The 127310-nt window shown below is 48.5% G+C and overlaps 2 protein-coding genes across 2 annotated transcripts; one reads left to right on the top strand and one right to left on the bottom strand.

Annotated features, from left to right (window-relative positions):
• The first annotated feature begins 9131 nt into the window (after nucleotides 1–9131).
• On the top strand, nucleotides 9132–25424 carry LOC101880565 (cholesterol 7-desaturase-like). The gene is made up of 11 exons (XM_034067751.1): nucleotides 9132–9195; nucleotides 9662–9800; nucleotides 12378–12578; nucleotides 12736–12854; nucleotides 16619–16807; nucleotides 19787–19965; nucleotides 21779–21904; nucleotides 22173–22292; nucleotides 23603–23779; nucleotides 24875–25029; nucleotides 25385–25424. The coding sequence occupies exons 1-11, from the start codon at nucleotides 9132–9134 to the stop codon at nucleotides 25422–25424; spliced, it is 1509 nt and encodes a 502-aa protein (XP_033923642.1).
• Nucleotides 25425–33865: 8441 nt separating this feature from the next.
• On the bottom strand, nucleotides 33866–119352 carry ZNF618 (zinc finger protein 618). Its single transcript, XM_034067750.1, has 13 exons — nucleotides 119344–119352; nucleotides 119173–119216; nucleotides 103893–104149; nucleotides 99617–99712; nucleotides 96351–96428; nucleotides 71396–71485; nucleotides 69999–70034; nucleotides 69174–69251; nucleotides 68477–68566; nucleotides 61455–61643; nucleotides 58456–58539; nucleotides 38358–38459; nucleotides 33866–37885 (listed from the first exon to the last, which is right to left on the bottom strand). The coding sequence occupies exons 1-13, from the start codon at nucleotides 119350–119352 to the stop codon at nucleotides 36372–36374; spliced, it is 2667 nt and encodes an 888-aa protein (XP_033923641.1). The 3' UTR covers nucleotides 33866–36371.
• Nucleotides 119353–127310: the final 7958 nt, after the last annotated feature.

Below are 127310 nucleotides of genomic sequence, written 5' to 3'. Positions count from 1 at the left end.
TCCCACCACCTCCCCCCTCCCACCTTCCCACCACTACTACCCCCCTCACCACCCCCTAACCCCGGTGCTGAGGCAGAACCTCCTGGAACACACTGACTGATCCATGGGGTCCCGCTGACCAGTGTTGAGGGACACACAGGATTTGGCTCCCACCCAGAAAGGGGTTCAGGGTGAAGGGGGGCAGAGCTTGCCTGGCACTGAGCCTCCACTTGTAATGTCATGTGCTCTGTCCTTCCCACCCTCACTGCCCATTCCCAGGATGAGTGCCCCTCTTGCCTTGGGAGGCATAATCACGCTGGACACAGAGACACCAGAGATAATGACACTGGACTGGGATAGCACAGGGTCTTCAGGATTTGTCCTCCAGAGCAAATAGTCCCAGTTGTGCAGAATCTCTAAACAACCTGGCCTGACATGGGAGCCAGAGCTGCTTGCAGTATGAATGCTGCTGGGGTCTGTGTTCTCTCAAAGTGCTGGAGAAACCCCCCTTGGCCAACACAACCCTTGGGCAGAGATGTTAAGAAGATGCTCAGGCTGGTTCCTTGGCTTCACTTTGTCCCTCCACAAAGAGCCACTTCTCCTGCAGACATTAGCTCAGAGGGCAACCAGCCATTTTCCTCCACTACATTCACAAGGTAACTCCTCGATATGACCCTAAGATTTGTTTGCTGAGGACATTTCTTGGGTTTCTCTTTATCGACCTGCTCTTGGCTTACCATTATCCACCCCAAAGGGAATGGAGGCACGACAGCTAGTGGCCAACATCTGGAGGACAGTCCTGCTCCATGGCTGAATGGGGTTGAGTTCTACTCCTGTATCATGTCCCTCCCATTCCACGGCCAGAGGGGAGATGCAGCCAGAACCCACTGCCCCCCAGATCCAAACAAAGGGACCCGAGGGCTCTCAGTTAGCACAGGATGTGGCTTTGACACTGTGGGACCAGTGCCACCAGCAAGCACATGAGGACAGCGAGCTGAGCGCTGCAGGGGAAGCATCCCAGAGGTATTTTCACACCAGCCATTTCTGGGGTGCTGCCGCTGCCAACGTGAGCTGAAGCAGAATTATCCCCCCCTCGCAACACAAATTTTCTCCCTGGCACCGCTGAAGTGAGGTTGCCATGGAAACCACTTCGCCTGTGTCCCACGTTGCCCACATGCACTTGGAAGAAGCTGCAGAAGCAAAATGGCTGTTGTGCAGTGCTGCAGGGACTCACCATGTGAGGGCTTCTGCTCTGCACAGCACCCTTCCAGCTCCTGGATCCCTCAAGGATGGGAAGCAAAATGGCCCCACCTCACCTTAACTCTTGCAGTGCTCTTCCTGGAGCTCTGCACCCATTGCCCTGTGCTCTCAGCACAGATTTCCAGTATGCTTCACCCTTCACAGGGTCATTGTGTCACTCCTACTCCCCCATGCATGGAAGTGAGGGCCTTGCTGTGCTCATGTGGTGTAGTCCTGTCCATCCTGAGGGGCCCAGATGCTGCCTTGGAAGAAAAAAGGGTGCACATCAAAGAGAGCTGCATTCATACCCTTAGACTGCACATACTCAACTTCATCCCCTCCTCCGCCTCCCAGCTGCATTTGCAGTAGGTTGTTTGGGGAGAAATTGTTTTGGAGTTGGATAACAAATGCAAGACCTGCCCACAGCAGTGGACTTAGCAGAGAAGATGAAGGGAAGAGGCAGGCTTTGAGATACGTTTTTGCTTGCTCATGTCACAGCAGAAAAGGTCTTCCCTCCTGTTTAGCTGCAGTTCCCTGTAGGAAGAGTAAGGAATGCAGTTTGGCATTGGTTTGACACAAGAATTTAACACAGTTGCCTGTTAATTAGCATGTCCCTAGTGTGATGCTGTTCTTTAGGTCTGGTACTTCTTAGATGCAAGGGAGTTGGACAATAGAATGAGACTGATGTCTGTGTGCAGTCCTGCTGCCTGTAATTCCTCCCATGATCAGAGTAAGTCAGTGTAAACCCCAGAGAGTTGAGGGAAGCAGCACTGAACCCAGCTGGAATTTCACCTGTCTTGAGGTAAGGCAGGAGTCCCATAGTTGGAAAGGATAATATGGAATTTCACAAAAGAGGAAATCAAGCACTGGGGATTTGCAATTTGTGCCAGTCATCATGGAGCTGCCAAACAAACTAAATTCTTCTTCTGAGAAAGTTCATCAGATCCCAAGTCGCAAGGGACCTTAAACATTATCTCGTTCAGCCTTTCTAGGTCAAGCATGACCTAGTCTAGATGTCCCAGCACTGTGTTCAGTGTTAGGGAATTCACCACTTCCATGGGGGGATTATTACAATGGCTGGTTGCTCTCACTGGGAAAAATTCTCCTCTTGCATCTGATTGGAATCTCCCCAGAAGTACCTTGCACCCATCACGCCTTGTCTTTTCCATGTTGTGAAAAGGGAGTCTCCATCTTCTTTGTAGCCACCTTTTAAATACTGGAACATGGTGATAAGGTCTCCCCCAAGCCATAATTTTATGAATTAAAATTCATAAAATGAAATTTATTTAATTTAATTTATAAATAATGAGAACAAATCAGAGAATCTCAGACTGGTTTGTGTTGGAAGGGACCTTAAAGCTCATCCTGCTCCAACCCCTGTCACAGGCAGGGACCCCTTCCACTGGAGCAGCTTGCTCCAAGCCCCTGTGTCCAACCTGGCCTTGAATACTGCCAGGGATGGGGCAGCCACAGCTTCTCTGGGCACCCTGTGCCAGCGCCTCAGCACCCTCACAGGGAACAGCTTCTGCCTAAGAGCTCATCTCAGTCTCCCCTGTTCTGTCAGGTTCAAGCCATTCCCCTTGGCCTGTCCCTACAGGCCTTGGCCCAAGCCCCTCTCCAGGTTTCTTGTTGGCACCTTTATTTATTCTTCTTTCACATCTTCCTTCCATTTGTTTCATAGACAGAGTGCTGAAACATACTTTTAGACAGCCTGTACAGAGCCGTGTAAGGAAAAGTGAGTGTTGATTTTGGCCTTAGGACAGACCTGTGGATGCAGTGGAATCATTAACTGGAAAACTGGTCTTTAATATTGACCAAGGGTTCAGAGACCACAAATTTCAACACAACAAAGAGGCTGTGCTTCCTTTGAGGTGCCCCTGAGGGGTCAGAGCAACAGCTGGCAGTGGCTTGTGCCTCTGTGTGAAGCACTGGGGAATTCCAGATGGGAAAGCTGCCCACAGAGCTGGGATCACATCCTTTACAGAGAGGCTGAAAAAGCTGAGAAAAGGTCTCCTGGGAGCCTTTGTAAAAAACCTCCTCATAGGCTGCTGCAGAAAAGACGAGGGTGGATGAAGTTGGAGCCTACCAGGAGTGATGGTGGAGCCCTGAAAAAGCTGTTTCCACAGTCACTCCCTCAGTTCAAACAGGCTCCAGCACTGCTGGAGTAGGCAGGGTGGTGAATTTGGAAGGCAACCCTCCCCACCTCTCACCATCCCCATGCCACGGCTTGAGCCTCCAGCCCAGTTTCATCACATCTCCTGTTCCTCTTGTTCAAATAACTGGCTGCCTCCTGGGGACCCCTATGTCCTGGGTCCCTCTTCAGGAGGAGGAAACCTGCCCTTGGATGCAGGATGGCCTGGAACAGGTACAGAGAGCAGCACTAAACCCCAGCCTGAGGTTGAGGCAGGCAGTGGGTGACAGACAGCAGGCAGGGACAGGGACGATGGACAAGGATCCCTCACCACTGGTGACTGATGCAGTGTGGTCCCAACCATCAGCCCACTCTGGGATGTGATTTGTGTGAGCAGCTGGAACGCAGCAGGAGGATGTCCTTGTCATGGTGTCAGCCATCCAGACTGACAGGACATGGCTGGTGTCTGCAGAAAGGAAGGTACCCAAAGGCATTATTTTTGTGGTGGGGAAATGCAGGGAGCAATAGGAGGTCAAGGTGAAAGTGTCTGAGCAGCTGCAGTGCCTGATCTCTTGCTGTTGTATGTTCTGGCCCTGTCTCCACCTCTTTTCCAGATGACATCCAGCACTGACTGCACTCTTTAAGCTGGTTTTGTGCTCTCCCTCAATGCTTTCCAGCTGAAAGGAGCTCAGCCCAACCTACTTGGCAATTCAGATGTGGCTGGTGGAGCCACGAAGCAGCACATCTCACTGCTCCAGCACTGCTGCACACAGAGCTGCCCTGTTAGGGACATCTGTGTTATCTTTACTCAGCTTTTCCCACAGTGCACAAGATTTGTGCCTCCAAAAGCATTTGCCACCCTCCCAAGCACAGTGTGTGTCACCTCTGGAGTCACAGAAAGAAGCTACAGCAGCATCCAAAGCTGAATGATGAGGACTGAAGTATCTCTCCCCCTCCACTGTCAGGTAACTGCATCACTGCATCCCCCATGTGCAGGAGCATTCCCACTATCCACCAGCACTTTGCCTATATCCAAGGCAGCTGGACATTCACAGGGCTGGGGGAAGTTAAAACAAGACACAAGCAGTTAGTCTGGCTTTTGGATACCGAGAGGTGCCTGAGCAGGCAAGGAGGCATTCAGGTGACTGGTAAGAGGATGGGATATGGGACATCAATGGCTAGGGGGAAAGATGGTAAGAAACATAAAACCATCTTCTATGAAACCAGAAGCAGCTGAATGCACAGAAACACACAGTCAGATGTGCAGTAGTCATGGGTAGGAATTTCCACTGGAACAATTTTCTAAGGAAAAACCAGCATTCATGTATTTGAAAAGCTCTGTAGGGAAAAATTAATTTTGACAAAATTCCAATTTTCTGCTGGAAAACCAGCCAAGAGGTGGCTGAGCTTCAGCTGCCTGCACATTGTATCCCAGGAGATGGGATAACTTGTCCTCAGAGACCTCCAGCCCCCTGGGACTCCTGCACAGCAGGGGCTGGAAAGAAGCTCAGAAAGACTGGCCCCTGCTTGGGAGTTTCCTGCACATCTTCACCTTGGAGGACACTGGAACCTGGGCCCAAGTAACCTGGTGGTGCAGTCACCAGTGCAGAGTGGCTGGAGATGGAGCACTTTGAAGAGAGTAGAGCTGACATCCAGGGCAGCCCCACTCGTTACCAGATGTGGTGGTTGGTGAAATTTGAACAGGCTGGAGGTGTGCTGGAGGGGACAAACTCCCTGGGAGAGAGGCATACAAGCTTCTCCCAGTGGCTGTCTCCCTAGTCCAGAGTCCATGACAGACTTCAGTGTTAGGCAGAGGTGCTCCCTTGTTGCACCCTACCAAGTGGAGAGTGAGACTTCTGGGCACATCCAATCTCCTTGAGTTGGTATGAAGGTGAAAAGCAGGAAGGAAAAAGGTGTCTTGAGCTTGTAACCCTTCCAGAGATGGGTGTCCTCAAATCCAGGACATTGTCTTCACAATGATGGGTGCAGAAATGTGCAGAAGTCCTCATCCCTGAAACCTGCCTTTGAGAGGAGGCAACAAACCCCTCCTTGGCTTTGTGTGCCTGCCCAAGCCTCCTGCCCCCTTCCAGGAGCCCACAACAGTGCTCAGAGCTCCCCTCACATCCTGGGGCCCAGCTCTGAGCTTCCCCAAGCCAGACATGATCTGCCTGTGAAGGCTGCCCCGGACACTTCAGTTCTCAGCACTTCATTCTGTTGATGGGAAGTATTCATGCCTTTGTGAGTGTTTAACTAGCTTCAGGGGCTTCCCAGCCCATGCAGCTCCCATGTGAATGCTTCCAGCTTTGGGAAAACAGAAAAATTAGAGGGCTGCTTTCCAGCTTGCCAGATGTGGCTTTCAAATCAAATGGCTTCAGGTGGAGCTTTGGAGGATGCTGAAGAAGCCAAAGCCAGAGCTGGCCCAGTTTTGTCAATGCAGCGTGTAGGGGCAGGAGCTGAGTGGCACCAGAGCTTCTGCTGCATTTGATGTACTTCACCCCAGGAGCCAGCTGGCAGGTTGGAGCATGGAGCTGGGTGTGCTCCAGCCTCACCAGAACAGATAATTGGTGGTTAGGGCTCAAACAGAAAATCCGGAGCACAGGAATGTGACAGCAAACCTGTGTCCTCCTGTCATGTGTGACTGATACTTGCCAGAAAAAAAACCCAAAACCTTGCTGCTGAGGACAGATAGAAAGATCAATTGCACAATATCTATTATGAAACCAGCCTAAAAAAGAATGGAAACATGATGAAACAAGGCTAAATGGCCCTGGTTCTGATGAGCACACTGTTTTTCTCTCCTTCCCTACAAGTATCTATAATGTTAGTTGCAAGTCAGCATATCTGAAAAGCAAGACACAGTTTCAAGGTGGGCTTCCTGGAAAGACAAGCACACAGGGAGGGTTATCTAGCAAAAAACATCATTGAGTTGTTGTGGCCAACAACCAAGTTCTACAAGGCTTCCTGCAGTCCTGTGGATTGCCTTTTACTTCTCATCCCAGTCACCATGTGAAGTCCCATCTGATCTAATGCAGGGATGTGCTAGAATGCTCCAGTCTTCTCCTTTACCTGTTTTCTACAAACTTTGTGTTTTCCCCTCTTGAAGCAGATGAACCCTCTCTACCATGACCACTGCTCCTGTATGTGTCAAACCTGTGGACAGAAGCATTTCAGCCTTAGAAGGTCAGCTCAGCAAACTCAGAGGCATTAGAAACTGGGGGTAACTATAGCCACTGCTTCAAACCCCAAACAAATGCTTTAGCGTAGCTCAGGTTGCTATGTACCAGCCAAGACTCTCAGTACATCCTGAAAATAAACACAGAGACAACAACCAGCAGAAGGCACAGTTACCTCATCAATGCTCAATTATCTTCAGTTTGCACAACTTATGAAAGCATATCCTGCTTCTTGCACTCTTGCTTCCTCCTTTTCTCTATCCCAGCTGCCTTGGAAGGGTTCCCTGTAGGTCACTGCCCAGCTTTGCCCAAAACAGGACAGCTCCTGCTTCAACACTAGCGCATCTGCCTACCCTGGGAAGAGTGGAGCTCAGCCCCAAGGACAGCACCAGCCCCGTTGCCTTCCAAGGAGGGACAAGAGCTGAGACCCGAGGCCAACACCAGCCCCACTGCCTTCATGGGAGGGGGACAGGATCTGAGCCCCAAGGACAACACCAGGCCCACTGACTGCATGACTTGGGACAGGAGTTGAGCCCCGAGGCCAGCTCTGGACTCACTACATGCCCAGGATGAGGACAAAAGCTGAGCCTCAAGGCCAGCACCAGCCCTGCTGCCTGCCCAGGGGGACAGGATCTCAGCCCTTAGGCCAGCACCAGCTCCTCTGCCTGCAGTGGGGAGATGGGAAGCTGAGCCCTGAGACCAGCACCAGCCCCGCTGCCTGAACAGGGGGAAATAGGATCTGAGCCCCGAGGCCAGCTCTAAACCCGCTACTTGCTCAGGGGGAAACAGGAGCTGAGCACCTAGGCTAGCACCAGCCTGGCTCCCTGCCCAGCTGGGACAGGAGCTGAATCCCGAGGCCAGCACCAGCTCCGCTGCCTGCTCATGGCGATTGGAGCTGAGCACCGAGGCCAGCACCAGCTCTGCTGCCTGCATGACTGGGGACAGGAGCTGAGCACCGAGGCCAGCTCCGGACTCACTGCCTGCCCAGGACAGGGACAAAAGCTGAGTCTTGAGATCAGCACCAGTCCCGCTGCCTGCACTGGGGGAAAAGGATCTGAGCCCTGAGGCCATCTCTAGACTCAGTGCTTGCCCATGGAGCGCAGGAGCTGAGACCTGACGCCAGCACCAGCCCTGTTGCCTTCAGGGGTGGAGACAGGAGCTGAGCCCTGAGTCGAGAACCAGCCCCACTGACTATCCAGGCGGAAACAGCAGCTGAGCCCTGAGACAAGCACCAGCGCCGCTGCTTGCCCAGTTGGGAAAGGAGCTGGGTCCTGAGGCCAGCACCAGCCCCTCTGCCTGCATAGCGGGGGACAGGAGCTTAGCACCGAGGCCAGGTCCGGACCTGCTGCCTGCATGGACGGGGGAACAGGAGCTGAGCCCTGTGCCCAGCACCAGCCCTGCTGCCTGTCCAAGGGGGGATTGTATCTGATCTGTGAGGCCAGCACCAGCCCCACTGCCAGCAGGGCACTGGGCAGGATCTGATCCCCAAGGCCAGCACCAGCCCTAATGCTGGCCCGCAGGCCCATGAACTGAGCCCTGACACTGGCACCAGCCCCACTGCCTGCACAGGGGGACAGGAGCTGAGCCCCGAGGCCATGTCCAGACCTGCTGTCTGCCAAGGGGAGCAGCAGCCGAGCCCTGAGGCCAGCACCAGCTCCGCTGCCTGCCCAGTTGCAACAGGAGCTGAGCTCTGAGGCCACCTCTGGAACCACTGCCTGCATGACTGGAGACAGGAGCTGAGCCTCGAGGCCAGCACCAGCCCTGCTCCTTGCCCAGGGGCATAGGAGCTGAGCCCTGATGCTAGCACCAGCCCTGCTGCCTCCATGGGGGGAAACAAGGGCCTCAGCTACTGTGCCACCCCATGCAGGCCACGGGTCTGATGCTGCTGTCTGGGTTCAGCTTTTGTTTCTCCCCATGGAGGCAGCAGTGCTGGTGCTGGCCTCAGGTCTCAGCTCCTGTCCCCAAGCTTGCAGGTATCAGGGCTGATGCTGGCCTTGTTCTTGAGCTCTTGGCCTCTCACGTAGCAGTGCTGAAGTCAGGGGTGAGCTCCTTGCTGCTAGTGCTGATCCAAGCATATATATATGTTCACACACACACATCCTCTAATCTATCATTTCTTTGTCCATGCACCTTCCATATAAATTTGTTGAATTCATTCAGTCCATCATGTGAGGCTCCATCTCTTACAGCAGTACCTCAGGGCAGGAGGGTGGTGTGTAGTGGTGGCCCTGCTGCTGGCCTTGGGGCTCAGCTCCCGTTTCCCTGCAAGCAAAGCACTTGATGCTTGTCTCAGCTCTGCCCTGGCCTCTCCCTTTGCAGGCAGAGGAGTTGGTTCTCCTCCTGACTTTGTCTCTCCCGGCAGTCTCTGTAGCTGGTGCTGGCCACAGCGCTGCCCTCCTGCTGAGCTCAGCTGAGCACTCAACTCCTCCATGGCTGCCCCACAACCTGCTGGCAGCACAGGAACCCTCACAGACCAGGAGGTGCTGGGCTTTGTACCTGCACTGTTTCCTGGTGCCCCCAGTGAGTCCATGTGGCTCTGCAGGTCAGGCTGCAGCACTGCGACCTGGACTCCTTCATTGAGCCCATAGACAGGCAGCGCATCCAGGGTCATGCTTGTCAGCATCAATGCCTTGAAACTCTCCATGTCAGAGAAGTGCTCCAGCTCCCGAGACAGTCAGGGCTGCAGCAACCGGGGGAGCTGTGGGTGCCTCTGCAGCAGGGACCCCCAGGCTGTGGTTGGGAAGCCCACACAAACCTGGAGCCACCACGTTGGTGCACCTGGGTGATGCTGGCACTGCCAGTGCCCAAGGTCCCTCCTTTGGGCACTGCCCAATGGTGCCGCAGGTACTGGTCTAGGAGTCCTCAGAAGTCCTCAGAAGCCTCAGGGCTGTCAGTGGGGCTGAGCTCCTGCCCCCTGTGCGGGCAGTGGGGTTCGTGCTGGTCTTGGGATATTCTAAATTAAAAAAACAGTGTGTTTAAATCTGCTTTAATTGCAGTGGCATCCAACAGATGCCTATGGAGCACAACAGCTCCCAGCATGCACAGTGGCAGCTCCCAGGCACATCTTAAGACATCGCCACACGCATCCCCCAGCCCTGCACTGGAACATCACCACTCTCACTGCTTATATTGCACCCAGGGACTGCCCTGCCGCAGTCACTCTGTGGTGACGACTCTGAGGACTTCCCAGAGCAGCATCTGGAGGGCAACATTGTGAGGAGAACCAAATCCTCTGTCTTCCAGGAGAGAGCCCAGTGCAGAGCTGAGACCAATGTCAAGTGCTGTGCTTGCCAGTGGGACAGGAGCTGAGCCTGGAGGCAAGAAACAGCCTCATTGCCTGCACGGGCGTCCAGGACCAGAGCAGTGTTGGAACTCAGATCCTATACCTCAGTAAGGAAATTAGGCTGGTGCTGGCCTAGACTCTCAGCTCCTGTCCAACCTTGTGCAGGCATCGGGGATGGATCTGTCCTTGAGGTTCAGCTCCTGTCTCCCTGGGCAAGCAGCGGGTCCGGAGCTCACCTCCAGCCTCATGTCCTCTGCCCTGCCATACAGGCAGCTTCACTGGTGCTGGCCTTGGGGCTCAGCTCTTGTCCCCCTGGGCAGGGAGTGGGGCTGGTGCTGGCCTCAGTGCCAGATCTTGTGTGTGTTGCCCCCCCCCCCCCCCCGCTCCGTGCAAGCAGAGGGGCTGTTGCTGCCCTTGAGGCTCAGCTCCTGTCCTTACTGGGCAGGCAGCGGGTCCTGAGCTGGCCTCGGGGCTCACCTCCTGTCACCTCCATGAAGGCACCGGGGCCAGCACCAGCCCCACTGAATGCCGAAGCTGGGACAGGATCTGAGCCTCGAGACCAGCACCAGCACTGCTGCCTGACAAGGGGGAAACAGAAGCTGAGCCCTGAGACCAGCACCTGCCCTGATGCCTGCATGGGGGGGACAGGAGCTGAGCCCTGAGACCAGCTCCTGGGGGGGACAGCAGCTGAGCCCAAAGAAGAACACCAGCTCCACTACCTGCACAGGCCAGGACAGGAGGTGATCCCCAAAGCCAGCACCACCCCTGCTGCCTGCACGGTTGGGGACTGGATCTTAGCCCCAAGGTCAGCTCTGGACCCAATGCCTGCACAAGGGGGATAGCAGCTGAACCCCGAGGTCAACACCAGCCCCGCTGCCTGCCCGGTAAGGAGAGGAACTGAGCCCCGAGGCCAGCAGCATCCCCAGTTTCTGCACAGCTGGGGACAGGAGCTGAACCCCGAAGCCAGCACCAGCCCCACAGCCTGCCCAGGGGGACAGGAGCTGAGCTCCGAGACCAGCACCAGCCCTGCTGCCTGCCTGCAGTTACTCCTCCATCCACAGCAGCCCCATCCGGCACTGCTGCCACAGCTGTTGCAGACTCATTCCCGGGCACCTCAAGCACTTCCCTGTCTGGTTGAGTCCAGACTGTCCCGGCTTTTTCCCGTCTGCCACCCCAGGTAGCAGGAAGATTTGCTGCAGGAGGAGGGAGAGGCTGTGGCTGAGCCTCTGTTCCCCACTGGGCAGAGGCTGCCCACGGTAGGGCCCGGTGCCCTCGGAAGCAGGCCAGCAGCTCCCAGGCCTTCTGCACACAAGCCAAGAAGCCGCCCTGTGGGTGATGCTTGAGACAGCCAAAGGAGCTGGGCCAGCAGCAGACCCTCAGGATCAGAAGGCTCTGCTCTGCACCCAGAAACCTTCCTCAGACTCCTGAGCATGACAGAAAGCATCTGGCATTGCTATGCTCTCCATGCTTCCTTTTCTTACCTGTCCTGCTGCTCACCTCACCTTTCCCTACCAGTTCTGCTGGGCCCTGATGCCTTTGGTGTCAGTCTGGAGGGAGGGGATGAAATCCACAGCCATGGGCCATGGTCTCCCTCCAGCCCCTCAGAGGCATAGGGCAGGATTGTACTAATCCCTTATATCAAGAGATAATGCTGGGCTCTGCTTCAGTACTTGAAATCACTTGCTTTTTGGGGTTCTCTTCACTTAGCGGAAGCAAACTGAGACAGGCTGTTCACCTTTCAGGCACTGAAAGCTGCTCTAAGGGTCTGCGGGTATACCCCCAGAGCATCTCCATGCCCTTCCCTTCACTTGCCAGAGTTGCAGCTTTCTTCCCGTTCAGACAGGACTCACAGCCTGCCCCTCTGCGAGGGATGTCTGTTTACTCCCAACTGTTGTATCCAGTCTCCTGCGTAACTACATTGGCATTCTTCCTCTACAACAGGTTTCCAATAGGTCATGTAAATATTTACCCAAACTTTACTCAAAGCCTTCAAGAAGTTCACCCTGTCTGAACTCGCTCTTTCAAGTCGCTCCCTTTGCTTCAGCCACAGTCCCACGTCTGTGTACTTCGCAGTTCTCAGTTTCTCAGCTCTACAGTGGGTATCTTGGGTTGCTGCTTCTCATAGAAATTTCTGACTACGTCTCCATGGCAGGAGATGAACCTGTGCAAATCAAGTGCTACTTTTCTGCATCACTTTTCCAGCCAGCTGGCATGCCCCAACAGCCCAGCCTTAGCTTTGCCATGGTTTATCCTCTCTGAAAGAAGTTCTTCCCTGTGAGGGTGCTGAGGTGCTGGCAGTGTTCAAGGCCAGGTTGGACACAGAGGTTTGGAGCAAGCTGCTCCAGTGGAAGGTGTCCCTGACTGTGGAAGGGGTTGGAGCTGGAGGAGCCAAACCACTCTGGGATTCTGTGATCATTTTTCCCTATGTGCAAGTGGAGTTCCCTCTGCTGCAGCTTGTGCTCGTTGCCTTTTCACTGTGTACAGAAGAGCCCTGTATGCTGCACCCCCGAGGTAACTGCCCTAGGAGGCTGCAGCTGGACTCCCCCATTCAACCCTCTTGCCCCCGATAAAGCAACCGCTTCCCTCCGCCCCTCCGATCCCCGGGGCAGAGCAGCGCGTCCCCTCCGGGTGTTCCCGGCTGCATTCCAGGGGAGATCCCCTGTGGGGTGTCGGCTGTGTCCCCGCCCCCCCTCTCCCATGGGGCACCTCCCCGGCCGCTCTATAAGGGGTGGCGGCGGCGGCACCGGCTGCGCTATGGGGAGCGGGTGGTGCGGTGCGGCGCTGCTGGCTGCGGGGCCGGGGCGAGGGGCGCTGCTCTTCCTCCTCCTTCTCCTCCTCCTCGTTGTGCTGCTCCTGCTGGGCTGCTCCCGGCCGCTGTCGCTGCGGCGCGGTCCCGGGCGGGTGGGGTACGTGCCATGCCCCGGGCTGAGCCGCGCCCGCCGCGCCCGCCGCCCCGGTGCCCCGCCGCCGCCCTTCCCCAACGGCTGGTACCGGCTGCTCGACTCGGAGCAGCTGCCCCGCGGCGCCGCCCGCAGCCTCGCCCTGCTCGGTGAGTGCCCGGCACCGCATCACCCCCAGGGCAGGGGGGCGGGAGCTGGGCGGAGTGCGGGGTACGGCACACATCCCCCGGGAACGGGGCTGGGGCACCGGGCATCCCTGCCTGCGCACGAGGCATCCGGCGCAGCGCTGGCACATCCCGCCCAGCCGGTGTCTGCACCAGGACATCCCCGCCAGGGCATCAGGGCATGTACCCGGGCATCCCTGCTCTGGTATTCCTGCTGGGGAGCTGGGTCATCCCTGCCCACACACCCCCACTGGCACATCCTCACATGGGTATCCTCACCTGCACTCTGTGTGCAGGACATCCCTCCCAGGACATCCCTGCCTGGCGGCTCTCCTGTGGCAATGCCACAACTCTGCCTGAGCATCGCTGCCAGGGCAGCCCCGCCAGCACCAACATAGGAGCACCAAGAGTGTCACAGTCTGGGCCTTTTCAGGGGCTCTGATTACCCCAGTGGGGCGCTGGGGACATCATGGCACAGGGTCTTCAAGAGTGTGCAGGGCTTCCCTGTCTTGGCTTCTTGCTCTGGGACACCAGAGCATCTCACTGCCTCCCCAGGCAACAAGGTGGCCTTGGGGTGTGTTATATCGTATTCTTTCTACAATTGCTGCTTATTTTCCATAAAATAAATAGCCTAATTTAGTAAGAAACCATCAGTATGAGGCTGTTAATGTTCTAACGTTCACCTGCAACAGAATTTTCATGTATCTTAGGCCAGGATGCCGTCCTTCCAAGTGGAGACACATGAGATTTGAGGCACAACCAGAGCAAAGATCAGCATCTCCTCTGGCTCTGCTGGCTCCAGAGTGCAAAGGCAGGAGGCAAAAGCAGTGCTCACTCAGGAGCCCTGGGTGAGGTTCTTGGACAGCCCAGGAGTGTGGCCAGACCCTTGCCCATGAGCACTGCTTCAGACCTTCAAGGCAGAAGAGCTCCAGCCTGCCTGCACAAAGGAAAGGTCCAGAGGTGGCACCTTCTTGGGATAAATTAGTCTTAAATCTGGTGGGTGAAGCACAAGGCTGAAATGCTGCTTCTTGGTGCCCTGCTGCGAGTGCTGTAGCTGCAATGCTCTGGTCTGCCCCGTCCAAGGCTGCTCCTCTATGTTTCCACACTGCTGCTATTCCTGGGGAACGTGTAACACAGGCAGAAACCTTTTCCCTGCCTTCCCCCTCAGGTCAGGTAGAGAGGCATGTTAGAGACTGAACAAAATGCTGATGCTTCAGAATGAATCCCTGTTACCTGGGGCAGGGGGAAGGACCAGCACCTCAGGTGCCTCCACTCCCTTGTGCCTGCTGCCAGCAGAGGTGTGGAGCCTTCCAGAAAGCCTGCAGGGGTAACAGAGCCAGGTGTTCTGGTAAGGAGGGATCTCCAGGCACTGGAGAACAGCTCATTTGTTCCAGGTATCAGAAATAGTCCTTCTAGAAAGGAAAGGCTGGAAAGATTGCAGGGTTTTCTTTTCTTTGCCCAGACCACAGAACTTCAGTCAAGGAAGTTGATTCCTTCACTGGAAATTGGAAAGGAAAGTGGTTGTGGGTGGGATAGCTCCCAGTGTCACTTGTCGGCAGTGTGGCTGCACAGGAAATCACAGAACTTGGCTCCCAGTTTAGTTTGCTCTTATTTCCCACTAGCTGAGCTTTAAGTTACAGCAACTGCTATATGGAGCAGATTTCAGAAGCTATGAAATCTGAATACTTACATGCATAACCTGAAGCACAGTATGGAAGAGAGGACCTGGCCTTCAACTGAGTGGCCACGTGTGTGAACAGCCCCCAAGTGCTTCTGAGCTCCCAGACCAGCCATGTCCCCTTCCAAGGAGGACAAGGCTTGTGGAGACACTGAAGCAGGTCTGGCTTTGCCTTCAGGACAGGTCACCAATAAGCAGCCTTTCTCCTTGCATCTGCTGGCAGGGCTTTGGGTGCTGGCAGGGCTGCAGCACCCCCAGAGCAGCAGTGTGCCAGGCCAGGAAGGAGTCTGGCATCTCTTCCGTCCCTGCAGGAAGAGCATTCCTTTAGGTGATCCTGCGGCAATGTCATCCAGCTGTGGTTGCCTTGCACAGCTGGTTGGAGCACTGCCGTGACCAGATCTATAGCTCCAGCCCTCTACTGGCAGTGCTGCCCTGGGGCAGAGGGGAAGAAGGTGATCTCAGAACTGAGCAGGGACAGATCCCAGCCTGGCAAACCTCACCAAGCACAGGGAATCAGTCCCAGTGATAGAGAAAAGCAAGTCTGAGTGCTGGGGCAATGCAGGCCCAGCTCCTCCAGCACCAGTTCTCCATTCCCTGCATGGAACAGGGTCAGGGGCTCCCTGTGCATCACCACAAAACTCCCTTTTCCCAGGGAGATGTCCGTGCTCTGGGTCACAGCGCCCTGCAGCCCCTGCCCGAGGAAGGAATTTGCTGTTGTGCTGAGGTGTGGATGGCTCAAGAGCAAGAACTCAAGCGGTTCAAGAGCAAACAGGTGAAGGGCTTCTCCTTCCAGCTACCATTCCCAGTGAACCCTGAAATACAGGAGCCCATGCACTCTCCTCAATGCTTTGCTGGCAAAGGGATGGGAATTGAGTTCTTAATTGCAGGCATTGCTCTTCTCTGTGTATCTCTCCCTTAGTTTAGGAAGCATCCTAAATCTTTAAGCATTTTTGTGAGGGTACTTTTTATCCTGCGGCTGAAACTGGCTCCAAGAACTCAAAACCCAAAGCCCCGAGGGTTAAAGCTATGAGAGTTTAGTGATGATCAGGAGAAATTATGCTTCCCCAGGCTGGAACAAGGTGATGCCCTTCGGCTGGGATGTTTCTGTGCTACAGCAGCCCCTGGGGACACGGGTGAAGGGCGCTTCACCCCTCGGGGATGGCTCTTAAACCCGGCAGCGAGCTGATGGCCACCACACCATGGGCATTTGCCGCAGCAGCTGCCACCCCAGTTTTGCACAGCCCTTTCCGTCCTGGTTGGCAGCTGCCTGGTGCCACCTCGTGGTTAAAGAACCTCTCCGGTTATTTCTGTCTGACAGAAACCCTCCAGCATTCATCTTCAGCAGGATGTTTCTGCATGCCTTTGCACAGGCAGATACCTGCAGTGTTGGGTCAGAGCACCGGTAGGTGCTGCCTGTGCAGGGGCCAGTGTGTCTTCAGAGCATCCTGACATCATTAAAGTTGAAGGGACCTCTGGGATCATTAGTGCAACCATCTGCCAGGGCAGGGCCACGCAGAGCAGGTCACACAGGAGCATGTCCATGGTGGGTTTGGGATGTCTCCAGAGAGTGAGACTCCATAACCCCCCTGGGCAGCCTGTGCCAGGGCTCTGCCACCCTCAAAGGAAAGTTCTTCCTCATGTTGAGGTGACACTTCTCATGTTTTAGTTTATGGTCATTGCTCCTCATCCTGTTGCTGGGCACCACTGAAAGAGGCTGCACCATCCTCCTGGCACCCGCCTTTGAGATACTGATCTATCTGCATTGACGGGGTCCCCTCTCAGGCTGCTCTTCTTCAGACTAACCAGGCCCAGCTCCTGCAATCTCTCTTCATAAGAGAGAAGCTTCAGGTCCCTGATCTCCTTGTTGGTCTCTGCTGGACCATCTCCAGCAGCTCCTTGTCTTTCTTGTTCTGAGAAGCCCAGAACTGGACATAGTACTTCAGATGTGGCCTCACCAGGGTTGAATAGAGGGGGAGGAATCACCTCCTCGACCTGCTGGCCACAGCTCTTCCCTGGTTCCCCTCATGCAGGAACAGCGTTTTTACACTCGCACCCTCCCCTGTTTCTGCAGGAGAACAGCTCGCTGCGTTTCGCACCCAGGATGGCCAGGCCTTTGTGGTGGATGCTTACTGTCCTCACCTTGGAGCCAACCTGGCTGCTGGTGGCCGCGTTGTGGGCAACTGCATCGAGTGCCCGTTCCATGGCTGGCGCTTTCGGGGAGAAGATGGAAAATGCACCAGCATCCCCTATGCTGGAAAAGGTGAGGGAGCATCACCAAGATCTGCGGAACCATGAGTGTCCAGTGTGCCCTCATCAAAAGGGAAAGTGATCTTTATAATAACTCCCCCTTCATCCTGCTCCCCTATTTCATACAGCACCTTGTTTCCTCCTGAGCTGTCTATGTTGGGGCATAATGTTTCATTATGGAATAGGCCTTTCCTATGGAAGAAGATAGCTGGCTCTTCAGTTAAATAACCACCTGTCTTGACTTTGACAGTCCCACAACTCTTGAGTTCAGCAGTCAGGGTGTAAAAGAAGCTTTTTAACTCTTGAGTGAGCCATTGCAGCAGCAGGGATGGATCCTGAGGAATTACTGGGGTTCAGGTATCATTCTGTGCTCTATAGTGACAACTTGTATCACATCAGTGCTTAAATGTGTCACGTTAGCATGACAGAATGGCCTCTCAATGACAGTTTTGTCTCCTTTTAAGGCTTGAAGGGAACTTTTGGTTGGAATCCAGGAAAGCTCATCACAAACCTTTCAGATATGTTTTGTGTTGACTGTGTAGGAAGAATGTCTTACTTAATGTCTGACTTAAAGTTCATGTGTAACAATTAGCTGATCTGGCTGCACCAAGTAGTTTAAATCACCAATTGTAGATGTTGCTGAAACCAGAAAACTAACCTTGAATTTGGCTTGTTATTTTGTCTTAGTTATTTTCTTGGGAAGTTCAGCTTTCTCTGACTGGGATTGATTGGGATGGCAATGAAAACATTGAGTGCAGCAAAAGTCAGTCTTTCTACTAAACAGACTGTTTTTCCCAAAGTGACAGAAACGTGGCATATATATGGATAAGGTAAACAATTTATAGTTGTGCCAAACAGCAATTCCTGGGGTTTTGTGTGTTATTTTCAGACAGAGTATTAATACTGTCTTTTTTCCCCGTGTGTACTTAAATCAAGAGCTTCATGGAAGTGAAAATTTGGTTCCAAGCAATAAGCAATGATGAGTTCCAGCACAAAATGAGAGTGAATGTTCTGGACATACTCAAGGGTTTGCCAAGATGCAGTTTCATCTGAAACATCTGTATTCAAAGTCATTGTTACGCACAGCTATTGAATGAACAAAACTGCACAGAGCTGCCCTGCTCCCACACAAACAAATGTGTCAGGGTGATTTAAACAAATATAAAAGCCACCTGTGCTTGTGCAGGTCACTGTGATGGAGAAAGATTTTGGAGACTCAGATGTGCAGCTCCCCCAGCACTAGGCTTGCAGGGGACCGACAGTGAAGGAGAGCCACAGATCTCAGTGTGCTGCCAGATGGAGCTGGGGAAGGGTCCAGAGCACAAGTCCTGTGAGGAGCAGCAGATGGAACTTGGGGTGCTCAGCCTGAAAAAAACGAGGCTCAGGAGACACCTGATGGCTCCCTACAAGTGCCTGACAGGAGGATGGAGCCAGGAGGGGCTGGGCTCTGCTCCCAAGGAACAAGGGATGGGACAAGAGGAAACGGCCTCAAGCTGCACCAGGGCAGGTTTAGATGGAGCTGAGGAACAATTCCTGCCCCAGAGGGTGCTCAGGCATTGGAACAGGCTGCCCAGGGCAGGGCTGCAGGCACCATCCCTGCAAGTGTTCACACAGCGTGGAGATGAGGCCTCAGTGCCATGGGTTAGGGGTGGCCTTGGCAGGGCTGGGCAATGGTTGGACTGGATGAGCTTAAAGATGATTTCTAATCTAAATGATGTTGGAGCGAGGCCAGAGGAGGCCATGGAGATGCTGCAAGGGCTGCAGCAGCTCTGCTCTGGAGCCAGGCTGAGAGAGCTGGGCTGGGGCAGCCTGGACAAGAGAAGGCTCCTGAAGGGGAGACCTGAGAGGAGCTCCAGTGCCTAAAGGGGCTGCAGGAAAGCTGGAGAGGGGCTTGGGACAAGGGCCTGTAGGGACAGGCCAAGGGGAATGGCTTGAACCTGCCCAAGGGGAGACTGAGCTGAGCTCTTAGGCAGAAGCTGTTCCCTGTGAGGGTGCTGAGGCGCTGGCACAGGGTGCCCAGAGAAGCTGTGGCTGCCCCATCCGTGGCAGTGTTCAAGGGCAGGTTGGACCCAGGGGCTTGAAGCAAGCTGCTCCAGTGGAAGGGGTCCCTGCCTGTGGCAGGGGTTGGAGCTGGAGGAGCTTTAAGGTCCCTTCCAACACAAACCAGTCTGGGATTCAAGGACTACATGAGGCAGGTGACGTCCTTTTCACAATTTAATGAGTTGCATCTCACCCAAAGTACAAGATTTTCTCAGTCAGAAATCACGGTGATGATCTCCTCCTGCTCCCTCTGATATTCATTGACTGAAAGAGAAATATAATTTCTCCTGTTATTTCACCACCAATGTGACTGTATAAGGCTGAATAATAAGGAAGCACTTTCCTCTGCACTTGTTTGTTTGCAAACCAGAAAGCCATGAAGACAAAAGCCCTTCAATCCAGTAGAAACTCAATTTTTTGACAACTGGGTAAATATAAACACCAAAATTCATGTCACTGGACAGAGCAGATCCGTTCTTAAAGCAACACATTATACTGCAGTATTGTAACAGAGAATGACTTAAGAGGTAGAGACACCTTTTACTCTCTGCACACCTCTAATTAAAAGCATCTCCTTTTAGCTCTTAGAAACTTGAGGAGGGTCCATCGATGCAGGAGGCATTTACTGATTTGAACAGTTTTAAGAGCAGTGCAGGAGGCTGCAGAGCTGCCTGCCCTGCTTCTTCCTTTATCAAACTTCGTGAGTTTTGAAAGCTCACGAAAAGAGCAACTGAAATAAAAGTGATGTAAGCAAACTCACCTGGGAATTGTAGAGGCTGCTGTCATTCTTCAGCAGCCTGGAAGCTGGAAAAGTCTCACAAGAGAGACTGTGCCACATGACTTTCTCCCATAAAGATAACCTCTGAGCCATGGCTGAGGACAAGGTGACCCTTAGTGCCAGCATCAGCTTTGGAAATGCTGCTTTTAACTGAGTCTTTTCTGTGCTCCCCAGTGCCAGACTTGGCGAGGGTCCGGACATGGCCGTGCTGCGAGGTGAATGGGATGCTGCTGGTCTGGTATCACTGCGAGGGGCTCAGGCCCACGTGGGCAGTGCCTGAGCAGCGTGAGATCATCACCAAGGAGTGGGTGTTCCGTGGGCAGACGGAGCACTTTGTTGATGCACACATCCAGGTAGGGAGCCTGGTTCTTCTGTGGAGAATGTCCATGGTCCATGCTTGGGTCCTCTCCCATAAACCAGTTCAGGAGCATCTCCTCCCAGGCTGAGAGAGCTGGGCTGGGGTAGCCTGGACAAGAGAAGGCTCTGGAAGGGGAGACCTGAGAGCAGCTCCAGTGCCTAAAGGGGCTGTAGGAAAGCTGGAGAGGGGCTTGGGACAAGGGCCTGTAGGGACAGGCCAAGGGGAATGGCTTGAACCTGCCTGAGGGGAGACTGAGCTGAGCTCTTAGGCAGAAGCTGTTCCCTGTGAGGGTGCTGAGGCGCTGGCACAGGGTGCCCAGAGAAGCTGTGGCTGCCCCATCCGTGGCAGTGTTCAAGGCCAGGTTGGACACAGGAGCTTGGAGCAGCTGCTCCAGTGGAAGATGTCCCTGCCCGTGGCAGGGGTTGGAGCTGGATGAGCTTTAAGGTCCCTTCCAACACAAACCATTTCATGATCCATGAATTAACCAGGCCCTGCCTGCACTCAGTGTCATCACTGCTACTGGCAGAGCTCAGTCCTAGAAATACACCCTGTGCCATACCGAGATTATGGCATATGTTCCCCAAACACGGTTTGTGAGCTTCTCAAGCAGGGAGCAGATGTTCTGGGTACTTAAAAGGAATCTGTTAATTTGCTTTGACTTATAACTGATGTAATTTTAAAAAAGATTCTCTCCCAACTGTGGCACTTACTGTCAGGAGGCTTTTGAGCTCATCACTCACTGAAATGGGAATGCAGTTACTTTGCTGTTAATCTTCATAAGTACCATCATATGCTGAGAAATGTGCCATGGAGAACAAAGTGATTCTTGTCTCCATTACCCTTCAGTGGAAATCAGGTGGAAAAAGGGAACTGGTGTGTGGTATTTAATGGAAGGGTCCACAGGCGGGTCCTGCAGGGGCAGCCGCAGATGGGGAGCAGTGGGAGGCAGTGGCAGGTTTGAAGCTGGGCAATCCCTGGAGGTCCCTGGGAGGTTTTCATGTGCTTTCCACTGAGCAGAACACTTCTGTGTATAAAACTCAGTGACAAAAAAGACCCTTCATCCAGAGTGCGTTCCTCTCTGAGGCAGCGCCTGCCTGCTGACTACATCATGACTGAGGTGAGTGGGTGAGAAAGGAATGGGGAGATTTGAAGAAGTGAAGGTGCAATAGGCACAGGAGATACAGCTCTGGGAGTGTGTAGAGATGTGAGAGGCAGGGAGAGTCTGGGAGATTGATGGGATAGTAGTATTTGTTTCATGCCTGCTTTCAGTGCAGGCCACTGAAGGCAGGTCTCAGCTGTGGCCAGTCTGTGCTACTTGCAAAGCTAGTGGGAAGCTGCTGTATTTGACTAATACAGCAGTTAAAACTTCTCAAGAAGTGCCATATTATGAGCAGGTTGATGGGGCTGGGAGCTTTAAGAGTATGTGAAAGCTACTTTGGAAGCACATACACAAAAATGTTTTATTCCTTCCAATTATTACAGGGGTAAAGGAGGGGTTTAACTGGAGTCCCAACTGCCTCAGAAGTTAACAAGCATAGACTTCTTTGGGACCAGTTCTTGACTGGTGTATAGGAATAATTTGAACATGAAGCTCTGAAAATTCAGGGTTCATTTTAAGCTCAATCTGTGCTGAGGCCTCTTCCTCCACACACTTGGTTGCTTCTCACCGCTCCATGTCCCTGAGAGCATCTCTGCTGTGCCTGGGGCAGTATGCCCTGCCCTGTGCTGTGGTCACCCTGCTGCTGTCAAGTACAGGCAGCTCCCACCCAGGTCAGCTCTTGCCAACGACAACTTATTCCCCTTGGCAGGAAATCCCAGAGAATGCAGCTGACTCGGCTCACCTGGCTTTCCTCCATGGACCAGCCATTCTGGGCGGATCTGACCTGAGATACACGAGGTCCAAGCTGTGGGATTTTATGAAGCACAACTGGAAGGTAAGACTCCAGCTCTCCTCTAAGCCATGAGGAGGTCAAGTCTTTCAAACCAGGCCCCATTTCTGTTTTAAAGCACCAGTCCCACCTCACCTCCTCTGCTGCAATGCTTAATCTTCAGGTCCAGTCTCTTTCTTGTGTCTGGGAGTTTTTGCTGCACTCCCTCATCTCTACTCATCTCTAGATGGTCTTCACAGCCAGCTCTTGTCACCATTTCTCTGCTAGTGTACCCTATCGCTTGCGCTGAGCTGATCTTTCTCCATCCCTCCAGGCAGAGTGGTGGCCGGAGCCAGAGCCCAACAAGCATTGCTCCCGGATGCTGCTGCAACACACTGCAACCTTTTTTGGGAAGCATTTCTCCCTGATGGATTTGACAGTTTCAGCCAGGCAGGTATGTCCCATGCTAAGGGGTTTTGTCACCTGAAAGGCTGAGTCCTTGCCTGTCCTGCCCAGAGTCGCCTTTCCTACCATATGCATAGATGCACAGTCCAAAAACTACACACAGGCACTGGGGCTGCTCCACTGCTGGGCAGGATGGAGAAAGGGGGGGTTCATAAGGACTGCTGTGCTCACAAAAGATGGGAATAAGAAAAAGCTGGTACCTGAGCAGACCCTGGTGACAATCCTGAGGGACCTTCCTACCATGATGTCACAGCTCAGAGTCACAGACCAGCTTGGGTTGGAAGGGGCCCAAAGGAAGGTGTATGTGCCCATAGCAGGGGATTGGAACCAGATGATCTTCAGGTCCTTTCCAACCCAAACCACTCTGTGATTCTGTATTACAAACTCAGAACAATACAAAACAAACCATGGTACAAAACTTTGATAAGAGATGAATCTCACTGTAATTAGGGAATTATCATGAAGTGGACGTTGACTGTATGGTCAATTCCTTGATCTGTGCTATTTAGCACTGATATCGATGAACAGGAGAAAACAAAAAACATTAAAATAACCTTACAAAGAGTGTGCACAACCAGACATTAAAGTAGTAAATGAAGTAGCCAAAAACCTCAACAATTTCTGCACTCCTTCAAAGAAACAAGTATGACCACGCAGCTGCATGTCTGCATGCACATCAGAGAGCACAGAACAAGTACTTCATGTCATGCCAGATAGAAAGCTGAACCTGGTTTCAGCTAAAACTGAAGTGACTGTTGTAGCTGCAAAGGAAAAAGCCAGAGTAGGAGCAGGGATGTTGTATTACCTGCACACTGTATTGCAACTGCTGTTATTGAGATCAGAGCCCAGGACTGGTGCCAACAATTCAATAAGGCTGCTCATGACCTGAAGGTAATTCAGTGATGAACAAGACCAAGTGAAAACTTGGAAGCATTTCCTGCAAGATTAGAGTTTAAATTTGGGGAAATCAGTCAAGCACTGGAAACCCTCCTGAATTCCCATGGACCCACAGTAAAGGCACCCAGCCTGGACACGTCCATAGGTGACCCAGGCCAATGCGGGCTGCCTGGCTCTGCTGGATCTGCCCTGACCTGGGGAGCACCAACAAATAGTAAGTGTTCTGTGCATCCTGAGGCATAGCATTGGCTTTGTGCCTATTATCTGGTGAAAAGGCAGAGTAAAGGGAGACTTGAGCACAGCCTGGGAGACATCTCAGGCAGGTCTGAAGCTATGGTAGTTGCTGTACCAGAGGGCTGGACACTGGGGGCTTTTCCTTGAGGATGCTCTGTTGCTCTGCAGGTAGGGCCAGGACTGGTTTTCCTGCTCTTTGAACACACTTTCTTGGGCCGTGGGATCATCCTGCAGACAGTGACACCCCTGGAGCCTCTCCTGCAGAATGTGGTCCACAAAATCTACTACCAGAAGAACATTCCAGCCATAATCCCCAAGTTCATCCTGAGAGCAGAGTGCATCCAGGTAAAGCCTCTGAAGAACAGCGGCCAAAGGTGGCTCCCTGGAGCTTGGTGGCCAAGAACTGTGAGAATGAAGAGCAGTTACTGAAGTGGGCTCAAATACACGTGGCAAAGCACTTGTGGGCAAGTTCCTTTCAGAGCTTGGTTTGAGCTTTAATTTTTGGTAGTCCCAAAAATGAAAGGGGAGGTTTAGTAAAGAGGGTCCCTGCAGTGGGTTACCTGTTGAGGGTGGCAGAGAGGTGCTGTCCCTCTCCTGTGGATGGGGAACTGGGGCACAAGGATTGGGCAGCCTGTCCCAGGCTGCAGGAAGCCTTCAAGGGAACTAGTAACTGCATCCAGCATACCAGGAAGGTGCTGTAAGATTATCCTATCTCCTTTGATGAGAACCGTGCCAAGAAATACTCCTATTGCTAAATTATCATGAGATTTGACAACTCCTACCCCTCCTCACAGAGTTTTTTCAGGTCCTTTATCACAGGGATTCATGGAAGTGATGGGAGGTCATTCTGGAGCTCTCTAATTCAATACCTCGGTTGGGATGGCTTGTCGGATTCAGGTCAAACATGGGCCTCCTCCTTCAAACCAGAGAGGGTTTCACTGGTACTACAGTAAAAATTGCCAAAAGATGATTTCAGATGCCAAAAAACCTACCCCAGGTCAAACTTAGCTGAGCTAAGGCTCACGCTGTATAAATGCTGGCTCAATGTTTTGCATCCTACTAATGTGAATGAGCCTCACTTATTTCTGCAGACTTCTTCACAAAGCAAAACTGCATAATCTTACTCCGTGTCTGAGCAGTGTTTAAGATGCAGATGCTCAGTTTGTAATGCCCTGGTTGCCTGGAACTTCGGGTACAATGGGGCCAGTCTAAGCTGAAAATGGATTCTTGTTTCGGAGCCGTAATGGGTTGAGTATTGGCTGAGAGTGCAGACAGTGCTGTAGCACTACCAGTTACAGATACCATGAGCAGGCGCACGCTGGTCATTTGGGAGAAGTCAACACAATGTGCAGGTAGCTCACGCAGAACTAGGAAGTGGTCTGAACTACTGCGAGGTAGTTCAGCATCACCCCCTGACCGAGACCATTCTTTTCCCCCCAGTTTGAGCGGGATATAACCATCTGGAATAACAAACAGTACCTGCCCAAGCCACTACTCATCAGGGAGGACTCCAGCATCCAGAAGCACCGGCGCTGGTATTCCCAGTTCTACAGTGAGAAGAACACAAGGCCCCCTGCGCCGAAGGACCTGGAGTGGTGAGGACCCTGCTGCCCACTGTGGCCAGAGGCTCTCGGGTGCCTCCTGCCCACCCTCCCTGGTGGCAGCAGTGCTGGGCAGCAGTGATTGGTGTAACCAATATTGGTACTGGAACGGGGAGCAGAGCCTGAGCCTTGATGAGCCTCTTCTATCTTCCATGCTCAGGGCACCAAAGCTCAAAGGGTGTAATCTGCTTGCTCTTGTACCTGTGCTACAATGTATGAACTGAGTGTGAGCTTAAAGTTGCCAGAGCTGCCTTTAAAATGCCCTTTTCTTTCGCTGCTGCTGTCATTTTGAGTAGCTACATGAAGAGCTTTTCTTGTGGTCTTTTATGACTGACGTGTCTTTTCCCAGGCAGGCCCAGTGTTGCTTTAACCTGCTGAGGGGAGAATGAGATGAGCTCTTAGGCAGAAGCTCTTCCCTGTGAGGGTGCTGAGGTGCTGGCACAGGGTGCCCAGAGAAGCTGTGGCTGCCCCATCCCTGGCAGTGCTCAGGGCCAGGTTGGACACAGGGGCTTGGAGCAGCTGCTGCAGTGGAAGGGGTCCCTGCCTGTGGCAGGGGTTGGAGCTGGAGGAGCTTTAAAATAATTTCCAATACAAACCAGGCTGGGATTCTGTGATTCTGCAACATCACCTTAGCTGGAACAGACTTCAGGTCTCCAGGAGAGCCTTGGCTGATGACTGCATGGCATCAGAGGTGTGACTGCAAAGCCCACAGACATAGAACATCTTCCTTCTCTGGCAGCAGACAGGGCAGTGTGGGTTTTAGCTGCCCACCATGCCCTTACCATACCAGTCAGCTACCACACACCTACTGAGCTCTTGCATGAGTCAATTCCTCATGGAACTAGTGCACCTAACTGTGAAGAAGGGGGTCTATCCTGGTGCCCAAATCACTTTGACCACAACTCTGCAGGTCAAGGATGTGAATAAGATCCTGCTGTGGTAGCCCCTGAATTCCAGCAATACCCTGGGTACATGGTTGGCTGTTAAAGCTCTCTCATGGTAAGACTGTCACTGTCACTGTGCTCAGAAGCGGAGCTAACACATGAACACTGGCTGCAAGTCTGACAAACCCTGGTCTAGATTCTGCTGTGCTTTGTGTCTGCACACTCTGTATTAAAGGGCTAAATCCTGCAATCCCCATAGGCAGAGTCTGTGTTGTACAGGTTGCAGGACCCTGCAGTTACTCTGTGCCAAGAGCCAGCAAGAGCAAATGCTCCTATCCAGGAGGTCTCCAAGGTGCTGGGAGCTGCCACCCTCACACGCTGTGTGCCCACCAGCGCCAATTCTGCTCTCTACTGAGGCTCGAGCTTCCTTCTTCACCACTGACCTGGACTGGGAGCAGGAATGTGTCCCCCCAGCCCTGTGCCAGTGCAGAGCCCATCGTCCACCCTGGTCACCTACTACAAGCTGGGCCCTCCCCGTTCACACCTCGCTATCACCCTGTCACTGGCTCACTAGGAGCTGCTCTCCTGTTCTTGGGTTGTTCTTCACTGTTTTGTGGGTCTCCTTGCCTGGGAGAAGTGATTCTGCAGCTGGGCCCTGCTGTCCTGCTTGAGGGGCCACAGGGAATCTCCAACAGGGAACTAGAGGACACAGCAGGAGCTTGGACAAGGAGCATTGCCCAGCTCAGTCTGAGCCTCTACATCTTAGTGGCCCTGACCAGCCTCACCCGTGGGGTTCATCTACTCCCGGCCTATGGCCCCAGGGCCCCTTTTCTGCTCAGTTCTGGACCTTCAGTCCCTGTCCAGAGCTGGAGGAAGTCTCCAGCTTAGCTGCAGATGTGCCCATGACCAGATCTGAGCTCTGACCACAGACTTCCCAGCTCCACTTCCACCCTGTCCCATCACCATGGACCTGACCACCGATTGCTGGGCTGTGTCTGACCTGGGCCACCCTCACCAGATACCAGCCCTGAGCTGCAGATTGGCCTCAGCCCTGCCTCATCCCCCTGGGCTTGCCCAATGACCTGGACTCCTGGTTGAGCTCTGGGCCTGCGCTGTTCACACCCCTGGGGGCAGTGGAACTCCCCTTGTCTCCCAGAGCCCCATTCCTTAGGGAGCAGCCGAGCATCACCTTGTGGAGGCGGGAGATGGAGGAGCAAGGGGCACAAATTGCAGCTAACAGGACATGGATGTTGTGTGCCATGGCAGGGGTCAGGATGTTCTGTTCGTCCACACCTTCAAGGGCACATGGACACCACACACACAAGTACTGAAATACGGGGCTGATGCTCCCTGCTTCTCACTGTGTTCCCACAGACAGGATCTCAGGATCAGTGGAACTCCAAGGTAGGCAAATTGCTGAAGATCAGAGATGGTTAAATTTGCTTTTAAATTAATCAGTCCTGATTTTAGAGGCAACTCTGAGATATCTCCATCAGAGCCAGAGTCCTGAGCTACTGTTTATTACTAAGGTTGAAGTGGTTGTGTCCTCATAAGACAGAAGCTGGCAAACCAGGAAATAAGACAGGATTAACTTAAGCCTCTGGTTTCCATTTGCAAACTCATTTATCCTTTAAAATGGGTCTAGCAAAAAGGACAATTTAGAGACACTGGCATGCCTAGGAGCACTGTCCTTCATCCTCTATGCCTTTTGGCCATTTATTATCCACTTCAAGTATTCAGACCTTCAACCAAATCCTAACTCCCACCTGGGATGTGAGAGCATCTGATCTTACTGCTTGCTGAAATCACGTTTACATCAGATCTACTGCAAAGCTACAGCCATTCTGTTACATCCTGAGAGTTGTATTTATTAGTGTGGTTTATCTTCACACTTGACCACTAACCCAGAGCGATTCTCCAGTTGCCATCATTCCATGTCTTTGGGTTTTGTTTACCCAACTAAAAGCTTTACTACAAATTACCTGATTCTCAAGCAAAGGTTTGGGTTTTTTTCTTGTTCTCTGTGGGGCAGGTTATGGTGCAAGGTTAGAAAACCCCAAAGGATACCACAACAGATCAAACAAAGGTGACAGACAACAACCTACCTTGGATTGTCCAGTGGTGGGCCTGGTCTGCCCCATGTTCTTGCTCCACTTGGGACGATTCCCTGGTCATTTCTGCTCCGTGGTCTTGGAGCTCCAGACATCAGCAAAGCTGTGTTCCTCTGTGTGGAGCTGCCTGTGTCCCACTCACCATCACACCTCTGTGACCCTGGCAGGCACCTGGTGCACGTCAAGGCTGATACAGCCTCTGGGAGAAGGGGTCTCAGCCCCTTGGTGTTTCCGCATCGTGAAGAGCTGCCAAGGGGACTGAGCCCGCTTGGCTCCTGCTCAGTCCCAAATGCCTCTCCTGGGTGAAAGCAAGCTCGCAGCTGGGCCTGACCATGCTGGGCAGAAGGGTGGAAGTGTGAGTCCAGCCGATCTGACCAGCATCAGCTTGCACACCTATAGCAGTGTGAGAGCAGCGGAGCTGAACCTGTCCTGCTGGTGTGGGTACAAGCACCAGGTACAACACACCAAACCCTGCTTCAGCCAGCCATGTCCATGTCTGCTACACAGCAACGTCTCACTGGTGAGAGGCGCAGGTTCACTGCATGGGCACCCAATTGTGAGACAGGAGATGCTCTGGTAAACACTCCCAGGGGCTCTGGAAGCATAAGGGAAGTGGGGAGATGCCCACCATAGAGTTCTACAGCTGATGAGCTCCACCAGAAATTCAGGTCACTGCAAGTTCTCCCTCGTCACAAGACCCTCGGCACTGGTTGGTGCCCTGTTCATGGGCTTGATAAATAGAAAACCCCGGAGACTTCTTTCTTTTTTTTCCTAAAGGTTGTTTTATTGTAAAACCATAAATACAACACTGACATGAAAATCCTCAAGCAACGGATGCTTTCTTACAGTTACAGTTTGTCTTCTGCCTTGGCATCAACTCTGAAAAGAATGTTGCAGAAACATGTCTCTAAGAGATCTCCAAAGGACCGAGCTCTGGCCTGGAGCGCTCGGCCCAGTTGGAACCTAAGTGGAACTATTCCTCCTCTCTCGTGGAATATTTCCATTCAGACAGCAACAGACTTGTAAAAACAGCAACATTTAAACACCTTGATTTCGTTTTTTCCTTTAAGAATCCTTTTCATTTGACGTCAGTCTAAGTTTCAAACAGCACTGAATTTATTGAGCTGTAAAAAAAAAACAAACCACAAACCGAAACGAAACAGAAACGAAACAAAATCCTATAAAGAAAAAAAAAAACCCAGAACTTGAGTTGGCCTCAAGCGTTCGTATCTCACAATGAAATCAGCAACTCAACCCCGTGCAATATTGCTCTCTATTGAGTCATTTGATCCACACCAACAATACATGAGACTTCAAACAGGTTTTGTTTTGTTTATTAACACAGCAAGTGTGACATTAGATAACCTTTTAAATACAGTACATGGTACCGCGCGGGCAGGGCCCCGCGTTTCCCCTTTATGAAGACAAAGCCAGCGGTGGCGGTTTATAAAAATATTGTGTTGCTACAAAAGTATAAATTAATGCTACCGGTATTAAGAAATATTAAACACATAAAACTTATAAGGATTAAGAAAAATATTCATTAATACCTGTAGAAAACTCTGGCCTAAAAAAGATATTTTTTTTTGTATATTTTTTGTCTATTTCTTTTTTTTGTCTTTTTTCACGATGCTGACAGGAGGGGCTCGCACGCGGAGGCGCGCGCCTGCGCCCGGGGTATTGCCTTGAACATCTGCAGCTACACAGGGGAAGGGGACACACGAGTCACTGCGGGAGGAGGGACGGGACAACGGAAGGTCCGCGGCTGCTCGGTGGAACACCAGGAACTCGGCTCCCAGCAGGAGGGGGGAGAAGGGAACATGTGCCCCAGGAACAGCTTTAGGGGTTCCCTGATGGGTGGGGTTGTTGGCAGGACACTTCCCAGCTACGGTGTGGACCGGAAGCCATGGTCTGGATGATGTGCATCCCTGCTGGGCTTACAGCCTTGGCTGGTCACCTGTCACAAATGGTTCAGTTCATCCACTACCGGTTTTCCTTTTAAATAATTTATATAAAATAACATTAAAGCCCCAATAAGTTTAAAGGGATGGTGGAAAACAGCTCCTAAAACTGCTGCTCCTTCCTTCTTTGAGTGGAAAGGTCCTTCATTGATAGCAAGAAAATGATCCCACCTCCCACTCCCGAGCCCACTGGAAAGTCCAACCCATACCACCCACAGACACTGCAGAGACCAACGCAAGAACCCCCAGAACACCGAGAACGTTCAAGGCTGATGAGGCTGGAAGTGTCTTTGTAAGGAACTTTGGTTGTAGAAAGCAAGGGGTTGATATTTCTGTACCCATCGACTCCACCGTGAAATACTCCTACCGCTAAGGCTGCGCTGCTCACTGGTACCAAGAGGTGCTGACCACTGCCAGTGATGGGGTCAGCAAGGGGAACAACAATGGGAAGGAGAAAAATCCTTTCAGTCAGTGCTTGATGTTGTGCATCAGTGAGCCATTTCCATGACTCCAGTAGCTATTCAGAACTCAACCTCAGCTGCCTACAGATCACGAAACCTCGAAGGGTCCACTGGAGGCACCATTGTCCAACATGAGCAAAATCCTCCCATCAAGTTATAAACCCAAGGACTCTAACAGGAGTAGTAAAAAACCCAACTAACCAGCTAAACAGGAACCAAAATTAAACAGAACCCCCCAAATATTAAACATATAAAATTAGATTTCAGGGCAATACACTCATTGGTTCACCATTTCTGGCCTAGCATAAGCAAATGATCCCACAGCACTTTCAATGTGGAGCTGTCCTTGCCTTCACCTCTCTGGATCTTACTGTTTTCCGGACTGACATTCCCAGAGCGGCAGGAACCTGTGGCACAGGGACAGGTCCCATGCACTGTGAAAAGGGAATTCTTATTGCTAAAGAGCCACATCTTCAGAAATACCCCCCCCCCCCAACACTGTGACTCAGACAGGGTTTCTGGGCATTCCCAATGGATCCCATAGATTCAAGATCATGGTGTAGCACAGAAAATGCACAGCAGCAGCAGCAAAATGTTGAGTGCTCTCCCCACACCCTGATTCCTCCACCGTAAGGGCTGACATCTGCTTCTCAACTGGTGTTTTCCCCTCTGTCCCTGTGGCCAGCTCCCTCCCTCCTTTATGAAACCTTGTTAACCTGGAAACCTGGGAGTGCTGGGAAGGGTGGGAGGACAGGGAGGGAGATGTTCTGTGAACCCTCCTGGACCTATCACGCAGAACCAGCATTTCCCACCTCTACATCCAGCCTCTTTTCTCTTGGCAAGGCCCAAAGAAGCCTTGTGCTTTCAGGAGCATGCTCCAGGGAGCTGTACAGCCTCGTTTTAAATGACAGGGCTCAAGAGCCGGACTCCTCCCAGATAAAACGGATTTCTCCTCCATGAAAAGGTTTCCTAGAATCTGCTTTTAGTGTCATTTTGTTTATTTTCTTCCCGTTACTCCCAGTTATTCCATAGGGAACAACTTGTCCCTTCCTGTGTGTGCTCCCTCTGGATGCTCCCAGGAGCTCCTCTCCACCTCCTTTAGCCAGAGAGACGCAGTTATTGATCAGAGTCTTTCCTCCCAGCCTCTGAATAACTTTTTGGCTGCTCTTTTACTGTCTTGTGATTTGTCAGTAGCTCAGAGCTGTCTGGATGCAGGCAGCAGCACAGGGTCTCAGTCACCCTGCTCCTGTGTAACACCACGTCCTGGCTTGTCTATAGGGAGTACAAAAGGTGGAGATGGTCCCTCAGACTGGGTATAGCTCAGAGGACTCATCCCCCAGTACAAGCATGTGGTCATTTCCTCTCCTGTTAAACCATGCATGTTATTGCAAGCAGCTGGAGAAAAGCAAACCAACCACCCTGAGACATCTCTGTGAACAGTGTTAACTCAGATACCACAGCTCAGAGCTCAAGCCATTTCCAGAAGTGTCTCCCCTCTATTCCCAGCTGCTCCTGAGCTGTGCAAGTATCTGACACAACTTCAGCTGCAAAATTCACACAAGGGCCACGACTCCCTGAGCTGCTTCTGGATGTATTCTCGGCTCAGCAGGGAAGAACAGCCAGCAAGCGCAGTTCAACCAGTGCAGGCAGCTCATGAGGATGCTTAAACCGAGTTAAATTGCTTTAACCAGCAAGTAACAACTGAATTAGACAAAACCTGAGCCCACAGTCGGCTTTCACGGGAAGTTTTCCAGATTGCACTAGCTCAGATACAACCAAATCAGTTTCCTTAGAGCAGAGCTTTGACTAAAGGGAAGTTCACTTCCATCTGCAACCAACCCAACCCAAGACACCAGGCCCATCGTGCCACCCACAACACAACTGCTGGAGGCAGGGGGAGAAGAGACAGAGACAGGAGACTAATCTGGGCTCTGTGTTCTCCACTGACTCCCTGGCTAGCTACTGCACTCACACAGAAACAGCTTCTGTTTTGAAGAGCTCTGTTGTTGTATCCCTGTTTCTTAAGGATCCACAGGGATCTTCAGACAGGCCTGGAAAGCCCTTCATTCTTTACAGTTCATCTTCTCCCCATGTGTAGATCATAACCCCTCCCAAAGCAAACTGACAAGTCAGAAAGAGAAGTCTGTAAGGTCAGGCACAGAGTAAGCAGCAGAAATAAATGAATGCCTGGAGAACACATGCACCATTTGTACCCCAACACATTCCCCAAGTGTGAGTAAACAAGGAGGAGGCAAATTGCCAACATGACCCACCAGAGGATGATCCCAATTCTGAGGACTTCTCCTTCCAACTCAAAGGGAGCAGAACCTCATGACACCCCTGCCAAACAAAGAGACCTTTCTCCTCTCCATCTCCCACCACAGGAAAGGCAATGCTCCCACAGCAGAAGTGCTGCTCCATGCCACTGAGCCAACCACAGAATCAAACAATAGAACAGTTTGGGTTGCAGTAACCTGGAAGATTAAGAGCTTCCAAAATTCAGACCTGGGTGAAGTATCTATGCAAAATCCAATGCAAATCCAATGAGCAGAAAAGAGAAATAGGAGCAAAAGCCTGGCATTTAGGATAAAGAGGTGTGCTGCATATGTGCTTCTCCCCTTTTAATGAAGTTAAGCCTGTGAGCAGACACAGCATGAACAGCTCCTCTGAGTTCCACACCCTGTAACCATGTTTAAGACTCATTAAAAGCTGCAGCTTCTTCCACTAAGTCCCCGGAGAAGGGTGCAAGCTCCTCACCACCTTTCCAGATTGCTCCACTTTAGGGCTTTAGGTTTTACCTTGTATTTTCAGCTGCTAAGTCTTTGGAAGAACCTGATCTACCAGACACGGCTGTGTGTTTGCTCAAGAGCCATCACTAGTGCAACTATAACCAAAGCTGCCTGAGAGGGAACAGTTACTAGGATGGGGGAGAGGGCCACTCAGTCCCTCTCTTTGGTTGTCACAGCAAGGAAACTCCAGATCTGATGCCCAAACCACACTGTAGGAAGGGGAAGGGAGATGGGCTGGGAGCTAAGGGTGGCTGTGGCCCTCCTGTGTGCACACACCAGCTCACTCTGTGCTCAGCCTGGCACCAAATGCTCACACAAACGACTGCAGTTTTACCTCCTCCTCAATTCCAGGGTTTTAAAACTGGGCTAACGCTGCTTTGTCCACTTTCCCACCCGTAATGCCTTGCAGACAGACAACACAAGAAGCCTGAGCTGACAAATCCCACAGAAGTTATCAGCCTGTCCCTTAGCAAAGCAGTGCTGGGGTTTGGAGCTTTCATTGCAAAGGAACACAAGGGGTTTGCACATTCAGGGGTTTGCACCTGAGCATTAAAGAGCCTGTGAGTGGTTCTCAGGTGAACCAAGCACAAAGATGGAAGTGCTACTATGAGAAAGAAGTCCTGTCCCCATTTCTGCCCACAGTTGAGCCGTCTGGCACACAGTCTGTAGCCCCATCTTGCTTTGGATTCATCCTCCACCCAAGTGTCCCTGCTGTAGGATACCTTGTGCTTTGCAGTGGGAACAGCAGCACAGCACAAATGCTTTGTAATGGGCATGCATCTCACTTAGGGTTTTTTGTTTGTAGTTTGAGACTTACTTATTGTTTGCTATAGACTTCTCCTGCACTGTCAATGCAAACAGATGTGTTACCACAGGTCCAGCTGGTGCTGGGCAGGCAGGATTTGTATGGGAGGAAATAAAACCAGCAAGAAGAAAACACCTCCATTGGCAAAAGCCACTGCCAGAGAAATAAGATGTCCAAGTGCCTCAGCCTCTGCAGCTTGTCCTCCAGCACTGCAGCTGCCAGTGGGGCTCAGACTCTCTTCTAAGACTTATACTTAGGAGACAAGTTTTGCCCTGATGCCAGCAACAGTGATGAGAGGTCAACCCAAAGGCTAGACTCACGCCAACAGCAGGTCCCATTTCTAGGGTGAAAAGGGTAAGAGTTGGGTGCAAAGAGCACCTGACCTAGGGATGGTCTCTAGCATGCAACCTGTTCCCCTGCCTGAGCCCCACAGCAGTGAATCAGTCAGTGCCTGTCAGGTTCAAGGCATCTGCACACAAAGCCTGAGAGATTGCGTTTGATATTTCTCATGTTTTGGGACTTGCACCTTCTATTCTGTCCTGGTTTTGGCAGGTGGGATCTTGGTTTAACAACCATCCAACAGCAGCACTTCAATGGGGACCCCAGTCTCAACACTGTGTTGTCAGCAACCAGAAACCCCCCTGTGCTGCTGAAGGGCTCCAGCCTGCAACGAGCCCGATGCTGCTCTGCGGCCACTGTGACCACAGCCCCAAGGGACACTACTGGAATGGGAGAGACTACTTCAAAGTAAGAATTTGCTTCAATTTGCTTCTGGGATACAAGTCCTAGGGATGAAAAAAATAACTGTTTGGCACCAGAATTTAGGAATTGTCTGAGAGGCACCAAACCTCACAGCAGAGACCCCATCCAGTCACCCATGGACTGTGCCTACAGGCACTGGACACAGCAGAGTACTGGCCTCATGGCCAGCAGAGTGACTGAGATGTTTTTGTGTTATAATCTCTAATTGCATTTGGGGTGAGCCAGTAAGTGTGAACGTTTAAGGGCCCATGGCCTTCCTAGCCAGAAAGATTCAGCAACATAACAAGTAGTGTAATGCACTGTAGGTATCAAAAAGACATTCGTGCTACAAGAGGAAACCATTCCAAACAAAATGGGAAGATATTCTTTGCACTCAATCAGGAGCACTTACATTCAGAAGGATCATTGAGCCCATGCATTTCTCTAAGCCTCCTTCAAACCCCAGTTTGACAAAACTAATGATCTTTGCTCCCCTGAAAACTCATACACCTTGGTTTGTCCTTGGCCTTGTGAAGGTTGTTTTGAATGGTGTGTGTTGACAAGCTTTTTTACTACAGGTTTAGGTACAAGGGTTCTCAATGGCAGCTGGCAGACCCTGACAAGCTTGCTGGTGGCCCACAGGGCTCTGTGCTGTCACTGCTTGCTTGCTTTTCCTATTTTGTAGTTTTGCCATCTAAACAACTGCTGTGGTTCCCATAAGGATATTATTTAATCGCAAATGGGCTACTCTAGAACAAGTCTGAGAGTGCCTGATGTCCAAAATTCAGAGAAGCTCATTACTACTGGGAATTCAGAGAACAAACTGTGCTGTAAAAAAAGCAATCCAAGAAACTTATATAAGAGTTACAGCCATGTTCTGCCATGAACCCTTTCTCTTAGGTTTAAATCAAACTTAGAATCATTAGATAAGGTGTTAAATCTGGGAGTGGAGACAGAAGAGTAACTTTTGTGGTTTTTTGGAAAAAAAGTGTATGAAAAGGTTAAAACTAAAGTAAAATAAACCCTTGCAGTCTCCGTTCCTGACTTCTAAAGACACTGGTGCTCAGAAAACACAGTTGCCCTGATAACATGCACTGTGTGTCAAGAAGGCTGCAGACAAATGCCCTCAAGGCATGCAGTTATTCAAAGGAGCAAAGTCCAGTGCAGAACTGGTCTGTTCAATGTAGTCTGATTATCCATGGCAAGATGGCCCAGGGGACAAGAGGAAAGGTGGGGTGGAGGAGAAACAAAAGAAACTTCAAGTCACTTTAGATCTCAGCTGCCTGAAGACTTTAGAACATCAGCCTCCCATTCGTCTGCCCACTTGAAAACATCAGAAAGTCTGTCAAGTCCACACACTATCTAGGGAAAGGAGCACGTTCCTGGCAGAGGGCTGTCTCTCTCACGTGCTCAGCTTTCCTTTCAAACTTAATTTTATATATATTTATATTTTTATATATATATAAAAAAGCACTTGGTTTCCAGGGGCATTCATAATGAGGTCCACAGTGTTTAGAACTTAAAATTCTTTTTTTCTTTGTTTGGAACAGTGTTTTAAAGTTTTGTTTTAATTAAAAGACAGTCTTAAAGCATGTTGGACTTCAAAAACATGAGTTTGTTCATGTCTTCTGGACTGAGTAGCCGTCTCCTTTTGATTAAGAGAGCCTGCTCACACATATTTACACATTCACTTCTGGCACCAACAGCAGGCACTGCTAAGAGCCAAAAGGCTAGCTTGGCTAGTTTTGTATGCTTTTGAGTAACACATGACCAGTACTGAAACAGGTCAGGGGTGGCCTGGAAGAGAGGTTCTTGCAAATAATCATAGACTTCATTTTTCCCGAACCAATCTTCTTCCTGAGCTGCTGTGGCTTCCCCTGCTGACCGAGGCTTCTTGGTTGAAGGTTCAAATTCTGTTTCTTCTGCCCAGGACTCTTTCACCTCATTGATCAACTCACAGACCTTGCCAATGATCTCTTCATGCTGGTACGGTGGGACGGGCCGCAGCTTCTGCTGAGGGTCTAAGATCATGGCTACCTTGTGTGCCGAATGAACTTTGAAGTTCTCCTTCAGCGCCTCCAAGAAGAGGTGGCAGAGTTTGCTGACCACGCCAGCATCGTTAGCTTTGGAAGTGAACAGTTTCTCCAGTTTGACATAGGTGGGCAGTACCAGCTGCAAGGTGGGCCGGCTCTCGTTGCTCAGCTCTATCACCGCCTGCTTCACCGGAGCCAAAATAGCTGCCAGGTTGCTGAGCAGGTGCTTGTTCAGGTTTTGGATGAGGTTCATCTTCTTGGCCCTGCTGTAGAACTCACAGATCTGCTCATAGCGCTCGTGGACGAGCAACAGGGAGTCGGTGACTGAGTTCCAGCAGGGCGGGGGGGAGGTCTCTTCCAGGGAGCCAAAGGTCTCCTTTGAGAGGCCTGTGGATCCTGCCAGATCTTCACAGACATTCAGGAGCTCGATCACTTCGTGCATATTGCGGGCCTGTAGTGTTCGCTTGTTGAGCACACTCTGCACCACTGAGTTCAAGGCACAGGCCGAACAACGCAAGCACATGCCTGCCTTGGAGAACGCAGAGGAATTGACTTTGCAGTCTGTGACATACACTGTCCTGATCTCCGACATCACAAACTCTGAGAGCACATTCTGGACCCAGTGGTGGATAAAATCACCATTATCTCGAATGTCTACACCCTTAATTCCCAGGACATAACTCTTGATGTGGTTGCCTTCCACCTGATAAGCTGTGAGGATGTAGCAGGAATCGGGGCCGATGCTCTGTGAGTGACAAGTGACGCCAATACCCAGGCATGCGTTGCTGCCCAGCGCACAGGTTACCTTCACCTTCACCTGGTTGTACATCCGAGGCAAATGCTTCAGAGCCAGTGTGTTGAAATTGCCAAGGATTTCGGTGACGGAAAAGGCACCATAGCGAGCGCCACTATCCACCAGGGTCTGCGCTAGCTTGATGAATTCCTTCCCGCTCACCACGCTCAGAGCCCCAAGGTCAGTGCACATCACCCTCAGGAGCCTCTCGGCAATGTTCTGCCGCTCCTTCTCCGGGATCGCGCTGTTCCCTACTGAACCGCTCGCGGATGCTGCAGTGAAATACAAGGAGGGAGAGAAAGCACCAGATGAGCATTGCTCCTCTACAGCAGGAGAGAGGAGGGAGTCACAAAACAATTCTCAGAGACCCTGCTAGCACAGGGACTGACAGGTTATGCCTATGTCACACCATGATAACTGGACTAGCCTTTCATCTCCAGGTTGGGCCTAGGAAGTCTGACCCTAGCTTAGAAGTTAACTTTTTCCAGGAGTTGTCAAATGCATCTTCCCTACAGATCTTTCCAACCACCTCCCCAGGGCTCACAGAACTTTTTGCATATGAGCCCTCCTGTAATGGGAATGGGTGCTCTGCTCTGCAGGGGAGTACATGAACTAAGGATGAAATCAAGTGCACTTAGGCAAGACGAGAGCCTTGTGCAATGCCCACCACTGCTGCACCCTGCCAGTCACTTGTTCCAAGTGGACAGGAAAGCCCAGGATGGAAGAGCAAACACTGTTACTTACTGTTGTTGACACTATTTCTTTGGAGCTGGGGTTTCCACTTCTCTTCTACAACAGCTAGAGGTGATCTGGGCTGGCTAGAGGCAATATTGTTCTCATTGTCAGCTGTGGGGCAAGAGACAGGGAGGTGTTAGAAGCACAAGGTAATAAGGCTTAAAGCACAAAGAAGGGGAAACACTACCCATCTGCACGGCATTTATTTTTGGTCCCTTTCACTTAAGGTGACAACAATCTACTACATTCTCTGTAGCTTTCAAGCAGTTGTCAGTGAGCTGGCACAGTACTGTCAGAAACCTTTAAAAGCCTCTGGACTCCCAAAATGGGGCTGCAATGACAAGGGTTTATTCTGTGCATCAGTGACATTGATGCCCTCAGCACACATGGAAAAATGTCTCCCCGTAACTGGAGCTGCACACCAGGAATAGATGGTCCTTGTGCAGCCTGACCTGTGCAATTTGCTTGCTTTCAAAATGAAAGGAGGTGTAACAAACATTTGTCCTTCTGCCTTACTGCCCTTTTCTGCACTGCAGGTGGTTTCCCTGTTCTTCACTGCTGAGTACTTTGTTTTTCAAGCTCTGCTCAATTCCTCTGTACCTATAGATCTTACTACAATCTGCACACAGGGTTTCCTCCCATGGTGGAGAGGAGGCAAATCTCCTCTCAGGCTGCTCTATGCTGCCTTAGACTGGAAATGAGAAGGAAAACCCCCCAGGTTTCTGGAGTGTGAACAAAGATTGTCCCTCCGTATGGCTGCAAAGAAACCAACTGCTCCAGGGTCTCTGGGTTGATCCTCCCAATTCTATACACGTAAGTGGGCTAAGGGCTAAACACTTTGGTTGCCAATCTGCTGGGATCTTTCATGGTAACACAGAATCAGTAAATTCTGTATTGTATCCATGTCCTTTCCTCCCCTGTGTCCCAAGAACTTCTCTCCACCCTCTACAGGAAACTTTCTAGTTTCTTAGTATGCTTCACTATAAAACTGCTCTGAAATAGACTCTGAAGCAGCAACAGTGCACAATGAAGAGAGGTGGAAGAGGAAAGAGAAAGATGGAGAGACTGATGACCAGGCTGAACAGAAGGATGGAATTAAACCCAAAGAAAACAAAACAGGCCCTTTACTCATCACAGATGGAGTCATCTTGCCTAATTCTGGGCATCTCTGTTAGACACAGAAAGGCTTCAAAGTAGCCCCTTAGGGCTCTTTTTACACTCAGTGGTGCAAAACAGGCTCAACAATGTGATTCATTCGATTATTCACCCAGGTAGAACTAGATGTCTTTTGCAGTACAAGATTCATCATGGTCCAAACTCACCTGGAATCAATGACTTCTTCTCCAGGAAGTACACACTGACCAGCTCAGGCAGCAGTAACTACAACCTAGGCACACCAGCACACCAGGATTCAATGAAATAAATCCTGTCCCAGCACTCCTGACAGCATAGCAGGAATTACAGGAATGCCTTGTTAAGGCACACACAGGTTCTTTGCTCTGCAGCCCAAGTCAATCTGGTGCTGGGCACAGCACTAGGCTGCCCTTCAGAACAAACTTCAGAACAATTGCTCTCCATGTGTGGCAATGATCCAGAAGAGAAGGGAGACCAGCCAGGATCTAGAGACAAGCAATGATGTGATGAACTCCAGTGCTCTCTTCCTTACAAGAAAGTCCTCTCAAATTTGAGCAGCTCTTCATGTTCACTGCTGGGGCATTCACAAACTTCGTGATGAACAGTCACAGACTGCACTGTTATTCCATCTGGGCACTGCACTGGCCACAGACTGGATCAATACCCAGGAAATTCAGGACATGACAACCCAGGGTTGACTCTGGGACTGCTTCGAGAACTGTATGAACCCAGGGAGCCCACTGGTCATGGTTGGTACCTGGGGAGCACTGCCACGCTCAGACTGCAGCAAGAGGTCCATCTTTGCAGGTGAGGAAGAGACTTAAAGAGCAGGAAATGCTCCAGTGACTGCCAGTGATTATATATGACACATCACTTTCCCCCCAGCATTTACCCAGACTAATTGCTCTTGAGCTACCACCACCAGTGTCCTCAGGCAGGCAAAGGAAAACGCTACATGTTGCCTCCTAACTTTGTTCATGGTTCAGGCTGTCCTTGTCTTAGTGAGGGGTGGGGGAAGAAACCCTTTCTATTTCCTCCCCTATCTGCTTCATATTAATAGGGGATTTATTACGTACAAATATCTGCTGGCATTCAATATGGCATTAATGAGATTTGTGTATTTCAGCCTCATCTTCCTTATCAGGAAGTCTGTGAACTACACAGATCATGGTTCTTTAATTTCTCTTCATGCCTCCAATCCTTTAATCCAGGTTCAGCCTAGTCATCCTTCTATTCTGTAGCTCTAGATTGTAGAAAGGGCATTATATGGTAGCACTCGACCTGAACAAAGTACTCTAAAGGGAGTCAAAGCTGTATATTGTACAGTGTAATTACAGAACAAATTCCTTTGCCTGGTGTTCTGCTGTTCTATTTCTGCCTTTCAGCATCAAATTTACATTCTAATTGCTTCTCCTCACTGTGTAGCTGCTTTATGGAGCTATAATCTCTCCTTATTACCTTCTAGCCTCAGGCTCAACCCTCTGAGTGACTCCAGAGCCAGCACATCCCTGCTTTTGCTCCTCAAGGCCAGCAGCACATTCCCTGACTTCACACACTTCCAAGAGAGGCTGAGCAGATGCATCATATTTAGTTGGAAGAGGTGAACCCTTTGCACCAGACATGATAAGTCAAATTGGATGTCTGAACACATTAACTGAAAGAGTATTTGACCCATACAGGCTTTCTCTATCTCTGCATGGAATCATAGAATCACAGACTGGTTTGGTTGGAAGGGACCTACGCTCATCCAGTTGCAACCCCTGCCACAGGCATGGACACCTTCCACTAGAGCAGCCTGCCCCAAGCCCCATCCAACCTGGCATCCCCATAATGAAACATTCCTTGAGCCAGGCATATGGACTGGTATAAACCGCTACTGTGTCAGTGTCCCCAGTATGTGGATGACCCTGGGCCACCAGTTCTGCTGACTACTGCAAGGTCTCTGCACTCCCAGATTTCAGAGATGTGCTGATGCTGTTTCTTGGATGTGGAAATCCCCATGCCCTGACTGGCTGAAAGGCAAGAAACTGTAAGCAGAGTAACTGCAAACCCTGTGTGATCTCTGCTGTTGCTCTGCTAAAGTACAATATCCAGAACCCACCAGAGCTCGCTGCAGCTTTCACACCTCTTCCTTTTGTTCTGCTCTCACCCCACAGCAGTAAGTACCACGCTCCTTGCCCCCAGTGCACAGATCTGGAGGACAGGCTGCTGTGCCCCCCTGAGGGAGGAGGCAGGAGTACAGGACTGGAGGCACCACACACAGAGATGCCATGATGGGGATGGCTGCTTCCACAGCCACAGCCTCTGGGACACCTGGAGAATGTGCTGAATAGACAAGACATGGACAAGTGTCTTCTTGTCATTGTCCCAGTGAGACATTTGGGAGGAAGCAGCCAACCAGAAGATAATGAATTACAAACAAACCAGGGAGAGATGAGAAAATAGAGTTTAACAAGAGAAATCCAGAGCTGGGGAGAGAGGATTTAAGCATTAATGTATCCCTGCTAATGTTATGAGTCAGATCACAGATACCTGCCCCTCCAGCCACCTTCTGTGTCCAAAGTGACAAAGGTGAACAAGCCCAACGACCAAGAGAAGGAAGAAAATGCAGAGAGCACTAGCTTGAAATTTTCAACAGCTCACATCTTGCTAGTGAAGTGCCATCCCCTCTTTTGACACTAGTCTGATCCCTCTTTTACAGCTCCTCTACTCAGCTTCATCAAGAGCTGCATTTCAAAACGCTGCATTTCAGTACCAGAGACCACAAGGAACAGGATGCTCAGGACACAGCCTGGAGGCAAGCAGGAATTCCCAGAGAGGAACAGCAAGAGCAGAACCCAACACCATGGAGTGATGGCAGCTACTACCCTGAGAGGAGCTGAGCTGCTCCTAGCTGTAACATGAAGTCCAATTACTCCACATCAACCAGCTTATGCTCGCACCATCTCATATTATGCTAAATGTCTCTTCATTACATTACAAAGATGATAGAAAAGCTACTGAGCAACACACAAAGCCTGCACTAAGATTTGCCAATGAGAACTGAACTGGAATAGAGGAACCATATGGATGAAGAACTTAAGGGACACTATCAAGATCTCAATCACAGAACAAGATTAAGAACTTTGATTAGGATTACTGTTACAGAATGGAAAACGTGCCTATCCTCAAGCCACTCATCCTCCTATGACACCCTGCTCAGGGCTTACCTGTAACATGAGGGCAGATGCAAGCACTGAACACGAATCTCAAAAGAGCAGCTGTCTGTTGGAGCACACAGGTCTGTCAAAGGTGAATTGATTTGTAAACCTGTGTTAACTCACTTGCATTTTCACTCAAGAGTCAAAAACCGACAAAGTTTTGCCACTATATACTTGTTTCTATGGTTTTATATATTCTGAATGCTGCCTTTGAAACAGTTTTGGCTTTGAGACTTTAAAGTCATCTCTTATGTACTGAGATAGAAAACAAAAAAGGTGCCTCAGAAACAACACAGAGGAATTGCTCCTTGGAATTTTCTTTTATAGATAGCTGAGAAGGAAATGAACACAACCACTGAGACAGCAAATTCTTCTGCTGGGAACACATTTCAGTCCTTCGCAGAACTCCAGGAGACACAGGCACGGAGAGGGGCTTGTGCGGGCAAAGGCTCTGCTGCCCTGCGAGCAGTTTTGCTTTGTTTGCTTCCATGAAAACTACCATTTTTGCAGGAGAAGGGATTTAATCTGCTGTAGGAGTGACCCACAAATGCTTACGCATTGGGCGTGCCCTAGATTCTGCTGGATAAAGGGAATGAATAGTGTGATGTGCTCTATGCTAGCATGGCATGTTTCCTCTCCTCCTAGGAAGTGAGGTTTATGGCATCCCCTGAGCCTTGCACTGTCAGCCACTGCTACGTGCTCCAGCCTTTGAGGATCTTTTCTGCTGCAGATGAGGTTACTGGGGCTTTGGAAATGGTGAGCACAGAGACTGACACACAAAGGGGTGAGCATCAGGCAGCAGCGCAGAACTGAAGTGCCCAGCTTACCTGCGTGTGACTGCATGTGCTCCAGGAGATTGTTATAAAACTGGAACTGGATTCCACAAGCTCCACAGGTGTAAGGCTCTGTTTGGGAGAAATCAGTTCAGAAGAATTACACAGAGTATGCAGGGAAGCAGCATATGTGCATACTTCAGTTTGTACAGTAGTGGGACAGCGCCCTGTGGTCCTTGCCACCTCAGCCCATGTGTGCATACCACAGCAGCTCCTTAGGACCGAACCTGAAGGCTCGGGCTGTGATTTGGGAAGGCTCTAGGGCAGGTCACTGCTTCTGGGCTGGGGTTGAGCACTCTTCACTTGGGCACACTTCATGGGCTTCACTTCACTGCCACGAGGCCAGGATGGTGGCAGGAGAGCTCATGAAATAAAGCAAAGCTCCCGATGGTGTGTGTGTGGATCTCAGTGACTTGTAGCAAGGCCTGTTGTGACAGAATAAGGGGTGATGGTTTTAAACTAAAAGAGGAGATTCAGGCTGGACAGGAGGAATAAATTCTTTACAATGATGGTGGTAAAACACTGGCACAGGTTTCCCAGAGAGGTGGTGGATGCCCCATCCCTGGAGACATTCAAAGCCAGGCTGGATGTGGTTCTGTAGAACGTGACCTAGTTGAAGATGTCCCTGTTCATTGTGGGGGGTTGTACTACAGGACCCTTCCAAGCCAAACCAGTCTGTGACTCTATGAATCTGCACAAAGACTGGAGAGGCTGCACTCTCTACTGGGGTTTACTAACTCGTGCCTCTTGTGGGCTGTTTCAAGTGTATCTGTGTTCTTTTTAAGCCTGAAAGCAAAAGATTGTGAATTCATTTTATATCCAGTCTGGTCAAATTCCAGTCTCTGCTGCCTTTCCTGAGACATGGAGAAGCAGGTTATGAAAAATCCTGTTGCTCAGAAGCTGGGGGATGAAGTGCCACAGGGGAACTCAGCTTGGGGGTTTTGTGGCTGTCACAACTGCAGTGAGCTTGGGGAATAGCAGGTGCAATTGAGCTCAGCAGCAGCACAGTGCTGGGTGAGCAGAGGTGAAGGGGAGGAAGCACAGGAGCTGTGCCAGGGCTGAGAGCAGAGCAGGAGAGCCGTGTTGCCAGAGCACATGGATGAGCTGGAGTCTAGGAAAGAGCTGGGTGCAGAGCTCCCTCATGAGCCGAAAGACACATTTAGTTCTGTTCTATTGAGTATGTTGAAAGTGCATTTCTTCCACTGCATTAACCTAGCAGCAAATGTTTGCAGTTGCTCTTTAAACAGTATGAGTTGAGTGCATCAGTTGACAGATGTAATACCAAACTACAGTGGCTGCAGTTCATTAACACTGCAGTTTGCTTCTACACCTCCAGATATACCAGCATTAATTACACTGTGGCACTTTGTTTTAGAACAGCAGAATGAACAAATGCAAGCATTTGGCATATAAACAACTTCACATATAAATGCCTGGCACACACACAGAGCTATGGCTAAGGTCTATGGCTAGAAGACACCAGGAATCTGTATCTATACAGTATGACAGGAAACACATATTCTCCATCAATGAATAAGCAAAAGCAGCACCATCCGGGATGGAATAACCAAAGTACAGGAAAGCACAAGCCTGACTTGGCTATGATCTGTAAGAAGTCTGTCGCAGGTAGCAAACCCCAGAATTCGTCAGATGGCTACAGGAAGCTGTGAGGAGAAACATAGGAGAGACCATGAGGGGTTCACATAAGCTATATTCATATGCTGCCAGGTTGGAGACCCTGGTGTGCCTCTCCACAGAGCCACCAGCCCTCTGAACCGATGCAGCCAGCTCCATCTGGAGGAGCTGTGCTCAATGCTTTATTTAACTCACTGTGTTTTCTTGTTATGGTTTTGCTGTAATGAGGAAGTTTGGAAATACTGTACTTAAGTAACTGTGCTTGTGAAAAACAGGGAAGACTCTGGCACACTTATGAATTTGACTCACATACATCCAGCACTCTCCAAGCAGCACATGTCTCACATCCATTTTTCTCTCCTGTTTCACTACATCCTCACATTTCCTTCTCTGCTCTGTCTCACTGAACTGCCTTTCCTTCCTCCTGGTATATTCTCAGCTATTTTACCACCAGAAACCTATGCTGCCTTTCTTCTAGCTCTCCCCTTGCCTGACTCCCTTTTACTCCTGACCTGTTTTCTGGGTTCTCCTCATCAACATCCATCATGCAGTGACCATCAGGGTCTCAGCAGTTCTTCACCTCAAGGTCCTCCTCTGCCATTACAACACACTGTGCACTCAGGGACTAAAACGTCTGTCATATGTGATTCTTCTCCAAAAAATGTGATTTCCATCCCATTTCCAAAATCCCCCCTTCTGTTTCACACAGAAACATCCACCTCTGGAAACAAAACCACTGTTGACTCTCGAAAACTAGTTTTACATTCAACATTGTCTAAATACTTTTGAGACCAAGAATCAGAGAAGTCTACAGTTTGCCACAAGTGAAGATGAGCCAAGTTAAAACTAGGGATAACATTTAAATTCATCCAAGAATTCAAAAGTCATTCCTGGGGAGGAGGGATGGGATATGGGGGAGGATGTGCAGAATATCCCTGTGGGAAAGAATGAATTTGCTATACTTCTCAGGGCTTTCCCAGTCCTCGCACTTCCGAGGTTTCGGTTTCTAAGCCCCTTTATGCTCCACAGCGCAGGGAGCTGGGAACAGCCAGGCTGACTGGAAGGAGGTGGGATGTGTCAGAGCTAGAAGAAGGGGAGAGGGCAAGTCAAGAGAAGGAAGAGGCAATTTGTACCTGAAATCAGGTAAAAGCCTCTGCTGGAACAGAACTCCTCAGCTGGGCTGGTACACAGCGAGTAAATCCCCTTCCCTTTGATTTCTGTTTACAACTCAGAGTTAACTGGAGTTGTCAGAACTGCTCTGCACAGCCCTGTGAGCCCCACTTGTGCCTGTTCTCCTGGCTGGGAGCACAGCCCCATCCACAACACTGCAGGACCTCCACTTCCCTTCCCTCTCCTCTGCTCTGGATGCTTTCCTGCATCCAGAAGGGATCTATTCTCCATCAGGTGGGCTGAACTCAGGAAGGGGCCCATGACTGTTCCAATCCCCAGACCTCTCCTTTTCCTCTCAGCTTTGCTGGTGACGGTATAAGGGAAGCTGGGATGCATTTGTGCTGCTAACAGCAACTCCCTCGACAGCATCTGTGCTCTCCAACAGCCCCAGTTGCCTTGGGTAGCCAAGACAGGCCCTAGGTATGAGCAAAGCAGGAAGAGCAGCCACGCAGTCAGAAATGGCTCAGAGCCTTCCAATCCACAGCAGGACAGCTGGATGGCCTGTGTGCCACTGCTGGAAACCTCCTCCCTCCCCTCCTCAAACCTTTCACTGATCCTGAGGAGCCAATTCCTCTTGCTGTTGCACATCCAAGAGATGGGAGTTGTGGCAGGAGCAACAGTACCCCTTTGATGAGAAATCCAGCCATTTACCCACATGCCCAGACAGGGTCCTGGCTCTCACTTGGGCCCATGGGCTTCTTTGCAATTCCAGGTGCTGTGAACCTTCTAGCTTGGTTCCCCTGGCATGGGCTGGGGATGAAGGTGCTTTGCTTTCTCCACTACACTCTTGCTGTGCACTTCCTCAGGCTGCAGGCTGGTGCTCCAGCTCACACCAGTAACCACAGCCCCCAGTGCCCAGAGCCCTCCTGGGCTGGTGCAGGACATGGAATGCACCATCCCAAGACCCCACCAATTCCCAGTGGGCGTGCAGGGCTACTGCACTCACACAACTTTCCTTCACCTTTTATCTCAAGGCAGTGGAGCATGAATGCACCAGGCTGCATGAGCAGCTTTCCCTTCCTCTCATTGTTTCCACAGCTCACCCCTAGTAACCACTGCTCAACCTGAAGCAGCCACAAAACGGAAAGGGAGAGTGTGAACACAGCCCAAACCTTACACAGACACAAAAAGTGGAAGGAGACAGGCAGAGAGCTCACCAAGACTGCTTCAGAGTACCCCAGGCTTTGGTTGCTCTTGCTGTATGGGCCAGCCTGTGACCAACGCAAAAGGTTCTGACTGTGGCCCCTCTCGATGTGAGAAAGAAATTCTTTACAATGAGGGTGATGAAACACTGGCACAGGTTGCCCAGAGAGGTGGTGGATGCCCCATCCCTGGAGACATTCCAGGCCAGGCTGGACGTGGTTCTGAGCAATGTGATCTGGTTGAAGTGCTCAGTGCAGGGGGTTTGACTAGAGGAGCTTTGAAGGTCCCTTCAACCCAAACTATTCTATGATTCTAATATTGACTAAAATTTCATGTTAACAACTAAGCCATGAAAATCCTGCAATGCTCAGCTCTAATCCTGCAGCCCAGGTACTCACACTGAACATCTCAGAAGACAAAATGCAAAGATGCTCTTGTCCCATTACCCACCTCCAGAAAGCAATCCTTCCACACAGCCAAGCCCAGAGCCATGAAGCTGGGGGAGCACTTGAGGATGTGGCATTTCTGCAGACTTGGCATCTCCAGCTCTCCCATATGGGTTCGTACTTAGCCATGGCTACAATGCCCTTTCCTGCAGCAGCAGGACAAGCTGAAGAGCCTGTGCAACGGGATCCTGCCTCCGAACAGCTCTGCTGGAGCAGTGTTTGAAATTTGGAAGGAGGAGATCACTGACCACTGCTGTCCTGTCTGCCAGCAGACAAGGGCTGCTTCCCAGCCAACTGATCTCAGTGGAGTCTGAGTCTCACTCAGAATTTTCCCGTAACACAGAGGGGTTGTGAAGTGGAGAGCACAAGAAAACCCACACAGCTCAAGAAGGCAGTGCTGCTGGAACTGCAAACCCCCATCCCACCTCTAACAGCCCCTTACCAGCTCTCTGAAACTCAAGCACTGCAGCATCCCCAAGCATTTAATTCTTTGATCAAGCATCAAAGAGCTTTTGTCCCTCAAAGAAGAGGCATTTGTCTGTGGTGCACTGGTGTGAGCACAGAGCATCCCCTCTTCCCAAAAGCATCCTTCCCCATGAAAACCATCCTCCTTTGTGAGCAAAATCCCCTCTGCTCCAAACACAACACGCTGTCATATCACCCTCCTCCTTGCCTACGTACTCTCTGAAAACACCTTCACAGAAACCTAAAGCACCAGCAGCAGCTGAAGCCTCTCCAGTCCCTTGAGCCACACAGAACCAACACTTTTAAACTGGTGGCACAATTTAAAACATCTTTCCCCAGGGCTATTATTAGACACTTTTATTAGTCCTTTAACACAGTGAACAAGGCTCCTGAGTAAGGCAGCAAGGCTGTGTGAGCCAAGCCAGAGAAAAAACAGCATTTGTGCTTGGCTTAAACAAATCACTCTAATTCCCATGTTAAATCTCATTGCCACATCTAAGCCAGAGAAAATAGCAGAGCCTGGTCTGAGGCCAGGAGGGAACATGAGTTGAGAGGTTTTAACAGAAAGTTTCAACACCAAATGCCCCGAGTGAAGCCCAGCACCAGCTTGGGGCCTGGCGGCAGCATGGGGAGCAGACCCCCAGGCAGCTCAGGCTCTCCTCCACTGAGACCCACATTTCAACACTTCTGTCCTCATTCTGATGAAGAACAAATGCAGAAGAGCTGCAAAGGAAACTTCTCAGTCTTTTTGCTCACTCACTGTTTCCATTGGCTTCAGCTTCAATAACAGTGTAACTGCATCTTTCAGTACCTTTGACAAATGCCGATGAAACAATACATGAGGACCAGCAGCAGTCTCCAAGAAAAATGCCATCACACACCAAAGTAAGTGGGAATTTCTTGAAAACAAAACTTCTGTCACTTCCATCCATCTCAGACAACGAGAAGTGCTACCTAAAGAGGTGCTGTGGAGGATGCTTTAAAAAGGGGAGACCCCAAATGCCTGAGGGTTGTCAGACTTGTCAGCATTAATTTGGTTTCTCCTCCAAGGTGAACTCTCCTGTTCTGAATAAAGCTCTTGCTTCTTTCCCAGATCTGTGAGTGAAGAATGACCAAGCATTCAGGGTGTTCAGGGTGCAGCCCTCAGCACTGGCCTGCTGGTTGGCGCAGACAGCATCACCCCTAGAATCCAGACGCAAGCCAAGGAGTAACCAAACACACTGCAGCGTGAAGGAAGCAGCTCCTCCTCTTGAAAGCATTAAGAACATGGGGCAGAATCTCCAACAGAGACCCAAGACCTGCTCTCCTTCCTCTCCCGCTTGCTCACCACCATTTGCTGGGCTCACGCTTCCCACCTGTGCTCTCAGGCCAAAGGGAACTGTCTCTGCAAAGGTGTTTACTGAGCTGAGCCATGCAGGTGAGTTTTCCTGTGCATAAATGTAACTGAGACATGGGTTCATTTTCAGGCTTCAAACCTCAGTCTCTCAGAACACGTATTACTGGCATCTTCAAACTGAACTCCCAGAAGGCTGCAAATGAGTCTAAATGGTCTCACAAACACACACTGCACAGAAACACCCTGAAGGGCTTCTGCTGTGTTTAAAAGCTGGAACCAGAGCCAAAGTAATGAGACATTTCCTTCTTTAACACCCAGACTTGTAATAAACCCCCCATTTATTAATGAGAAATGCCAGGACGGCAGCCAGCAGGGCTGCAGGTGGAGGTGCACCCCCAACATCCATCACACTGAGGGTGTAAAAGGGGGAGAGGATTTGAAATCAGGGGACTTGTGGATTCTGCAAAAGAGAAAGAGATTTGAACACTGAGGCTGGCAAAGCCCTCACCTGCACAGCTCTGCCTACCTGTTCCTGCTCCTCATCCTTCCTCTGCACTTCCAGATGTAACTCTGGCAGGATGGTGGGGTCTCTGCTGAGGGCAAATTACACCATGCCCAGCTGGGGTTTGTCTCTTATGGTCAGGTTTCTCATGGCCAGGAAGCTGCATCTTTCCTTCCCATTTTAAGATATCCAGGGATTTTAACATACACCCTATGCTACAGTAACAGAAACAGTCAAGTGGGGTGGGTCCACAGAACAAAAACTAAGGGGGCAACAAAACCTCACAAAGGCTTTTCTGGGCCCCTCAAAAAGATGCAAATTCTCAGATTCACTGTGCAGCTTCCTCACACTAAAGCTGGAAAGGAAAACCAGGATGTTGTAGCCTCACTGGGTGGTATGTCCAAGGAGGGAACTCCTAAGCAGGCTGAGAATACGAATTCCCTGCCCAGCACACCTTGCAGATTGCCCCTCTTAAAGGTGTGACTGGAGGGACTGGAAATCCTGGATGCTCTACCAGCTCTTGGTCAACCAGGGGTCATCTGCATCCAGCCTGCAGTGCCCAGGAGCAGAAGCAGTGATTCCCAGCACCCCAAACCCTGAGCAGTATCTTACAGTCTCCGGGTGAGGTCCTTTAGTGTCAAAGGATCCCCCCTGTGGAGGGCAAGAAACCATTAGTGTTAAAGACTCAGTCATGAGATCATCTACAGAATGGTCCCAGGTCCAAAGTTATGACTCAATGCAGCAGTGAATGAGGCTCCTGGGGCTGACAGACTTGGACTGGTTTTCTTGGAAGGAAAACTTTACTCATTAACCACATGGATCAAGCACTGGAAGCCTTCCTGCTAAATATTTCCACATGAGGAGGACCTGAGCTGTTGAAGAGGGCTTGAGCTGGCAGGAGCAGCCAGCAAGGGATGAAGGCATGGATGATGCTTTGCAAAGACAGGAACAGATACTGCTATGGGAAGAATATGTGTGGAAGGCACTGGCTGGATACAGAACCCTCCTGTCACTTAACACATTTCCATTGCCCAGCATCGCACTATTTGCAGCTCACGATATCTGTACCTGGGGAGGATCTTGACTGAAACAGGTTCCTTATCTGGTCCTACTGAGCAGCTGTACAGGGCAGGCTCCTCAAGCTGCCATTCTTACACTGTGTGCTTTCTGCCTCTGTTTTGGGTACTGCTGTTAACTCAGTAAGCACAGGGATGCTCACTGGACATTCCACTGCTTCAGGGCCAGGTTGAATGGGGCTTGGAGCAACCTCGTCTAGTGGAAGGTGTCCCTGCCCACGGCAGGGGTTGGAACTGGATGAGCTTTAAGGTCCCAGTCTGTGATTCTACGATTCAAGGTTTAAATGGCTCCTTCAGCACTGCAGAGACAAGTGAGCTTTTGAGGGCCCAAACCCAACATTTTACTGTCCCCCCAGAAGTGAACCTGATCTGGATGAGGCACAGCAGAGGCAAATCCCTCTTAAACGCTGCAAGGAATTCTCAGCATGGTCTGGCTCCTTTCCAGCCAGAAGTGCCAACAGAGTCTCCTTGTTACACCTGACTTCCTATACACATGAAAACCATTGCCAGTCTGCAATAGGAGCTCAGGCCACCTGCTAAGCATTGCTACTATAGAATGTTAAGTGCAGAAAGCCTGTGGTTGGATTTTTCTCATCTTTGTATCATGGGCCATTTTGTTATTCATGCACTGTAATGTCCCTGCCTCAGCATAGTCAGTTCCACTAAAGCCACCTGTCAGAGAACAGGCACAGAAGTGTCATTGTTTGGATGATTAATGACAGTTGGCTTTGGCTTGCTCTGGGATTTGCTCATCTCACTCCCTAGATTCTCCAGGCAAAACTGAAACGGTTTTCTGCCCATAGGCTCGTCTGTCAGTGACTCTTTTTGCCATGCCCTATCCAGTCCCAGCCCAGCACAATATCTGTGCTTGAAGACTGCAATCCACAGCTCTTGTCACCACCTGTTTGTTCCCAATTTTGCTGACTGCTCACCCTTTTGCCACGTCTTTCAGATGTATTGTCTCAATGTCCTTCCTGGTGTCCCAAGGCTCTTGAGCAACTGGCAGGACGTCACCCACAGAGACTTTCTGCTGAGTGGTTATTTTATCCCAGATTATATTCTTCCTGTCTACAAGCTGCCTGTTCAACATGACAAGTCTGGAATCACTTAAATGAATGTCACACCAGAAATAAACCATTCCCAGAAACCTCAATTCCATGCAAATGCCCAGTGGACAACAGCAACTTGTATTTATGCAACAAAGTAAAATGACACTTTCTTAATTGATGCCTCTCTCTCTGTTACTCTTATTCTAATGGTGAGAACTGCACTCAGGTGCTCACCCTGCATGCAGGCACATCTTTTTTAGGCTGCTTTGAAAAATGCACATCAATGCATGTGCAATTGTGTTGCCCCATTGTGTTGCATTACCTGTGCTCTGCACAGCTGAGTTACATCAATGTGGAAGTTCACATGACTACAATTCCTCCTCCCCCTTTTCCTCACTCCTCAGACTTGGTCTTTAGCAGGCCTGGACCTCCCAGCTCAGTGGAAAGACAGCAGTAGGTGGCTTCTACCATTTGCAGAGCAACCAGCAGATGAGAAAGAGATTTACCAAGAGATGAATCACTTGAATGGGACTTGTATTTTCAGTTCAGCTGACATAACCCATATGTGTCTATGTAGACAGAGACACAGGGAGCTGGCGGTGCTACCATCAGACCAAGAATTATTATACCCCTGGCATTAAAGCTGCAGTCACCCACAAAAAATTCCAAGTCTTCCCAGAAGAAACCCAACCAAATGGGCTATATGATCACTGCATTACAGAGAGAGAGCAGAAAAGGATGTATGGTCATCAGCAGAGGAGAAGGAAGATCCCAGTGTCTAACACTCAGCTGACTCCACCATGAGAACCTCCATTTCCAGTGCAAAACAGCTCTTTTGGTACAAAAGTTTGGCAGGAGCCACTGCTCAGGGTCTTAGTCTGGGCTTTCATTGGGGTGCACTGGGAACCTGCACTGTAAGGGCAGGAGTAGGAGCCAAACTCTACTGCAACAGGTTGCAAGGGGGACTCAAGCAGATGATTACATCTGTTCCCACCACCACCAAACAAAGCTGTAGAGATTTAAATAATGAATAAAACACTGATTTTCACTCTGCCTTTCTGCTGCTTTCCATAAAACTAAAGGTTAGTTCTGCCTAGTTGCTAAGCAAGACACAGAAACTATTTTTCTGTTTGAGACTGCCCTCTTTAACACATGCTAAAAATACTGGGTTATGTGGCAAGTGGTGAATGAGACATTTCTGATTATCCTGCTGCTTGAAACAGTTTCATGCTACAACTAGATGCAGTTAGAACGCATGATGGAATTAGGAACCATAATATATTGTAGGATCCTAATATAGTGTAGGATGCTGCTTATGCACATTCTGAGTAGCTAAACAGAACTGTCTCAAGTGTGCTGCATACACTGGAACAAAGGGCAGTACTGAAAAATTATTTGCACTTCAAACTGATTCACTAGAAAGAAATCCATCCCCTAAGACGAGGAAACGAGAGACTGGCATTCCTGAAAATCCCACAAAGCGCATGTTTAAAATCTGGGCCTATGGCCTTTGACTTTTGGGAACTAGCACTTCTCACAGATTTTAAACTTATAGGAGGAAATTATCTGGTTTTGGTCTCAGTCTCACCTCAGTTTGCCATGAACTGATTGAATGAGGAAGGTATTTCCCTGCCCCTCTACCCAGTCTGGAATCAACCCTGCTGGAAAGAAAAGCTTCCCTGGGTAAATAGACTGAAAAACACCAACATTTAAACCCTGGAAATGCTAAACCCTTAATGACAGCAATAGTTACCTAATGCAGCAGAAGAAATTCAGACACATTTATGCAGCTTAAATCAAGTCTGAAAGTTAAAAATATTTCCCAATTTCCTATGTAATTTTAAATATTGTCTCTTTCACATTCATACTGTCTCCCAAGTTTAGACACTGACAGCTACTGTCCTTTCAATGAGGTCTTCCTTTGGAGGGCTGGACTGTAAGATAGTGAATCTAAAGAACTCTTTCTTTCCCTTTCTGCTTTGTTTTTCTCTTCTTCGAGTCTTACAGTTTCCTCCCTCCCTCTTGGCCTACAGGTGGTGCAACAACAGGAAGCTTCATCTTAGTAAGGAGTCATCCACGGCATCAAGACCCAGACATCAAGGCTGGATCCTGCTGTAATCACAAAGTTAGAGATGGTCGTTACCCCTATGGCTTTCCAAGGTCAGACAAAAAGTGAGACAATGGAGAGATCCATAACCTTGGGAAGGAACCTGTATGGTTACACAGGCACAGCATAGCAGGGTCAAGCCTGCAGCCTCCCATGGAAACACTGCTCTGCCCACTCCAGCTCTGCACAGTGGATGAGGAAGGTAGCAGCCTTCATTGCTGAAGACAATACCCATATCTCACCCCTTCTGGGGCTTTTTCCTTTCAGTGCTCAGGCTGATCACTGCCAGCCTCTGCCAGAAGAGTATTTCTCAAGCTGGCTTTTAAATATTGCCTGGCCCCTTGAGAATTCAGTACCTTAAGCCCCTGCACAAGTCAAGACTTAGCAGAATACCCACAACCAAGGAGAGCTTCCTTGAAAGAAGCTTTACAGCATTTTAGATGAGCTCACACATTGCAAGAAGCCAATTCCATCATTCAGGATCAGATCACATAATTGTTTTCTGGACCCTGCTTAGTTCAGCAGTGAATAATCACAAGCTTCACATGATCTGGGATGTCTGTGTTGGTTGCCTGTGCTCCAGAAGAAGCACAGGGAAGCAATCTGCACACTGTAGCAGATACTACTGAGAAACTTTCAGGTTTCATCAAAAAGCAAGTTTAAGGAGCTGTGGAGACTCCTTCCCATGGGAAGAAGGCACACTCTCCCTATCATGAGGTGGACAGTAGCTGAACTGTCCTTCTCCATGCACTCTGTGGCTCCATCACTCCATCCTTCTGCTAGTAGCTGGGACTCAAACACAGCCACAGTGTTGTTTTATGAGCAGTAAGATCCCAAGTTACTTAGGTAAGGATACCAGGTACCTGCAGTGGGGCTGTGCATAGGGAGGAGACATCATTTTCCATTCTGGTTGTCTTACTCCCATCTAGGGCTCCCTGCAGCATTGCATTCAACACTATTTTAGGCGGCTTTACTTGCTGACCTTGCTGCTCTGCTTGTCCTCCCCCTCACTCCAGACATGAAGCTGTCTGTGACACTGACAGTCAGGAGGGCGACACAAGGTAAGAGCATAATATCCCCAGCTGGGTGGCCTGAAAAAAATCCTGTTATATCATTGTGACTGAGCTTGTGACACAAAACTCACACTGACAAAGAGCAAGTGGCAGAGGGAATCAACCATTTAATGAGGCCAAGCCACATAGCTCTCGGGCTGCTCAGCTGGGACCTACATTTACTCCCCAAACCTGGGCACTGTTCTTCACAGCAGCAGGAGTCTGGTGATAAGCAGCAGATGGGAGTGGGGAGGATGAAGTGTCCGTCCTTCTGTCATCCTCAACCACCATATCACCAGCTGCCTCCCTGCCTGTGTGAAATCTGCTGCCTGGAGCACAAGAAAGGATGAGCCAACAAAGCCAGAGTAACTCCCAAGAGTTCATATCACACACATGAACATGAAGTCACAGTTTGTCCCACTACCAAAACACAGCCATGGAAAGAAGAACTGAGAGATCAGGATATGTCAGCTTTTCAAAAGGGAAGTTACTTAGAGCTCTGCTTGGACACCCAACCACACAGATGCCTGGCTTCTCTAATCACCAGTGCCATTCAGAGTGGGACATGGCAATGCTCACTCAGGCTGCGATCAATGAGAACATTTACACTGACTCCTGAGGACATGAAGAAATAGAAGAAATGGCTTGGTGCAAGAGCTGGAGAGAGCACTGAATGGGACACACAGGAAGCAGCAGGGCACAAAGATAGAGTTATGGGGAAAACAGGGCTGGAGAAATGAAAAAAGAATGTGGGATTGGAAGGGAAGATGGAAAAGGGAAGAAGTTTATACGTCCCAATGCACCAGTCTGGCTTCGAGTGTGTCAGCTGCTTAATGCAGGAAAGAACTACTTCCAACCAGAGCCCAACTCCCCTCAAACCAGTCCTGAGCACCTTACGCCAGTTCCTCAGGCTTCCAGGCTCAAACAGATGTTCAGGTGAGCACCCTGCAACTTCCCTGCCATGCCTCAGACTGAGCCACTAAATCAAACTGAGAATACATGTGGTGCAGACAGAAATGACATAAGACAAGCAAACCAGATGAAACTCATTTGTAAGAACTTCTGCCTTTGTATTTTACTATGAGCTTTTACTCATGTGCTTTAAATGTTGTAGTTCAGATAGAAAGAGATTCAGAAGGATGAGTGCAATGTGAGCTGGTATGAGGAGATGGCAGGGAGGATCTGTGAGATGTGTCACAGCAACGATGGGTTTGCATTTGATAGTTCAGACAGGACTAAAGTCTTGGATTCTTTTATACAGCCACTACTGACTTCCTGTCAGTAGTCCCTGGACCCCCTCCATGACACAGGTTCTTTTCCCTCCTGCAGAACTTAGCACATGCAGCTCTCTTGGCTTTAGGGATGAGCTGTTTGATATGAAGGAAGGTAATTCTGTCCTTCCTCTGTAGGCTATACAGGGCTTGACAGGCATAAAAAAGGAACAATCTAAGGCTGCTGCTTTCAAAGGGCCCCAGAGGAGTCAGGAACCCAAATGGTACACTGGCATTTGAAGATGTGCACTTAAAGGCTTTGAAACCCTTCAGACAAACCACTCATACTACCCACAGAAGACAAGACATGAGGAGCAGACCTTCTGAGGGGCAAGGGGCCACCTTCAGTGCAGCAAGTCAGGCTGGTAACTCTTGGCAGCCAGTTCTGTCATGCCTAACAGCCTGGCTGGGCTGACTGAAGACACTTGGCCAGCCCCTAACAATTCCTGACTGCTGCTGCCGAAGTGGAACAGGACTAAAGAGTACAAGGGCCTGAAACACAGAGACAAGCTCACCTGATGGGTTCTGCTTACACCTCTTTTCTTTAGGTTTTTCTGTCCCCGAATGAACAGCTGTAATTGTGGTGAATGCTTGGATTAGTACAGGGTTGTTCCTCAAAACACAATCGCAGTAGTTTAGTAATAAACAACTTTTTTCCCATCCACTATCACCCATTCTGCTACTACATGTGGGTCTTCTAATACCACACCATTCCTTTGCAATATAGTTTCAGAAAGCTCTTTATTTGCTTCACAGCCAGACATAAACCCTACCAAGAGATGCTGTGAAACCTGCTTCAGGGAGAAATCCCTTCCCTTACCTGTTCATCCCAGCCAGTAGCATTGCGAACACCACATATTTTGGTATTGCTGAATGCGGAACGGAGGGAAGCCAGCCTTTTCTGCTGGCACATCATTTATCTCTGCATAGAGATGCTGAAATTACATTTTATCTGGTCTGTCTATTATGCTCCTATTAGGGAACATAAGAGAATGGCAGTGTCCCACCTGAAGGCAGGGGGATGCATTGGCAGGACAAAAACCTTGTAAGCTCTATAAATGGTGTATCTAAATAAACTCATCCAGCCCAGTGGTTGTTCAGTTACTACCACCTGGAGTTAAAATCTAAAGGAAACTCCAGAAGTAAATTTTAATTCCTTCTAGAACATACATTTCAGTTCTACATCTACACATCTGGTGTGCTGTGACCTCTGTGTAGTAGTGAACTCACAAACAGCTGGACTCTGGTTATAGTGATGTGTAAATAAACTGCCACATTTAGGATCACTGTAGCATGCAAGCTGCTGTTCTTCTCAGAGTCCTTGAACTTTTCTCTTGCTTGTTGCAAATGGCTTTGCTTCACACAGACTTCACTGATGCATGAACAAAGAACAAAAACTGCTTCGTCCCCATCCATATTCCCCTTTCTCTACATCTTTGCTTCCCCCTGAAAAATCTATGCTAAAGTTCCTGGACCTTTGGAGCAGGATCCCCAATATCACCTTTTTTTACATGCTTGGAGTGCCAGGAAGCTGGAGAGGAGCGAGAAGAGGGCAGTACCCCAGGAAGGCTAGCAGCCTGCAAGCTTAAAGAAGGTACCCAAACAGATCACCGATTGCCAACCACAGCTGATGCCTGCTCTGGAGAGGGCCGTGGTAAGCAACAGCAGGAGGGAGAGAACGCACTTACCGCTGGAGTTCTGAGAATTGCTGTTTGTTTCTTCAAAGTTGTTCTGTGCTTTGCCTTCCACTCTCCTGCTGAAAGCACTTTCTGCTGGGTGGAGAACAAAGCAGGGATGGTGACTGGTCAACAGTGCGCACAGAACCATGCAGACAGGAGGCAAAACATCCTCCTGTGCCAACAATCAATCACATACCCTGAATACAGCAGAAAGGTGAAATACCTCGTTTTGGAGGCAAATGGGCCAGATTCATTGATGGGGTAACAGGTATTTTTCTTGAATGCCTTCTGGCTGAGGTGGCCTGGATTGGCTCTTAGGGAGCCCATGAACACCAGGGAGCCCATGAACACCAGTCCTGACTGAACCAGAGGGGTCATGGCTTCCTCCCCTGCAAAAAAACCCAACCCTTATCTTACTCTTTCTTAAGGCAATAAGCAGCCCTTAAAGCCTCTGGTACAGGTCTGCCAGTTGAACTAGGGTTCTCATCACAACATGCAGTGTGTGACCTACAGAGGCATTATCCCAGCTCTCCCTGTGCTCCCTGTCCAGTCATCCACACTCCCTTTCTGAACACCCTCCCAGAAACATTCAAAGGGCGGCTGCAGGGCTGCCTCGGAGCTGCCCACAATGCCTGGAAAAGCTGCAGTAGAGCCCCTGTCCCCTGTGCTCTCCAACAGTGACCTCACTCCCGCATCCCTGCCCAGGTCCCACAGACAGGCCTGGGCTCCTCAGGAGTGAGCTGCCAGCCCAGTCTCTTGGCAGTTCACTGGCTTCACCCACTGCAGCAACAAAACAGGGCAATTTCCCAGTAACTGTACTGGGAGGACCCCTTCAATGTGCAGAGGTGGTTCCTGACCCTAGCAGTGGTTGCAGTGTCCTGAAAGGTCACTGCACAGCACAGCTGAGGTGCTTCACATCCTCCTCAAGCTGGTGTCCCTTAGTATAGGTTCACCATTACAAGCAATGTCCCGACTCTGTCTATAATGAAGGACAGTAAGATAACTTGGTAATCAAATCAGTTAAACCAGAAACACATAAAACAGGCCTTAAAAGGAACTGGAAACATTATCTAGTCCACCCCCCTTGACAAATAAGGAACAGGATTGAGAGGCCTTAAGTTACTAGAAAATCACAGTGGGAAAGAGACCACAATAAAACGGATTTGGCCAACCCACCCCCCAAAAGACCCAGGTTCAAATCCTGGCTTCTGTCACAAATGGAAGCGAAGTTTGCGTGGCAGTTTTGTCCTCATCCCCCTCATCCCCTATCCTTTTTTTTGTTGTCAAGTCTGGCAATAAGAAAAAGCTGGTTGGATGCATTTCCCTATCCTACTGTGTTTTTCCCACAAGGAGAAGGCAGCTAACACAAGTTGTCTCTCTCCCCACCCATACCTGAACCTTTTGCATGTAAAGCAAAATTATCTGTACAAAGTGCCACTCTACCAAGTGTCTGTGCAAAGCCTGCAAGGAGTGATGCTCCACATCTCTGGTATAACCTAGGCCCAAGTGGAGCATCTCTAACTGCAGCACTCGGAAGGCATACCTTCTGGAGACTGTCTTCTTGATAGGTGTTATGGTCAATGCACTTGTACCAGAAACCCAAGAAGCTGCTCAGATTGCATCGGTACAGGACACTGCCTTGAAAGACACCGCAGAAATGACACCACCAGACAGACAGGGTAGGACCCCCAGGTTAATACTAGATGTTTTAAGATCAATCTACTAGGTTCAGACATCATGCAATTCCCTCCTCCATACAGGAAGAGAGCAGCTCAAGGTTTGTACCTAACATATCGATGATTATTTCCTGATTAGAGAAGTGTGGGGGGAAAAGTGCCTTTACAAAAATACTCTCTCAGTTACTGCTCTTCTGGCCTCTGTCTCAAGGAACGTTCCCAGCTTTTCCATTTCTGTGAGTCAGGAAACTGAAAGAAGTTGGTGCAAGTTTAAGTAAATACTGAAAAAGGTTTGTCAGCTTTAACTTGGTTGAACTGAATGGACCTCGAATTAGTAATAAAATCATATACATGCTTAAGAGGTGCAATAGCAATATGGAATCTCAGAACTCACAAGCTGTAAGATCACTCACTGCCACATTCAGTAGCTGGGGATGTGTGTGTTATCTCACAAAAAGCATCACTGCTCAGCACTCTGTGGCCTCTCCCACCACAGCCACCTCTGTAACTCTTATCTGTCCATGCCAGACATTTCAGGGGTATTTAAACACCAACTGATTAACCTGTTCTTCTTCTGCACTGAGATGGAACAGGTATCCATCAATCCTACATGTTTAAAAGTGCTTCCCCGCTGCCTGGGCAAATGAACACCATGTCTCACATCCTACTTATTAACAGTTATTTTTTAGTGCTCATCACTTTATTTTTTAATCTTTTTTTTTCTAGGTTTGATGTTGTTTGGAAAGAGGAAACTGGAGCTACAGAAGAATCAATCTTAACTTGAGTTTTCTACTCCCTCTGTAATGGTTCTGTACCATTAATTTTGCTGTTGGAGCCCAGCTTATCTCCTGGTGTTTTCCCATGGATAATGGAGCACCATGAAGACACCTGCACTCCACTTTACTTCCTCAGGTACAGGCTCAGCCCTTACAGTATCAGCCTTGAGGGAAACAAACAGTAAATTGACAAACAAAGCTGGAAATGAAACAAAACTCCCCATCCCTGACAAGCAATTACACCAGTCCTTGTCTGGAAACTCTCCTCAGTTTGTGACACCAGGATTTGAAACAGGGTCTTTTGTACCTTGTGGTTAGTATGATGTTTAAAAAACCCAAACTTGTCATTGGGAAGAGGTTGTAAAGACCTACTGCTGATGGAAATTTCCTTTAGAACATGCCAAAGGATCTAATCCCCTCAACTGCTTCTGAGAGTAGTTTTTCTGGGACAGTCATGGATGGAGCAAACTGAGTCCAGGAAGGGTCAAAAGCCAACCCAGGGCAGGACTGGACACTAAGCAGTTAAGAAAGCTGATGGTAGAAAGGCAATTGGTACCTGTGATGGCCTTGCTTCCTGGGGATCCAGAATTTGGAGCGCGGAACATCTGGGATTGGGATGCCGGTGGGACACCGGAGGGGGTGCGGTGCAGGAGGGTAGAACATCGGTTTATTGAAGCCGGTGTTTTTTTGCTGGCTTGGCTCGCCTGTGTCTTCACTGCCACGAAGAGTGGAGATCGAGAGAACTCTGGATATGAACACTCAGAACTAGTGCCTAGACAGTCAGTCAGCTCCCAGCTCGAGGGCCTTCTGGGAGGGTTTGCTTTCTAACAGCCACGCTCACGAATCCCTTGCACCGGGACCTGTAGCGACTGTGGATCCACCGATCCCACAGAACAAAACTGTTTTTCCCCACTCACCTGAGGGGACAGAGTCTTGAAGCCTGTTAGTTCCCTTCCACACCTTTAACTGCCACATGACCAACCCATTCCTCCTCCAGCAGCATCACCTCATCCATCTAGGAGTACTATTTGACTGCCATGACCTGGCTGGGTGTACCTGCTCCTCTGTCCTCCATTCCAATGTATGTAAGAGTGAATTCTGATAGCAGGTTTCTAATGTAATACTCAAGAGCTCTGAACAGGGAGACATTCACAACTTTGTTACTTAAGCCTTGTATAAATCCTATAGATCTCCAGGTACATTCTTTGTCTTGTTAACCAAATGCAAAGGAAAGTGGGCTGTTTGCAATGGAAGGGAATCAGGAGGTGGAGTTCTCATCCTGCAAGTTAAGAAAAGGACTTTTGGCCCCCATCTCCAGAAAAGTCACAAGTGGAGAAATCCTGAGTAATACTGGGATATGCTCTCTGAATGCATCTACATTTTGGTATCTGCAATGCACATTGAGGATCACAAGGAATTTTCAATGCCAAAAGTAATATGAAAACCCTTCAGGAGGAAAGCCCCTTATCTAGAACACATGGATAAAAAAAAAACCTATTACAAAACTGGAGAAACAGCCTAACAACCCTCTTCATTCCTCAGGGGTTTCCCCCATGGAAACTTGGATATGGCTCCTGAAACCCAAGTCCCACTCCAACCACCTGTCACAAAGAATCACTAAGAAACATAACCCCCAGCTCAAGCTTGCTACCAGTGATTTCTATAGAGTGGTATTTTAGGATTCCTGAAGTTGGATGGATAACAAGAGCTCCTCTTCATTCTATATGGTGTAATTCAGAAATCCTTATCCCCATGGAGCAGCTCTCCATCTTGGACTGCCACAGCAGCACAAGAGCCTGGCTCTGAAACAGGGGAGGAGAAAAGTCACCCAGGCTGGGACTGAATGCTCACTTCCAAAATCCCATGAGACACGACAGACCTCAAATGTGAATTGCTCTCACCTTCCCTGTCAGCACTAGAGACTGAGGATGGTACATCCAAAGCAGCTTGCAGATACTCAATATATGCAATAGATGGATCCAAGATGAGATTTAATGTAAATGGTAGTGTAATTCTGTGGGAGATTCTGCACTAGGTTTTCTCTTAGCTTAAGTCATGACACTTCTCTGCTTGGTCTCTGGCCAGCTGACTAGGCAGGAGGCTTGCTTTTGCTCTGTACTTCCTTTCAATCTCCACGGATAGTCCTCTAATTGTTGCCAAACAAAACTGTACTCAGATATCACAATTTCCTGCTTATGTGTCACCTAGTTTCCCACAAAGCCCATTCCCACCAATTGCTGCTTTATTCCCTGTCCATACCAAGAGAAGTAGTCATCAGCCAACCACTCAGTGTCAGAAACAAAGAGCATCACTGTGAGTCCTCTGCAGCCCAGATACTGCTCTCTGAGGTCCAAAGAAAAGTCTCAATGTTGTGAAGACCTCCAAAATGACCTCTTTTTCCTCCCAACCTAAACAAACAGTATGTCTTTCAATTCAGACCCCTGAGAGAAGGCTGCTCCATCTGACACAAGGAAGAGAAAGAGCTTGAGCAATGCAAAGACAGACAGAAGAATATTAGTTCTACCAGTCTGGAGGATGCCAATAATCCATTGAAAAAAGGTTTTAGTCTGTAGTTAATCAGATGATAAATTCCCTCTGAAGACAAAGCAACACAGGTAGAGATGACCATGGAGCTCCTCTGTTCTGCTTTTGAAAAGCCATCCTCACTGTGGAACGCACTGCCTCAGGCTGATCAAATGGCCAAATTCTAGATACTTCCAAACATGAAAATACTGAGTAGCTGAATGGTTACAAAAACTTCCTGCCCCAAAATCAGCAGCTAAACAGCAAGACTGGAGACAGGACCGTGGTCAGACAGTCCTGTAACTGCTGCTATGAATTTAATAGAATCAACCAGATTGGAAAAGACCTTCTTCTTGAGAAGACAAGAGGACAGCTGAAGAACAAGAGCAGCATCCCTTCCAATGGAAACATCAAGTTACTCCTGTGGCTTAACTGAGAGGTTACTGCCTATGAAGTGACTGGACAGTGGTGACACAAAGTGCTAGCAAGGACAGAAATATGGTGATTTAGCCCTCCTTCACCCAGCAAAGTTATAGACAGGATCCAGTGTCTGAAAGGTACAAGCAGTAATTCATCAAAACAATTACCATAAGAAGTTGCTCTATGTTCTGTCACTCTTAGCAGCAAGATTAGACGTCTCTCTAAAATATGTGAGCAATTAGATCAAGGCAACCCTACAGCATGCGTACTCCAGTCAGCCCAGAGACTGAAGTCTCTGCTGAAGTCCTGCCCTTCCTGCCTTTGGTAAGACCTTCAAGTGAGTGGCAAGCTGTGGCACTGAGCAGCACTGGCTGACATTTCAACATGTCTCCTAGAAAGAGACCTAAATCCACACACCACCATGATGCAGCACCACAACAGAACAGGTATCAGGTTAGCTCAGTAACTTTGCTTTCTCCAGGTAAAATTTCTGGCTACTAATTCACGTATCCCATTTTTTTTTTCAGAAAAGATCTTGTCAGGATGGGTGAGGAACCATTTGATGGTTCAGATGGAATTATACCATCACCTCTAGAGAAACACCTCTTTTATGAGTATGATGGAAAGTGATTCCTTAACAATGGGCTGAAATTCAACATGCGGAGCAGAAACCTCTGCTACTGGAAATGGGTGTTTCCACAGGAAATCCCCCCATGCTCCAACCTTTTCTTAATGTGCTTCTTTGTACATAGCAACAAATACTGCCAGGGGAGCCTGTTGCTATGGCACTGTGGGCTCAGAGAGTGAGAAAAACACCTGAACTCCCACATTTCACTCACTAAGATGGAGGAAGCAAAGACACACCATCCAGCTGGAATCTGCATCTGGCTTTTTCTTGATTAGGCAGGACCTGTATGGAAACTAGACATGCTACCCAAAAGGATCCTTTTCCGTAAAAGAGAAAGCCTTCAAAGCAGCTGCCTCTAGGGAACTCTGTGTTTAAGTACCTTTGAACAACAGATTGTATCCAGTCCTTCATGATAAGAAAAGTAATAGAACAGAGAGGCTTGATGAACTTCCTTGTGTATCTCAGGTGTCAGGGTGGATGTAGGTCTGTCTGTCCCCTATGGAGCCAAGTCCATCTCAAGGCTGGAAGAGCCTTTGACAGCTGGGCCCATCCCATAACCCCTGGGAGGTAACCAAAGCAGGACCAGAGATGACAGCCAGGTTTAACCAAGAGTCCAGATCATCAGGGTCAGTTTATGGCAATGAGACAGGTCTGTAGGCAAGCTGAGAAGTCAATCCACAGGCCAATGGCAGGATCAGCCCTGGTGGTCCAGACATACAGCAGCAACCCTCAGGGAGGTCCACAGTGATAAGACAGGGTTGATGTTAAGCTGGGAAGTCAGTCTACTGGTTGTTGGGGTATACACCAGTGGGATCCACAGCCAGGAATAAGCACGTCTATGACTGAGGTCAAGACCAACATCCTACAGAGTAGCTCAGGCAGCGACTGATGGTCCAGAGCTGAGCTGAAACAGGGGCTTGAATATGGGCAGAAGCCTCGTGTGAAGCTGGTGAGGGCCATAAAGACCTATTAGTGCACTCAGGACCCAGCCATCCCTTTAGATTTTCATCCTGGAAGCAACAGACATGGATAACTGTGCAGATTTTAGTGCTCTCACCACATACTGCCATGGTCAAGGAGTCTGTTGCCTTATTTGCAGTTATCAGAAGAGGATGAGGTGAGTGCATACTCTTGAGCCTGGACTTGAACCAAGCTAAAACCTACTGCTGATGGCTTTTCTAGCCAGTCCACATCTCAAACACACCAGGTTTTCTCTGCACTGTTGACACATCCTCTTAAGAGCAATCACAATAGCCCAGCTACCTGCAAATGTGGTTAAATCAGTTCCATCACAGAGCAGATGGAGCCTGGAGGAGGACAGAGAGATCTCTGAACCCTTCCCCCTGTGCACCACCATTCAGAGGTGTTTCGAAAACTGGGACAACGAATGTGCCTGCAACTCACTTTTTCTGGAAACAGCCTCTGACACCCTTATTAGAAAGACTGAATAGGCTGACAGAGACAGCACAAGAATATGCATTGTTTGAGTAATAACCCAGTTCTAACCATAGGAAAACTCCTCTCTAAAAAAAGGGAACTCCTGAAGGAGACATTTGGCATTAACAATTCCAGGGAACCCCACAGCGGAGCTCTTTTCCAGACAACAGGTATCCAGCAGCACTGACCGAAACTTATCCTGCAAGGCCCTGCTGACCCTGCAGGATGTGAGTCCTTGGTTTAGCCCATTTTCAAGGAATTTTTTATCCATTATCACAGAAAACCAGAAAGACAGGCTCCGGAAGGGAAGCTTGCACTCAAGTAGAGAGACCTACAACTTTGAATTAAGAATGCTGAAATGTTTTCCTACCCATTCCCACTACAGCTAATTTTTCAGCATTTGCCTTATAACCAGTAGAACAGGACCAGGGTAAAGACACAGCCTCAGCTTTACTTCTTCTGACTACTAGGGTCAGTTGTGCTTTTCAAACCTCAGTGTGTTCACAGCTGCCTCACAGGACCTTGGTCTATAGGAAGAGCAGAGTCTGAGCAGTAGAAAGGTGGGAGGATGGAGTTGCCAGCCTGCCCTGGAGCTCCTCATGCCCTCTGCTCTATGGTCATCAGGGTTAGTGGCCTGTCACTGTAAGTCATAAACCTTACTGGTCATGGGAACTAGGAGAGGGAAAAAAGGGCTAAAAAAAAACCCTCCAAACAAAAGGAAAAATAAATGTTTATGGGGAGGGGTTAAACTTTATGAAAGTATTACTATTCTCCTGATCTGAAGTGTCCTTACAGGTAAAGGTATTTGCTGGAAGGACTGGAAACCCATCTGCATATCTCAGTGACTGCTGGTCTAGTCTGCAGCAGGTGTAGCTTCTTCTGCTTTCAGAAATGTTACTGCAGAAACCATGGTGAAAGAATTGCTTCAACCTCAGCATTTGAAAGAATGCCTCCTCCTCCAAAACTGGCTTCCAGGATTCAAAAAGTGAACATAAGGACCCTGCAATCTGCACAGGGAGAAGGGCAGCATCATTTGTATCTGCAGGCAGACCTGCAGGGCCCACTTCAGGTAAACACCTCCCAGAGAATAGTTGTGGAGAGCCTGGACTGGAACCACAAGCTGCAACTACTTACGACAGATAGTTGGGAGGGTGGAGAGATATCCACAGCGATAAATCCCCTTGAAATGGGAAGCACTGGGAAGATAAGGATCTGCTGCTGCTGAGGGGAGACTCAATGCACAGCCCTTACAGCAAAGAGCTCCTTAGCTAGCTGTACGGTGGACTAGAGACACCATAGCCTTAGTGTCTGAGGGCCCATCTAGACTAGGAGATCTACCTACTGCTGATCACCAAACACCAACAGCTTTTCTAAGGACCTGAAAACATTGGAATTAAGAGATGGAGGTTGGGGTTGCAGGGACATTTAGGAATAATTGTTGCGTGTGCTATCCTAAGCACTGAGTTAGTTCTTTCAGACAGTTGGGAGATAGTAAGACTAACTTTGTGGTGATGGTGCTAGAGGTGTTTTATGCCCTACACCTTCTACCCTGATCTTGGTCCATCTCTATGGTCCAGAGAACCTGAATGGGAGCTGTTGAGAGCCACCAAGCCTTGACCCAGCTTAGAAGTGATAGTCTAGTTGACTATGTTCCAAATTGATTTCTGTGTATGTCTAAACCCAAAGCTACTTTATTATAATAATTTAAAAACCTAACTAAAGCTGAATTTGGTGAGAGAGTAGCACATGTTCCCTCTGCTGGCTGTGGATGAGCAGCTACAGAAACCCATTAAGCTCATGAGCTCAGCTCATCCATTCTCAGCATCAGCCAAAGTGCTGCCAAGAGCAGTCATGCTGGCCAGTGCTGTGAAAGAAGCATGAAGTTCAGGAGTAAAGAACTTCCCTGCACACTTTCAAAGCATCCAAACCAAGCAAGGAGTAAGAATTTCAACTATTCTACTAAAATTTTGCACTGAATTGGACTTATTAGCTCATTAAAAGCTCCCCTGTGTGTGGGGAGTGCAGAATGCAGTGTCCCTCCAGAGCGCAGGTTGAGGTGCTGTGCAGTGTGCTCAGAACTGCCTTTTGCTCAGCTCCCTGAAATACATATTTTATTGCCTGGGATAACAAGCTGTCAAGGCAATCTACATGATGCTGAAAACCGATTTTTAAATCACTGCAATAATTTCTCAGCAGCTCATAGGAAAGATGTTCTTCCCCCAGCATGTTCCGGGATTATTTAAGGGACTCTAAAAACGTTGTGCAGCACTTCAGTTACGTAACAAACTAAAATCTCAACCCCCCAAAGAACATGTGCAAAATTGCACAGACTTAGGTAAAATACAGTGATGTTACACACCTAAGAGTAACAGCATCCCTCTGAGGAGGTTCCAGTTCAGTTTCCCAGTGCCCTTGGTCTGCACATGCCCTATGTCCTACCAGTTGCAACCCCACAGCTCCAGTGGAAGGACCCACAGGACTGACATTACCCTCTCCTGTAATCCTTGTGCTCACCGCCAACCCCTGTAAATCACAGGCTGTCATGAATAGATCTCCATCAGGATACTCACTAATAGGTGCATGCAGTGCCACGTGCTCTTGGTAGGGAGTGTAGTATTTGTACTGCTTGCCACAGAATTCACAGGTGTAATTGCCAGTTTCTGTAAAGATGAAACAAAGATCAGAAAGGAGTGCAGCAACCTCTCACACAACTAATGCCTGAGTTATCACACAGGAACTGGCCAGGTGATAAAAACTGGAGCATATTCCTCATGCACTTGGAGCTTATCTGCCCTGTAATTCACACATCCTTTTCCCCAGCAAAGGAAGCGTCCAGAGTGATGGACCATGCACAAAGGTCCAGTACAACTGAACAAGCTACAGGAGATTATCATAGAATCCCAGCCTGGTTTGGGTTAGAGGGACCTCAAAGCTCTCCCAGTGCCAACCCCGTGCCATGGGCAGGGACACCTTCCACTTGAGCAGGCTGCTCCAAGCCCCTGTGTCCAACCTGGCCTCGAACACTGCCAGGGATGGGGCAGCCACAGCTGCTCTCTCAAGCTGTGTTTCATAGCGCCAAGGCTGTTACTGTTGGAATTCATCTGACCCTACACAAGCCCTAACCCGTGCTGAAAGTAGCACCCCTGAGGTGCCACCACCTCTGTGAATGCAGTGTTGTCTGGTTCTCCTAGAGGTTCTCCAGCTAATGCCCGATTTGAAACGCTTGTGCTTTCTCTTTCACATTTGAAGCTGTAGGATAACTCATACTTGGACCAATCTTCTGGAACGGTTCCGGCTCCTCCTCCTTCACTTCATCTGCTGCTATGACAGCCTGGTCATAGGGGTCTGCAAGAGAACAGAACCAGCAAGAGAGCTGACAATACCCTCAGGTTTTCCTTCTACAGCTACATGGGCACTGAATGCTCCTGCATCTGTAATGACATTTCCATCTGTACCAAGAGTTCAAGACAGAAATTATAAACCAAATGACACCTCTCACTGACTTGTCCCTCCTCAGGTGCCCCAGGATTACCCTGCTCCCAGCCCAGTAATATGCCTTGTAGATATATAATGTTTAATACAGAGGAAGACTGAACAAACACATCACAAAGCCTGATCCATACTTTCTGATCTTCTTCCGGTGCATCTCCTGTCTAATGATGTTATACTGTCTGAAGTGGTAAGACAGTGGTAATGCCATCTGCAAGCAAGTCAGCTAACAAAAACTAGCCAATGACTTCCTACCGTCTAACAGCACAGCAAACAATAAATCAGAACCCATCCCATTTTATCAAATAATTTCATTTACGCCTTGAACAATTCACTAAGTCACCAAAGACATAAACCACCTTTTTCTTTGAATTTTTGAAGCCTGATCAATTGTACATACAACAAAAGCCTGGTATCTACTAGGGCTGGGCAGCAACCTACTGGCTGTACACTGGGGAAGGGAAAGAGGATGCTCCCTCTCCTGCTGCAAGCAGTGACACAACTCCGTTGACTCTTACAAGTGTAGAAATGGACCTGCTGTGCCTGAACTACTGAATGCTTGGAAAGGATGTGAAATAAAGCACATGAAGGAGCTCTGCTTACCTGCCCGGTTTTCTGGGGCCCCTTCCACACTAAAAACTAACACAGAATAGAAGAAGGAGGGGAAGAAACAAAACAGAAATTAAATCCTCTGAAATGGCCTTGTTTTCTTCCTGCATTTCACGCACCACTTCAGCACGTTTCAGCCCCATCAGAATAAACCAGGCTTTGTGCCCCAGTCCCTCCTCTTCCCAGCAGCATCCACACAGGAACTATTTGAGCATGCCCAGCCCTAATATACACAGATGCGCAAGGCCTTTGTTCTTACACTGACAGGCCCCGTGTAAAGTTCAGATGCACAGCTGCCTCCCACTTGTGTTTGCTACAACAGCTCCTTGAGGAACGGAGACCAAGTATTCTTGCAGGACACAAGTGAAGCTCTTCAAAGCTCTCCTGTAACCCTAAGCAGAGCTCTCTGAACCATAGCTATGAAGACATGCTTCCGACAGAAGCAGACACATCTCACAGTAACTTGCAGGGCCAGCAACTGAATTTTGGCTCCCCATGGGAAGAAGGGAAGTGCAGTGGTGCACTGCAAGAGAACACTGGCTGTTCTTACAGCACATTCAGATGGCCACACATTCCAGTTAAACCCAACCATTTTTCTGGACACCATGTACTGTGCAAAGCCATTTGCTTTTCTGAGATATCTAGCCATCCAAAACCTACAGCTTTCCAGGCAGCCTCTCTCTATAACTCTGCCAGGGTTCCCCTTTAGCCAAGTGAGAAGCAGAACTAACAGGCATACAGAATACACAGTGAGAGGCTGGAGTATCTGTGGGTTCTCAGTCGAGGAGCACTAGATGCTCATGAAGCTTGGGGGCAGGCCAAAGTATGTTGTTGCTTCTATTTTCCCCAAAGAAGCACTGCTTCTGGAGAAGGGTGTCTGCTTCTGTCCGAGTGTCATCAGCCCTTGGCCACATCTAGATTCATGGAGGGAAAACTGGCCTGTGAGGTCCACTGCCAACTGCATCAGTTCACTGCCACAGTGATTAACAGGAATGAAACATTTCTCAACTCTGGAATGCGGTTTCTCAAGGAGGAGGATGTTGCGAAGAATTGCGTGGAAACCAAAAGGTGACCAACTCTTGCCCAGTAAGTAGCCAGACTAACAATCTACCTTGAGGTACTCAGTCCCAGCACAGCCATCCTAACCATGAAACCTCCACACAGACTGCAAGGACCACAGGTCCCAGCAGAGGGTGTTATTTTGATGCACACAAACTGAACCAAGCCCAGCAAAGTCCTCCTGCAGTGCCTGTGGACTGTGCCTTCACTGACCAAGGCAGGAGCCATGCAGTGCAATGTCCTGCACATCACAGGCCACACAGTCCTGCAGAACCCTCTTTTGCTTCCCCACTGACTTCTCCTTCTAGTTTCGGTGTCAAAACAGTACTCACCATCCACAGCGTGCAGGTCTCTGTGCTCTTGGAAGCAGCTATAATATTTATATTTTTTCCCACAAATGTCACATGTGTACCTAAAATTGTCTGTAGGAAGAAGAAAACAGTGACTTTAGAAACGGAGGTGAAAAGCAGCACTCCAGACAATACTGCTCAGCCAGATACCACCATGCACTTCACCACATGCTTCTGTCAAATCTTTAAGGCACAGAGACCACCACTGCTTCAGAATATCCACTGCATGTCCCACATTCTATGGCTCAGAGCATATTCTGATTTGTTATGTCCTACTGAGGCAGCTCTGTTCTCTAGTACAGCTTCCAGAAGACCTCACAGCAGTGAAGACACAGAGTAGCAGGTCCTGCTGAAACCTCCTTTGGAAGTTCCAAGGAAGTAAGCAAGTGCTTGTCAGGATGGGGACAAACTGAGAGAACTAAAGACAGAGTCAAGATACAAGCTGTTAGAAGTCAAAGTCTTAATATGCCGACTACAGCATGGACTGGATGTGCCCACATGCTCAACTCCATGCTTCGTTCTCATTGCTGCTGCTTGCTGATTACTAACTGCATCCAAGATCCTGTATGGACACACAACAAAGTAAACACAGAGAACAAACCAGCAATCCAAACCACAGAAGATGGGTAAGGTGCTCAGTGAACAGGAGGACTGGCAGAGACTGGTTTCATCTATGTTTGTGCCCTAGACCCCTCCCTTCACCCCACCAACAACAGCCCCCTTCACCAAGATGGGAGGGAAAGAGATACAGAAAAGCTCAAGATGCTCATGAATTCTGGGGACAGTGAATGTATTTGGCTCAGCTACTGGACCAGTGTAAGAGGAATGTTTCACTTGTCAGCACTGTGGGGTTTCCCCATTTTCTGATGTCTGACACACAAGTTGGGGTACAACCTGACAGACCTAAGCAGTCACCCCCCCCCAACCTGCAGCATTGTCTTGTGAGCCAGCTGCAGTAGCTGATGGGCTGTGTGTTACCAGCCCACTGCAATCCAAGTGAAACACATCAAGGATCTGGAAATGAATGTGTTTTACTTCTCCACAGGAGCAGGCTAGGAGGTACCCAGCTGCTGAGCTGGGTGCCATTGAGCTCCCTGCAGTAGCTCAGCTGTTTGTATTCATGTGTTAATGCCATTAGCAAAGTTAAAGCCTTGTTTCTACCTCCTCCATACCGTGTTCAAACACACCAGAGTATGCACATTAAGCTTTCATTTTACTTCTTAATCTTTTAGTTTTAAAAGAAATAACTCTTTTAAGCTGCTATGCCTTGTAAGTCTGTACACACTTCGGCTCACACTGCAGTCCCTCAGCACATGAGGTTTCAACACTAAATCAGAGAATCACCTCCTGCCCTTTATTCTGCTGGGCAGAAGGAAAGTAGAAGCTATAGATATCTGTAAGAGAAAAATGCCAACTATTAAATAGCTGGGCACTGGAACTTTACCCCTGCTACCAGAAACTGTTTTTATCTTAATCAGAGCACAGCAGTGCTGAGCTAAACCTAAGGGCATTTTAAAAGCCTAGACTGAACAAGCAAGACAGAGCTCAGGCATATATATGGACATGAAAAGGAACTGCTGCTTCAGCCAGCACTTAAGGAAGAGGAGAAGCAGCAAAACATGACTGTGAGAACATTTAAGTGATGAAAGCACTGGTGGGTCACATTTAACTATGTTTCATTATATTATCTTATGCAGTCTCCTTCTGTGGTCATACAACAACCCTGAGGTTCTCAATCTGCCCTGGACCCTTTCTAACAACAGTCTGTAATGATCATGAGTGAAGAGCTGTGTATCTGTTGCAAAAAAAAACCCAATTATTAGCAGAGAAAATTCTTATCATGTCATCAGTAATCAGCCCCACATCACTGGGCATCCCCAAGACACAAGCCAGCCTCCTGTTTGAAGTGTAATGAGCCATGCAGTAGATGAACTGGAGAAAAAAACCTATTATGGCCTTAATTTGGAGTAAAAGTGCTCTATAAATAAGGAGATTTGTTAGAACAGAAGAAAACTGAATGCTAGAGGCAGATCACAAAGAGGCATGGCTGGGTGTAGTGTCTGTAACCCAGGAATGACTGTGGGAATCTCACTGTCAGGAGCAGAGTCCACATGCTAGGTATGATCATATCCCTCCCTGGGCAGCATGGGGAAATGAAAACATGACAAGTGCAACAGCATACCCCAGCAGGGCTTTGCTCGGTTTGTTAGGGAAGTGTTTTCCCAGAGGAAGAATGACCTCCAGAGGTTCTAGTGAAACAAGTCCTTAGAAGTAAGAATTTGTTCCAGCTGGTATTGACTCTAATCTCTTCCTCAGCTCTTTCAAGGAGATAAAACTCAGCAAAGGCTGCCAAGTCTCAGGTTTAGAGAGAATTCAGAAAGTCCCAGGGGACTGCCCATGTGCAGCTTCACCCTCTCTGAACACCAGCTTCTTCCAGGGCTGCAGCCCAGTGCCAGACTTCTTACCCAATAAAGCTGTCTTTACTGACAGCATCCAATGTTTCCAGTGCTGTTCTTAGCAAGAAACTCACCGAGCAGCATTAGCCTGTGTACTACCACTTCTCCTGCTCTGGTTGTAACTACCAAGGTAGACTCCAGCTGGGACACCATCCCCACTGTATGTAACAACAGAGCTGTCAATGAAAAGAGCTACAAGGGACACTAAGCAGTCAGGGGTGCCTGCAAGCCCATTGCAAACTCCCCACCCCTGAACATCTGAAGAGATGGCAACAGACAGAGCCAAACTAACACTGCTTAAGCAGATCTACTCAGAATCAAGATCTCTCCTATCACCAGGGAGATATTAACACTGTGCAGCTCCACCAAACCAGGAACATACCAACAGGTACTATTAGGATTTCAGGAAAAGTATAGGGAAAGATACAACTGAGCCCACTAGCACAGAGGTTTAGTGCTGTCCCTTACTCCTATTCAGGCTGTTGCCTGCAGAACATTCTGTTGTCCTGCAGAACACATTCCTGCTGCAAGCTGAACAATCAGTGGATTATCCTGATGCAAACCCAGAATTTCAGAATCACAGAACCCCAGCCTTGTTTGGGCTGGAGGGACCTAAAAGCTCCTCCAGTTCCAACCCCTGCCACGGGCAGGGACACCTTCCACCAGAGCAGGTTGCTCCAAACCCCTGTGTCCAACCTGGCCTTGAAACACTGCCAGGGATGGGGCAGCCACAGCTTCTCTGGGCACCTTGTGCCAGCGCCTCAGCACCCTCCCAGGGAAGAATTCTTCCTGATGTGCTTAAAAGATGTTTAGTTAAAAGCCAGCCTCCAGTAAATATCATTCCTCCTTCATGCTCATGAATCCTTCCAAGGGGAACAATGACTCCAGAAGAGGTCTAAGGAGTAATGTTGTTATATACATAGTCAGGTCACATTTAATCTTGTGAAACCCATGCACATACATCAGCATCATGTCTTACTAGGAAGAAAGGCCACCAGCAGCCTTGTTACAAGGCAATTCCTCAGATATAAAGGACTGACATGCTGAGATGAGGCAGGTTTTTCAAGTACCCCAAGAAATACCTCCCTGGAACCTGAATGCATTTCTGACCACTCTGATTGCAGTGCACCTCCAGTGAAAGACAGGGAACGTGCTGCTCTCTTCTATCTGTTTCCAGGGGCTCTGTGGTGCTGCCTGTCCCTAGCAATGACTGGCAGCTGCTGAAGAACCCTGCATGCATTTCAGTTTGGCAAGAAATAGGGCAGAGAACACATGCCCAACAGTGGCAGGCAGAAAAGGCTTCTTTCTTTAGGGCATCTGGCCCAGGGCCTCAGTGGATTTTGCTCTAGAAGTCCAGGAAGGCAACACCAGCAATCAGAAATCTAACAAAAGGCTGAGACTTCTGTATCAAAGCCAAAAATACAGATCCCTGAACCCACCCTCATAAGTGCAGGAATCTGAGACCACAAAATCTGTGTACAAACCAGTTTACACTGGGCTCCAAGAGCTCTGCCCTGCATCCCAGAAACCCATACTGGAAACAGTTACATACATCATCCAGATGATCTCCCTGCAATGATGGCAGCACATCCTGTTCAGGGTCCAGTGTGATGGGGTCTTCACACAGCAGGATGTGGGAGCTCCTTCCGGAATTCTCCAAGGTGAAGAACTATATTCACCTCATCCAGAATTCATACTGACCTTTCAAATGGAAGAAGTCACAAAAGCTGCCTGACAGAGGAGCTCTCATGGCAGCTAGGCACTTTGCAGATACTCCCGAATCCTGAGTGATCTGACTCTCACAGAGCATTGCAGAAATAGCTGTCTGGTAGGGACAGCCTCCAGATGTGGGAGGGCAAAGCTGCTGAATTCAAACAGATTGCAACATGCTTAATTATTCCTAAAATCCAGCAGTGTTCCAGGTCCCAGGCAAGCAAAAAGCAGCAAAATTAAAAAGAGAGGGCAGCCTGAACAATGCTGCTGGTCCTGCTCAGTGGTACTGGTGGCACCTTACACCAGAGGAAGTAACAAACTTCAGGAATTCCACATTCCTGGCTCACCTTGAGAAACAAGGTTTCCCAAACAGTTCATGAAGTCCAGCAGCATATCTGAAAGGGGAGGTGGTGGAAGTTTTACAGTTAAGCCCACTGCAATACATTTATCTGTCATCTCTCTGGATGAGGTTGTGATGTTTCTCCCCCCAAACAGGCTTTCTGCGTAACCAAGAAGTATCAGCATCATCCCTCCAGCCATGGCCAGCATGAGATGCTCTGATGCTCAGTTTCACATTCCTTCACTGATTCCTGAAAATCTGCTGGAGTCCTGCTGATGATAAACCCAGAGGGCTGGAGCTGGTCAGTAGCAGAGCGTGAAAAAAGCATCATCTTTGCTGCGATGTCTCACTGGAAGGAACCAGGAGCAGCTCCAGCACTCTTCAGTAACAGCCAAAACCACCACAACTAAAGGAACAGGAGAGGCTGGCACGTCCTGAGAGATGTGCTGCACACTTGCCATGGGGAACACCTTTGGGAGCTGTGTCCCAAGCACAGCCTACCTGAGCAGTGCCCCCAAAGACCCAGAGTACAGCCACTGCTTTCTTACAACACAGAAGGGGGAAAAGAACATCTGGGACCCTCACTTGTTTCTGTGGATTCCACCCAGGGCAGCACAAAGACAGCTCTGGAGAGACGCTTCTTCTCCCTTTCCGCAGCCAGAGGGGCACCTAGATGGAAAGGAACATATTTATGGCTTCCTAAGCTAGCAGGATATTCCCCGCGCAGGTTCATGGACAATTCACTTGACCCAAGCTTTTGGCATCTTTAGGGGCTTCCTTTTAAATGCCAGGCTGGCAGCTGGGGAGAGGTAGAATGCAAGTCTGCAGACAGAGAACTTACTGCCTGCAGACCTCCATCTACTCCTCATTCAAACTGTTCTTGCACAGAAGTCACAACTACATTTACAGCCAAGAAGAGAGCTGCCAGTAAAATCAGCTGCAATCGACGTCAGAGCTCAACTGAAAGGTGTCTAATGGCCAAATTCCTTGAAAAGGGAGCAGGACTGAGCCCAAAGTCAGCAGCAAGCCTGTAAGAGGATTAAATTCTCCTGAGTTACATTAGTAAGGATCAAATAATAATAAAATCCAGAAACCTGGAAAGGACAGAAACCCTCACACACAAAGGCACAAGCCAGCTTCTAAGTGGGGGTTAGGAAAAAACTTTCCCTATGGGCAAACCATTCCACGATCATTCATTTCATGATCATTTCCTTCCTTCCCACAAACACTTGGCATTTGTCAGGAACACAGGAGACATCTAGGAACACACTGGCTTAACCCTTAACCTAGCATGGTGCTTCCCAGGCTTCACAAAGGAGGTCCCCTTGGGCTGCAAACTACCAAACCAAGAACAATGTCACCCCAAACCCTTACAGAGGAGCCAAAGCTCTTGCAATTAGCATTTTTTTCATAGTGCAAGATGTCAGCTCACCTGCTGGCTGGCAAAGGGGAAAATGGGAGGTGAGAGGGCACAGAGCCACTCTTGTGGCTTGGTTTCCTGCTGAAGCACTTCAGAGCTGAGCCCCAGCTCCTCAGAAGAGCTGTTACAGATGTATTTGGTAGATACAGGGCAGACTTTACCTTAATGCACTTTGAAGCTGCTTTCAGGTAGGTAGCCAGTGAGTTCTATGAATTCTGTGATACATCACCCAAACCACATTGAGCCTGAATCACAGAATCACAGCCTGGTTTGGGCTGGAAGAGACCTTAAAGCTCATCTAGTTCCAAGCCCCTGCCATGCGCAAGGACACCTTCCACTGGAGCAGCTTGCTCCAAGCCCCCGTGTCCAACCTGGCCTTGAACACTGCCAGGGATGGGGCAGTGTCACAGCTTAAGCCCAGCCGGTAACTCAGAACCACGCAGCCGCTCACTCACTCCCCCTGCCCCTTCCTCCCCACTCTCCCGAGGAGACAGGGAGGAGAATGGAAAGAATGAAACTCCCACAAGTTGAGACCAGAGCAATCCATTAACTAAGGTATAACACAAACCACTGCTGCTACCTCCAATAATAATAATGATAAGGGAAATAACAAGGGGAGAGAATACAACCACTCACCACCCACTGACCGATACCCAGCCCAACCCGAGCAGTGATCCTGCCCCCAGTTTATATAGTGGGCATGATGTATGGAATATCTCTTTTTGCCTAGTTTGGGTCAAATGTCCTGTCTCTGCTTCCTCCCGGCTTCCACTCCTCCCTGGCAGAGCATAAGATTCAGAAAGTCCTTGGTCAGAGTAAACATTACTGAGCAACAAGTAAAAACATCAGTGTTATCAGCGCTGTTCCCAGGCTGAAAGTCAGAAACACAGCGCTGCACCAGCTGCTAAGGAGCAAAATGACTGCTACTACTGAACCCAGTACAGGCAGCCACAGCTTCTCTGGGCACCCTATGCCAGTGCCTCAGCACCCTCACAGGGAAGAGCTTCTGCATAAGAGATCATCTCAGTCTTGCCTTGGGCAGGTTAAACCCATTCCCCTTGGCCTGTCCCTACAGGCCCTTGTCCCAAGCCCCTCTCCAGCTTTCCTGCAGCCCCTTTAGGCACTGCAGCTGCTCCAGCCCTCACAGCATCTCCATGGCCTCCTCTGGACTCGCTCTGGCAGGCCCACAGCACAGTAGAGGCTTAAATGCGGACTGTTCAGGGCTGGATGCAAGACCTTCAGGTTTGGAACCTTGATGCCAGACTAGCAGGAAATTCCACAAAGAGGGGACTACCCTGAATTAAATTCTGAAGGACAGCTCCTTGTCCATAATAGTTTAATGATCACAAACTGTAATTTTGGGGAAAAGGTGCTTTGGAAACCACTCACTGGATGTTGAGAGAAAAAAAGACTTCCTAAGTGTTCTCAGCATCAATGAATTTCCTTCTCCCAGTTAATCATATATTAAAGTTGATTCCAAACAGACAGCAAACATCAGCTCTTGGAAACAAAAATATTATGGTAGCTGTGATGATTATCCCAAAAAGCAGCATTGTGAACCAGAATATTCAGACTCCAGGACAAAATTCAGACACACCAGACAATATAATTAATGTCAGCAGACCTAGTTTCATACTTCTTCATTCTGCTGTCATTTCAAGGCAGTGGTTGATTCTTTTCTACCCAGATTGTAACTAAATGGAAGCTAAAGAAAAGACGATGGTAAGGTGCTACTACTGCAATTTGACAATGAACAGCCTCAACACTGCATAATTAACAAAGAGGTGTATCATACACATCTAACTTGTTGATCTTGGAAGAGGTATCTTTTATATCAATCAGGATGCTGTATCTCAATCTTCAGTGAAAAGCTCAGTTGAGCCACACTGAAGAGTTACACACAACACACAATAAAGGGCATTTTATTTTACCCTCCTTTTGGAGTCAAAATGGTTTGGCTGGGAACATACTACTTCCCTACTACACAACTCTTTAGATTAAATGATGTAGCCCTGAGAATCTCATAAAGGAAAAGCAAACCTCAGCTTGACTTTTTCCTACTCATCTGTCTCTCCCACTCACATGGAATATCACTGCCGAGTTTCCAAAGTGGAAAGGTAAAATGGCAGTGAAATGACTGAGCAGCACTGAAGAAGAGATCCTGGCTTCATATATTATAGAACCATGGAATGATTTGGATTGAAGGGACCTTAAAGCTTATACAGTTCCAATCCCTGCCACAGGCAGGGACACCTTTCACCAGAGCAGGTTGCTCCAAGCCCCTGTGTCCAACCTGGCCTTGAACACTGCCAGGGATGGGGCAGCCACAGCTTCTCTGGGCACCTCAGCACTTTCGTAAAGAACAGGATCAAATTAAAGTAAGGTAGGAAGGATGCAGAGCACTCCCCTCTACAATCCCCCAAGATAACCAAGAACTCAAACCTTTTTGCTCAGCTTGAAAAGAAGCAGTCTTCAGAAGGTGAACCTCACACTGCTCTGACTTTCCTGGTTATGAACATCCTTAAGAAGGATGCAAATCCTTCTGGAAATCCTGAGAAGTTAAATGCTTAAAATGCTGAAAGTATTTCTTGTTTGTGTGTTATTCATGTTCAAAGTTGTTGAAATGCCAACAAGCAGCTCAACAGATAAAACATCAGTTGAAAGAAGAACATACTATTATAATAATATATATAGGAATAACTCCTGGTGCTGCTCTTTGAACACCTTTTCTGTTGTTAAATTTCAGCCCATGTTGGAAGACGGAAAGAGTATCCCTAACACATGGTGTATTCCTGTATTCAATAAAGCTATCCTGGCATTGTCAAGACAAACTGGCTAATGATCAGGCGAGTCTGGGATTACTAAAATTAATATCCTTTTTTTTTAAATAAATATTTCTCCATCAATTTTCCTGCCTAGGAACTCTGTATAGAGATCTGTTGCCAAGTATTAAGATCCAGATGTCTGTAAACACAGTTTATGTGGTCAGTATATGGGAAAGGGATGGAAATTTCATTTTTATGGGTGTATCAGCAATTCACTGTGTAAGATCATGTGAAAGTCATAGATTTATAGACAACTTGCTAGTCTCTCTCTCTAAAACCCTGGATTAAAACTGCATACAGAGGAACTGGCCCTCTCCAGAGCTATGGAACTGCAGGACTTGCATGAACATCAACACCTCCAGCATGACCATGTGTACATTACACCTCTGAGCACATCTGATGTGGTTATGAGGCAAGACTCCAGAAGTGAGAACATCCAGAAAAAGCCCTCAGTGTAACAGTCATGTCAGAAGAGCAACTTCAACTTGACCCTATTAAAACAAAGGTCGAGGAACCGTTACCTACTTCACCCAGCCTCAAAAGAATAGATGTTGATGTGAAGGTCCTGGGTCAGAACTAACAAACCCCAGTTGAGAAAGGTGAAAGGAATGGATCTTCCCTGTGTCACAGGAAACCTGAGAATCCAGAGAGACAAACTCTCACTTGTTCCAGTCTTGTGAAGAATACTTGGAGAAGTAGAATGTAGGAGCAAGCCAGGAGTAACCTGTGTGTTAGGGTGCAACGGACAGCACTGCACCTTCTCAAAAAGGTCTTGTTCCAGGGAAGAATGAAAGACCCCAGAGATGCAAAGAAATATGCTTTTGTGAAAGACAACAACTCCAGCACTGAAGAAACATATCTCGGGTGTTAAGGTCAAAACTTCTTCACACTGTAAAAACCATAACTAAATTTCTTATTATTTTCTTAATGTTCTCTTCCTGCACCAAAATTTATCACTCTTGGTCTCAGGCCACTGGTCATTTAAATTTGAAGACAAACAGATTTGTCTACTTGTTAGGCAAATGGGAATCTAAAGAGACTTTACCTACTTAAAATGCAAGTGCGTTTAGAAAAATAAAATCCATTTTTATTGCTCTCCCCAAGGAACAAGAGAATTATTAAATAAGAACATTGGAAAAACTAATCACGATTGGTAAATGACTAATGGTTCACTGTGGTGTGTGCATGTGGGTGTGCTCACACAGAGAGCATTCACAGCTGGGTTTTAACTGTGTAAGGCATTGGAAGTTTTACCAAGCACAACAGAGGAACTTGCCATTTATTGCTCTGGTACCCCCCAAAAAGTAAAAGCTAAAAAACTTACAGTGAGGAAACAGTAAAGCTGCAAATCTGAAGATTAAAAATTAATGGTGATGCCAAAGGCTCTTCCTTAACCTTAAATTCACACCAGTGAACCACTTCCAGACCCGTCCCTTATTAGTCAGAGGCTAACCTGGACATCATCATACCCTGTATGTGGAAGGCCCAAGAAAAAGGCAAGAAAACCTTGAGTATATTAATCTCATGGTTTAAATTCACAACCCTCAAACTGGTTTTGCACATGCAAAGCATTATCACTGCCCCTCCTCAGCTAATGCTGGCACAGCATAGCCCAGCCCACATCCAGCTCCTAACCTTACACTGCTTTTGAAAAGAAATTCCCTCTTCAGCTGAACTTCCTCATGCTCATCAGAGCCCAAAGGGAAAGATGTTTTTAAAAGATCAAACCCATCATTTTTTATTTATGGGGCTGTGAAATATTTACTGTGTATTCCAGTTTGGAAAAAAAATATATTGCCATTTTCTTCTTCGCCTTGTAAAGAAATAATGTCACCCAGTGGAGACACGGGCTCCTTGCGGTCACTGGCCTGTATTCAGGTGATGGTTTGAATGCATTTGGCTGAGGAACTGGAAAGAAAAACATTTTGTTCGCAGCCTACAACCTCCTCAGACCCACACGAAAGTGTCCCCCCACCACTGAATGTCCCATCTTAGCCCAGCACCCAATAAGCAAGTATGACACTGCTACCAATGAGGAAGGAGAAAACAGAGCTCCCAGATGACAGCACAGCTGTATTTCATTTTCAAAAGGTGCATGTGCACTGCCAAGGCCACCACTAACCCACGGCACTGAGGGCCTCGTGTACATGGTGTGTGAACACTGCCCTGGCCCTGCTGCCACAGTGGTGCTGATATAGGCCAGGATTTTGGTGGCCTTCTTGGCTGCCTGGGTACAAGCTGCTCATGTTCAGCTCTGTCAATCAGCAACCCCAGATCCTTTTCCATGAGCAGCTTTCCAGCCACTCTTCCCAAGCCTGGAGTTGCTGTGGCCCAAGTACAGTGGACCCAGCTCTTTGCTGCTTCCCTACACCTAGGTAGTCTATCAGAGGGACTGAAAATCTGGGAAAGAGAAATGACAGAGACATCTTAAGGCACCCACCAAAAAACTGTGTCACAATGTGGAAGCTTCAGCATGAGAGCGCTGGATGGGCTGGCAATGTCCCCAGCAGCAAGCTTCGCTGCACCACGGCCATGTGCTTCCCTCTAGGCCACGGCAAAGCTTGAGCTTGGAGTCAAGCTCTGAGCCAGGGATGGTGACAGCACCCAGCTAGTCAAAACCCAAGAGAGAGACTGGGTTGTCCTGCCTGCTTCATCATGTACATAGCAGGGACTGGAGTACCTCTTCTGATGATCATCTTGGTGCCTCTTTTATAAGGATCTATCCTTCAGAGCAGTTATTTTCAACTCTGTGGGACTGCAGCAGATACTGTGCATCCCTGCCTCCCTTTTTCCCTCGGTAAAGCACGGCTGAAATTTGCCTTTGTCAGTGGGAGACCAGAGGGAGCTGCAGGACTGCAGGGCATGGGAGCTACTGCCCCAGAGCTCAGCTCCGTGGTTGTGATCTGCCAGCTACCATCCACCCCTGCTCCACAGGTGGGTCCTGCCTGGGGGACAATGGGTGCTCCAGGGTGGGGTATGACACTGCTGACCATGGCTTGGATGTAGCACCTTCCATCTGTACTGCTGCTGTCCTCAGCCTTGCCTCAGACACTGTGACTGGTGCTCATCCATGGTTCTGCCACTTCCCACAACCCCTTCTCTCAGTGGCCAGTCACAAGATAACCAAGGGCTCTGTAAATCAGTGTTTTCCTAGTGAACACAGTCACTTCTCTGTCCCCTTCAAAGGGCAACATGGAGCAAGTCCTGTCTCCTCCCAGGAGACATTCAGCCAGGACATTCTTTAGTGCCAGAACTTCCCACCAACTCCAGAAAAACTTCACACCACAATGGTCTGGGAAGAGCTGCTCATAGGGGCATGTGGAGGTGACATTACATTATCACACAGGACCCCAAGGCCACTTTGTGCCCCTGCTGCAACCTAGTAACACAAGAGGATGGTCTGAAATATCTGGTGAATGTCATCACCTGTGAAATGGTACTACTTATTTTCAATTCCATTTCAGTTTCAGTCATTCACTAACAGGGAGAAGAGGCTCCAACACAACAGAAAGGACAACAGAGACGAAGGAAAACCAGGCCACGCTACTTGGGGTCAGTCTAAGGATTCCATGGGATCAGGCCCAGGAGTTTTCAATCCATGCGGCTGGCCACAGTGAGCTTAAATGTGGTATGGAAGTTGCTCCCATTGATGTTAGAATCTAAGGCACAAGCGAAGGAGGCTGTCAGGAGCTGCCAGGCCAAAGATGGTCTGGGCTTGCACACAGGATTTGTACTCTGGGCTCCCAGGGATCTCCCAGATGGAGTCCACTGAAGAGCTGGGCAGAAGTAACCTGCTGGCAGCACTGCAGAGGTCTGCTCTTCAGGAACAGCACAAAACCCAGCTGTGCCCTGAACAGAACTTCATGTAGACAAAAGCAGGAGATGGAGACAGAAGGAACAGGATCTACCAGAAAACAATCATTAGTGGTCTTCCAGGAACTGCCACTGAATTGCCATAGTAACAAACTGCACCACCACTGGGAATGAAAGCAAGCGGAGCACTGGAACTGGCTTGTTTTAGTGAGGCTTTTTTGTCTTCTTGCATGTAACAGAGTAACTGGCTGGTGGCACTGCTCAGCCTAACAGAGCAAGCTTCACACTTGTAGCTAGTACTGTCTGTGAGTACTACCTGCTTTTAGACTGTAACTTGCTTGTCATGGTCCTCAAAATTGTTACCAGGGCAAAAGAACAGAGCAAACTACAGTCAGCAACCTCCTCTAAACTCAGCCAACCCAACAGGCATGCTGGAGGTGAATTCAAGGCTCCTGAAATCATCTCTTTCTGAGCCTTCCCACTTTCAGCAATACTTTATGCCAAGTTTCCAGGAATGGCAAGACTCTTCCTCACAATACTAATCACCATCAGGGTCAGAACTTCTCCCTGAGAAGAGGAACACTTATTAAGTCTCTAATAGCAAACCAGACACACATGAAGTTAATACAAAAGCTGTACTGTAGAAAGCTTCAGCTTTTAGCAACTTCTCCCTTCCATTTTCCTGTGCATTTGTTTTCTGTTTCCTTCCACAGTGCACAGACATGAATGCAACAGCACAAGACTGCACCCAGCAGACAGGGACTGGGCTGCAAAAGCCTGGACACTTGTGCTTTCTTCCTCTGCCACTCTCCCACTGGTTGCCTCTGGCAAGTCTCTTTCTTCCCATGCTGCCGCTTCCTGGCCTGCCTGCAGAATACCAACTGCTCTGGAAGTGATCCGAGGCTCATCTAGGAAAATGTTTAGAAGTACTATGGACTTGTAGAATTATTTGGTATTTTAAAAACAGGTACTAAAAGGCCACTGGTAGCTGAAATTAGGCAGGTGTCATATTAAGTTGCCAGAGTAACCGTAATTCTGCTCTAGGCTGATCCAAAGAAGCAGAGAAACTATCGCAAAAAGCAGTAATGAGCATAGAGACAAAGTGCTTATGCACTGACAGGTGAAATAAGATTTCATGGGTACCCACAAAATTCAGTCTAACTCTGTGCTCTGCAAGCCAGTCACGGCTATATGGGAGATGTTCTTGTACGTAAGTTCTTCCTTCCTAGAGAGGAGAACAAGAATATCACCGAATTCCAATAGCTTCAATATTACAATCCATAATCTCCAGAGCTACAAGATCTGGAAACAGTGAAGGCTACCATGGCTCTGGAGACAAGGTCTGTGCTGGTGGAAGCCCCTACTCCCCTCTGCCTCCTAGGGACAGGACCAGAGCCAAGCTACCAGCATGGAGACCATCCTGGTTCTCTTCCTAACCCAACCACAGCTCCCAGCTACAGGCACTGCCATGGGTACAAGTGCTGAGCATGGGTACAACACTGGCACCAGCCCTGCTCTGCAAACTGTTGTCCCCAAACCATGACACGTGCACTGAACGCCACCCACTGAAGGCAACCTACTTCATGACCCAGCACTGGGCAAGTACCTGCTCACCTCAGAGGTGATGCTCCCCCAGCAATGTCCCTGGTCCACAGTCCCTGCTCTGAACCCTGTTTGCAGGGGTTACCTTTAGGTCTCTGTCACATTGCCAGGAATGCCCTGTGCTATGTGAGCAGCAGGAGGGAGGCTGGGTTTGCAAAGTTTGTACCTCCCCTGAACATGACTGGAATTTTCATGAAGAATGATGGCACAGATCTAGTCCAAACACCTTCTTCCTGTGGACTTCCAGACTTCATTAGGGACTGTAGTGATAGGACAAGGGGTAACGGGTTAAAACTTAAACAGGGGAAGTTTAGATTGGATATAAGGAAGAAGGTCTTTACTGTAAGGGTGGTGAGGCACTGGAATGGGTTGCCCAGGGAGGTTGTGAATGCTCCATCCCTGGCAGTGTTCAAGGCCAGGTTGGACAAAGCCTTGGGTGCCATGGTTTAGTGTGAGGTGTGCCTGCCCATGGCAGGGGGGTTGGAACTGGATGAGCTTAAGGTCCTTTCCAACCCTAACTATTCTATGATTTTGTGATTCTATGAGCATCTCAGAAAAGACAGCCAGCCTCTTCTACAGGAAGAGCCAGTGACTCCGATGTCAAACTGGCCATCCCTGACTAGGAAAAGTATCACACAGAAAGCTTCTTTCAAAATGACTCTCCTCCCTTCCTCCTCCCTTCCAGTCAAAGTTGGTAGCACTTAGACAAGCCTTTTTATTAGCACATTAGCACTGTGGGTTGCATTGTTTTCTTCTCTCTACATGTGGTTATTCTGGTCTTAGACCCTGAGCCAAGGCTAGAAAAGTACCTCCCAAAGCCAGTAAACTATGTCCCCATGAGCACATCCCCTCCTCAACACCAAAGATCTGTGTCCCTTCAGGAATGGGCAAAAAGGAATAAAAAGGCCAGAGACAAGATCTATAGACTAAAGAGCTGAAAATAACCAAGTGCAACAGTTTTTCCTCAAGGGAGTCTTCAAAGTGTCTTCTCAGCTGGAAAGTCTAAACACCACTGTCTCCTCTTTAAGCAGGCAGCAAACAAACAACTGGCCTCAGCTGTGTCCCAGCCTCCCCCACGGCTCCCTTCTTTCCAAGCAAAAAGGCCAGGCCAGCCCTTCCCACAGCAGCCCCTTCTTAGCTAAACCCTGCAGAGCTGGAGCATAAGCATGGCACAACACAGCTTCACCCACCATGTCAGTAACTCATCCTCCCACCTGGCCAAGCACTCCACATGCACAGACCCAGTGGGGCAGGATACAGACTTTGCCTTCCAAGGGCAAACAAGACTCAGGTAAGTCCAGGGAGCACTACACAGCAACTGCCACCAAATCTCAGATACTGCCATGACCACGCCAAGGTGCCCGTGCTGTGCTCTGCAGAGGCATCAACAGAGATGTGCCCTCACTTAACACACAGGGTTGCCTTCCCCACAGCTTTTCATGTGACCATGGTGGAGCTGACTCCAAAAAGTCACCATGGAGAAAACCTGAAGAGCTTTTAAAACCCTGCAGTTCTAGTTAGTTAAATGCATGTCAAGGACCCGCTGCTGGTCAAGGCAGCTCCTCATCCATACCAGTTTAGGATGGATGCAGTCTATGCCCTGGAGAATAGCCCATGAGAGAAAACAAGATCTTGCTGTGTTCCTTAAATACTGAGAAATTTTGGAAGAAGGCAGCAAACCATGTCTGCAGAGACCATGAACCTAGAGGTTCCCCATGAGATAGAAATAGCAGAGGAAGATCTGAACAATACAGACATCTGTAATAGAAAGGGTGTAAACAGCCAAATCGGGTCGCAGAGGAATAGCAGCAAAGCAGAAGGCAAAACAAAAATAGCAGGAAAGGAAAGATAAATACAAAATTCCTAAAATATATGAGGAGCAAACAGACTGACAAGGAAACAAGAGAGCCATTGAGTGGGAAAAGGAGAAGAACTGTGCAGAGGCAGCCAGGGTAGGCCAGGGATTCAACCCAGCCCCAGAGGGGAAGGGAGGAAAGAAGGCAGCTGAACTATTTCACTGCAGCAGCAAGGAGGGGAAGAGGAAGATGACTCGGCCAGGAAATTACAACCATCTGCACTTAGAACAGCAGCACTGGTGGAGCAGTTTCACCTTCACTCTGTGAGACAGGTGACATGGCCAGGCTGCTCCTCCACCAGGATGGATGCTGCGGTGGATCTTCCTTCCCCATCCCCACCACTCACCGCTTCCATGCTCTGGTGGCCTGGTCTTGCCTCCAGCTCTTTCAGCAAGATGAGAATATTTTGGGATAGCAATGAGAGTGGCAGGTAAACAGGGGGTTTAGTAATTCCTGCACAGGGAAAGGGACAGACTGGTACAGCCCTGCATGAAGGTCCTTGCCTCTCTTAGTGCTCCCTGCTTCATCCCCACCACTACCATGGCGGCTTGTCTGAAGCCTGGTGCAAAGCAGCTGCTTATCACTGTTCCCTCCTAGAGTCTTGTTCTGTCTGTGCCTTTCCATTCTCCTTCACTCCCCAAGATCCAGCACCACAGAAGAGGTGGTTTCATTCACAGAAATGCTCCTACGCTTGGAATGATCGGGGGTCTGCCCACACAGCAGGCATGAACCCTCCTGGTTTTTCTCCCTCTAACTCCTCATACCTCCTTCTGTCCTGTCTTTCTCAGCCAGACTAATTCCCATAACAGGTAAGAAGTCAAAAAGCTGACTTACAGAAAAAAAAACCTCTCTAGCACATACGGTACTGTGTCCAATGCCTAAATAAGAAGCCCAGGATGAACACAGCCTAGCCCAGAGCCTAGCAGGGCCCAGTATCAAAATTGAGAGCAAGGGGGCCAGGAGGTGGGCCTGGAAAGGTTCAGGATAAGCAAAACACTGATGGGGCAGCAGAGCACCTAGTGAAAAAGAGACAACAACAGAGATGACAGGAGCCTGGGAAGGAGTTTCCATTCCCTGCACAGAGCTGAGCACTGGGTCAACAGAGAGGGCCCAACTGCAGAGCCCATCACCCCTCCAGTGAGCACCAGGAGAGGGTGCACACTGTGTGATGCTGGGTGCTGCTGAGGTGTTCTGGCTCAGGGCTGAGGCTCTTCACCTGCAGTGGTCAGTCCTGCTTCCTTCTGCAGACAGGAAGCCAACACTCCCCTGCTAACCCCAATCTTCACCTATCACAGGACAGGCCTGACGAAGCAGTAGTTCTAATGAGGCTGTACTTTCTCATTATTATTTACTGTTGATCTAACATTTTATACCCACCCAGGGTAAGTTCAGTGCTTCCAAGCTGCCTCCTGTAACCACCAAAGTTGGTAACTTACCTTTCCAATGGGAACCATGGCTCTCACCTAACGTGATCATAGTAAAACCCAGGTCAGCCTGAGGCTCATGCTCTGGCCTCCTGCTGTAAGCAGGGTCTGCTCCGAACTCAGACCTGGTTACTTGGGACTTTATCCAGGCTGGTCTTGCAAACCACCAAGGACGCATTAGACACAACTGCTCTGACCAACCTGCTCGGCAGCACGGGGGAAAGCTTTTCCTTCCATACGCCCTCAGCCTCTCCTCTTTCCACTTTACGCCCATGTTCTCTCACTCTCCCACCACTGGGAACCGCCTGGCCCCATGTTCCCCAACACCCCCTTCACAGGGGCTGCCACTGCCTCCCCTGGAGCCCCGAGGAGGGGCTGTGCTGCACCCGCTCCGGGTTACCAGGGCAGGGACACCCGGCCCCACACCGCAGCGTTAGTGTTTAACCCCCCACCAGGCTCCATCACCGCAGGGGCTGGCAGCACCCAGCGCTGTGGGGCCGAGGCAGCCAGCGGGCGGCAGCTCTGCCCATGGCCTCCCCACCCGCCGCCATCTCCGCGGAGAGGGACGCCCTCTGCCGGCCGCGCCGCAGCCCCGCAGCGCCCCCCCCGCCCCGAGGGTACAGCGCCCGCGGCAGGGCCCCGCGGTGCCCGCACACGCCGGTCCCCCGCAACGCACCCCCAGCGCCATGAGTACTTACTGCCTTGTGAGGCTCCTTCACCTGAGGCAGCTTCAGTGTCTGCAAAGAGAAAGAGCTGCACTTAGATCTGACGGACGACTCGGCCCCGGCGCCTCGCCTCCTCCGGCCGCGGCTCTTCTCTGCCATCACAACCCGCGACGAGCGGCCGAGCGGAGCCGCTGCCTTGGTCAAGAGGCACCAGCTCCCTCAGCGGGCCGGCAGCTGCTCCGAACCGGACCGCCCAAGGCCCGTCTGTTAAAACGCGGCTGCCCGCGGCCCTTGAAGAGCCTCCAGAACCGGGCTCTCGTTTCCTACGCTGTGACAAGGGCCTGGACTCCGAATGGGATGGCTCAAAGGGATGGCTCTACCTCTGCTCCGAGGAGCTGCAGGATGCCCTAAAGATGGTTTGAGAGGCGCGGGGTGTGAGGGACTGCAGCAGCCTCCCCGCTGTCCCCTGCAGCTCTGCCGCTGCCACCGTCCTCCTCCCATCCCAGGCTGCTGGTGGTGCGTGTCCAAACAGGGGGACCCTGACCACGGTGCGCACAGCCCGGCCTGACGCACCCCAACAGTCCCACTCAGCGATGGAGCTCAGGACCATGACTTTTATCAGCTCCTGCTGAAGGTTTGAAATCGCTCATGTGCCCAATGCCTGGACAAGTGCTGTCAACCCAGGAAAGCAAACATCCTGCTCCACTGCCATGCCTCCCCTTCACTGCAGCGATGGCAAAGCCTCTGGCAGGGACGGGCCACTAGATCCTCCCCCCGGCGCTATTCTATCCTGGCCCTCCTAAAGGGACATGGGAAAAGATGGGAGAAAAATCTCCCTCCTCTGTAACACATGGGACCACAAGCAGCACTCAGCAAAGATTACATTCAAACCCTAAATGAGTGCAACAAGAAGAGCTGCAAGCTGGAAAACAAAACCCAGTGTTACAAGTCAAGGATCACAAGTGATTAGGATTTCCAAGCCATTTTGAAGTGTTTCATTTTCATCCTAAATTGCATATACTGTATGTCACATTATCTAATAACAGAACTACGTTTCAAAATATTCCATCTGTCTCTTGGAATCACGCTTGCATTGCTCTGGAAACCACAGCTGCAGAATGTCACAGCACCTCTGAATTTGAAATCTGCAACCTTAAGTAATGAACAGTTTGCATTTAATTTCCTTATTTCTTAAAAATTACACAAAGAAATTATTGTGGGTTTGTGAATTTTTACATTTCTACTCGATTAACCTGCCTGAATAGATCACTTTTCCAGGTAACGATATTAATTTGGCACAAATTCATCAACTGTGGGGCCAGATCAGAAACCCTCAGCATCATATGCAAAACCTCAACAGTCAAAGCCCTGTATTTTTCCACAGCTGCTACTTGTTTGAATTACCACCTATCACTCAAGGAAAAAGCTAGCTCTGGCACAATGGAATTCTGCAAAATGCTGTCCTGGCATTCACAGACAACGGTATAAATAAATCATAAGAGAGATGTACTATACACTCACCAAGCCATTTCTGTCATTTAAATAGCCTAAAAAGTACTTTGGTCAAACTTAACAAGATTCAAGCAACACACAAAGGCTTAAGGAGCAGCCATTCCTGAACTGTGTTAAGAAATGGTGTTTCTCTTAGTCATAAGACAGACTAAAGTCTTCATGAATAAAAAAGAAACCCTTAAAAATCCCCTAACAGCCCACTCTAAATCACCTTTGGGCTGAGACCAAGTAATTACAGCTTTAAAACAAAAGACCAATTTCTGAGAAAGTTGCAAAAGTGAGTGAGAGTAGGGAGGCTGGCAGGGAAGCTGGAAACCAGGCAAGTTAACTCCTGTGGCTCAAGTCACTTTCTGCATCTCCTATAAAAACCTGCCGCAGGCTGGGAAATGTACACAGTGAAAAAACAGATGCTTGGGATGCAGCAGGAAGGGCCCCAAATCCCCCAAATTCTACATCAGCACACAAATGAAACACAACTTTATTGAGCTCAGAAACCCCTGCTCTCCTCAGGAATGGTTATCTCGTGGTTAATTTTCAACTTCTCACCTCAAAATGGTTTCAGTCACAGAACTGCTCCAACTGAGACTCCAAAAATGTCCACTTTGGAAAAACGCATTTTTCCACATTCACAATTAGAACGAGTCATCTTCCTTTTCATACTGTTGGAATCAGGCAGAATCACATTCTTGGAATATATTAATCCAAAACTTCAACAGCTTTGAGAAGTTTTTAACAAGTGGTTCAAGCAGAAACTTCACCTGGAGAACACAATCCTACAGTAGTGCACTCAGCATCTGTCATGAGTGACGATGGCACATCAGCCCTCGGCTCACACCCCCATGCGGGAAGGTAACACAGAACCAATTGGTTCAGAGGCAATGCAGCAAATAACAATGTAAATAAATAACAGAGGGAAATAACTGGAGCAAAATCATCATTCAGCCCAGAGAAGCTTATCTGGGAACAGAGAACTTCCACCAATTATTAGGACAGAGGCGATGTATCCTGCGAGGGTTAAACTTGAGCCTTGCTATTTTCTTTCATTGGCTTTCTGAAGAATTCTCCTTCTGGTGAAAAAAAATAAAAATCTCCCCTGCTTGGCCTCAGGCCAGAGGTTTTTAAATTTACTGTTTGCAAGTCTAATGAAGTAATTTCAGCCTTTTTTTTTTTTTGGTGAGTTATCTAGAAGTGAAATAACTTTCCTGACTCAAAACATGCAGATGTTTTGCTGCTCATATTGCTTAAATACGACCCAGCCGTACAAAACAACTTTCTAGCTGACTGACTCCTGAAGGCAATCCAAACCTTTCAACAGCTTGAAAAACCCCACGCAGCTAAACAGAAAGCACTGTAAGCAAAACATTTTTCAGGCCTGGGTTGCATGCAGGCAAAGTGGTTACATTTGTGGGGATGGAGCCTTCCACCGGCACTGGGAATGCGCAGCCCTTCTGCTCCCACTGAACTCCAGCAGCTCTGCGGGAGGAAGGAGCCGCGGTCCTGCCGGGCTGCACAGCAGCTCACAAAGGAGCCTTTCAGCTCCACAACACAACTTTTTTTATTGTTGGGTTTCTTTATTACTTTCTCAGTGTGTTGTGGGGAGGTGGAGGGGAAGGAACGAACCTTTTCACTTCTTCCTTGATAAAATGCAGTGAGGAAATTTCTCACCTACATTTCTGGTTCTTTGCAGAACCCTTTACATGGGTTTTTCCATGTCTGCATCTCAGCTTTCAGAGCACAGCCCAAGGGAGCTTGCCCCTGTGAGGCAGCATGTCTTGAACAAGAGCTGCCTCAGCCTTTTTCACTTGTGAACTACCAGGAGATCAGTGGGTCCCTGAAATTCTCCAGCCAATGCTGAGCATCACAGGGGAGAGTCAAGAAACTAAGAATATGCCCCATTTTCCAATGAGAAACCACGCGTTCCTGAAGGCAGACAAGAAAGATCAGTCTAAAGAACACAGGTCACCTTCAACACAGCTTCTCTGCCATGGAGACCTAACAAGGAGGAAAGTGCAGTTGGTAAATAAAAATCTAGGAAATTTCTGCTCCAAATGATCATTACAAAGCAAACATGATGTCACCACTGTGAGACTCTTAATGTGGAGCTGAACAGCTCAAAGGATGAGAGGAAACTGAAGTGTGGCACAAGGCAAAGCAGTGAGGACGGGCTGCAAGAGCAGAGGGTGACAAACTTCCTGCCTCACTGGCCATGAGCTGCAAGGCCTGGGCTCCTCTGCTGCAGCTCCCACCTGGACACCGGGATCTACAAAAAACAGCTTAGAAACTATAAGCAAATTAAGTTCAAAGCAAGAACAACTTGAGACTTCCAAACCTTGCAGTCTGAGAAGCAGAGGTTGTGTCACTGAATGGTGACAGTGGGGCTGGCTGGACAGATGGGTTTTCAGTTGTTTTGCCCCAAAGGTCCAATCCAGATCAACAGTTACTGTTTGCTCTCCCATGGGCTGAGCCTTTTGCATCACCAGCTCTGTCCATCTGCAGGAGCAATCCACAGCTTGGCCAAGGACCATTAGTAACAGAGGAACCACACAAGGAATCAAAGCAGAGGGCTATTCAAGGGGAAGGGGTATATCCTTCAGCAAATCATAAGAAGCAGATGCTTCAGCCCAAGTGCCCAAAAGTTGTTCAGATGCTTTCCTGGAAGAAAGCTTCCGAAGAGAAGAGACCTGAGCTTGCTCTAGCTACTCTGATGCTGAGCTGCTGAGCTTACCCAGGATCAGTCAGCCCTTTGGGGAAAGGCAGATGTTACATGACTGATGGGTGGCCCAGACTTCAGGGAAACCACAGCTAATGCTCAGAAAATGCATCAGGCAAAGAGGGAATGCCAGGTCCTGCCCTGCAATACAGCTCCTTCCTTGCCCAGCCAACAAAAAATGACTGAAAGATTCAGGATCTGAGGTTCTGGCAGCTGATAATTGTGTGTAACAGTCTGAGGGAGCTCAGTTTTCAGCACTTCATGGAGAAGCAGACCTAGGAGAGCTTGGCTTGCCAGTGCTTGGGGTTTATCCAAGACACAGACTGAAGGACACAGGGAGAACATGTGAAGTGCAGGATCACATCCTCAGTGGACATACAGCCACCAAGTTTGTTACGACAGTGCAGCACCAGCCACTTCTTTGATATGAAACCTTACATACACGTGGCTATAAAAGCATCTCTCACAAAAATTCTTTTCAGTCCTGCAGCCTTATGCTATTTCCAGCACTGTTGCTGGTACAGTTCCATGTACAATCCCCACTGGATAATATCACATAGATATTTCCTCCATATAATCCTCCTTTTTTTCCTCAGTATACATCACTTGTGCAGTCAGTGGCCAGTTATCTCTCTGCAGACAGGTAGGTACGTGTTCCCAAATGCTTGAACTGCCAACTCAGGTTCTGTTCCTGGAAGAATCCCATTCCCATTTGATTTCTTGTTGTAGAGTGTACATGAATAAATACTTCATTTTGATTTTTATTGTCTTAAGGCAAATCAAATGCACTTTAGATGTTACTGCATGCATCAATTTACTGTAACATAAACCAACATTTTCTAAGTTTCCCATCTATAAATTGTGCTTCTCCCCCACTGCTGTGAAAATCACTCACACGTTTCCACATTCCAAATTTTGAAGATTGACGTCTTCCATAGCTACACATTAAAAAGGCTTCGGAAGCAAAAGGTAAAGTCATGTCTCCACTGAGTTCATGACAACACTATGGATATCAATTGTACATGTGTGTGTTGATGCATCTAGACTATTTAATCCATAGCTTGATTTCATGATGAAAATAGAAATACAAATCAGTTGGATCACACATTAGGAGGTGACCTTGTACTAACAGAGCTCCCAAAATTCCAGCTGAATTAAGGATCCCATAGTGCTAGAGAAGTAAAATAAAAGCAATCCTTGTCCCAAATCTAAATACTGCAATTATTATTGCAAAACTACTGCAATGCTGTGATGCAAGGGTACAGCATTCTGCATGTCAGCAAATAACTGCTGCTCACTATTATTATAGGCATTCTTTTCCTTAAACTGCAGGGTGAAGTTACTTTGCAGTTACATTTAAAGGACTTTTAGGAATTTTCTTGTTATTTCAAAAGGAATTCCAGCATTGAAAAACAATTCTGCATGTACCTAAGGATACAGAGGAAGCTTTGTGATGTTAAACAGCACAGAAGGAAAGTGCAACCATGTAATTAAAAAACTTCACATCCCATTAGCCTTCACTGTTCCTGCATTTTCAAACTTTTCACTGGGAATTTATGCTCATTTAGGCATTCCAGTCAATTGTTTCATTGAGGACCACATGTGCTGATACTGGTAGTTACAATGGAGGACCTAAAGCAGATGCTCCTACGAGTTGGACACACAGACTTCAGTGCTCAGTGCAGGTGAAAGGAAATAAAACCACTGAAAGGCTCCTGAGCTAGTTTCAAGTCCCTGGTGTTCTTTGAGATCTGTATTTCTCCAAATTACACAAACCCCACTGACTGTACAAATAACTGAGCAAATCTTCCACATTTCTGCAATTAAGCAACATGGAACTGACCAGCCTTACAGAAAATTCAAAGTCACTCCTAACTAAGCAGGAGATGTTTCACACAAACAATACATGTGGGAAGTGACCTCACCTGACAACAGGTCTATGTCAAAATACAGCAGTTGAGCAATGCCAGTATCTGACTTTGTAACCTCCCATTTTGACTTAACAGGGATGGATTAAACCACTAGGCCAGGCAGAAGTGTGGAGCACATCAGGGAGATGCCCAACCCTTTGGTGGGTCATAGCTACACTGCTGGCAAGCGCTAGATGCCAGGAGAAACTTGTTCATTTGCAGTTCTCCCAACACAGAGTGATGCCTTGAGAGAGCCCTGTGCAGTAAATACTGCAGCAAACGCAAGAGCTGCCCCTGACCTCAGGAGAAACACTGCTGGAAAGCCACAGAGCTTGGACAGCCCCAAAGTTTAGCCTATGAATGAGCCACCTAAAACAAGCATTACTGATGAACTAAATCTGCAAGACCTTCCTGAAAATAGTCATAGAATCCCAGCCTGGTTGGGGTTCAAAGGGACCTTAAAGCTCCTCCAGCTCCAACCCCTGCCACGGGCAGGGACACCTTCCGCTGGAGCAGCTTGCTCCAAGCCCCTGTGTCCAACCTGGCCTTGAACACTGCCAGGGATGGGGCAGCCACAGCTTCTCTGGGCACCCTGTGCCAGTGCCTTAGCACCCTCACAGGGAAGAGCTTGCTGATACCTAATCTAAATATTCCCCCAGGATTCCCAAAGATTTGAGCAGGAGTGAGATACCTCTGTGTGCTCGCACATGGGTCTGGAAACAGTTGTAATACTTGTATTTCTTCCCACATATTCCACACTCATAAGACCCTGAAAAACAAGACAGAAAAGTATACATCACCATATTAGATCAGGAAAAACAGCCTCTCCACATACTTATCCATAAACTGGGGACAAAAGAATGCAGTTTGCAGCAAAGTAATTTTTGGAAGGTTCATGGAGATAAATGCAGGAAATCACTATCCCAGACTCAATTCTTTTTTCAGCTTTATTTAAGATTCCTTGGCATATTACCCTGAACTCACATTTTCACTCTATTTTTTTAACTTTGCTGACATGAAAAGGGCCACTCTCAAAATAGCACGATTTATAATTTTATAATAATGACTAATATTTCCTATGGACAGAAATAACCTTGAATTACTTTTCAGTAAGTTCCTAGTATATGGGAAAAAAAGCTTTCCACTGAAAAAAAGAAGGCAATATGTTATCTGGAAGCAAAGAGTTTTCAAAATTCCTCAAGAAATGCACAACGTACAAATTTCTCAAGAAACCCACAGAGATTTGGTAAATATCCACCCAGAGAAAACCAAAGAGATACAAATAGAACTTTTGACCTTTTTAAGGAAAAGCACATGACCACAGTAGTCTCTCTTCTCAATTTGTGCCTCTAATTCCAGAAAACACACATCTGCAAACAGTCATTTCAAATGAAACTAGAGAAATATTGCTGGGAGAATTATTTGTAATGATGAAATTATGCAATGAATTTACCCTCTTCTGTTCATTGGACAGTCAGAAATTTCCTCAGATTTGTTATTAAAGTTGATTCAGCCTTTTCTTCCCCCACTCGAATGTGGTGAACAGGCTAGAAATTCACCTTTCAAGCTCTTTCTTGCAACATGGATTGTGTTTCTTAGCTGTTCACCAGCAGGTAAATAACAGTGATCCTACCTGTGCTCTTCAGTAGGATGAGAGGAGCACTTAGGGAACAGGAGGTGGAAGGAAGAAGGGCTGAATCCTATTTTGTGTGAATGTAGCATTTCATAGAATCCCAGCCTGGTTTGGGTTGGAAGGGACCCTAAAGCTCATCCAGCTCAACCCCCTGCCATGGGCAGCTACATCTTCCACTGGAGCAGCTTGCTTCAAGCCCCTGTGTCCAACCTGGCCTTGAGCACTGCCAGGGATGGGGCAGCCACAGCTTCTCTGGGCACCCTGTGCCAGCACCTCAGCACCCTCACAGGGAAGAGCTTCTGCCTAAGAGCTCATCTCAATCCCCCCTCTGGCAGGTTAAAGCCATTCCCCTTGGCCTGGCCCCTGTTGCAGGCCCCTCTCCAGCTTTCCTGTAGCCTCTTTAGGTGGTCTCTCATCTCCATGGATGCTTCCTTATGCAACCTTGAAACAACTTTTCCTGACCATGCAAAACAGTAAAACTCAGGATGAGCCACAAATAGGAACAAAACATTTACACACACACCCCTAAATAAATATTCCCAAACATCATCTTACAGCAGTACTTACCCAGCACTACTCAAAGTGAGCTCTTTCCAGGAACAAAACCAACCATGCTCTTTGAACACACTGTACTCATGTTCTGTTTTTCCCTTTCCATGCCCTATTGCTTACAGCTTGGGAAGAAAACAACACTCCTCCCACTTTGTAGCAGTGATGAATTCCCTGTCCATCACTGTTAGCACCAAGCCTTTTGAGCTTGGGAGGCTACTATGTCATTGATGTCAAACAAGGCAATTTGCTACAGTCTGATACACAAGACTACACATCTGAAAAAATACCCTAAAATACTGATCTGACAGTCAGATGACCATGTCTGACCTGCTCCACAGCTTTTTGATTATCAAAGCTAGTTGTATATTATATAGAGATCACGGAATCATGGAATGCTTTGGGTTGGAAGTGACCTTCGAAGCTCATCCAGTTCTAATCCCCCTGCAATGAGATGGGACATCTTCAACTAGATCAGGTTGTCCAGAACCACATTCAGCCTGGCCCTGAGTATCTCCAGGCGTGGCACATCTATACACAGATATACATATAGGTATATATATGCATATACAGATGTCACCCATGGTCACTCCAAGCATGCTTTTCTAAATGATATCCCAGATATCTCCAAGCCAACAGCATTTGCCAGCCCTCAACTTTCCATGCTCAAGGATCAACTATATTCATTGCCAACCTCTAAAATTCTTTCCTGAAAATTATTCCAGCTGGAGCCCCAAAGCAGCATGACCAGAAGACGAGCGCACTGCCCATCACTCAGGCCCTACCAACCTGTGCAACAGCAGAGGTCCAACTGTACCAACAGCAAGACACAGCGGACACCCACCCATACCCTGACACAGAACTGCGCACACCCAAAGCACTGGGAAAAGACACAGAACACAGTGAAGGGCTCTAGGTTGAACTCTCCCTCTATTTTTCTTCTATTTCTCCCTTCCTCTGGAGATAGTCTATAGCACATGAATGCATCTGGCTGTGCAGAAGGTCTTCAAGAAGAGCACAATGTGTGGAAGTCACTGTGCAGTGCCTTTCCTCTCCAATATGAAACAAAACCGGTGCTGCAGCCCTCGTGCAAGCAGCTGCGCCTGGAAAGCAAGGCAGGAGCCAGAGGCAGGAGAGGGACCAGTTGGTCCCACAGCCAGTGCTTTTCCGTAGATGTCCTCAAGCACCCAGACCTCAAGTGCAACCTAGGAAGGCTGGAGTCATCTTCTTTGATGGGTGTACCTCTACCCATCTTCCTGTGTGGGGACAGCAGAGCCTGCCTCAGCACAACAAGTTTGTGTAGGGTGCAAGGGAGCAACATTACAGATCTCAAGTCCTACAAGCACCAAGAAATAACTCAACAGCCACAACTGTACTCAGCCCATCACAATTTGAGGGGCAAATGCACACATCCTCTTAGTAAAGAAAGAATAATAATTTGTCACAATAAATGTGTTATTAGAGTGGAGGAAAGATGAAATTGGAAGAAGAAAAGACACTGCTATGTGATAAGGCATCACAAAGAACATGCCTGTGTTGCCTTGGACAGTGCCACCTTGGTCATGGTTTATCTTGGATTTGTCCACAAGATATGTCATGCAGGTTAAAGCTGTTTCTAATAAGAGGGGAGATGGGGAAGGGTTTTGGTTAGTTGGTGTATTCAGTTTTGCCAGGCTTTTCCCAAGCCTCACAGCTGGAATTCGGGCAACACACCCACTGCATCCAGATCTTTCACTTGCTCCCTGGTTAGACTTTCACACCCTTCCATCACATACCGGACGTGTATCTCAATGCATGGTCAAAAATCCAGGTCCCTGAATAGCGATTTCGTGTATATCCAACGGGAGAGCCACGTTCCACTGCTTTTCCATCTAAATTGTGCAAAAAGAAATCAGAAAAAAGCCCTTAAAGTGGATGCATTTCCAAAGAGTAATGATGCCTGAAGCCCATTAAAAATTGCCAAGACCCATCTGTCCCTGTGGCTTGCTAACAAGATGTCAGAGGTCGCGCAGAAGTTCTTAAGGCTTCCACAGCACTATTTTACTTGGTGTAACTAGGGAGACTCCAAAGTGCTCTTGAATTACCTATGCTGAGCAGCACAGCAACCGAGACATCAGCATCATGGCACAAATCAAGCACGTGCATGTCAGATTGAGAGTCTCAAAGCAGAAGGATTCATTCTTCACTTTGTCTCAGAAACATTTCTGATTTAATGCATTGCTTGAAAACTCTTCTCCAAAATGTTTCTCATAAAGCACAGACCAGACTGAGAGCTTAAACAGTCTCATATAAAAGTTCTCCTGATCAACTTGCAGATAAGCCTGTCTTTCGAAATACATATACTGACCTGATGTTATTCCCAACATCAGAAAATGATCCACATCAGCCAAACAGCCCCTCTCCTTTCTCTTCACTTACAATGCAAGTGCCATTTGCTTCTCTTCTCATTTCTAGACAGCTTCCTGGTGCAGTCTGCTGCCTTTCTGCCCTGATACCCCACCCTGAGAAATGCTGCTCATAGAATCATGGATTGGTTTGTGTTGCAAGGGACCCTAAAGCTCATCCAGCTCCAACCCCTGCCACAGGCAGGGACACCTTCCACTGCAGCAGCTTGCTCCGAGCCCCTGTGTCCAACCTGGCCTTGAACACTGCCAGGGATGGGGCAGCCACAGCTTCTCTGGGCACCCTGTGCCAGCGCCTCAGCACCCTCACAGGGAACAGCTTCTGCCTAAGAGCTCATCTCAGTCTCCCCTCGGGCAGGTTCAAGCCATTCCCCTTGGCCTGTCCCTACAGGTCCTTGTCCAAAGGCCCTCTCCCAGCATCAGAAAACTGTTATATGGTCTCTCCTTAAGGAGCCTTCTCTTCTCCAAGCCGAAGGAACCTGGATGTGTCAGACCTCTTCAAATGACCTTGGCCCAAGGCCAGCAAGTGAACCCAGCAAGGAAAAAGAACAGGGCACGCTGTACCTCTGAGCTGTGCAGGGCAAGAAATACAACACCTATGAGACAGGGAGAGCTGGTGGCTCTGCAAGGGGTGCCAGCTGGGGCATGGGGACCAGCATGGAGCTACACTGGTGGTACCAGTCTGCTGCTGGCTGACCCAGGCTTGAAGCCAACCTCTCCATTGGCTTTCTCTGCTTGGCATACCCAAAGGGGGTCCCCAAGGGGCTTGCAAAGCTTCTGTAGAAAGGCAGCTGAAAGAAAAATGGTCCAAAGCCACAAACATCAGCACTGGCTCTTTGGGGAGGGATGGCAGCCACTGTCCCCACCCATCCTGCTTCGCTTCATCCACTGTCAGGCATCATGGAGTTTGGGCTGCTCCAACCAGCTAGAAACAGTCTGGAGTAGTGCAAAGTGCAGGGTGAGACACGTGAATGTGTAACTGAACAGGAGGCAGTGCACACAAGGCCTGATCTGACAAAAATACTACAAGCAAATAGCAGCAGCTGAGCTGGGAATCCCTGTTACAAACTGCTCCAAGAAACAACTGAAAATATAAATACAGCCCGCTCCTGCAGGAGATGTGTGACTCAGAGCAGAGACATAAATCTTATACAGCACGTTTCAGCCAGCTCCCGAAGCCGAGCCCCGCAGGAAGCCGGCTGGCTCTCACTTGGAGCCACATGTGCCCTGAAGCCTCAGCACTGTGGACCCAGCTCAGACAACACATCCCCCACTTAACCAACCATTCCCAGAGCACCATGGAAGGAGACAGTCCAGGGGTCAGCACTTCCATGGGAAGGAGAGGGATTCATTTCCTTCTGATTCAACACTTCATGCTGGATCATGAATTACTATAAGAAATAACTGCTTTCGACACCTCCCATCTCAGCTTCCCTGATGAAGGCGAATAAAATCCTAGCAAAGCCCTGCCTTTCTGCACAGCTGAAGTGATTTAGATACAGGGCTACCAGAACACAGCACAGGAAAGGCTTCAGGAAGGAAAACTCCTGGAAGTACCAATGAGCAGCAGCAGACAGCTCAAAGCCTTTGCTCCAGAGGCAGGAGGCACCACTGTCTTCAGTTGGCAACTTGGGCTGTTCCAGAGCAGCAGCTGGAATTGCCAGCAGAGCTGCAGGGATGGGACACTCCTTATGCGAGTTACACAGATGTCTGCAGCCATGGAACAGTGCCTGGGCATGGTTTCTGCAGGGTGATGGAGGGGACCAGAAGAATTGACTGAGAGCCAGTTCAAGGAACCACAACAAATGGATATCTGGGCACCATAGTTGGTCCACACAGAGCCCAGTATTTGGTGGCCAAAGACAAGTTATTCAGAGCCACCTCCCCAACAGACAGTTATGTGAAGGGTGGATGAATGGGGGCACTTACAGGGCTCTTTTCACAAAGGAACCCATCAACTGCCAATTGCCTCAGGACCAAGTCACCTTTAAAGAAACGCAGGGAGAGTCTCTAAAACAACAAGTATGATGCATGTTTCATGTGAAAAGGCCCTTTCCAATAAAAGTTCTCCAGTTTACTTTCTACAGCTTTCAATCACCACTTGTTAACCAGTACACAGCTTGCCATCCCTCTCCCCATGGTGCTTATACATCAAACCATGTTGCCCCTCAGGCCAGCTTGTCCCCAGTGCTTTCCATAGGGACAGGCTGGTGCATGTCCCAGTCAGCCAAGAGCAAAAGCCCACTCCCCACTTTGCACAACAATACAGTCAGCCTCAGCAGGAAACCTGCATTCTCAGAGGACATCATCTGCAGCCCAGCTGCTGCTGCCCAACCACAAGCAATGGGGAAATGGGGTCCAACACAGCAGACAGCCAAGCTGCAGATACTTTCATCAAGGGCTGGTGACGATGGCTGAAGGAGAAGCTCCCATCGGTGGTCATATCCCCACTCTTCCCTCCCAGGGCACCAGGGACACCTGTGCATTTCAGGGTTGCCCATGCAATGATCACCCTCTTAAGAGCTGTGGAGGATCAGCAACTCTGAATATACACAGAATAATTCCTCTAAATCGTATGATCATTAATTCAGAAGCAGTTTCAGACTTCCCAGGTTTTCTCCAAATGTTCTCACCCTGCATAAACAGCAGTGACCTCCCATCCTACCATTCTCAGTGGCTGTCCTACTGGTGAACAGATGGACAACAATGCTCCTGAGACACTGACTAGCTACCAATACCTCCAGGGTTTCTTTCCAACAGCATAGGCAGCGACCAAGCAGAAACCAGGAGAAAACCTAACACCAGTTCCTCTTTCCTCTCCCCCTGCAAGATAAACCAACCCCAACAGCAACACTGGGCAGCTCAAGTCAGCTTTCTCCTGAGTCCTTTGAAGGGCACATGGTCCAAGTGCTGTTTCTTCTTCTTACCAGCAGCTGCCCTTTGCTCTCAGAGTCACTGCTGGGACCTGCTCCATAGCAGAACCAACACAGGAGTCCCTTTAGCAAGTGCTGCCTCTCCAGGATCCCTGGAGCAGGAGGACAGGACAGTGATGTCCACAGAAGAAAACCAAAACCACAAAGAGCTTCTTCTCATCACAGTTTGAGGTGGGGTGGTGACAGGAACTACTGTTTTGGACCTCGCAAACTGCAGACACCCACATGTCAAAACTACGCCCTCAAAGTTACTGGTGAACAGAAAAACAACCAACCCGTAAAACCTGGTTTGAGCTAAATCTAATTATTTACACAAAGCATCCACAAAGCAACCATCTTCCAAACATATCAAGTGTTTCTCAGGCTTCCCTCTTGCTCCTCCTCATCTACCACCTCATCCTGCCCAACACACCTACCACTAGCCCTGGGTTCACCACCAGTTTTGCACGTGACTGCTGGGCAAGTCACTTAACACATCAGAAGATACTAAGCTTTTTCTTACAGTTACCCTGATCTTGGTTGAGCCTTTAAAGGTGACCAGATACAAACACAGAGCAGAAGGTCAATAATCCTGAGGCAGGACCCTGTGACTGATGTGCATCTTGGCTCTGGCTCCTCCAACAGAGCTGAGCTTCAGCTCTCCAGAGCCTTGTTCCTCTTCCCACACCACGGACTCAAGAGGACCAACTGATGGGGTGCATCACCCCATTGCTTACCGAGCGTCTGCTGGTTGCGGACCCCACCTATGACCACGCAGATCTCTGCAGGCACATCTCCTGGCCCATCTTTTATGTTCTTCTTGGAATCTTTGGTGTCATCCTGCCAGATCACCTCTTCGATATAGTCATCTGGTACCTCTGTTTTCACTTTCACCTCAGTCATCATTCCAGCCTCTTCACTGGGTGAGGACTGAGATGTCACCGACTCGGAGCCCTCTGCTTTCGGGCTCCGCGGGCTCCTCTTCAAACACTCCCTGAATGGGGGGAAAAGAGGAGAAAACATGAACCCTCAGTGTCAAGTGCTCACTTTCTCATCACTAGGATCTAATTAAAGGCACTTTTATTTAATGCAGTTTATTTAAAATAAGTATAGGTAGGTGTGTCTGTCATATGTGGGAAGTCATTAAACCAGACAGAAGTAATTAAACCACTTGCTAGTAATAAAAATAACCTTAATCCTCACAAACAACAGCAGTGGACATGGACTGGACCACAAATCAATAGTGCAGAATTTCATCGGGCTCCTTGCAGGCCAGAAGCACAACCCCACTAGTCCTGACATCAAGGATTATGCCAAGACTAGTTCATACATGCAAAAGAAAAGCCATATTCTCCTGACATCTTTAATTTGGAGCTATCTACACCCACATGCACTCCTCCATGAGTGGATCTAGATTCTTTTAACCCTTCAAAGTAACCCAGCATCCCATGGTATTGGCATGTCCTCATTTAGCATACACAATGATGATCAAAGGGGATCATCTGCAGTATAATGATATTTAGGGAGACTATCATATTAAGGACAGATACAAGTATCAAAGATGACAAGAGAAATCATGATGGATGGAGGAAGGCAGAAAGGCAGAGGGCAGTGTATTTAGAAACAGTTTTTTTCATCTTGGAAAGAGAGAGCTGGAAATTCTTGGAAGAAACTAATTTCGATAAATAAATACTCAAACCCCCTTAAGTAAAGGAAGGACACTTCAAAGCTGTAGAATTACATGAACAAGTGCAATGGTGGCAAAAGGCAGAGGGAGGTTGAGCACAACAGATGAGGACCAGATACTAACTCACCATAGCTCCTTTTCCAAATGCACCATCCCACCACTCATCATGGGCTCCCTGTTCTTAATACTGGCTATTAATAAATTCCAACATGCAGTGAAAAGTTAAAATAATTGCTGGTTCAGTCTGTGCTGAAATCTGAAGAATTAAATATATAATAGCTGAGACTACCCAGAAACAGAGATTTTAAAGACTGTGACATATTTAGAGCCATGGAAACACTGGGAACAGCTGAAGGTGTTTGAAAATGTTTTAAGCAGAAGTAATCGGCAAAATAAAGTGGAAAATAGGCTGAACTTATAGATGAGAGTCATTAGACCATGCAACAGTGAAAGAGAAGGAAATCCCATTGCTTGGAACAGCCTAGAAAGTCAGAACAAGGTATGAATTAAAATGTTAGTTTTCTAACACCTGCAATGGCTTCTGACACTGGTTATGGGGCTGGCAGAGGAATCAAAATGCTGCCCAGTAGGTAACCTGGGAGAATGGAGATGAGAGGAGAGATGAAGAAAGAGAACAATCTTCTACAGTAATTACCGCACAACCTCCTACATAGACATGTAGTTGCTATTTCAAAATGGTCAGTCACATCACATCACAACACATTTTATTATTCATCCCTTCATTCTCATTATGGAATGAAATGTACAATTAATAGCCCCTAAACAGAGTGAATTAGCCTTGACCTGCCTCCCCGCTCTTTCCCACCCTCCTCATACTTACTCCAACCCCTGCTGTGCTCCCAAAATCATACAGGGCTTTTTCAAGTGAGAAAGATGAATTAAGATAGAGAAAATGTGTTTGAAACCAGACAAGTCTTTATGGTAATATTATTGGCTATCCAAAAGGTCCATCAATCTCACCCAACAGCAGCACAGCTCAGCACCCATTCTAAAACCAAAGGGAGGCAACAGCCAGGAGCTCAACTAGAAACCACTCAGCAATCAGAAAAGGGTGGGATTAATTGCAAATCAATTGAACCAACAAGGTGTGAAATGCAAAACACTGATAAAGGCAGTAAAAGGAACAGAGTGGTGGTGGGGAAATAGTCTTCTTCCCCTGAGGACAATCAAACCAGAACAATTCTCACTGGTAGGCAGAGAGGTGAGAACCAGCTCTGTACCTCAAGTGAAGGCAAAATGGATTGTTCAGCAACCTGTACTTGCCAATCCTGGACAGAACAACATAAAAATCAACGCAGGCACCAAATGATGTGGAATTATAAACTCACACAACTAGCAGTGATGCTAAGCATACAGCTTTCTGAGGAGATTATAAATTGTGTAAGGACATAAAAGATCTTCCGGGGTACCCAGCTTTGCATCACGTCACATTCAGACATAAAACAAATCAGCAGAACATGGCATGAAGTGAGCAACAGGCCATGTGCTGCAAGGCAGAGTGCTGGCCTCAAGGTGCATCACTCCTGAATGGGGGCATTTCCACAAGGCTCCTAAAATGATTTATGTGGGACAGTTTATTAATGCTCTGGAATGAAATTTAACATCACTGGTGCTAAAAATGATGTGTGACCCCTGGAGGGGTGGAGAGCAATGACTGTGGAAGGGACACCAGCACCAGTGGGTTCATCACTTCATAAGCCGGCTCTGCCCAAGATGAGTAGCTGTAACATAGTCAAATGTGTCCAGGCATGTGGGTGCACCCACAAACAGCACCCATGGTGGTCAGCCATGATGCCAGCAGGAAGGTTTGTTGTAGCTAACCAAGAGCCATGCTCTGACCTACAGGACTAAGGCAATTTTCAGATACACGTGCCTGAGATGGAACAAGGAGTGATTATCTCCCTCTATGCAGCCATGGTGAAGCCAGTCCCAGTGAGACTGGCTCGTTCTTAAAAGGCGATTAGAGAAACCGGAGTTGGCTCAAAAGAAGAGGCACTGAAATGGTTTGAGGCTGAGAAGAGATACTTTCTGACTCTGCGAGAACGAACAACTTCAACCTGTTTCTCATGCCAAAAGGAAGACTGAGAGATTATTTGATGGCAGCATATCATCATCTTCATGGGGAGAAAATACCATCTTTCCTTCATTTGGCAGAGTACGAGCTCATTGCTGGAACCAGCTGAAATGAGGCATAAAACATTAGCACGGATGGTGATCCACTGGAAAGACCATTTTCCAAAGGATGTGCTCAGGGAGAACAAATCTCTCCAAGTCGTCAAACCCAGAGTACCTGCCTGGCCCCGGGTCACTGGGCTCAGTGCAGATGTGCACTGGTCAGACTTGGTGGCCTGAGGCTTTAAGAGACTAATGGACCCTCAAGAACTTTGTTCTTCACACACACTGACTCTGGATCCCATCTCTGCCAAGAAAGTACCTTCCTGGCTGGGCTGCCTGCTCCTGGGTGAGACCTGACCCTGCAAATAGGAACTGAAAGCAACACTATTCCTCTGCCATTGCCCCATGTGTCATAAGCCTGAGCAGGTACCTGCTGTACATTTTGGACACCAGTCCCAAATACTTTCAAAACTTTCTGGACCATTGCACAGAAGCCCTGACAGGAGCTTTGCTGAGCCTCTTAAAACCAAAGCAAACCCATTAAAATAATATAGCACCACTGGAGTTTTACAACAATTTTACACTAAACAGAGCCCTTCTCTGTCTTCAGATACCTTCTAGGAGAGATGAAGGCAGCAGATGTATCCAGGATACAGAGCTGGTACAGATGGGTACAGCACTGCCACTGAGTACCTATGAGCACCACCCAGCCCACCACCACGTGATTTGTTGTCCAGATTGTATGTATGTATTTATTCTGTTATATATATATATATATATAAATACAATGATATATAAAGCTGTACTTGTCTGCACACACATGTATCTGCAGGGGCTGACAACTGTGTCTCAACACATCCCTTCCTTGCACCCAGCTCCTGCCCCTTTCTACCACAGCACATCCTCTGCTGACACCCCAAGGTGCCAGCATTTTATTGCATGAGCCACATCCCGTCTCACAGGCCTGCACCCATCCTTTGCCAGCCAAAATGCAGGAATGTCATCCCAGAATGCAAGCTTTGCTTTGCCACTGACCTGCACCAGGCCAGAATCAGTTCCATGCCACCTGAGAGCAGTTCTCATGACCTTTCTCATGTCCCTCGCTGTTTCACTGAAGAAGGAAGAGCTGTTCTCACATCATTTTCATTATTCCATATCCTGCAGATTTTCCAGCCACTGGCTGATGTCAAGCTTTAGCCAAACTTCAACTGTAGACTCTCAGAAGCTCAATGGCCAGAGGAACACTATAGCTTTGCAGAACACCTTGGAAGCAACATAATCAAACAGCAACACAAAGCCATCCCTCCTTCCTTCTCCTCTGGATGTGCTTTGCAGGGGACAGAGGAGTCAGGAGGCTCTGACTGCTTCATATGATACACAAGATGGGCATCATTAACTCTTGCTGAGCAGGTGAAGGCAATGGACCCTTCCTACCTTCCCTGCACCTGAAGAACATCTTCCTCACCTTTATCATTACAGCCTCCAAAGTGCTCCTGTGGCTAGAGCAAAACTAGGATCAGTCCAGGCTTCCTGCCCCTGAAGTTCAGCTGCTGAGGTGATGGTGTGATTGTCCCCAGGGTGCAGGGGACTGAGGAACAATCCTCATGGGACAGCAGAGTTTGAAGCTCCTGGTTTGGCTGGAGAAACAATACTAGAACCATGGAGCAAAATGTGAAAGAAATTACTGACACTGGAAAAGTTCAGATGGGATGGAGAGGGGTACATGCACAGCTACAGAAGAGCCAGGTTCCATTTAGAATCACAGAATGGTTTGGGCTGGAAAGTGCCTTAAAGCTCATCATCACTCTCACAGGGAAGAGCTTCTTCCTAATATCTCTAAATCCTCTGTCGGTTTAAAGCCATTCCCCCTTGACCTGTCACTACCTGCTCTTATAAAAGAGCTTACAGATGACAGCATTCACCACAGTGTCCATCGAGCATTGCATCAAGCCAGAAGATGCACTGACACAAGAGAGGTGATCATCATTTCCTCAGCAGCCCTTTGTATGTTGTATCCCTTGTGAGCCCATGACACTGCACTTGCTCTGTGTTGTGTTACATTTTGCCTCCTCTCACTTCTGAGCAGTGCAAAGAGCTGCCAAGTAGAGATGAAAATAAAGCGGCAGCAGACCCAGAATATACACACAGGAACTAAGTGAGAACCTATCATGAGTCAGGTCCCACCCTGGGTCCCTGCAGCCATCCCTCTCATGGTGGCTCTGAACACAAGTCCCAGCCTCATGCCATCACTTTCCTGCTTGAAACAATGCAATTTTAAGTGTTCAAGTGTGGCCTTCTTGTGATCAGCTGCAGTTCCCTTGACAGGTCCAACCTGCATTTAACATCCATGGCATGATGTTCCATGGAAAGAGGACATTCTTCAAGCAAAGCACTGTTAGCACAAGACAAAAGCTCCTCAGAGAAACATGTGCATGGGTACATCTGCTTAAACCCTGTCTCCTTCCACAGGGTGCATCCAACATGTTCTCCATGCCTTTGAGCTTTCCTGGGGAATACCAACCTCTCTTAATGTCTTGTTAATGAGATGTGGAGCTTGGCAATCCAGGAGCCTCTTCCTTGCTGAGGAGAGGAGGCAGGAGCCTTGGGATCATGCACTGCTCACACTGTCCCTCAATGGTGTGCCTGGCTGTGCTGCAGGTGAGGTGTTGTTTCATCTGTCAAGATACACTCTATGGATTTTAAACATTAAAGATGCAAACAAACATTGCATTTGCATGTCTCACGCCTGTGACTAAGTAGGCCACGTAGCCAATTACTGTATTACCAGCTCCGCCATCTCACAATGCTCATCTCAACACAGCTGCCTCCTTTGATCATCAGACTTTCATCTTTCGATGATGTTACGGCCACTTTCATGTCAAATACAAGCATGTGAAAGCAGAAGAGATTTAAGGAGGCCTCGATGAAGACTCATCGTGGGGGACTGGAAAAGTAGGGGTAAAGTGAGTTCATGGACCCACTTGGTCCTACACCCATGAAGGGCCAAGGCTTTAGCAGTGATGCAGCAAGATAGTATGAACAAATGACCACGCCAGAAGTGCAATTTTGGCTGTAAAGCTGAGTAGCCTGGATGATGCCTCACAAGCATCAACACAAGGAGCAATGCAGGAAGCTCTTCCAGATGGAAGGACAGAAAGGAAACGACCCTCTGCACAGTGACACTCCACCATGAAGCCAGTGGCTACCTTCCAGCCAGGCCCCAGTGGAAGGAGGAAAGGAGAAGGGGATGCAAGCTGAGGAGCTGCAATATGGTGTCGTTTTCATCCTTGGAGAGCACTTCATTCTGGCTGGGATAAGCGGAACTGGCAACGACTGAAAGCAAATGGGCCCCGTCAGCTGCTGCAGCCAGAAGAAAGTCACATTTGCAGTTTGCTTTTTCTGATCTGGAGTAGCATCCTCATAAATAATGAAAGTGACTAAAAGCTACTTAAAAAACACACACACTCCTCCCTTCTGAAAGAATGAGAAAAAAACCCAATTAGAAAAGGACATTTCTTCCAGCTAGGAATAATTTGTCATGTAATTCTCTGAAGACAGCAACAGAAACACGCGTGCTCCAAGCTCTCTTTTGAGTGATCTGTGGTTGCGTATGGACTCAGATGGCTTCTAATGAGGCTATTTTTACAGCACACATCCTGCTGAGCTTTTGGGGAGGGGCAAAATGAGATCAGTGGAGAACCAGTCTCCAGTGTCAGCTCCTGTGTCTTTTCTCCTCAAAAGGAGGAGGAAAAGCAAACAAAGGTGGAGGACACCCTGCTCTGAACCAACACCTGCAAACACAGCTCTTCCGCTCCAGCAGCAAATGTGGAGCATCTTCAAGGTCTTCCTGGACACCACTCAAGCTGGACAAACCAGAGACACCCTTGGTAATATCAATGATGGTGATACCCAGCACAAGAGATGTGTCCCCTCCTACACCTGGAAACACATGTTCATATAGTCCTTGGCACACTCTTCTGGTCTGCAGGATGAAAGACATTCAGAAGAGCACAGAAATGAGGACCATGCAGTGGGCACCTGAAGGAATATGCTTTGCAGAACCCACCAAGACAGCACCACCAGTGTGATGCTACCACTTGTCTCCTTGAAACCAACATGCAGTTGGCTGGTCCCAGGCTAAATCAAAAAGCCTCAGCTGTGAGAAAGGAAGAGAAGCAAAAAAGGGGGAAGCCTGAAACTGGCTTCAATTTCTAGATGTCTGCCACATTTTAAAGAGGGTTCCTGCCAGGACTGGAGCTACAGGAAGCAGAACAGAACAGAGACACATCAATTCTTGTTTTACATGGAGATGATACAAACAGGGACAGAAAAAGGAAGATGTACACTGAAAATCTACTTGTCTGATAAATTAGTTGTGGTGGCCTTGAACCACCCCCCCACAGCTGTTATTTGTTCCCTGGGGCAGCCCAGCTGCACAGGCATCATACACCAGGAGGAGGGAGGAGGAGCAGGTCAGGAATCGGAGGAGCAGGTGAGGAATCAGAGGAGCAGCCTGGTGACCTTCATCAGGGGCATCTCAAAGGACATTACCAGGCAAAGAGATTTTCAAGCTCAGCATTAGAAGAAAGAAGGAACTGATTTTTTCCCAGTGTTACAGCTGAGTACTTTGCTTCTTCCAACACCTAAAGGGGACTCCAATACCTAAAGGGGACCTACAAGAAACCTGTTGAGGGGCTTGGGACCAGGGCCTGTAGGGACAGGCCAAGGGGAATGGATTGAACCTGCCCGAGGGGAGACTGAGATGAGCTCTTAGGCAGAAGCTGTTCCCTGTGAGGGTGCTGAGGCGCTGGCACAGGGTGCCCAGAGAAGCTGTGGCTGCCCCATCCCTGGCAGTGTTCAAGGCCAGGTTGGACACAGGGGCTTGGAGCAAGCTGCTCCAGTGGAAGGGGTCCCTGCCCGTGGCAGGGGTTGGAGCTGGAGGAGCTTTAAGCTCCCTTCCAACACAAACCAGGCTGGGATTTATGATTCTATGATTGTAGTCTCCATGCCTTCTGCTTCGGCTTTCAGATATTCCCTCACAGCCTTGAAAGCCAAAGGGACCAACCTACTCATCCAACTCAACCTCCTGTGTCACTGCTCACAGAGCTGCTCCTCTGTCAAAACTACACCTGCAGCTTGAGCTGGTGCTTCTTACAGGGGTGTCTTCATTTTGATGCATAAAGTGCTGGAGTAACCATCACATTCATGGGTCCCTTATGTGAGTAATTGTGTTCTAAAACAGGCACTGTGCTTTCAGTGTGGATTGCTGCCTCCATCCATTGGTTTGCTGGAAAAAAGATCCTGTTAATGGGAATCTCATCTCCATAGAACAGAAAAACCTCTTCTTTTGCCTCTTGAACGAAGCAAAGCAAACATACTTCCTTAATGCATGTTTTAGATACACTGAAATATGGCTTTTAATTCTTGACTCTTTCCAGGACATTTGGGAACGTGTCTGCATTTCAAAGCATGGATACAGGAGCAGGATGAAGTTTGATAACACACTGTGGCAGCAGATCCTGCTGCATGTGTCTGAAACCCAAACTGTCACCTGGTCCCAAGGAGTACATGGTCACTCCTGTCCCCCCAAGAGATTTCAGTTCCTTTCAACTCCCACCTTCCAAGGTGAGGTTGTGTATTCTCAAAGTGTGGGTTTAACCTCTGAAAGCAAACATTATAGGAAAAACCTGTTCACTCATTTGCTGAAGTTATTTCAGGGAATGGGAACTCCTTCCTCCATCAGTGGTACTGGAGTAAAAATTTGCTGAAGAACAGAAAGAAGCAGCTGGTTAGAGCTTCAGGGCATCTTCCTCTGCAACATGCTCTTGTGAACCTCATGATTTGAGGACTTTGAGATCACTGCTGCGTTGCAAGTGTTAGTTCAAACATCTGTACTTGTTTTGTCCATGGTCCTACAGGCTGTGTCCTTGGCTGCTTTTCTTCACAACACTGGTGGATCTCCTCTTGGCCGCAGATTTCTTGGCCACACTGATCACTTTTAAATTGACCAAGTAAGCTGCAGCTAACCAGGAGGGATTGTGATTCCCAAAGGCTGAGTGCCTCTTGCTCCAAATCAAGATTTGGGGGACATCACACTAACTGTACATGCAAAGAAAATTTCTGAGGGAAGAGAAGCAGCCCAAGACTCTGCCCTTATCTGGGACACATTGAAATGTTCTTTTTCTCCCCAAAATAAACTGAAATCAGTGCATGAGACCAGAGCCTTCTGCAGACAGAAGGGTAACAGTAACATCCATTTAGGTTTTCCTGGAAGAAATCTCCTCAATAAATACAGTATTATTATGGAATTCTTAAATTTAGAAGGACTTGAGGGTTTTCTAGCAGAGAGATGTCTCAAGTAGGATCATCACCTGCCTTTAATGCAAGCTCTTCACAATGGAGGCAACAGCTTTCAAACCCCCCAAAATAACTAATGCAATACTTGGTGGTGACAGTGCTAAAATCAAGGGAAAACAATCAAACAAAGCAGCATAGTTAATTTTTCCAACTATCTTAGTCTAAAACACACAACCTTTCCTGGCAGCAACTGGAATTTCATGGTGCATTCGCTGCAGCATCAAATCCTTCTGAAAAGGTGAACTAAGAACCAACCCAGGCTGCCTCTCCTCTAGACCTGAAGCATTAAAATACAAACCAGAACAACAGTCAAGACCCACAAAGAATTCCTAAGGTATTAGCAAAACAAATTCCCTCCAGTCCTTATTAGGAATATCTTGGGGATGGTTTGAAGAGGAAAGTCTAACCAAATATAAACCAAATTTGGCTTATCCAACAAAAACCAAATGCGCTCTGCTTGCCAAAAGCTAAAAGAATTCAGTCAGATAAAAAATATGACATACGAATGATGCAGGTTAAAAACAAACTGTAAGATGATAATGGAATAGCTGCCGGCATCTTTACATTTCCAAGCGTGGAAATGTCAACAGAGACAAAGAAATTCAGGGAAAAACAAAGAGAATATATTAAGGGTTTATTTATATTGGTGGAAGAGGTTTGCCTTGCTTGACTAAGAAATGACTGAGGGGGTGACAACTGGCTGCAAATGGCTAAAGGTCCATGAAGAGGCTGCACTGGACCATGGCAGTGACCCGCCGGCAGCAGCGCGGTACAGCACAGCACAGCACAAGACAAATGGGATAGAACATGCAATGGGAAAAGATGGACAGAAAAGGAGATAGGACCTTGGGAGTGGGAAAACTCCCCAGCTGGGGAGTGATACAAATGAGGTGGCAGATGTCCTGCTGTGGAGATACACATGGGCTTAACATAAACAAACTACAAGGCTCCACACCATTTGCAGAACAAGCCCAAGGTGCCCAGGAGAGTGACCCATGGAAAACAATTTCTTGGTAACTGAAGACATTATAGCTATAACTTCTCAGTACTTCACGGCTCCAGAAAGGGACATTTACAACCTCACACCATTCAAATCTTACTGAGGCTCTGGCATTTGGCAAATTGGTGGAGTCCAGAGAAAGACATAGAGATGCTGCGAGGGCTGGAGCAACTCTGCTCTGGAGCCAGGCTCAGAGAGCTGGGCTGGGGAAGCCTGGACAAGAGAAGGCTCCGGAAGGGGAGACCTGAGAGCAGCTCCAGTGCCTAAAGGGGCTGCAGGAAAGCTGGAGAGGGGCTTGGGACAAGGGCCTGTAGGGTCAGGCCAAGGGGAATGGCTTGAACCTGCCTGAAGGGAAATTGAGATCAGCTCTTAGGCAGAAGCTCTTCCCTGGGAGGGTGCTGAGGCGATGGCACAGGGTGCCCAGAGAAGCTGTGGCTGCCCCATCCCTGGCAGTGGGAAGAGCTGGAAGAGCTTTAAGGGCCCTTCCAACAGAAACCAATCTATGGTTCTATGGTTCTCCCACAGAGCTGTTAACACTGTAATGAAGTTAAGACCCATCCCTGCCCTCGGAGTCAGCTCATAATCCCAGAAGGTCTGGGATTTCAGCTCCTCTTGGGAGCAGAGCCTGCTTTTCTGCACAGCTACATCTGTGCCGTGAGCGGGTTCCTGGCTGGTGACAGCCCTGTTGCAGACGGGGCTGAGCTTCCAGCTGGCTCCGTTCCCTCCGCCAACAGATGCAGTTCCTATATCAGGGTCTGATTTATTCAGCAGGAGTCTCGCACATTAAGTGTAGTTAAGTCTGAAAACAAATCTAATGACTTTAAAATAAATAGCCAACAGAGGACTTGAAACTCAAATTCTTCCTTCCTCTGACACCCACCATATAAACAATAATAATTATATAAAACCGTGTCTAACACATGACTACACAAGACTCTGGTGACCAAGAAAAGCACACGCTGCTTGTCAGACATAATTGCACATTTGGGTTTTCAATTATTTCTTGTCAAGATCCAGAGCCCACCATCTGAATGCTGACATTAATTACTGGTAAGTAGTTAGTTTTACAACAGCGTCCTAGAAACTCCCAACGACTACCCCGAGCTCTGCAGCTCCTGATGCTGCTCCCACACATGCTCCAGTCCCGCCGAGCCCTCCAGGACTGTCCCAGACACTCACAGAAACCAAACCTGGTTCACCATGTGCAGAAGGAGATTCAGAAAAAGCTTCAAGCCACTTCCCAGTAGGCAGGAGCAAAGTCACTGGTACCCAGGCAATGTGCTTCATCCACAAGAGCCCACATCACCTCCTGATGCCATTGTCCAGTTGAGACCCCCCCAAGCCCCACTCGAGCATCCAGCTCTTGGCAACACGCTCCAACACTAACTGCCCATCACACAAGGCAAAATCCTGCCTTTTTGCTGCCTTTAATTTGCTGCCTTTTAATTTTGTCAACTGTCTCTTTTTTCCTTGCAAATGGAAGAAGGAAGCCTCTGATCTACCTTTTCTGGAGTGTTCAAAAACACGCACAGCTTTGTCAGGTTGTCTCTTAGTTGTCATCTCCTCCAAGGCAAACAGTCATCTCTTTTCCAGCCCCCTTGAAGGAAGGGCTTTTTCTATGCTCCTAATAATTCTCTTCACTTTTTAACAGTTCCCATTAATAAGCATTAGTGAGGTACAGCAACCACATAGCACTTAATAAGGCAGGAGAATGGTGAGCACAATCTGCCACCACTAACTCTTAGTTGCATGTGCTGAACAGTGTTATTTTAAAGGCAGCAAACAATTGTGGGGGTGAGAAGATCATAAAAATCCTGTATCTTCAGAGCTTGAAACATCTACTTGAAACAGAATAAAATCAATTCAATACAATAAATAAGTAAAAATAGGATCGCCCAAATGCTAAGGTCACCACTTTCAGATCAAGAATGCTGGAGTATGCTACACAGAAAGGTGTCCTGGCAACCTTATTTTGCTTTAATTTTGTTACTGATGCAAATTAATCTTTAAAAGCTTCCTCAATAGTTTGCAATTAGTGCAAGTTCCAAGCAAGAGCAACTCTGAAAAACATCTACCTGGTATCTCCAAGTACCAAAGATCTTTTGTCAAAGGTACACTTCAGCCTCCAGCCACTGACACAGCTTTCTCCAAATACCACATTTTTATTCTATTTAATTTTTCCTCAACAGCCTTGGTCATTGTCCGGGTTTGACCATTTTCTGTGCAGGCAGGCAGATGTGAGTGGATTTTGTTTCTACTTTTCTAAGAGAAAAAGGTGACAGCCAGCCCAGCACTTCTCTATGGATGTACAAAGCTGCAGTGATCACAGGATGAAGTTCTGTCAGCCTGGTGGGAGCTCAGTGGAACTGAGGTACCTGCTGTCGGGAAGGTCACGGCTGCAGGAGGATGCTCAGGTGCTGAGCTGAGCCCAGAGAGGGAGAGCACCCACAGGGAACACCCTGGAGGGTCAGCTCCCACATGTAGAATGCACTGACTCACCAGCTCTGTAAAACCCTCTGGAGAGCACTACAGACCTGAGTTACAAGTCAGAATGAGGAATTCAGGGGCAGGATGAGATGCCTGGCTCCTTTCTCCTTGACCAAGCATCCGCCCAGCACTTTGAGTTCAGGCTAATTCCCAGAATCCCAAGAATGAGAACTGCTGAGCCACCCCAAAACTGGGACAAGAGTTTTCCTCTCCATAAGACACCCTATGCTGGCACTGCTCTCTGCTGCTGAGCACAACCCAGCAGGCACCATTCAACATGGGGCAGTGCTGCTGTACCACAAGCTGCACGTGATGAGCTGCACGTGATTTCACCCTGTCATGCTGAGCAGTGGGGCTGGAATGATGGGTAAGGACCAGGGTTTTCGTAGGGGGGAGCACCCAGTGCACGTCCAGCAGTGGGAGATGAGGGGATGACTCACAGCAGCATTTCGGAGATTGGAAGAACAGAGCAAGCATTTAACATAGGAGGATGTGTTTCACCTGAGGGATAGAACTTCAGTAGCACTTCCAAGTCTCCAGAGCGATCAGGACCTTGGCTCTGGCCAAGGGTTAGCACAGAGATAGTATCACTGGCAATACAAAAGGGAGGATGTGAAATGCAGCTCCAGATGTGAAGGAGGCAGGCAAAGCCAGAGGGGAGTGATGGTGCTCCCCTCTGTCACCTTAAAGCCATTCCCCTTGGCCTGTCCCTACAGGCCCTTGTCCCAAGCCCCTCTCCACCTTTCCTGCAGCCCCTTTAGGCACTGGAGCTGCTCTCAGGTCTCCCCTTCAGGAGCCTTCTCTTGTCCAGGCTGCCCCAGCCCAGCTCTCAGCCTGGCTCCAACAGCTCCAGGTCCCTCTTGTGCTTGAGGCCCCAGAGCTGAAAAGTCTCATGTCTCACCAGGGTCTGCTCCATGCAGTGCTGGTGACCTGCCCAAGCAGGAGAGCAGTGCCGAGCCCTGCAGCTGCAACCAGCACACCCTGTCTGGGTGCATCAGTGGTGATCTTGCTCTGCACCGATCACACCAATGTGGGGATAGTGGCTTCTGCCACACCTTCACAGCTTCTCTGTTGTGCCACTGCAGAGTTCAGGAGCTGCTCATGCTGCTGTGTCCTCTGCTGAGGAACAGGCAGGTAATGCTGATGGAGGTGTTGCCAGGATGGGTGCAGCCCCACGTACCACGCTGGCTCTTTTCCATGGCACCCGAACTGGCTCTGGTGTTCTGTTGCCCACTGTCTCCCATCCATGCTGATGTAACCCACAGACGTGCCTGAGGTGCTCGCTGCTTCTCCCAACAATTTGTACATCATCTCATCACGTGATGGCACCTCCCTGACTTTTCTACGCTCTTCTCCAACTCGCATGGATGTTTCCATGCTGCAGCCTGATCCCTTTTCCAGAACACACACTCCCCTCTCTGGTACATCTTCAGCATTGCTGTTTCCAGCCTGGCACCTCTGATCTCCTACATCTTCACCTGTTTACCACAAAACCTTTTGAACCTAGGAGGTGAATTTGCCACGTTGCTTCTGGATGGCAGACAAACAGGAATCAGCTTTGAGCACATGTGGGACCAGGTAAATCTGAATATCCCCAAAGCTGTGCTTTGCCCTTGGCTCCCACCATCTCCCCAACACCACCCACCACATCACTGCTCTGCAGGGGGAACCAGCTACCTTGAGTTTGTGCCTGGCCAAGGAGGAAAAGCTGCTCCTTCTTCCATACTGTCAAAGCTCTGGAATGACTCCACGAGACAGAGATGGAGAAGGACCAAGAAGAACCATCTTTAGTGCACCCCAGCAATCTAAGGTGTCCTACAGCATCAGCAGGAGATGATGATGCCACAGCAGATGAGAACCTCAGCACATCTCACATGGGACCTGACATGTCCTGCCCCCACCAGAGTGAGATGCAGCAAAGACATCCCTTAGGAAGATCAGAACGGACTGGGGTGGTGGGACATCTCTCTCCTCTCCTCCTCCATGGAAGCAGGGGGGTCCTCGCCCACCCACCACAGACCGGCCCAAGGTCTCCATTCAAGAACCCCATCCTGTGATGGTGTCTGTACCCAGTGTGGGCATGGGGCTGGGGGATTCACCTGTACCCCTCCATCCTGCATGCAAACCACATCTTCCTGCAGCCCCAAGACCACAACAATCTTTAACCTTTCTCACATCTGCCTTGTTAGCAAAATCCAAAACCAGGTGTATGGACACTGAGCTCTACCAGCTCCAGCTCATCCCTCCCATGTGGTCACCCTTTGCCACCCGTCCCCATGATGGAGACCCACATCCGAGCAGAGCCCCGTCTGCATCACATCCCACCCCAGCAGAGCAAACATCCACCTACCTGCTGGAAGAGCTCCTCCGCCCGCTGCTGTTGCTCTCGTCGGCCTAAGGGGGCAAAAGACATCAAAAAATGAGGCTGTTTCAGTTCAGAAAGGCAACACCACCCTCTGAATCCTTCCTGTGAGCATGATGCACCCAAATACCTGTTTTTTCCCCATTCCAAGTTACATACGTGCCCCATGTTTGGTGCAGTGGGACACATTATGAGCTTAACCCCAATGCAGGGGCCTGGCACAGGATTTTGGAGGCAGCCCCATCACAGAGGTGACTTCTTAAGTGGACTCCCCCTGGTTACTCTCCTGCAGTTATTTTATGGCATTTTAGCAGTCTAATGACCTCTCCTATGCAAAAACATGCAGTTTGTGGGAGGGAAATAAGGCAGAAATAGCCAAGTTCAGCGCTGTGCCCAAGCCAAGATGGACATCCAAGAGCCGATCCCGCCCGAGGTGGATGGCAAAGCCGCACTGCTGGATTAGAGGGGCCACCTCCCTTCGTCAGCAAGGCATCTGCTAATTGAGCCCCTCTGAGCCGTTCCAGGGGGCTGAGCAGGGAGCAACCAGGGGCTCCTCCTTTTCTCCTCCTTCCCCCGGCTCTGCACTGGGAGGCTTCCTTGGAAAGCCAATATTATTCCAAAACCCAGAATTTTTATTTCTGAAATTGTGCAAATACAAGTTAAAAGATATGAGCTGCGTTTCACATTTTGTGCAAATGGCAGAACCAGGCAATTCATGTGCAGCAGGATGGGGGCCAGCCAACGATTTCGATAAAATAAACCCTTTTTTAATTTAAATGCTAATGCACTGAATTAAAATTTAATAACTGAGGAAATTGAAAAGCCGAGCAGGAATATTGGAAATAAATCCAAGCAGAAACAGCTGAAATTAAAAATTCTGGAGAGTGGGAGGACAGCAGCGAAGCTGTCTTAGATGATTACATTTTTTTTTCCTATTTTTTTTTTTCAGAATGAAGGGGGGAGGAATGAAAACCTCCTCTCTTTGCCTGGCTCTAGGGCAGTAAATCGAGAGCGCTGTGATTTATTGCTCAATTTTCCTGAGGGAAAAAGGCTTTCTTTCATGTTGAAATATTTCATAAATTTCAAGCCAGCATAAATTCTTAATTTAAAAGTTATGGAGGTCACAGTTAGTGCACTGCTGCAATTTGGGAATCTTAAAGGAATAGCAACCAAAAATTGCAATTTCATTTTCCTCTTTTTTGAGTTCTTCACATGAAATTTTGTTCGAAGGGATTCTCCCAAGTTGCACAAAGCTGAGACTCATCCTGGCTGCTGAAGGCTGGAGAAATCCACTGGAAATGAAGAGATAAAAATCTAATTCAATTACAGAAAGGAATTTTTTTTTATGATTATTATTATTATTGTTAGCCACTTGAGGAATTTCTGCTCAAAAATTTCCTCCCTCCATTGCCTGGGAAAAGCCAGAAGGGAGGAGCTGACAATGTAATTGCTTCTGTTAGATCTCCAATCTTTTGTGAGCACTGATATGTTCATTTGTTATACAGCTGTTCAGCTACAGAAAGGATGTCAGAGCACCCATAATTCAAAGCAATCAATCAAAAATTAATGATTTGTCATGGTTACACAATGGAAAAAAAAAACCCTCAAAAAGGAGCTTTATGGGTTCCTGTAACTGGGAGTTTGCTCAAACCTTCAGGGCATTTTCTAGAAGATTAGATCTGGGTGTACCAAAAAAAAGGGAAAAAAAATCAAGTAGGAAAATGGAGATTTAATACAGAGCCAGGGCAAAAACCTCGCGGGGCATTGGTGTTATCCGAAACCCCTAGAGACGGGGGATGTTGCAATTCCCGTCCCTTCAAAGAGCTTCCTGCACAACCCAACCTCCCAGGTCACCTTGCAAACCCTGTTCCCCAGCGGCAGGAAAAGTGCTCAGGCTCCTGAAATTATAATTCCACATGAAAATCACCCATGGAATATGCAGGTCACCTGGATGAGAGCTCCTGAAAGCCACAAAATACAAGTGCAAAGCTAAAGGCACAACCTCGATGCTGCCTTCACATCATCTCTAGGATCACTGCAGCCGCAACACCAAGTGATACCTAAATATTACCAAAAATTAACACCTAAAGTATTCAACCTAAATTATTATTAGAACTAATTTATTATTAGACCTAAATTAATATTAAACCTAAATTAATAGTAAACCTAAATTATTACCAAAAATACCCAATATTTCAGTTTGGGAAGCATGGAGCCAACCTCAACTTTGCAAAGGTGTCTGCAACTGCCAAGTTACTCATCCTCCACCCACAAGAATTTCCTTACATATATTCATTTTGGGAAGATGTCGTGCAGGGATCATATTCCCAAAATATGAAGCATCTTGATGTCCTGATGCCATATTATACTCCTGGCTAGACACATGTGTTAGCTGGGGCCTCTGTTGGGATTTACTGCCCAACCCAACACAAGAATCACTCCGTGAAGGATCATGCATGTAATTCATTTTGTGTTCCTTTTCATATTTGTATTTAGAGTTGGATGAATGAACTGCTGGAAATAAACGATGTGGTGACTGATGCCTCTGAGGTTCCTGACCAGCACTGACCAACTGCACAGCACCTAATGGGGCCAAGAGGCAAATTTATTATTTAGTTCTTTTTTTTTGCTTACCTTCCCCATTCTGTGTTTTTGCCCAGCCTGATCTCTCCTTCCTATTTCTTAAGTTTTTATAATGGCATTGTGACAGACTGAGAGAGCTGGGCTGGGGCAGCCTGGACAAGAGAAGGCTCCTGAAGGGGAGACCTGAGAGCAGCTCCAGTGCCTAAAGGGGCTGCACAAAACCCGGAGAGGGGCTTGGGACAAGGACCTGTAGGGACAGGCCAAGGGGAATGGCTTGAACCTGCGCGAGGGGAGACTGAGATGAGCTCTTAGGCAGAAGCTCTTCCCTGGGAGGGTGCTGAGGCGCTGGCACAGGGTGCCCAGAGAAGCTGTGGCTGCCCCATCCCTGGCAGTGTTCAAGGCCAGGTTGGACACAGGGGCTTGGAGCAAGCTGCTCCAGTGGAAGGGGTCCCTGCCTGTGGCAGGGGTTGGAGCTCGAGGAGCTTTAAGGTCCCTTCCAACACAAACCAGGCTGGGGTTTTGTGATTCTATGAAATTCTAAGCAGTGGTATTTAAGGACTACAAATACTGTAAGCAAGTCAAAACAGCGAACTGCTGGAAATCTCCATTTAGCCACCAGCAACCAGAACGTGCCCAGATGGGTCAGAGCAGCTTTCAGTGAAGTAGCCTCTTTAGCGAGGGCAAAGAGAACTCTCCTGTGCACTGGTTTACCCAGGTAATTTAATTCAGTGACTTCTTCATTTATAATTAAAAGCAGAGGGGCAGGGTCTGCATCTGCCTGCCAGAGCCGGGGCTCTGCAACACAGGCTGCATAATCCTCCATACAATCTCTCACATAAAATAATTTACAATTCAAAACATGATTCCCTAAAGCAGCTTTTGTATGGGTTGGGTATGTTTTAGATAGTTTTGTTTAACTAACGCTAATAAATATCTTTAAAAAGCACGAAGCAGAATGTGGTTTCTGGCCATATGCTCCTCAAGTTGTAAGCGAAAAGTAAATCATGTGATAAATAAGGAATGTCTCAGTCAACATCTCCTAACAGGATAAAGTGACAAAAATGAGGAGGGAAGCAGATGTACAACTGACCCGAGAAACCTATGTTTATAGAAAGGGCTACACTATATTGGGAGAAACCCCCAACATTTCAACAGCTACTGCAAAACACAAAAATAACTGAAACCCATAAAAATGTTAAATGAGATTTGGGAAGATTTAAGCGTGGGCTTTCTGCCTGATCACTTAAATGATGATTAAAAACAATCGTTCACAGTGCTTGGATTTGCATCTACGCAGACCACGCTCAGACCTCCTCCTGTGGGCATGAGGCTCAGTGAGGGACAGGGGTGCCAAGAACCCCCCATCCACCACCAAAGCCCTCCCCAGGGGGAAAAAGGCTTTAAATTTAAATGCATTTACTTACTTGTACAGAGCCACCTCCATGTGACTGGGGTCCCCAGGCTATGCCAAGGGGAGATGTCCCAAACTGGGTTCTAAACAACCCTAATTCTGGGAGGTTCAGTCTGGAGAAGAGAAGGCTCAGGAGACACCTGATGGCTCCCTACAAGTGCCTGAGAGGAGGATGGAGCCAGGAGGGGCTGGGCTCTACTCCCAAGGAACAAGGGATGGGACAAGAGGAAACGGCCTCAAGCTGCACCAGGGCAGGTTTAGATGGAGCTGAGGAACAATTCCTGCCCCAGAGGGTGCTCAGGCATTGGAACAGGCTGCCCAGGGCAGGGCTGCAGGCACCGTCCCTGCAGGTGTTCATACAGCGTGGAGACGAGGCCTCAGTGCCATGGGTTAGGGGTGGCCTTGGCAGGGCTGGGAATGGGTGGACTGGATGAGCTTGAAGGACTTTTCCAACCTGGTTGGTTCTGTGATTCTATGATTCTAATTCCACCTGGGATTTGCAGGAGGAGCAGGAGCCCCAGCTCCTCTCCAGAGCAGCAAAGTCATCTTTCCTTTGTGGATGCTTTGTAAAAGCGCCAAGTTGTTTGTTTTACCTGAGGGGAAATGAAGAAAACCAAAACAAACCTCACAACCTGCTTCCCCCAAATGCCCTCCCAAAGACAGCTGAGGAATTGTCAGCAAAGCCCAAACCCCAGGCGCAGGTCAGGAAGGAGCCAGCAGCACCCAGCATGCAAAATTCACCCAAATAATTAATATTGGCAGCAGGAGAAGCAACTGGAAACAGGTCTCCCAAAGGAATGTGCCATAAAAATAACTGCGGGCCTACCTGAGCTGTCTGTTGGGATTAATTTCAGAGCCACAGAAAATGCAGGAAGTGGTTTTCTTTTTTGCCCCCATTTTTTTTTTTTACTAAACAAAGCAAAGACATTGACAGTTTCCTATTTAATTCTCATTAAATAGCAGAAAGAAAGAAAAGAAGCCCCCGCATCACACTGAAACATCTGCAGGGCTAAAGGACCCATAAATACGCTCATGGGAGGACACTTTAGGTGCCTCCTGCCAATCCAGTGGATGCAAAGCAAACCCAAGCACCCAGCATGGCACTGTAGAGCCCTACATCAACCTTACGGTGTACTCATCTCCCACCAAGCTCAGTGATGTCTCCCCAGCTTTATCAGGAGCAACAGCAAAGCTGAGCCAATGGGTGAGCAGAGCAGGGCCCATGCCCAGGCACTTCCCAGAGCCAGGGCATTCTCCACACAGTGAAAAATGTGATGATGCTTTACACTGCTATGGCTTGTCCTGTCCACATCCTTTGCAGATCCTGCAGCCTCCAAAGGGATGAATTTTCCAATAGGGAACAAGTTAGTTCCTTGGGCCGGAGGAACGTGCTGCCTATTTCCTCAGCTGCAGCTTCCCCTCAAGAAACAACTGGAATTATAATAATCATTAAAAAAAGACACCTGTGAAATCTGAGCTCGACCTAAGGCATCTTCTCCAGTCCTGCAGCAGAGCCCAGCCCCAGAAGCAAGGGTTCAGCATCCCCCCATGCCTACCATGGGGTCTGCAAACTGCCCCCGCGCTGACTGTGGGACAACACCACCAAGACTCAGATCTGGGATGCTGGCAGCAGCTTGCAAACACTTCAGTGTCAAACTTATCTGTGAGCATTCACATGAATTTCATCCTTTTCCTCAGCTGCAGCCTTGCTGCAGGGAGAAGCAAAGCACGGATGGGCTGAGGTCAGAGCCAAGGGTAAAACCCAAACATCTGAGCTTTCTAAACCCTCCGAGATGAGAACAGCGGGAAGGTTTTGACTTGAGGTCATCAGAACAAAAGGGCAGCAACTTCCATTGCAGCACAGAGGCACATGAGGCTCTGGCCAAGCCAGGGACAAGCTTTGCAGCAGGTGAGAAAGGTGGCAGCAGCACTGAGGATGGAAATAAACCAGACCTGCCAGGGATATATGCAGGTGATGCTCAACACCTCCACTACCAGAGCATGGGGACATGGTGGAACTGAAAGACCTATGGTGGGAAGACCAATGATCTCATTTGGGCTCTCACACACTACAGGAGTCTCAAGTGCAAGGGGAGGCTGCTCCTGTTCCTGCTTATACACATTACTTATACCAAGCTTTCACAGAATCCCAGACTGTTTGGGTTAAAGGGACCTTAAGGCTCATCCAGTACCAACCCCCTGCCAGGGGCAGGGACACCTTCCACCACAAGGGAGCTTTCAATCAGCAGAGGAGATGCTCTTGTCCAGCCAGATGCTCCTCTGTCCAGCCAACCTGGGGGTGCCCTCCAGTCCCACCATGGAGGTGCAGAGTGTCCCCACTCCCAGTGCCCATCCTTGTGGGATGGGGGATCATTAACCACTGATGGTATTTCTCACCACACACCTTCCCACAGGCTCCCAGCCACTGTGATGCCAGTGCTGCTTCCCAAACACTAATCAGGAAAAAACACTAGCGATGAAACATGCTGCAGGTTCATCAGCCCCACGTAAAGGTCAGGCCTGACCATGGGATTTCACTGGAAAACTACAGCGGAAATGATCACTCTGGCTCTTGTTATTCCACTCCTGACTTCACCCAGCACCCCTCTTAATCCCAATTTCAATTCTCTTTGCACAGGCAGGAGAATTCTTTTCTTTTACCTTCATTTTTTGTTGCTTGGTTTTGCAAATGGTGGGACTGGGCTTCCTCAAACTTTCCCCCAAACTCTTATCTGGGGCAGCCAAAGTTGCAGCACACAGGTAAGAAAGCAAATAACAGTAATAGTAATATCATTGTGTAAATCCAGAAATTATTCAGTTGCATTGTATTTACTTCTTACCTACTGTTTATAATCTTATCCCTTGGAGAAGCACTTTTGACAGGCCAAGGGGAATGGCTTGAACCTGCCCGAGGGGAGACTGAGATGAGCTGTTAGGCAGAAGCTCTTCCCTGGGAGGGTGCTGAGGCGCTGGCACAGGGTGCCCAGAGAAGCTGTGGCTGCCCCATCCCTGGCAGTGTTCAAGGCCAGGTTGGACACAGGGGCTTGGAGCAAGCTGCTCCAGTGGAAGGGGTCCCTGCCTGTGGCAGGGGTTGGAGCTGGAGGAGCTTTAAGGTCCCTTCCAACACAAACTCTGATTCTATGATCTTCCCATTTTGTCATATTAATAACATGGGGGTGTTTCCTGCATCTGCATCATCTCAGGAACTCAGAATTACAAGTTCTTCTGAAATCTCTCAAACTGAAAAGGTCAAATTCCTGCTGGACAAGACTCACACAGGGTTTGCTCTCCAGGGGAGCGTGCAAACACCAAAATCCACCAGGCAGGGACAATCCCACCACAGAGTGCCCAAGCCTGGATGGGTGCTAAGCCATGGCAGTGTTTTTCCCTTTTGGAATGGGAAATAAGCTGCCTTTGAAGGAGTCCAAGTCTCCATGTCTCCAGCCATTCGCTTTGGCTCCCAATACTTCGAGTAGTCGCAGACGTGTTTAAGGGCTGTAAGCAGCAGCCTCTGAGTCAAGGGAATATTCATATGAGTAATTTTATGAACTCGCTGAAAGAACTGGCAGAATCTGTGCATTGAATTTCAATTTTCCTCTTGTGGCAGCGCAGAGAAATTCAAGCAGCACACGAGAGCAGAAGGACACCAAGGAAAGGAACATGAAACAAATTCCAACCCAGAACTACCAATGTTCAAACAAGCATTAAAAGGCCTCAACCTCGCTAACCTTTTTTTAGTCCCCAAAACAATCATTAAATTAAAATTGTGATTTAAATCAATGCAGCAAATTGGCCTGGATTTAAAGAGTTACCCCTTGATTATAAGCAACTGAAAAGCAATCAAAATGTTTTTTCCATCTCCTGTTGCTCAGCTCGCTCCTCACTCTGTCCTTTATGAGAAAAATAATCAAATGGAGGGTGAAGAGGAGAAAAGGCATTACTGATTCCTTCTGAACCCTCCTATTATAAAAGCCGGAAAATAAGAGTGACCGGGCAAACCAGCAGCATTCTCTGCACCAAGCAGTTGTTTACAGATGGTTATGAGCTTCCCAGCAAAAGAAACAGCTGGAAATATTTTTAAAGAATAAATGTATAGGGAATGAAAACTTGGGGGAGGGAGGGGGTTATTAAT

This window comes from Melopsittacus undulatus, chromosome 11, assembly GCF_012275295.1.
Source record: "Melopsittacus undulatus isolate bMelUnd1 chromosome 11, bMelUnd1.mat.Z, whole genome shotgun sequence".
Classification (NCBI taxonomy): Eukaryota; Metazoa; Chordata; class Aves; order Psittaciformes; family Psittaculidae; genus Melopsittacus; species Melopsittacus undulatus.
The sequence above is the reverse complement of the archived record's forward strand: the minus strand, read 5'-3'. Positions and strand labels throughout refer to the sequence as shown.

Bases quoted from the DNA above. Each gene is read 5' to 3' on its own strand.
- ZNF618 (XM_034067750.1), bottom strand. The intron at 71,486-96,350 runs GTATCTCACTCC...TTCTTCCTACAG, and splicing joins CCATGTGCGAGCACACAGAG to ACAATTTTAGGTACACATGT. The intron at 37,886-38,357 runs GTAAGTAACAGT...ATTTCACTGCAG, and splicing joins AAGAAATAGTGTCAACAACA to CATCCGCGAGCGGTTCAGTA.
- LOC101880565 (XM_034067751.1), top strand. From the start codon at position 9,132: ATGCTTGTCAGCATCAATGCCTTGAAACTCTCCATGTCAGAGAAGTGC. The intron at 9,196-9,661 runs GTCAGGGCTGCA...TATTGCACCCAG, and splicing joins GTGCTCCAGCTCCCGAGACA to GGACTGCCCTGCCGCAGTCA. The intron at 23,780-24,874 runs GTAAAGCCTCTG...TTTTCCCCCCAG, and splicing joins TGAGAGCAGAGTGCATCCAG to TTTGAGCGGGATATAACCAT.